Here is a 144179-nt window from a genome sequence, read left to right as displayed (position 1 = left end):
GTTTTAGTATCTTTTGCTAAATCTCTGCCATAAATGATTAATGCAGTTCTGAAGGCAAAAGGAGGTTCAACGCGGTACTAGTAAGGTGTACCTAATAAAGTGGCCGGTGAGGGTATATATTAGGGCTGGGCAATAAGCAATATGTCCACAATGTCTAGCGTGCGTGGTGACGCAGATTCTGACATTGAATTATCGGTCGATAATCGAGGAAAATTGGGGAAAAAAAAAATATGATAAATTTATCAAGTATATGTACTATATGCTATTTAGATGATATTCAATTATTATTTCTTTTATTCTTAATAATTATTTTAAATTGCCTAGTAAAAACACTACACTTACCATTCTTAAAAATGAAATAATCACATCTACTTCAAGTATAAAATATAAGCAATTAAATAAAAGTAAAAAATAAACTATATATATATATATATATATATTTCATAAATTGCAAGTGCTTATTTTATCAATGTAATCTGAAACATTACGAAAACCTCATTTGACAGCCCACCCATACTGTACACCCTTCCCTAAAAGAAATCAGGAAAGTGGTCTAAAGCAGACAAAGAGATGGATTGGTTTACTCATGACCCTTTTCCCCCAACTACTAATGCATTTTATGCTACATTCATAATCGACACCTCAAATCACATGGCTTCTTGAGTAAAGGAATATTTGACAGTCCAGTTTCTTAATAAACATTAGAAAGTTCCTGGAAATCCCTCAAGAGGTTGAAGAGGTTTGACTCACAGAGCAGATGGCATCCATTAAGGTGCTGCTTCCCAGTCTGGAAGTCTTTGATTTGGAGCAGGGATTATATACGCCGCCTGCTCACACACACATACACTCTCACTCCAACGCATTGTACTAACACACACACAAATGCTCACGTGGGGAGTAATTGGAGCTGGTGCTGAGGAGGGGATGTGGGTGTACAGGAATGCTGGTTTATTTGTCTAACCTCTGGATCTCAGTGCTTTACCACAGTCACAGCCAGAGTCCGTGCGTGGGACAGTGGGAATTCTTTAGATCCCATGTTCCACCATAGCGTTCAAAGCATCATACCTCCTTCCTCTCGGAATATTTTGTCAAGAGAGCCATCAGATGCTAAAGGAATTTGCTCAAGCATTTATGTGCACGCTGTTATCATTTAAAACCTTGAGACATTTTAAAGAGTGTATCTATATACAGTCGAAGTCAATCTATATACAATCTATATACAGTCGAAGTATCTATATACAGTACTGTATCTATATACAGTCGAAGTCAAAATTATTACAATTCTTTTCATATATATCCCTTATAATTTTCAACAGAGCAAGGAATTTTTAACAGTATTGGCTATGATATTTTTTCTTCTGGAAAAAGCCTTATTTGATTTATTTCGGCTAGAATAAAAGCAGTTTTTAATAGTTTTAAAACTATTTTAAGGTCAATATTATAAGCAATATCTTTTTGATTGACTACAAAACAAGCCATGATTATACAATGATTTGCCTAATTAATACGGTAATATGGTAATGTGGTATACCACGAGATCTTAAAATAGCAACGGTATCAGTTTCAGATCAATACCGCTATACCGTCATAAAAAAACAATGCACTTACATAGGAGACAAGGATTAAATATTAAATATAATGTATTTAATGCCTAAAAATGCGTATGCGTGGTTGTCATCAGGCGACAGCGTTAGGGGGAAAAAGGTGGGGAAAGATGGCGAGTCCTGCACGAAGTGACTAGAGATGCAATGATTAAATGATTTCACTATTAACGCGCTTCATCAAGGTTAATTAATCGTAAAGGCTCCTCAACACCACGTTTCTGCATGAAACTGCTGCAACTAAACAAAGTTATACCAACTAGGGTTGCACAGTTTCCCGGTACTATGTTAGTATCGTGCTCCAAAATACTGGCGGTGCCACTGTAGTTTGTTAACGGTAGTATCGTCATTAACGGTATGTCTACAATACATAATGTTGCATGTGGAAAAGTCACTAAATGCTCACACGTTTGTGCAACAAGAAACCTTTTTATTTTAGTAGTCTATGGAGCCTTCTAAGGGTGCAAAACTGTGTAGAATTCACGCCTTTTATGGTAGCCTATTGCATATTTTCTGATGTTTCAGTTCGAACGCACATCTGAATCAGTTAATTTCTGTTCCTGTCAATATGATTTAGTAGCTACAACAACCGTGACAATCGCTTAAAAAAGAACAACTCACAAAGTGACATTTTGAATACCTGATAAAACTAAAAAAAAAAAAAAAAAAAAAACAGATGGAAAAACCCAAAAGGGCTACATGAAACAATTTTTGACCACTTAAAACAGCCTAATTTTGTTAAAAAATACTATTTTTGTAACGAATTTCATTCGGTATAATTTGTATCTTTATTCTAATGTATTTTTGTGGTCAGTATTTCTAACAATTGTCTTACTTCATAGATTTGAGTTATGAATTACAGTCTCGCAATACTACTTGGTATCATGATACTTCAGCTGGTATAGTATCGTAATGTCAATTAATGTTATCGTGGCAACCCTAATGCCAACTGTGTGTTAGCTTAAAGATCCAAAGCACACTGGATTAACTATGGCTGAGGCTGTCAACTGACACCTATTTCACACGCACGTAAAGGGCCATTCACATTTCGTGTCTTTTGCGAGCGCAAAGTTCGTTATTTCCAATAGAGGCACGTGGCTTGCGCAAACATATTGAGAGCGACGCACATGTCACATGACAGGAACAGAGCGCACAGTTTCATACTTTGTATATTTCTACTCTGTTCCAAAAAGAAAATGAAAATACCAAACAATTTCGTAATATAGTTGATCAAAAGACAGAGGACTACAGTATCTCTAGCAGAAAATATCCAAAGATGCCGTTTTATATTGTAAAGAAATCAGTGTTTATGAAACAAATGAAGAGAGCAGAAGTCAATGATTCATTGGAATTATATAACCTGACGTGTTTACTGCTCCAAAATATCAGAAATCTTTAAAGAAATACAATATTTTGTTTTCAATGGGGAAAAATATACAATACAGTGATACTGTGAAACCGTGATATATTTATCCAAGGTTATCATACCGTCCGAATCTTATACCGGCCCATGCCTAGCTGTATTATTTTGTATTACTGTATTATTATTATTTTTACTATTATTATTATTGTATTATAATTGTATTATTATTGCAGTATTATTTAGTTACTGAGCAGCAATAAATAACACTTTAGGTTTTAATGTAGTTTTCTAAACTAGTAGTGTTTTGAAATTGATGTATAATAATCGTGAAACCGTGATCCTTCCACAGACTATAATCATCCAACCAAAATCTATAATCGTTGCATCCCGACAAGTGACCTTGTCTCGAAAACACAACTTCTGCAGTTTGGCAGTATTTTGCAGTAATTTGCAAATTGTACAACAGAAAGGTGACCACGAGAGATGGAAATACCTCAGACCTAGGGTCACATATATAGTATTCAGTTTATGAACGGTTTAGGCAAAAGCCAAGCATTTTGGCCTTACATAATAATTTTTTCAGAATATGAAGCAATATTATCTTATATTGATGACGTCTAACAAGCATGGCGATGTCAGTTATGAAATTTAATTATTGAGTGATAATCACATTATTGGAGAAAATTAATGTACGCTATGTAGATTGTATTTCACTAGCTTTTAAATTGCCTAGTAATAACACTGCACGTACATTTAGATTTTTCAAATTTATTTCCTAAAAATAAAGTAACTAAATAAATCTAAGTATATATATATATATATATATATATATATATATATATATATATATATATATATATATATATATATATATATATATATATATATATATATATAATTTTTTATTTTTTATTATTATTATAGATGTTTTAAGGGTGTTAAACCCCTCACCAAAATTTTTTTTCAGATAGTCATTAAAATTTTCACACTTTTACTCTCGTTTAAACACTTGCGTAAGAAAACTAACATATAGTACAGCACTTCAGAGTCACACGGCTAGCCATCGAAAATTTATGCAAATTTGGCAAGCTGAACGAATTCTGGCACAGAGGAGATTGATTGACAATGGTCTAAAGCCAATCAGGACACAGAACACAATGCGCTAATCAGGACACAGAACACAATGCGCTAATCAGGACACACAACACAATGCATGGTAATACCGTATACCGAGGTAAAATAGGGAGGAGGTTTGACGGTATCAAAATTTTGATATGTATATATATATATATATATATATATATATATATATATATATATATATATATATATATATATGTGTGTGTGCGTGTGTGCGTGTGCGCGTGCGTGTGTGCGCGTGTGTGTGTGTGTGAACTTATATCTGACAGTTCTATACTACATAAACATCCTGAAACAATGCATCACATTTCTGCATAACATTAAGAAGCATAAATGTCTCCAACATGTTTAATAAAAATAGCAAATGTTCTTCAAATCAGCATATTATAATAATTTCTGAAGAATCACCTGACACTGAAGACTGGAGCAAATAAAACGAACTGCATGATTTGTAAAAGCTATTTCCACTTGTCATAATCTTTCACAGAATTGTGTGCAATATTGCAGTCTGATAATAATAATATTATAGTAACATTATTATAATAATGATTATTATCATTTAAAAACTGCAATGTGACAGTATGTCAGTCACTTTGCAAAAAATACATACACATATACACATACATATATACATTATTTATGTCAAACTTAATATAACCAGTATATCCTCATGTTTTTTAGCCTCAATGTTATAAATTGCTTGCTGTATTTTTCATTTTAAACCATCTGCTAAATGAAAAGTCTTTGTCAATGCAAATATCAAAACTGCACAATCTCATTTATTACTTGTATTTTGAATTATGCATTTTTATCCAATAAATGCAGCATTTACAGTATATAAATGACTGAAGCATATAAACTAGTCAACTACGCTAATAACTAGCCAAGCATCACCTGTTCTTGAATAATCAATTCATAAACAGTATGTGGAAATTTCACCTCTTCTTTAAACCAAAGACAATGAGGCATTATTTTAAAGAGCCCATATTATACATGAAATAGGGTCATATTTAGGTTGTAAGGGTCTCCAACAACAGTCTAATATGCATGCAAGGTCATAAAACACTTTGATGGTCTTATAATCTGCATTTATTTTTACCTAATTATCCCAACGACTCCCATATGAATCGTTCAGCGATTCATTTGTTCCCAACCCCCTCCTCAGCGCGAAGCTAATCTGCGCTGATTGGACCGATGACAGCCTGCTGCGATTGGTCGACAGTGACAGGCTTCAGCACGAGACAGAGTGAAATGCCCAGCTGGTAATCAACTATATAAAAGTAGTCACAGTGCACACGCGCTTCATAGTGTAAGGCTTTTTTCACACACACACACAACCCTCCTCAGAAGAACTGGGGAGATCGATGCGAGTCTCTCTCTCTCCCTCTCTCTCTCTCTCTCTCACACACACAACGCTCCTCAGAAGAACTAGGGAAAGCGACGCGAGTCTCTCTCTCTCTCTCTCTCTCTCTCTCTCTCTCACTCTTTCTCACACACACACACACACACACAACGCTCCTCAGAAGAACTAGGGAACGTGACACGAGTCTCCTGTCTCCTAGCTTACGATCGATCGCCATAGCAACGACAAACGGCAGTGGAACGCGAGCTCACAAAAGCCTTTAACGTTAAATCCGTAAACAAAGCGGCACGCGTCGCGTTTTCAACGTGGCTTACATGTGATAAGAGAATATAAAGAGTAACCGCGTGTACTGTACCAGGTTAACAACTCATCTTTGGGTAGAGACTGTCAATATTATCCATCTGAGCACCGCGTGACTTCATTCGACCAGCGGCGTCTGTGTGTGTGTGTGTCTAGTGTTTTTTCTGTGTTAGTGGGCGGGGCCGCAGGTTTCAAATCTCCCTGGTTTGCACGCGTAACTACTGGCGAGGCTTGTGTTTTGTGGCTGCGTCATCGCGAAACACCTAATGACTCGTTATCAAGACGACTCGTTTGAAGCACTATGAGTCGACTCTTTTATAGATGAATCAATAGTTTTAAACACTGTACACTTACAGATTTAAGCCTTAGCTGGATATTTCACTTCACTTAGAGCTGTGTTACACACTACATGGAAGGACATTTTCAAAAACCCATAATATGGGCTCTTTAAGCATTACCTCAATAAAAAGCATGAGGAATCTACCATGAAGAAGTGCTGTGCATGATTCAACCTTAAGCACCCATGTAGTGACAGCCCAAAAAAAAAGGAGTAAAAAAATTACCACTCTAAGCCCTAAAGAGGAACATGCGTGCACAGGATATGAGGCATTAGCCCTGAAAAATCATGGTGAATCATGGAAAATCAATGGCTGCTGGGCACTGGATAGCTGGCAAAACATCCCTCTGTCAATGTCAGTCAATGTGGAGTAAACTACAATCTGCATAACCCCAATAAATCGTCCTAATAGTGTAAATCCTGACCATTAAGATGCTCATTATAAGCTCAGCACCACCAAACAATCAAATACTCAAACACTCAGAGCTAGAACACAGTCAAAGCCTCAATGTGACAACACATAGACTATAGAAATTACACAGAATTCCCCAGTTAGCTTATACTTGAGGTTGTACTGATATCTTACAAAACAATTATTAATTAAGAAATTAATAAATGAAATAAAAATGAAAAATAAATCTTGTGTTGCACCAGAATAATGTTAGAAGGCAGAAGGAATTAGTAAAGACGACTAAATTTTAGTGTATTCTTTCTTGTACAGTGGGATAAATGTGCTTAAAGGAATAGTTCGCCCAAAACTGCAAGTCTTGTCATCATTAATCATCTTTAGCTTGTCACAAACCTGTTTGAGTTTTAAAACAAAAAAGTAGATACTTTGAAAAATGTTGGAAACCGGTAACCATTGACTTCCATAGTAACCATTAGGCATGGGATGATAACCATTTTCAAGGTATACCGCGGTTTGGAAAAGTCAAGGTTTTAAAACCGCCAAAATTTTCTGTAATACCGTTCCTAAGGTATGTGTAAACATTTTATTTACATTTTTTGGTTGTTTTTTAGGACAACAGTATCTCCAGCAGAAAAGCTATCCAAAGATGTCGTTTTTGAAAGAAATCTGTGTTTTGGAAACTAATGAAGACAGCAGAAGTCAACGATTCATTTTCATTAGTTAACCTGACATGTTTAATGCTCCAAAATATTTTAAATCTTTCAAAAAAATTGAATATTTTGTGTTCAAAGGGGAAAAAGTTTTTATTTTTTACCCAGACATTTAAAAAGAATATATTTTAGAGCAGTAATCACGACACCGTGAAACCGTGATATTTTTATCCAAGGTTATCATACCATCAGCATCTTATACCGGCCCATGCCTAGTAACCATTGACTTTTCCTAGGGAAATCAGTTGGTTACAGGTTTCTGTCAGTCTTCAAAATATCTCCTGTGTCCAACAGTAAAAAAAAAAAGAATCTCATAAATGTTTAAAACATTTACTTTTTATTATTTTAATTGATTAAATTTACATTTTGGGGTGAACTATAACGTTACTTTTAAATATAAGTCACATACTTCAGTGGTGCTTTCTGTAATATTTGCAGATTAAACACTGAAGTCACTTTAATTGTCATGACATTGAAGAACAGCTGAGACAAAAATGATTTAATAGGTTGTATTATAATAATAAATAAATCATATCATCATATCTCTTTCAAGCAAAAAAACAATGTAGAAAATCATGAGTTTTTTTTTTTATCAAGAACGCATTTACAAACTAACAGTTTAACCACGAATAACAACGAACAAATAACGCACGACTCCCACAAAAAGCTTATTCAAAATGCACTAGTAAATAATAACCAAAAATATAAATAATAGAGCAAAATTGTTCATATCAATTACATAAATTATGAATATTCACTGTATGATGTGTTCGTCCAGTTCTTAGACTACTTCATGCACTGACATAATTAACCAAATCATATCACTTGAATCAATCACGAAAATGAAGATCTTAAACAACAGAACTGTATATAAACGAAGACTTTTCCATGGAAACGTACAATAATCAACATAACACCATATTCATTTGAAAATCTGAAGTGGAAACCAAAGATTTAAGCCTACCGAAAGCGGGGCGAATCTTTGATGCAGTCTTCAAAATCCACCGTCATCCTGGACGATTTATTTCCAACGCTTAAATCTGAAATTTCATCGCCGGCAGTGTAAATAAGAGTGTAAATGTGAGATATCACGCCAACAACAGTGTCCTCTTCACTCCACAGGCAGAGAGTGAATAAAGTGAGCTCAAACACACGCTCCTAATGCTGGAGTTAGGGACCGTCAACACCTTCTCTACTGTGAAGAAAAACGCACACAACCGCGAACGTCTAGCCTACTTGTTATCCGTGTACACATGAAGCCCAGCTGTCAATTAATGTATTTGTTATTGTATTTTTATTCTTTCATTATTTGTTTATTGTATGATGGATGTTTTGTTTTTGAATTTATATACCTATATTTAATTAAAAATATTTACCTGTTGTGCTGTGCAAGTGGTTGTAAGGTGACCAGAAATTAATATCCTGGAAGGTATATACTGTAAAGGGTAGTTGAAGAGCATCGTGGTATGGATGTTGGAGTGAACGTTGGCGTGAAAAAGATCATTTGCTTAGCAAGTTGTTGAATAGAGAACTGAAGAGACCTTACAACGTCTATGATCCTGTGAGGATAGCGAATATCACCAGACTGTTTGTTGCACTGTGTTTACTAAATAAAGCATTAGCCAATAAGGCAGAGAGCCGCCATTTTAGTACAGAGTAGCGCTCCTTTGAAATTAATGTGGGATTAAGGTGCAGTGGAGGACTGTGGCCATCTGGAGCAAGAGATATACACACATATATATACATTTATCTATGAAACATTTGATTTTTGGACACGGATATTTAGCTTTAAGCATATTTATTTAATCCTGGTTTTAAAATATAACACTTGATAATAGTAGAGGATTTTATCTAACCATAAATATTCCATGTATTAACCATAATCATCTCAAAAACATTTACGTCTATAGATTCTTATACTTGTATTATTCATTCATTCATTTTCTTTTCGGCTTATATATATATATATATATATATATATATATATATATATATATATATATATGATTGTTAACATGCATGTGAGATAAGTAAAGAGTAAGAAAATAAAAACACATATTTTAGCATTAAATGAATTAATAAATAGCATCTTTACCAAACATTCTGCTGGATTAAAAACACAACAGGCATGCAATATAACAACATAATCTTCATTGTGTAATTTGTTGGCATGAGAAAAAAAAAATCGATATTTTGAGATGATCCCTAAATATATCTGGACGCAACACACCCCCTTGTCAATCTTCAATTTGCATAAAAATGAAAAGCTGCAGTAGTCATTTGTAAAAGGTTATTCTGTAAATGTTACATAACGAATATTATATGTCTTCCATTTTGTTTTTTGTATAAAGTATATGTTAGAATTGTATTTAAAGTCTATAAATGTGCAAAAACCCTATTAAAACTGATAATCCAAGAAACCACGAAGGACCATAGAGCGCCATACAGCAAAAAAACGACCCTTGAAATCCGACGTCGTAGCTCTGTGAAGCTACACATCCAGTAATTCATCTTTTTTATGAATGTTTAGACTCTGAATTCCTCTTTCCGCTCTCTCAGGAAACCTCACTGCAGCATGGAAGAAATCTTTCAACATGTGTTTTAACTTTAGTGACAGCTTCTTTCTTTTCTGTCTTGTTTTAAACGTTTCAAATTCATATCCAGCACTGAAGAAGAAACAGTTCACTTAAAATGCCTGGATAACAGCTGGAAATCTTATTTGCTTCTGCTGTCAAGTATAGGAACTTATGAACAAAAGATATCATCTGAAATCTAATTATTATTGAAAGCTGACCTTAAATAACCCGAATTGAACATATTGCCAACTTTAGTAACAATAGCAGATCAAAGTATCAGAATATGCCAACCCAGCCCCTAATTCTACTCGTCACGGGCCCTATATTGGTATTACCAACCTACATCACACATGACGTCACACTGGTGCCCAGTTGTAAAAGCAAACATGTCATGTTGTGCAGTAGGATGCCAAATTTGAAGCTCAAAAAATAGAAAACTTAAATTTTACCGTACACCACACTGCTTTTAATGCCAACCACAGACGTCCTTGGCTAAAAGGCAGCTGAATGGAGTGAGGACCTAATTATAAATGCTGGACTCTGCAGTTCTCATTTCATATCAGATAAGGTCACGCTATGTTGAATCATACACATTACTCGTTTTTGATTGCAGCAATGATTTCAGCAAAAACAGTTAAATATAGTGAATTAAACTGCAGACACTGAATGCTGAGAATGAAATGTAAAAGTGTAAGTTTATATACACTGCTGTACAAATGCAGTTCTCTGTCAGAATTCAGTTGTTTTGCTTGTTGATGATTACCCAGGCCCTGTATAGCTCACTCTTCTTTCCTTGTCTTTGGCTAAGTAGAACCTCTGTTTTTAGCACTACAAAGTTTTGAATCTGGTCATCCTGGAGCATTATTTCTTGCACATGAAAACAAAACTGTATGCATCCAAAGACTTTAGGCCTTTAACTTCTCTCTTGTAAAATCACTTGGAGTTTTAATGAGATTGATGAGTTGTATATTTCAGGCTGGATGCTTGGCCATTTCATCTTATCCAATATCTATTGGGAGGGTGCTATCGCAAATGAACCCGTCAGACAAACACCGCTCACTTTAACATTAATTTAGTCAAATAACTGTGCTTATCACTGGGTGACAAGCTGTTATAATACGCTGAAAGCATTAAGTAAATAATATATATAATATGTTATCAATATAACTTATTTCTAAGGCTAGAACAAACTCTGTACAGCATCGGATGTCATTCGCTCACTGTAAATGCTAGCGCTCCCGTTTTTGCATGCACATCCTGAATGTTTACAAACTGGTAATTCATCTATTGAGTGCGTCTGTGACTACATGTGCAAGTAAAAAAAAACAACAACAAAAATTACATACTGTAACTTTAAGGTACTAATACGAACGTGAAGGCTACATTTTGAAAAGGTACCACCCCATGACAGCTATTGTATCTCTATTTCTAAAAGTGTATTACCCAGAAACATTGCACTAACTCACAAAAACTTCTACATTTTTACAGGAAATGCTTGCATTATGTTGTTTATCTACTTTTGCATCATAATAATTTTCTTGCAAACACAAAGTTTGGCAGGGCAATGCAAAAGTTGCAAAAGAATTGTGATTTACAGCTATGGAGAACATTTTAAATCAGTTTAAATCATTTTTCAGTTTCTTTGGATTTACAAAATTAGGTCTGTGTGTGAGTAAAACAGTTATATTTTCCTTTTACTCTGTATAGGTCTGATAACTCGTCTTCAAAATTTCATTCATTCATTCATTCTTTTTCTTTTCGGCTTAGTCCCTTTATTAATCTGGAGTCACCACAGTGGAATGAACCGCCAATTTATTTTATGTTTTACGCACCAGATGCCCTTCCAGCTGCAACCCATCACTGGGAAACATCAATATACACTCATGCAATTTGGTTAACCCAATTCACCTATAGCGCATGTGTTTGGACTTGTGGGGAAAACCGGAGCACCCAGAGGAAACCCATGCGAACATGGGGAGAACATGCAAACTCTATGCAGAAATGCCAACTGACCCAATCGAGGCTCGAACCAGGGACCTTCTTGCTGTGAGGCGATTGTGCTACCCACTGCGCCACCGTGACACTCATCAAAATTTCAATACATGTCAAACGGTCTCTTAATTTTTTCCATAGCTGTGTATTATTCCTCTCTTCTTTTTTGTCTTTACTTTTTGGCCTCACAGAAATACAGTGTACACTAAATGATTTGTCAATATCTAAAAATGTTCCTATATCTGACATATACAGTAAACTATCATTGTTTATGATAGTTTGATTGTGTTCATCCTTAAAGTTTCAACCACTGCATGTACCAGAAAATTCCTAAATAAATAATTGAATGTCAAAAAATAAAATATACTACTGGAAAATATTGCTCTTTTTGCATTAGGCTGCTGAATCAGAGTTAACAAATATGTTTCTTAAAGATATAGAATAGTCCCCTTGAGCAAATGTAAAGGAAATATAAGTCTCGGTGGAACTATAAACATTAGCAAGAGACATATTTTATCACAAGTTCAAACTGGTCTATGAATGAAGAAAAGGGAATTACGTGTTTCATTGATCATAAAAGAGCTGATGTTCAGAACAGGATATGCATCATTAATATTACATTAATATTAATTCAATGGTTTTGATGGATGCTTTTATCTTTGACAAAATTAAATGTGTAGATTGCATTTTATCACTTCATGCACTCGCTGGGATTCAAACCCACAACCTTAAAGGAATAGCTCATCTAAAAATAAAAATTCACCCAAAATCTACTCACCTTCTAGCCATCCTCAATGTATATGACCACCAACCTGACTTCACCAAGACGTGTCCTGGATTAACATCTGTGTAGATCCTGGAACAACATTCCAATCAGCCAATCAGAATTAAGCGATTCGTTTACAGTTTATGTTAAGTTTAGGCTCACGGTTAGGTTTACGCACTTCTACATGATTGTTATCCAACTATTATTACCCTCCGATTTGGTGAATAGTGTACAGTTATGGTTGGGTTTAGGGGTAGGGAATAGGTATGGGTTACATTTTCCAACAAAAATGATGTTCCTGGATCAACATAGATGTTTATCCAGGATCTCACCATACTTGGCAAAATCATGATGAGCGTATATGACAGACGGACATAGTGGGAGTACTTTACAAATTTATCCTGGCTCTTCCATGCTGTATAATGGTGCTTGGTAGTCCATTTTTGAGCTTCCAAAATGTGCGTAAATCTGTCATAAGACACACATCAGAGTACTTTACACTACAGCACCACTATAGTCCCCTCATAGATTGAGATCTGAGTTGCAGGTCTCACACACAGAGAAACCTGATACTAAGTTGGATTTGCATTCTGGCACAGGCTGTGATAAGTACAATGATGCAAACATCTATAGAGCATTCTTTCCCGAAACAATCCTGCTTATTTCAAGTGTCATCAGACAGAAATGAGTTGTCTACCTGTACTCGTGTACTATGTGTGTATTCTGATATAGTTATTTATACTCAAGTTTCCAGGACTGATAAAATAGATGTGTTCTTTTATATTTAAATTCAACTCAGATTGATATTCCAGACTAATTTGCATAATGAGGTCACATTTGGCTGCTCATGAACAACATCTACTTTGAGCGTCAATCAGTTGTAGTTGAGACTGGAAGAGTTTGGTTTGGGTTATCGATATGATATGTTTGTATGATGATGATGACTGAAAACCAGCAGTATCCTTATTGTTCACATGTTTGTGCTTATACGTTCTAAAGAAGTTTCCAATAGAGAGGAAATTCCTGGTTTCCAGACACTTTCTGAGAAAAATAACAAAATCTGGGCCATCTGACCAATCAGGGGTGCACTTCCGAAAATCATCATTAGCCAATTGAGTTGCAAGTTACTTCATTACAAACATAATTCGTTGATTTGGCATTTCCCAAATCCATCGTTCCAATGAACATTCGCAAACTGCGTCGCAAACTTGTATGCTTGTAACTACTCCTTTAGAGCTGTAGTTAGAAACATACTGTTTCTGGCTGTGTTCTATTCCTAGTTATGCCCCCTAAACCCTATTCATTTAGAACATTCCAACATTTAAACTTGGAATAGTTAAACAAAATATTAACGTCATCTCTCTTAGGTGTAATTTACTTTCAAAGTATTTTTTACAGTTCAGTCTGAGCGATCTTCATATTGACAATTGCGCTCTCTTCGTAGTGCACTTTGAAGTCATTTATGCCACTTTGAATGCAGCCGTGGCTCATGATGAATGGGCTTAGATTTTGGTCCACATTGACATAATAGCACCATGCAATTGCTGCAGATTTGTCAGCTGTACATTCATAATGCGAATCTCCCGTTCCACCACATTCCAAAGGTGCTCTATTGGATTGAGATCTGGTGATTGTGGAGGCCATTTGAGTACAGTGAACTCATTGTCATGTTCAAGAAACAGAGATGATTCGCGCTTTATGACATGGTGCATTCTCCTGCTGCAAGTAGCCATCAGTTGTTGTGTACTACAACAGTCTTCTGCTGCTGTAGCCCATCCGCCTCAAGGTTAGACATGGTTGTGCATTCAGAGATGCTCTTCTACATACCTCAGTTGTAACAAGTGGTTATTTGAGTTACTGTTGCCTTTCTATCAGCTCTGGCATCAACAAAGCATTTGCGCCCACAGAACTGCCGCTCACTGGATATTTGATATATTCTGACCATTCTCTGTAAACCCTGGAGATGGTTGTGCGTGAAAATCCCAGTAGATCAGCAGTTTCTGAAATACTCAGACCAGCCCGTCTCAACCATGCCACGTTCAAAGTCACTTAAATCACCTTTCTTCCCCATTCTGATGCTCGGTTTGAACTGTAGCAGATCGTCTTGATCATGTCTACATGTCTAAATGCATTGAGTTGCTGCCATGAGATTGGCTGATTAGAAATTTGCGTTAAAACCATTAACATGGTGATTTATATATGATTAGCATATACATGTCAGGAAAGTGGTTTTATGTTTTAGAATAGATGATGTAATATTCTCTATAATATTTGTAAAATAAACAAAGGCCCTGTATGTGCCGTTTACATGTGCTTCAATTAATATGGACAACGAGTGCATGTTTTTTCCAAAACTAATATTGGATTTTTTTTAAATGCGTGTGCGTATAAAACAATTTGCACATAAAAAATTATGTTTTTTTTCTCAAAAGAAGTTGTTACTCATCCCGTTTAGAGCGTCATTATGGATGTTTTATGTTATAGCTAACATGATTCAAATGATGGATCTGCGACAGAGCAACTAAAATTTTGAAAAACACTCATCACTACATCGTTCTTTTCCCAAATGATGCATCGTACTAAGATAGTTCAGCCACGAGTTATGTTGTTGTTTGGGAAACGCACCCCTGAGTACAGTAAACTTTAAGAACAGCGGTGTTTAGAGAGAACAAATTCGGTGTAAAAAATGCTGGATTCCACACAATTGATTTGTGTTGGGTCAACATAAAGGAATTAAGTTAACTTATTTGTTTTTTTACAAACTGAAGTGGATTGAGCATAAAACAATTAAGTTGCCCTCCCAGCCACTCACCCCCCAAAAAAAGAATTGTGTTGTTGCAGCTCATTTTAAATTGGTACACTGTAAAACCCAACAGTCAACTTTATCAAATGAAATGAGTGTAGATAACTCTAAATTTACTGAAAGTTAATTCTACTCATTTGAAAAGAGTTTTGAACTCAATGTTGAAGGTTATGAGATAATTAAATACCTCATTACTTCAACTTAAATTTCACTGTAGTATAGATTAGTTTTTAAACTCAAATGGATTGTAGCAGTTTCCTCAAACGGTTTACTCAAATAGATTAAGTTCGCAGTACTCATTAGGATTGGTTTTTGAACTTAAATGATTTGTTGCAATCGGTTTCCTCAAATGGTTTGAGTTATCTTTTTTTAGTGTAGTTTAAACAAACATCATTTTTTGAGTGTTCTTAAACAAACTTTAGAAACTGTAATAAGACAGCAGAAGCTGTAATGTATATCATGCGATTGTTTTACACTGAATGGATGAAACATTGTAAGAAACCTACAAAAATACAAATTATGAAGATTTAAAATAGCATAATCAGGTTTATATAAGCATCAAATATTGTTCTAACCCAGAAAATAAATGCGTAACTAAATGCACATTGAGCTCGTTCATGTTAATTGGCATTTGCTCTCTAATTATCTCGATTGTTCTCCACATGGTCATTCATGAGTAGTACTTAGATATATGAACATGCCAATTGTTCTAATGGCATTTTTATGGCAAGAACCAAATTAGAGCATTTTCAACAGCCTGTGTTTCCTATTCGAAGCCAAAAATAGAGGGCATTATTAATTCACAGGAAATGGGACAGCCTGGGGGAGGGACGGGCATGTGTTTTTTTTTTTACTCCAGGCCTTTATAGAATGCTATTGTTCAGTAAGGACTCATGCAGGGAAAGCCGTGCCCATAAACTGGGATGATGTCATTCCCTGTTCTTACACGATGTCAGATTAGACCCTGGAGGAGGAGGAAAAGGACATTTAGTGGCATTATTATTGTGTGTAGGCTACTTGAAATTACAAATATTGGCAAACTCAAACGTACTCTTCAGAGAATAATTCAATCTGAAGTGTTGAAGAAGATACAGAGAAAAAAAAATCATACTAATAGCCAACTATCTGTCTGTCTGTCTTGATCTATCCATTAGTCTCTCCATCCACCTGTTCATCCATCATTCTTTCCTTTTGACCGTTCATCCATTTGTCTGTCCACTTTTTTCTTCTTTCTCTCAATCTGTTAGTCTATCCATTATCTATCAATCCGTTCATCTATGCAGCCATATCAGCCATATGCTCGTCCATATATATTTATTTCTGTTTGTAAATTCTTCTGTCCATTTTCTTTCTTTTTTCTTTGTTTCTTTTTCTATTCATCCATATATCAAACTTCTTTCTGTCGAATTTTTCCATATTTAATATTATATATATATATATATATATATATATATATATATATATATATATATATATATATATATATATATATATATATATATAAACACATGTATATATATACATTTAAAATATAATATATATTATATAATATATATCTCTCTGTCTGTTTACCTATCTGACTTTCTTCTTTCTTTCTGCTGTTCATTCATCTGTCAGTTCATCCATCTTCTGTCCATCCGTTTGCAAATGTTCGTCCATCCATCTTTCTGTCCGTAAATTCTTCTGTCCATTTTCTCTCTCTCTCTTTCTTTCTTTCTTTCTTTCTTTCTATCCATCCATGTATCAAACATTTCAGTGTATTTCTTTCTTTTGTCTGTCTGTCTGTCTGTCTGTCTGTCTGTCTATTTGTTCATTCATCTGTCAGTCCATCCATTATCTATCCATCTGTTTGTCTATCCATTAATATGTTCATCCATCCATATTGCTTTATGTAAAATTTTCTGGCCATTTTCTTTTTCTATCCATCTATCTTTGTCTGTCTATTCCTTTCTTTCTGTCTGTCCGTCTGTCTATCTATATATTTGACTTTCTTTCTTTTTGTCAGTTCCTTCATCTGTCAGTCCATCCATCTATTATCTATCCATCTGTTGGTCTATCCAGTCATATGCTTATGCATCCATAATACTTTCTGTAAAATTTTCTGTCCATTTTCTTTCTTTCTTTTTCTATCCATGTATCTAACTTTTTCTATTTCTTTCTATCTTTTGTCTGTCTGTCTATTTATCTATTTGACTTTCTTTCTTTTTGTCTGTTCATTCATCTGTCAGTCCATTATCTATCCATCCGTTTGTCTATGCATCCATATTCGTCCATCCATCTTTCTGTCTGTAAATCCTTCTGTCCATTTTCTTTCTTTTTATAGCTATCCATGTATCAATCTTTTTTCTGTCTATCTATCTATCTATCTATCTATCTATCTATCTATCTATCTATCTATCTATCTATCTATCTATCTATCTATCTATCTATCTATCTATCTATCTATCTATCTATCTATCCTTTCTTTCTTTATATTCATCCATCAATCCATATATCCATGTATCTATTTGTCTATCAGTCTGTTTTTGTCTCCTGTCAATTTTTCACCTTTCCATCCATCCATCCATCCATCCATCCATGTCTTTCTTTCCTGTGCCCGATAATGAGAATTCATCTTCAGTTCTTCATAAAATTCTTATTGTGCAAATACAGAATGCCAGCAAAAATAATGGAACGACTTCAATTGAAAAGATGGAACATTTCCTGTAAGCTTCTCTCTTTTCTTCTCTTCTCTGCCTTTCTTCATTCCTAATTTAGATTGCTGACTCAACAGTCACCATAAAAAGGAAGAAGAGAAAAGAAGCTTTGATCTGTGAATAGTCGGAGAGAAGGCTCTAGGGAACAGCGACAGGAGAATGGCGAGTCTCCACAGATTTGAAGAAGCTCTCATTTTATCAGCCGTAACACAGAGCAGAGAAGGATTCGCACGTGAGACGCAGCTGGAGGCAGAAACAGACACAGACACATGTGCTCTGGTGTCCTCGCAGAGACTGAAGCCATGACTGCTGGTGTCCCGAGGCCCAAAATCAGCATTTCGCTCAGGATGAAATGGAGAAACTACGTGCTATTTAGTCATAGGAAGATCTGACTGAAGGCAGTGTGTGACACTCAAATGATAAACCCACGTTGGAGGCACAAGACTTTGGCTGACACAACTTGCATGTCCTGGTTTGACATGATTCATGATCCTCTTTCAATTCCCATTTCTCCATTGACTGGTGAAATAAAGGTAAAAGGTCCAGAAATGAGTTAAAAAGAAAACATAATGGATACAATAAAGGTAAAATGTCCAGAAATGTATTTAAAAAAACATAATGGAGAAAATAAAGGTAAAATGTCCAGAAATGTATTAAAAAGAAAACATAATGGAGAAAATAAAGGTAAAATATCCAGAAATGTATTAAAAAGAAAACATATTGGGAAAAATAAAGGTAAAATGTATTAAAAAGAAAACATAATGGGTAAAATAAAGGTAAAATGTATTAAAAAGAAAACATAATGGGTAAAATAAAGGTAAAATGTATTAAAAAGAAAACATAATGGGTAAAATAAAGGTAAAATGTATTAAAAAGAAAACATAATGGGTAAAATAAAGGTAAAATGTATTAAAAAGACAACATAATGGGTAAAATAAAGGTAAAATGTATTAAAAAGAAAACATAATGGGTAAAATAAAGGTAAAATGTATTAAAAAGAAAACATAATGGATAAAATAAAGGTAAAATGTATTGAAAAGAAAACATAATGGGTAAAATAAAGGTAAAATGTATTAAAAAGAAAACATAATGGGTAAAATAAAGGTAAAATGTATTAACATAATGGGTAAAATAAAGGTAAAATGTCCAGAAATGTATTAAAAAGAAAACATAATGGGTAAAATAAAGGTAAAATGTATTAAAAAGAAAACATAATGGGTAAAATAAAGGTAAAATGTCCAGAAATGTATTAAAAAGAAAACATAATGGGTAAAATAAAGGTAAAATGTATTAAAAAGAAAACATAATGGGTAAAATAAAGGTAAAATGTATTAAAAAGAAAACATAATGGGTAAAATAAAGGTAAAATGTATTAAAAAGAAAACATAATGGGTAAAATAAAGGTAAAATGTATTAAAAAGAAAACATAATGGGTAAAATAAAGGTAAAATGTATTAAAAAGAAAACATAATGGGTAAAATAAAGGTAAAATGTATTAAAAAGAAAACATAATGGGTAAAATAAAGGTAAAATGCCCAGAAATGTATTAAAAAGACAACATAATGGTTAAAATAGAGGTAAAATTCCCAGAAATGTATTGAAAAGACAACATAATGGGTAAACTAAAGATAAAATGTCGAGAAATGTATTAAAAAGACAACATAATGGGTAAAATAGGGGTAAAATTCCCAGAAATGTATTAAAAAGACAACATAATGGGTAAAATAAAGGTAAAATTCTCAGAAATGTATTAAAAAGACAACATAATGGGTAAAATGCCCAGAAATAATGGGTAAAATAAAGGTAAAAGGTCCAGAAATGTATTAAAAAGAAAACATAATGGGCTTACCGGGGAAACAATGAGTAAATGTTGCTGTTTTTTTCAGAACAGGACTATACATTTTAATCAGAATTAGTAAATGATCTAATCTTCTTTATTGTTGTGTTGAGAGGATCTATGGAGGACTGCTTATGTGATTTGGCTATGCAATCAAATTTACCCTATAGCAGATTTAATGTGCCCTTCACTGCATGCTAATGCTGAAAAAAACCTTCAGGGACAAAATACAAATGTCAAAGATTAATCGAAATAGCAAAGCAAATGATGAAGGCATCATTCGGAAATGGTTCATTTTTACCCCTGCCTGCATGTATCATAAAAATATAAAGAAATCATAAAAAGTTAGCTGATATATTAATGTTAGCAGGAAAAACAAATACTATAGAAGTCAATAGTTACCGGTTCACAGCATTTTTCAAAATATCTTCTTTTTGTTCAGTTTTGGGAGAACTATGCCTTTAATTTTGTCTTACGTTCCACACAAATATAAAATGTTTAGTCCATGTTCTTTAGTGCATAATATTGTCGACTTTCCATTAATGGTTGAAAGAAAAAACATCCTAAAGTGCAAAATGGAACTTAAAATGGTATAATATACGTGAACACGAGGAGAACATGCAAACTCCACACAGAAATGCCAACTTGCTCAGCCGGGACTCGAACCAGTGACCTTCTTGCTGTGAGTTTTTTTTAAAGTACTAACATCTACACATTGTACCTTTCTTACACAAAAACACAACCATAAGCATGTGATAATGTTAAAGACATCTGATGAACCAAAGCTCTTCATCAAAAGCATAGAAGAACCGTACTGATAGAAGGCACTCAGTGTCATTCACACAGCTACTAAACACTATAATGATAACACACATAAAATGAAAGTAATGCAATAAACTTTATTCATGAAAATTAGATGTAACATACAATAAAACTGATTTTCAACCACGGTTATGGAGGACCACCAACACTGATGTCTCATTTGTCTGTCACAGTCACTACTGGTCTTTCAGTCTCAGCTAATGAGCTGATGATCTGAATTAGGCGTGTTTGGTTAAAGGTGCAGAAGGTGATTGTCTTCAGAAACATTTTTTGTTGTGCTGGTTGAAAGTCTCTTTACATTCCAATAGTAATGATTAAAGTAAATGATCTAAATGTGTTTATATGTATTTTTATATTCTGGGTAAGGCATAAGACAAAACAGTTCATCCAAATGTAGATTTGTACATCTGTGCACAGATCTGCCATTTCCGCATCCACACGAGAGAGTGACAGCGGTAAAAACCAATGCTTAATCAAAACTTTTTCAAATCCTGAATCAGTATTGGAGTTACTTTTGCACACTGGAGGAAGGACAACACCATGGCTGAAGTATTTCTCTTAGACAGGTAATGTTATGTTTTAAAACTATTTTAGTCATGCAAAGCTGATGTAGATTGCATACTTATATATACACCGTTATATATACAGAAGTGTTATATACACAGAAGTGCTGTTCAGCCACTGAAATCTTTTGGCAAAAGATTGTTGTGACTATTTTCAGTTTCATAAGGTACTTTTTACAACATCGATAATGTAGATTTTGATTTAGTTTAACAACAAAACATCAGTAAATAGCGATATTCTGCCTAACCTGCTTTACTGAAGTGAAGTTGGTTTTATATCAAAGACTATAGAATACACAAGACGTGTCACTCGTATTCTTTTGAATGGGGAAAAGTGTAACTGTCAATATGGCCAAAGAGCTTAGAATGACCAAGAGGCGACACTCAATAGAACGTTCCATTGCAACAGTAGCGCCCAGCAGCAGCCCTGTGATTCCCCCATTTTGGAGTGAAAGCGATCGGCCGTCCATTGGATCTCATTGCTGTCACGATGGCAAGCAGCTGCTTTGTTTTACATTTATTTATTTAAAAAGACTTATAATATGCTGTAGTTCTATTGGAATTTTCATTCCAAAATGGCCGCCGCCCGCATGACACTAGCAGCATCTAGTGGCTGTTCCCCAAACAACAACAGAGTGTCGCCTCTTGGTCATTCTAAGCTCTTTGTTTATATTCTTGGACTTTGTTTATATTCACATTTTTGAACAATGACACCTGTGACGCGCTCCCTATACTATTTGCCATGCTACTCTGAATATTCGGTCTGAAATAGCATGCAAGTATGGCTTAGTAATAATTTCTGCACCTCTCCGGCAAACCACTAAGCATACAGTAGTCGCTTTAGGACAAAGCGTGTGAGAGAGTGAGACCAATGATCCTTGCATGCATGAAATATTGTACATTAGGACAAGTTTTGCTTGCTATACAACTGAAAATGTGCTAAATATAATACAGCTTTTTGTTCAGTATTGTGGTACTATAAAGTTTTCTAACTGGCGAATGACATTATTTAGTGGGTTGTCTGTCATCTTTAAGGTGCGCGTTCGTAATTTCAGGTGGCTTTGGATGGCAGGGGAGGGACTGTGTTTTCAAAGATATTATGCTAACGGTAGGCGACGCAGTGGCGCAGTAGGTAGTGCTGTCGCCTCACAGCAAGAAAGTCGCTGGTCAGTTGGCATTTCTGTGTGGAGTTTGCATGTTCTCCCCGCGTTCGCATGGGTTTCCTCCGGATGCTCCGGTTTCCCCCACAAGTCCAAAGACATGCGGTAGTGGTAAATTGGGTAAGCTAAATTGTCCATAGTGTATGTGTGTGAATAAGAATGTATGTATGTTTCCCAGTGATGGGTTGCAGCTGGAAGGGTATCCACTGCGTAAAAAACATAAGTTGGCGGTTCATTCCGCTGTGGTGACCCCAGATTAATAAAAGGACTAAGCCGGAAAGAAAATGAATGAATGAATGAATGAATGAATATGCTAACGGTTAGCATTTTGGCAGATCACCTACTGCACCTTTAGGGAGACATGGAAAATGTGCTGAGCTGGTGGTCCTCCAGGAACATGGTTAAGAAACACTGTAGTAAAACAATAAAGCACATCACTGATGGGATAAAAATAAAAAAAAAAACAATAGAGCTTGTAAAATGAAGTGTTTTGCCGGAAATTTTGGAGAAAAAAAAGTCAACTTACGATTATTCATTGTATATATTAACTGTTAAGCAAGCTAGCGTTTTTTTTACCAATGAAATCATAATTTTTATAGTGTAAATAACGCACAAAGAAAGTGTTTTAAAAACAAGATCAGCCACTGTGACACAGAAGTAACGAATGAATCCCCAACATCTGTGGTCTAGAAAGCGGAACAATAGAGCAGAAGAGCGAGCAGTTGTGTGTGCTGTCAGCTCAGATTTGGGCTGTTCTCTTCTCGACTCAGCCACATGTGCTGCAGCAGTGTGGATTGGTGGATTTGCTGGCGAGATGTGAGTCTCAGGGAAGATGACCTACTTTTGATCCCAGCACTTCCCCAAAGCTTGCTCGTTCTCTTTTTCTCCAGATGGAAGAAGCCAACGCTCACTGAACACACATACACACACATGCTGTAGTATCATTTCTGACTGCAGGTGCTACAAACCCACAGCCACTGGAGTGATTCAGCCACTCTCCTGCCAACAGTATATTATGCATGTTCTCTCGCTCCTTTCTCTCTATCTCTGTCCAATTTGCTCTGTCTCTGATCCATTATTCATCCTCAGCATGTTTGCATTTTTTGCAAAAATGCAGTACATACTCGGGCCTGGGAAATGTTTGGGTCTCAGCAGTCTGACTCTAATTTTCTCTTCCTTGAGACTAAAATTCTTCCCACCAGTAAAGGAATCGGGAAACAGACTTGGGACTTTTGCTTTCGCAACCCAGGCTGTGAAAACATACTCCAGTATACATTTCTGGAGAGCACAAATTATGTAGCCTGAGCTACGTATGGCTGCATTTCGTCTTTAAAACCAACGCTATGGGGTGGTATGTTGCTGCCGATGGCTTCTGTTTCCTTTTGCGATACCAGCTGACCACTTACCTCAGTGTGAACGGCTTTTCCGCTGTTACCAGTCTGCCCAGTAGTTTGCCATGTATGTCAGCAGACTTGAGATGCCGAGAGGAGTTCACCATGACAATGGAGTTCGAGTCCAGTGAAGAACGGTCCCAGAAAACAAAAACAAAATGCAAAAAAAAAAATAAACAAGTAAATAACAGGGTGAGAATGTGGTAAAATCTGAAAACCAGGCGACCGTGATGGCTTTTCTTTTTCTCGATTGCTTTTGAAAACACTGTCGATTGGATTTAGGAAAGTGGATGATCGGGTCAATCCGTGCTTTTAAAAACATTATTGGTTGGGTTTAGTGAAGGGGGTAGGTAGGTGTATCAGTCAGACCGTCAGTCGACAGCAGCCTCTGGTGGATTTACGCGAGAACAGCAGGCACGAATGGCACTGGCGAGAGAAATTTGAGATCTTAAAAAGCGTACACAGCGGCCTATGGTGGATTCGCAAAAACAAAAACTGCAAAAAACCTAGTTCGTAGGACGTATTTCGCGATCTTCAGAAATGTATATAGGGGTACTTGTCAATAATGAGCCTGGGTTGGACTTTTAACAAGCGAGTACCTAAATATTTGCCGCTAAACATGACGCTAATTTTCCTTTAGCTCCACCAGTAGCTAAACAGACATTAGCTGGGTTTTTGACACATTTTGTGTTAATGTGCATTTTGCAGTATCACATTGGAAATGAGCAAAAGAAATGTCAAATTTTCAAATAAAAATCCTTAATTCGCAAAAAAGTTTCATAGATGTGTTTTTGGACTTAATGTAAATAATGAGAGATTGAAACGCATTTACCGATTACACTCCTACATAGCAAACATGCAGCCCGATGTGGCCGTTTATGCAGAATGCATTTTGCCTTTTCAGTGCAATACTTTTCTATTGTTTTTCAATGTAAACACGTGCTGGATGAATGTCTGTGAACGTTACGCTCAGGCTTCGCGTCTTTTAAAGCGATTGAAGATGTGAGCACCAAGTTTTTTAGACGTCTACATTTTGACATGCAGTGCAGCTCATCACTTTCAGGTCCAAAAGCAGTGGACCTATCAGAAGAGTTTGGAGGCGGGGCAACTGTTACAATCTTCTGTTTATTGTAGAAGGTGGCAGTAGCTGTTTTATTAATTGTTATATCACGGCAGAGGAGGCCCTTGTTATGGCTGTGTCCAGATATTTTAAGTTATATGATATTTCTAATGGGTCTGTTATTGTTGTTTTTATATCACATTCATAATATTGTGCCACTTGGACCCTATCATGAGCAATGTATCTTGCATTTTTAGAAGCAAAGACAGTTTCGGTGTGAATTAACCCTTAGCGAACATTCAGCCCAATCTCAGAAGGAAACATGAATAGTTTATGTATTGCCATAAAATTGCCAATTCGTATAAATTCATACGATTTCATTCATATGAAAACAAACTATTTGGTAACACTTTATTTTAATGGTCCATTTGAATATTAGCAGAATGTCTGCTTAATAGCTGTTGATACTGCTGCTAAACAGATATTAAACTGACTATAAGAAACTTTGTAAGTATATGTCAACTTACACTAACCCTAACCCTAACCCCTAACCTAACAGTCTACTTATAATCTAATGAGAATTAGTTGGCATGTAGATGCAATAAAACTTAAATTCAACAAACGGACCATCAAAATAAAGTTTGATCACCTATTTTTAAAAGGACACATGTCCCCAAACCTCACCCCTAACCTTACACCTCACTGAGGGATGAACAAATCATAATAAAATGTACTAATTAGATACAAATTAATACAAATTAGCCACTATATAAAAAAGTTACAGACCCACATAACTAATCACCTATCTCCATTATGCTTGCCTTGTTTACCTGGTTGGTTACTTTTTGTGCGAAATTTGAAAACATTCTCTTCACAAAGGATAAAAACCCGGTGTCCTGACATTTTATCCTACCTACGGGCGTTGCTAGACATAAAGCTCTAATGGGGCACACCCCCCTCCCTCCAAAAAAATAAAATAAAATAAATAATAATAATAATAAATAAACAAATAAATAAATAAATAAATAAATAAAAAATATATATATATGTATGTATGTATGTATGTATGTATGTATGTATGTATGTATGTATGCATCAGATTATGCTACCAAAACTGTATTTGAATGATTCTGAGGCTGGATTGGGTAGGTTATGGCAATATTACAGCTTCAAATCACACTTCTCCACATTAAAATTTACACTGGAAGCAAAATCTGATGGATAGCATATTTCATCATAAAATTGTGCTACCTACTTTTTGAATGGGAGGTAGGACAATCTGACAAGGTAGGACCAGCTGACGACCGACCCATATGCTAACATCTTAAAACGGGTCTCAAATGCATTTTTAAATGTCAGGTTATAAAACTAAAAGCACAAACTCATATAATGTTTTTCAGACCATCTGGAAGCATTTAAACATTTAATGGGTCTGAAAAATGAAAGTAGCAATGAGAAATAATTACAAAATGTTCAGACCAGGCCAGAGCTTATTTTAGAATAAGAATGAAGGATCTGGACAACTGTACCAACAAGATTCAAAATGGAAGTGGCGTTTTGTTATTTTTCAGTCACTGGATGCGTGCCTTAGATATGCATGAGCAGAAAACTCACTTAGTTTCAATTGTGCTTATTCTTAATGCATCTTGTGTTGCATCCAAAGCCATAAGATTCTGTTGATGTGATAAGCCACATTTTAAACATTACTTGGTAATTCAATCCACATTTGGGAAAATATGGACAATAAGATGATCGTTAAATTCATGTTCGTTCATTCATTCATTCATTCATTCATTCATTCATTCTCCTTCGGCTTAGTCCCTATATTCATCAGGGGTGTCACACAGCAGAATAAACCGTTGAACTTTTACAACTGCAAAGCAAAACAACAAATGTATTTCCAATGGGAAAACTATACAAATGTGTTTTTCTTACGTATTTTTATTTATTTATAATAGAGTGTGAATTATAATAGAGTAACATCTAAATTTATGACAGAGTAAATCATTGTCATGGACCATATTTCTAAAAATAAGCTTGAAAAGTTGTCGGGAGCAGGGTGGTGGTGACTGCACAGGCAAGCATCCCGAAGTCTGTGTAGTTTGTTTATAGCCTAATGTTAGCTTTTAGCTTGCATTTAGTATCCAAATGGGATAAAAGTATATTATTCTTGTGAAGATTATTTGGTTGGAGAAAATGTGTAATAAACTGTGTTTGAAAAGCTGCTTATTTGCAATCATTGAAAAGTATTTGGGCAAATCCTATAGGGATTTTATCGAGGAAACTAGCTTTATGCTAGCAGCCGATAGGCCTACAAGGTGACGTCATAGTTCATCCACTCTATAGGGAAGAAAAGAAGATTGCTAATTCTGTTACATGTGTTTAAAACAACCCAAGAAGTAAATAAAAGATCATTCTAAATATAGGTAAATCACAGATTACTGGTACTGATTTACACTGCTTTACTCCACAGTCTTTGAATGGATCTGTACAAGCATGTTGACTCTCCAGAAGCCAAACAAACAGCACCTGACCTCACATGCTTTCCAGAAAATCCTAAGCTTCTCTTGAGCAGGTGGTGAGAGCGGGAAACACCATCTGCTCCCATTTATAGATCAAATTCTCAATCTAAGATTCAATGAAGTCTTGTATTAAATGGTCTACTTACATTCATCATGCCGTTAGATGAGAGATCACGTGTACTGTATATGGCAGGATGTTATGGAAGGATGCTACTTTCAGTTTCTCTTGAGTTTCCCGTAATTCAACAGTTTTTCCATTCTCACACTTTCCCTTTGGCCTTGAGATGCTCGAGTTGCTATAGAGGCCAGTAGGTCTGCCTAAAAGACAAGGTGAGAGGTCAAAGTATGTAGCACATCATTAAGTAGTACAAAATATGCGTACAGTTGAAAGCAAAATTATTTTCCCTTCTGTGAAATTGTAATTATTTTTCAAACATATTTTATTTCTCCCTGTGTTCGCGTGGGTTTCCTCTGGGTGCTCCGGTTTCCCCCACAGTCCAAAAACAAGCGGTAGGTGAATTGAATAAGCTAAACTGGCCGTAGTGTATGAGTGTTAATGCAAGAAAGTATGGGTGTTTCCCAGTGTTAAGTTGCAGCTGGACGAGCATTCGCTGCATAAAACATGTGCTGGATAAGCTGACAGTTCATTCCACTGTAGTGGCCGCAGACTGATAAAGGAAATAATGAATGAATTAACACATTTTATTCCTATTTATTATTTAAATATACTTCATAATTTTTCCTATATTTGTTCTTCTGGAGAAAGCTTTGTTTTTTAGTTTGGCTGGAATAAAAGCAGTTTTAAGGTCAACATTATTAGCCTCCATAAAAGTTAGTTAGATGCTTTTGTAGTTTTTATTAATAGACTGAATTTTATTTTTATGTATTTTTACTATATTTTAATTTTAATTTATAGTTTTTCCATTATGTTAATAATATATATGAGCAATATCACATGAGTAGCAGTGCGATATGGCTGTATATCAGCACTGGTGGGAGGCGTGTGTTAGCTCAGTGTCCAACCAGTGCTGATATACAGCCATATAGCACTGCTAGGAGTGTGATACTGCATTTATACAACAGATGGATGGCATAATCGTGTGTATAAAAAAGAAAATCAAACAAAGAAAGCCTCAAAAAGTTTTTTTGTAAGAGGAACTATTTTCTTCTGCCATTCAATACATCAGCAGCTAACGATCAGAACAGCAGAAACCATTGCTCATTTACCAACGTCACTTTAGAGCTAGTACTTGAAAGATTCGCTAGTGTAATGTCTAAAGTGATAAGAAAACAGAAGATTTTGCTAACATTTTTCAGATTATAAGGCTGAACGGCATGAAATGCCATCAGTCTACAGAGATTTCCCAGTATTTCTCTGTTGCAATCAGATTACAATAATTTACTCAGAAAAAGTCAAAGCAAAGCAAACACTACCAGATTACTATGGTATAAATACAGCACTACAAAATACAAAAGAGAGAGATCGACTTAGAATGTCACTTACCTGTTTTAGATTGATTTGGGCAGCTGTGGTTTGAAATTTACGCTGAGTCTTTCTCCCCTAAAGACTTATTATGTAGTCTCTGTCGCCATCTTGTGGCAGAACGTCAACCATCTTTGCTGTGCTCAGTATGACAGGCTGATGGCCACGAATGCGCTGAATCTTTAAATATTTAAAGTAGGCACTATCCTTATAAATAAACGACATAGTTGCAATCTAAACAACTGCATTCTCGCATGAAAAAACCTCAGAAGTACATTATGTTGTCAAACAGCTGCAATATTTGTCACATTGTATAGTGAGTTTATTCATCTGCTGTCACTCTATGTGGGCAGAGTAATACACAAGGGTGAGGAGGCTGTTATTACGAGAATATTGCATGGCTATCAGCCAATCAGATTCGTGAACCAGACAGAACTGTTGTATAAATGTCTTTTTTATTAGCACATCAAATTAAGCTGAATTAAAAACAATCCCCTTCCGTTTTTATATTATTTAATTTCAGTTAGCACATTTTATTTTAAATATAAAACATATTTTAATGGTCGGCTGCGCAGTGGCACAGTGGGTAGCATGATCGCCTCACAGCAAGAAGTTCACTGGTTCGAGCCTCGGCTGGGTCAGTTGGCATTTCTGTGTGTTTGCATGTTCTCCCTGCGTTTGCGTGGGTTTCCTCCGGGTGCTCCAGTTTCCCCCACATGTCCAAAGACATGTGCTATAGGGGAATTGGGTAAGCTAAATTGTCCGTAGTGTATGTGTATGTGTGTGAATTCAGGAGTGTATGGGTGTTTGCCAGTGATGGGTTGCAGTTGGAAGGTCATCCGCTGCGTAAAACATATGCTGGATAAAATGGCGGTTCATTTCGCTGTGGCAACCCCTGATTAATAAAGGGATGAAAAATGAATGAATGAATGAATGAACTTAGAATGATAAATTTAGGTCAGACATTATCCATTTATCTACTTATTTATTTTTGCAGTGTAACACTGGCCATGTGTTACTTACTAAATATTTAAACAATGAATAGATGTGTACAGAATGTAATAATGTATTTTAACTCTAATTAAAATGATTCACAGATCAATAATGAACATTAGATTTGGTAATCTAAAAACTGTAACACCTATAAATTTATTCAAGTCAAATATTTTGTAAATAATTGTAATATTTAAATACACTAGTTCATAAACTGAACAACTAAACATTGTAGATTAAATCACTGATGTTTAATTTAACAACGGCAGGTCAACGCATTTTACAGGGAATTTTAATATAGATTACATTGCATAATTAATGCATTAAAAAGTATGATACATTATATTTATAAAGTGTTTCCAGCATTTCTTTCCCAGCTCAATTTTTGCATAATAAATTATTACATTTAGAGACAAAGGAGTGGAAGTCATTGCAGAATCATTTTACAAATAAGCTGCATTTCAGAGGCATTTTCCGACATGAATGCCAAGTGGATATTCACAAAAGCGTGGAATGTGATGGGGTTGTGTTCACTGAATGTGTCTGTCACTACATAAAGGCCATCAGACACAATGCCGCCCTTAAACCAAAACACAAATCTCATTCAAACTACACTGCAGCCTTTTTTCATTCAGCTATGCTTTTTACAGATTTCATCAGTTTGAAGATATAATAAATAAAGCGTTTATACATTTACAACTGAACACAGAAAGATACATGATACTGTTGAGATACTATATGAATTCCTTTTCTTTTGTTTTGCTAAGATGTTCCAAATGGTTTTATCATGTTGAAATTTAAGATTAGTTTAATTTTAAGCGTTTTTTTAAATATAGTATAATAATAGAATAATAATGTTGGCCTTGAAAATATAATGAGATAAATAAAAAATATTTGAATTATTTAAAACGGGCTCGGTCATTTTTAGAATATCTGTAGATGTGGTTTTTGCGCCATCTAGTGTACGAAACAGTCGAACTTAAAAAGATCGTTCACCCAAAAATGTAAAATCCTTTACTCATCCTTAATTCTAAACCTTTACGAGTTCATTCTTCCGTTGAACACAAAAGAAGATATTTTGTAAAATGCTGAAAACCTGTAACCACAGACATCCATATTTGTTTTTCCTACTATGGATATCAATGGTTACAGGTTTTTGCTTTCTCCAAAAAATCTTCTTTAGTGTTTAACAGAATAGAAAAAGTACTAATTAAGGTTTGAATCCACATAAGGGTGAGTAAATAGTGAGTATATTTTCATTTTATGGTGAACTATCCTTTTAAGCACACCGCTGAAACCTATTTTGAAGTTTCGATTAATATAACTGATGGCAAAAAAGCAGGTATTGAACCACTCTCGTCCATTCAGTAAACTCCTCATTAACTCAAGAACATCTTTCATTTCAGGGGTGATTCAGACTTACTCTAAAAAAAAAAGGTTCTTTATTGGCACTAATGGTCCCATGAAGAACCATTAACATCTATGCATGTAGAATCTTTTCATTCCACAGAAGATCTTTATTGTTCACAAAAAGGTTCTTCTCATTATTATTTTTAATTAAAGGTGCCAGGAAAAACCAAAAAGGTTTTTTTCACAGTGATGCCATAGAACAATGTTTCTCAACCACGTTCCTGGGACCACCAGCACTGCATGTTTTGGATGTCTCCTTTGTCTGTCACACTCCTTTCGGTCTGTGCTAATGAGCTGATTATCTGTTTCAGGTGTGTTTGGTTAAGGAGACATGGATAATGTGCAGAGCTGGGGGTCCTCTAGGAACGTGGTTGAGAAACATTGTCATAGAATAACCTTTTTTAGTTCCGTGAAGAACCACTTACAGTGAAAACTCCTTTTAAGGTTTTTTTTTTATAATGCAAAGAACATAATCTAAAGAACATTTAATGTAATGAACAGGTTTTATAGATGTTAAAGTTTCTTAACCATCGATAAATAACCATTATTTTTAAAGTGAACCAAATTTTTTTAATTTCCTCACCATTTCCTGACATTCAAGTGGTTGTAAACTTTTATAAGTTTCTTTTTTCTGATGAACACAATACAAGATATACTGAAGTATCGTTGTCAAAAATATTCATTCTGAATTTTTTTTAAATGATACAATTTTGCTTTTGGTTAGTATCAATACTGGCCTTTACTGAAAAAAGTGTTGCATGCAAAACTGTTGCCAACAATTTATTTGTGTTGAATTTAAACAAACAAATAAAATTTAGCAATGTTCAACCTAATTTGTTTGTTTAAATTCAGTCCAAATAAATTGTTTACAACCACTTAACGTGAAAAAATGAGTAAATCCAAGGAATCTTCTATGAATAATTTTTTTCAGTGTATGTACTTATTTTATTATTTAGAATTGTGCACATATGATTACAATATAGCAGATTAACAAACACAACAAAAAAATTATTTTGTTTTATTCAGAAAATGAGATATGATTGCACTAATTTTGCTTTTACTAGTAATTTATTGCCTATTGGCATGATTGATTTGAACGTTTGATACCGTGGCTCCATTTGTGGATCTTCTGCACATGCCCAGACTCCTTTTTCAACAGTTTTTTTGTGACAGTTTGTGCCCGTCTTGAGGTGTTTTGCATTCAAAGCATTTAACGGATGAAGGCGATGTCGCATCGTCCATATTTTTTTTATATGAATAATGTCATAATGGGGTACTTCTTTTTTTAAACAAGCAATGATCGTTACTAACCTTATAGCCTACTATTAAAACTGCCTAAAATAAAGGAAAACGATATAATTAAATTGGTAACATTTAACTAGATTTATTTATTAGCATTAGATAAAAATGAGCAACATATCCAGTACTTATAAATCTTGAATAATGATCAATGTAGTTCATGTTAGCTCAGTTTACTAAAAATCTAAGTTGTAGCCTGTTTATGATGAAATGGATGTTAAGTAAGACGAATAAGCACTTGTTTGCATGGATTTTTTAATTTTAACTAAGCTAGTGGAAGCTTATAATATAAGTATTTCCACTAAACTAAAATAAACATATACTGAAAAATAAAATAAATAAAAAACATGAAAGATTTCTCAAATTTAAAATATTAATGAACTCTAAATATTAGTCATAGTAATAATAATTATTGTATTTAGTAATCAATCTTATTCAACAGATGCTTATGATTTAACTTGTATTTAGCTTTTTCTAAGTCATGTCGTCCAGCATGATTTCAGATGTTTCAATCTTGTGCTTCAACGGAACAAGATCTTCTTCACACCTTTAGATGAACATCACTAATTTCCACTATTTTCTTTTTACAACAGAAAAATCTCCTCTATCCTGATGGGGAACTAAAAACCAGACTATCACCAAAAACAAAGACCAAAACAGTAATGCATTCACTGCCATTCTAGCAAGTCTTGAGAGCTGAATCTCGAAACCATATGAACAAAAGCAACACAACATAATGGAAAATGCCACCTCTGTCCACAGTAATGTCAAATTTCTGCTTTTCCAGCGCTACCTCTTCCCACCCGTCTACACCCTGGTGCTGGTTTTGGAATCGATAAAAAAGCATTTATAATAGATAGCTGTCTAATATATAATCTATGGACATACCTGGTATAAAATGTTATTTTACTCAAAAATGCAAAAACATTGTATGACTTAGTTTTTATTTTTTCCTTTTACCTTCATTTGTATACTCGTGGTATCGAAAATGGTATCGAATATTGATATTTATCAAGGTATCGTATTGAAGTTGGAAATTCCACAATCGAGACAACACTATTCTGAAGAATGTTGAAAAAAAGCAGCCATTGACATCGATAGTAGCAGATGAATAAATAATGGAAATTAATGGTTGTTGTTTTTTTTCAACATTCCAACAGTAGGCTCAGGGTTCATACAATCATGGAAAAAAACATTTAGGAAAAACTGAAAAACCCACAGTTTTGGAAGAGTCATGGAAATTAGTTTAACAAAAGTCTGTTTAATTAAATATAGGTTAGTTGTCTGTACTTATTTTCTGTCCATGCTCAAGCACATGCTCTCACATTATTAGTGCTGTATGAACATTATCTAAATTAACTTTACATAGATATAAAGCAGGGGTGTCCACACTCGGTCCTGGAGGGCCGGTTGCCTTCAAAGTTTAGTTCCAACCTCAATCAGACACACCTGGGCTAGCTAATCAAGCTCTTACCAGGCTTTCTAGAAACATCCAAGCAGGTGTGTTGAGGCAAGTTAGAGCTAAAATCTGCAGGACACCGGCCCTCCAGGACCGAGTTTGGACACCCCGATATAAAGATTCATTTAAACTAAATAGATTGTTGCATGTTTTATGGTATGCTGTAATAACTTTGAACATGCATCATTTTTCTTATTATTTACCACATATACATAGACATTACATGAAACATTAGGTCAGTGTTTCCCGTCCCTGTTCCTGGAGGCACAACCAACAGTACATATTTTGGATGTCTCCCTTACCTGACTAATTAACTTCAGGTGTTGGAGTCTCTTCTGATGTTCTAATTAGGTGATTCAGGTGTGTTTGATTAGGGAGATGTTGAAAATGTGGACTGTTGGCGTGCCTTCAGGAACAGGGTTGGGAAACACTGCATTAGGTCATGAAAATTGACTTGAAAGTCCTGGAAAAGTCATGGAGTTTTAGTAGTAAAAATGTATTACCCTGTACTAGGCTGTATCTTGCTTTGTGTTCAACAGAAGTAAAATTTCAAACAGGTTTGAAACAAGTGGAGACAAACTAATATTTAAACCAGAGGTGCCCAAAGTAGGGCCCGCGATCTTTGATTTGGCCATCCATCCCATCTTTGCTGATGAGAGAATGATGAGGAGGATTGGAGCCTTTTATTGCTGAGCTACAAAAACAAAGCTAATTGAAATTAAATGTTGTAAATGAATCTGAATTTTTAAAATGTCAAAATAGATTTTCTAGTTATTTTTAATTTTTGTTAAATAATTTAGGAAGTTACCAATGGCAATAATATATACCTCCGGCCACTAGCCTCAATCTGGTTTTTGGCCCTGCATAAGAAAAGGTTTGGGCACCCCAGATTTAAACAAATGAGTAAATGATGACAGAATTGTAATTTTGGGGCAAACTATCTCTTTAAGAGTGCATTTCAACGCCCACTTCAGAAATATAGCTACAGTATGTTCAGTGGAACAATGAAAGCATAATTTCCACGTGCTGATATGTGTGCATGTCCCCCTCCTCGCCCTCAAAACACTGGGGGAAGCTGCACATTCTGAATTTCCTGTGCTGTCTATTTACACCACTGCATAAAACCACAGTCTACAGAACAAGTTTCCACCAGCAACACTTAAACAGCTTTCACAAGGCTTGAGATGAAAATAATCAGCGTTTATACTTCTGATTTGTGCTAATTCAGGGTTTTCTTCAAGGACTTTTTAAACACGGTAAGGAGGTTTAATTAAAATACAAGTAATGCTGTTTTCTAGTGTTATTTTAAAGAAAGTTAGGCCTATGAGCTTACGATATAAGTTAAAATGGAAAAATAAAAATAAATTCGAGAATATATTCACATTTGAAATCATTCGTTTTAAAGGAATAGTCCTTGTTCATGCCAAGTCGACAGCACGTGTGAAATGTTGATCAACTTACCTCAAAAATGCCTAATGTTAGTTCTTAAAAAGTGAGGCACTTGTAAATGGGTCGACCCAAAAATACTCTCTGTTTGAGAAGCCACAAAGTCTACAAGATATGACCACCCGTTTGCTAACTCGTTAAATTAACGTTATTACATTTATTTATTACGTTTCTATGACAACGTGACGTCGCCAAGGGTTATTATTAAAAATACCGCGAATTCTAGTTTAATAATACACGTTGCAACAAATAAATGAGTGATTTTTAAAATAAAAATATATTTATTTTTATTTTATTCATTTTATATTTATTATTTTGTATTTTATATCACTTTGGAAGTGACCTCATTAGGCTATAAATCTGTTTTTGGTAACACTTTACAATAACAGTACATGAATAATGATGTACTTGAACTAAACTTTATTATGAATTAATGATGAAGGCACGTGCTAATCATAGATTAACATTAACTATAACATGAGTCACATGAGTTTATGTGTGAATAATGGCTACCTTAATTACTTGTTAGTACATGTATTAATTAACATTTAAGTTTAAGCTAAACGTAACCAACATGAATTCATGAGCTGTTAATGTAGAATTATGTCGTGACTTATTTAACTCGTAACATGAATTCCTGTGTAAAAACTGCTCATGTTGACGTCAACAGAACACTTCTCTATTGTTATTTAGTGTAAACGCGCTAGAATGACGTGCGTTCATGAGTAATTAAAAGTGGGTTAATGAGATGTGCCCCTCCAAGTAAAGTCATGACATAATTATACATTAACATATATATCATGAGTCCATGATGGTTAAATTAAGCACAAACCAATGTGATAATTAATATATTAGCCCATCATTAGTTCATAATAAAGTAATGTTTAGTTTACATATTAACACATCATTATTCATGTACTGTTATTGTAAAGCGTTACACTGTACCGTAATGATTGTTACTAAACTTAGCCTACTATTAAAACTACCTGAAATAAAGGAAAACTAATTAATTAAATTGGTAATGTTTAACTAGATTTGTTTATTAGCATTAGATGAGAATGAGCAACGGTTCCAGTTCTTATAAATCTTGATTATTGTTTTTTTAAACATAAATTTTATAGATTATGTTAACACAGTTCACTTAAAATCTAAGTTGTAGCCTATTTATGATGAAATAGGTGTTTACTATAATGAAAAAACACTGGTTTGGATGGATTTTTAATGTTAACTAAGCTAGCATTGCCAAATTGAAGCTTATAATGCAAGTGTTTTTGCTAAAATTAACATAAATTGATAAAATAAATAAAAACATGAAACATTTAAAGTATATAGTCACAGTAATACTAATTATTGTATTTAGTAATCAGTGTTATGCAACAAATGCTTAACTGATGATTTAACTTTAACCCTGAATATTTTTTACTTGCCTTTTTCTACGTCATGTTTCCAGTCTTGTGCTTCAGCGGAACAAGATCTTCAGATCACACCTTCAGATGAACATCAAATGTTAATTATGTGTTTTTTTCCCACCATTTTTTTTTAACAACAGAAAAATCTCCTCTATCCTGATGGGGAACTGAAAACCAGACTATCACCTAAAACAAGGAACAATACAATAATGCATTCAGTGCCATTCTAGCAAGTTTTGGGAGCTGAATCTTGAAACCTCTTTATGAACAAAAGAAACTTAACATGATGGAAAACGCATCCTCCGTCCACAGCGATGTCAAATTCCTGCTCTTCCAGCGCTACCTCTTCCCACCCGTCTACATCCTGGTGCTGGTTTTGGGATTGATTGGAAATCTGGGCGCGCTGTATTACTTCATCTTCAAAATCCAACAGAAATCGCCTTCGAACATATACATCATTAACCTAGCGGTGGCAGACACGCTTTTCCTGTTCGCCTTGCCCTTCCGCATTCACTACCACCTCAATGACAGCAACTGGATATTCGGCGATGCCATGTGTCGCATCACAGGCACGATATTCTTCGCCAACGTGTACATCAGCATCACCTTCATGACCTGCATCTGTGTTGACCGATACATCGCCACCCTCCACCCTCACACTTACCTTCGTCTTCGAAACACTTGGCTCACTGCGCTGGTGAGTGGTACAGTTTGGCTGGTTTCTGGGTCGGCCATGTTGGCCTTCATGCTAACATGCCCATTGTCAAGCAAAGGGAAAATGTGCTTTGAGGGATTCACATCAAAAGAATGGAGCGATTTGGCGCCCTATAGTGTTTGCAGCCTCATTTTTGGATCCCTTCTTCCTTCTGTGGTCATTTTGGTTTGCTACCCACTGGTGGCCCATCGAATTGCCCAAATCAAGAATTCGACCGCCCGTGGGGCTCGAAGGATCATTTATGCCATCCTGGCCATCACCATTCTGTGTTTCCTGCCTTACCATGTGGTCCATCTAGTGCACCTTCTGTCACGCTTGAGTGAAAATCAAGAAGATGACTGGATTTACTTTCTGCGTAGGGTGACCATGGCTCTGGTCAGTCTGAACAGCCTCTTAGACCCGATGTTGTACTATTTTGCCACCGGCCACTACAAGTGGAGGCTCAAAAGGCTGAGGCTGAAGAAGAAAAAGGGGGTTTATTCCATTTCCAATGGATTTTGAGAAAAATTGATTTCCAATTAGAGTGCTCTGTGCCATGTAAGACAAGTGGGCAGCTAAAAAATAAATAAAAATAGCATTTCCATCTGCAATGGCAAGTGCAAAACTGAAATGTGGACTCTAGTTTAACTTGCTGCAAGTTTGATTAAAGTTGCTGTAGGTTTTGGACTCTTCTCAAGCATAGAAAATACCTTAACATGTTTGCAGATGTTTAAGAAACATGCTAACATACTTGTTTATCTGAACAACAATGCTAAAGTCAGTTATTCTCCTTCAAAAATTGTAGCCGGCAGCTAGCTCTCTGCGACTCTCACATGGTCCACTGAAGCGAAGTCAGTACCTGGATGGGAGACCCAGGGTTCATACACATTTTTACCACAAAAATTCCATGACTTTACCAGGACTTTCAAGTCAATTTTCATGACCTAATGTTTCATGTAATGTCAACAAATACATGGTAAATAATAAGAAAAACTATGCACGTTTAAACTTATTACAGCATATCATAAAACATGCAACAATCTCTTTAGTTTCAATTTATTTTTATATCTATGTAAAATAGATGACGCTTACACAGCACTAACAATGTGAGAGCATGTTTTTGGCCAAGAAAAGAAGTAAAAACATCTAACCTCCATTCCAGTAATCAGATATTTGTTAAACTAATTTTAGATAATATTAATATTTTGTTAAACTAGTAATAGTAGGTAAAACTACTTCTATTGTAAAGCTGCGATCACACTGCGCTTTTCGCTCAATAGACTTCCATTCAAAGTCATGCGAATGTGGCAGACCAGAAACCCAAGCACGTGTGACAAGTTTCACTTTTCACTGCATGCGAAAGTTCAAGTTTGGTGAATTCTTACCTGCGAAATCACATCAGTTAGACCAATAGAAGATAACTTAAAATAAAAAAACTGTAATCATATTGTTTAACCCCGCCCCTTTTCGCAGCGCCATATGACAGAATTTTGCAAGCACAAGCTCTAGTGTGAACGCAGCTTAAGTCAATTTGGACAAAAAAACGTCTGCTAAATGACTAAATGTAAATGTAGTTTCCATAACTTTTCCAAAACCTTGTGGGTTTTTTTGATTTTCCAATACTTTTTCAGGCCTGGAAAATGCCAAGTCAAAATTCCATGACTTTTCCAGGTTTTCCATGACCGTATGAACCCTGGAGACCACATGGGAAAGCTAGGATGCTGCCGGAAGTGGTGTTAGTGAGGAAAGCAGGGGGCGCTCAATCCGCGGTCAGTGTGAGTTTTAACGCTCCAGTATAGTGAAGGGGACTCTATCCTGCTCAGTGAGTGCTGTCTTTTGGATGAGATGTTAATCCGAGGTCCTCACTCTCTGTGGTCGTTAAAAATCCCAAGATGTCCTTCTAGAATAGAGGTTTAACCCTGGTATCCTGGCTAAAATCACTGGCCTCTGTCCATCATGGCCCCCTAACCATCTCCATATCATAATTGGCTTCATCACTCCTCTCCGCTAATCAGCTGGTGTGTGGTGTGCGGTCTGGCACAATATGGCTGCCGTCGCATCATGCAGGTGGATGCTGCACACTGGTGGTGCATGAGGAGATTCCCCCCAATGTGTAAAGTGCTTTGATTGTCCAGAAATGTGCTTGATAAATGTATGGAATTATTATTTTTATTAAAAATGTGTGTTCTGTGCTGGAAAGTGTTTGTTTTGATTGGTGTAACTCCGCCCACTGCCAGCTTACCCAATTATATTTCGACACCCCTGGTCGCCTTAGTGGAAAACAGCACATTTCTTTTCAGTCTTGAAGGCTGCCTCAATGTATGCGGGCACGGCTGAAAATGCAACGTTTGGAGGACATTCTGAAATGAGACGCAGAGTCATAAAAATCCACAGTGTTTTTTAATTAGTAAATAACGTTAATATTACAAACATAAACATTAGCTGATCAGCTTACAGTAAGGTTTGATCGCCCAGCTTTCTCCTGTTGGTGTTGTCAATCTGGCACCCTGGGTTTACATGGAGTCATCGTAGGAGGAGGGGAAGAGTGGAAAAAAACCCTCTCAAATGTTTTGAAATTGGACTGCAATACCTAGTTCAACCACTAGAGTGCCAATTCTACATACTGCACTTTTACGTTTTGTTTTAAATTTAAATTTGTACAACTAAGATGCAAAAAAAAAAATACAACACAGAACTATATATCTTAATTTGACTTAAGTGATTTTATTTCCATTACATAAATGTCCTAATACAGTGCAGTAATGTACAATACAGTGGACTAGACTTCCTGCAACTTTAAGTCGTTGTATTATTCCAGTACAAAGATGTCCAATATCAGTCTATTCTCTTGAGGAAACGTAACGATTTTAAGTATTGGCAGAAAAGTAGATAATTCGAACACTCTCAGAAAAAAAGGTACAGGAGCTGTCACTAGAGCAGTACCTTTTCAAATTGTACATATTTGTACCTAAAGGGTCCATAATGGTACCTCAAAAGTACTTTTTAGGTACATTTGGGTACTAATATACACCTTTGAAGTACCACTGTTGACTCTTTGGGTACAAGTATGTATCTTTTGAAAAGGTACTGTCCCAGTGACAGCTCCTGTACCTTTATTTCTAAGAGTGTATGAATACATACAATTTCATTTGTGTGAAAAAAGTATGGATTTTAGAAGGAGGGCTACCCCCAAACCCCACCCTAAACCCAACCATCATTGGGGGATGAGCTGTTTGACTAAAATGTGTGAATAAAATCATACAAATGAGCAACTAATTAGATAAAAATTGAACAAATATCCTGTTTGACTAACATGGAGTCATTTTTTTACTCACGACTGCATTGCAAACATATACAACATAGAATTATGGACTCCAATTTGACGTTATGTATCTTTAAGTCAATTCATTTTTATAAATAATTGTGCAAATGCAGTGCAAAACAAAGCAAATAAAACTACAGACTCCATTCTGACGCAAGTAACTCTAGGCTACAGTGCAGTAATACACAATACAAAATGATAACTCCAATTACACTTTTAAAAATTGTCTGTCAGTTTTTGTCCATACATAATTGCACTACAGTAGAGAAATTCAAAAAGCAACTTGATTTTGGTGACTCTGAGATGCTGGCTGCATATTTAATTGTACGTCTACAATGCAGAAATATAAAATACACTGGATCTTTAGGGCACATTTTGTCAGGTTTTCTCCTCATAGTGTTGTGCTAATACAGTACAAAAACCGAAATATGAAAACCAATTGAACCTCGTGTAACTGTGAGTTGGGGTTTCCCACAGAAATACAGACTCCATTCTAAGTTCTTGTAACTTTAAGTCAGGTTTTCCCCCACTGTAGAGAGCGAATACAAAGAAGAATGACTGCTATTTTAAATACGACACAAAAATATTATATATTGAGTTAGTACTATATCATAATGAGTCAAGTTTATGCAAGTTTTGAGTTTGTGTGTGGATGTGTTTGAATGCATTTTATTTCATGTCAATCTATTTTTATACAGTACATATCAAGATCTAAGAAATAAATGTATTTTCACAAATGACAAGACTTCTCCATTCATTTTATACAAAAATCTTTATTTATTAATTTTTAACCAAAGACAAACATCAGTTGAGTTTCAGCAGTCAAGAAGGCAGACCTTTCTTCAACAATGTAGACAAGAAACTGCCCAACTCCTCATCCTGAGGGAGACACATTTAAGACAATTACACACATAAACATACATCAAAATGGCATATTTCAAAACTTAGGAAATAAAATCTAAATTATTATTTACCAAAATAAATATTATTATCGTATGAACAGCAGCATACACTACCTGGCAAAAGTCTTGTCGCCTAGCCAAGTTTTAGGAACAATAAATAATAACTTCTAGTTGATCATTTGGTATCAGAAGTGGCTTATATGAAAGGCAAAGGCCTCTAGATTACGCTTATTTTACCAAAATAAAAGATGATCATGCCTTGATTTTTAATTATTTAATTAGGACAGTAAGGTCTGACTTTGCTTAGACAAAAGAAATAATGTCCAGTATAGAATATAAAGTCATGGTGCAGTGGAAAAAGAATTAATATTGTGTATGACTCCCGTGACCTAGAACGACTGCATCCATACATCTTCTGCACTGACTCAAATAACTTATTAATAAAGTCATCTGGAATAGCAAAGAAAGCGTTCTTGCAGGACTCCCAGAGTTTATCAAGATTCTTTGGATTTATCTTCAATGCCTCCTCCTTCATCTTACCCCAGACATGCTCAATAATGTTCAAGTCTGGTGACTGGGCTGGCCAATCCTGGAGCACCTTGACCTTCTTTGCTTTCAGGAACTTTGATGTGGAGGCTGAAGTATGAGGAGCGCTATCCTGCTGGAGAATTTGCCCTCTCCTGTGGTTTGTAATGTAATCGGCAGCACAAATGTCTGGATACCTCAGGCTGTTGATGTTGCTATCAACTCTGCAGATCTCTTGTACGCCCCCATACTGAATGTAACCCCAAACCATGATTTTTCCTTCACCAAACTTGACTGATTTCAGTGAGAATGTTGGGTCCTTGTGGGTTCCAATAAGTCTGCAGTATTTGTGACGATTGTGATGCAAGTTAAGATGATTCATCTGAAAAATCTAGCTTCTGCCACTTTTCCAAATGATCAACTAGAAGTCAAGTTATTATTTGTTGCTCTTACAACTGGGATCGACGACAAGACCTTTGTCAGGTATCTTCAAAAGTATGCATAATTTATGCTCATTGTTTATTTGATCAAATATATTGTAAAATGTGGCAGTAAATAATAAGAATTTTCAATTTATTGTAATGAAATAGCATAATTTTCATCAATTACACATGATCTTTCAGAAATAATTCCAATATGCAAAATTCTTTTCATTGACAATACTGAAAATGCTTCAGTTTTGTAAAATGTTTTGTCTACTATTTTTGTAAAAAAACCAAAAGTTGCATGAACAAAAAACAAAAGAGCATCATTTACCTCAATCTTTTGTAACTACCTAAATGTCTACCTTAAAACTAAGCGCAATCACTAAATGTCAAAGTTGGAGACGTTTCGGTATATTAAAACCGTTATAAGGTGAAGCGTGAAACCACAAACTTTCTTGTTCGCAGTTGTTGCTATTTTAACAGCCGATTGTGACACACTGTGGCATCTCTTGAATGACCCTGCGTGTAACCCATGTTTGTTTGGAAACATACGGGCAAAAATTTTTCCTAGTGGGGGCGATGATATGCTGTAAATTCCACTAGACCAACCGCCTGACCACAACCCCCAAAAAAGCAAACATTTCCACATTAACAAACCCAAAAGTGATTCTTTGCAATAGTAAAAATTCATAACATTACTCCTGTTCAAAAACACCTTCAGGAAATAATAATGTACTTGAGCATATAGCTGAGATTTGAGTTTGTTCACCTGATAGCTCCAGGACAGCAGGATGACTTTGAGATTTGGCTCCTCGGCTGAAGACGTGACTTTAATAACGATGGATTCCACGATGACTGTGCCATCTGGGACGTGCTGGATGCTGTAAGTCTTTAATACACTATATAAAGGAATAAAAATGATATTTGACTGGTAATGATATACCCTTTTTATGATGATGATGATAATAATAATAATGAGTGATAATGACAGTGAACTGTACAGTATGTGCCCACATTTACTGACATTTGCTGTGGCTTGAGAGGTAAAAGTGAGCGTTTGGCTGAAATGACTAATCCAAGCCTCAATAATACACATATGACTAGACGGCCATTAGATTAAGACACATTCAAGAGTCAAACAGCCTTTTATAGTTGCTAGATTACAAAAAAACAACAACTCACAAAAAAACTGTTAATAGGTCATCAGAAAATATGAGTCTCAGAACAAGAAGTGTTGATTTTGATGCAGTTTTGTGAATCTTTTTGACTGATTCATTAAAAAAAAAAACAGCTTAAAACAAATTTTGATGAATTGGACATCAGATTTTATGTTGACCAAATGAAATTAATTGAAGAAAAGCCCAGATGGATAAACGATTATTGACTTTTCTATTTTCAGATAAAAGCAAGTGGATTTTTATTAATATCTTGAACCCATTTCCAGTTTTTTTTAATGGCAGTGAATGGTCATAAACACTATCGTCACAAAACCTGTGAATCCCAAGAAACAGCTAGGATTTTGTTTTAAAAGTAATGTTTTTTATTTCTTTGGTTTCACTTAATTTTATTTTTTACCAATATAGATGAGCTTTTGTTTAATTTATTATATCATATTTATATATTTATTTATATAAAAAATGTATTTGACAAGTATCATCGCTTAAGTTTAATATATTGTATTTTTATTCATTTTAATATATTGTATTTTTATTATTTTTAATATATTGTATTTTTATTCATTTTAATATATTGTATTTTTATTCATTTTAATATATTGTATTTTTATTCATTTTAATATATTGTATTTTTATTATTTTTAATATATTGTATTTTTATTCATTTTAATATATTGTATTTTTATTATTTTTAATATATTGTATTTTTATTCATTTTAATATATTGTATTTTTATTCATTTTAATATATTGTATTTTTATTATTTTTAATATATTGTATTTTTATTCATTTTAATATATTGTACTTTTATTCATTTTAATATATTGTATTTTTATTATTTTTAATATATTGTATTTTTATTCATTTTAATATATTGTATTTTTATTATTTTTAATATATTGTATTTTTATTCATTTTAATATATTGTATTTTTATTCATTTTAATATATTGTATTTTTATTCATTTTAATATATTGTATTTTTATTCATTTTAATATATTGTATTTTTATTATTTTTAATATATTGTATTTTTATTCATTTTAATATATTGTATTTTTATTCATTTTAATATATTGTATTTTTATTATTTTTAATATATTGTATTTTTATTCATTTTAATATATTGTATTTTTATTCATTTTAATATATTGTATTTTTATTCATTTTAATATATTGTATTTTTATTCATTTTAATATATTGTATTTTTATTCATTTTAATATATTGTATTTTTATTATTTTTAATATATTGTATTTTTATTCATTTTAATATATTGTATTTTTATTCATTTTAATATATTGTATTTTTATTATTTTTAATATATTGTATTTTTATTCATTTTAATATATTGTATTTTTATTCATTTTAATATATTGTATTTTTATTATTTTTAATATATTGTATTTTTATTCATTTTAATATATTGTATTTTATTATTTTTAATATATTGTATTTTTATTCATTTTAATATATTGTATTTTTATTATTTTTAATATATTGTATTTTTATTATTTTTAATATATTGTATTTTTATTCATTTTAATATATTGTATTTTTATTATTTTTAATATATTGTATTTTTATTCATTTTAATATATTGTATTTTTATTCATTTTAATATATTGTATTTTTATTCATTTTAATATATTGTATTTTTATTCATTTTAATATATTGTATTTTTATTCATTTTAATATATTGTATTTTTATTATTTTTAATATATTGTATTTTTATTCATTTTAATATATTGTATTTTTATTCATTTTAATATATTGTATTTTATTCATTTTAATATATTGTATTTTTATTCATTTTAATATATTGTATTTTTATTCATTTTAATATATTGTATTTTTATTATTTTTAATATATTGTATTTTTATTCATTTTAATATATTGTATTTTTATTATTTTTAATATATTGTATTTTTATTATTTTTAATATATTGTATTTTTATTCATTTTAATATATTGTATTTTTATTATTTTTAATATATTGTATTTTTATTCATTTTAATATATTGTATTTTTATTATTTTTAATATATTGTATTTTTATTCATTTAATATATTGTATTTTTATTCATTTTAATATATTGTATTTTTATTATTTTTAATATATTGTATTTTTATTCATTTTAATATATTGTATTTTTATTCATTTTAATATATTGTATTTTTATTCATTTTAATATATTGTATTTTTATTATTTTTAATATATTGTATTTTTATTCATTTTAATATATTGTATTTTTATTCATTTTAATATATTGTATTTTTATTATTTTTAATATATTGTATTTTTATTCATTTTAATATATTGTATTTTTATTCATTTTAATATATTGTATTTTTATTCATTTTAATATATTGTATTTTTATTCATTTTAATATATTGTATTTTTATTATTTTTAATATATTGTATTTTTATTCATTTTAATATATTGTATTTTTATTCATTTAATATATTGTATTTTTATTATTTTTAATATATTGTATTTTTATTCATTTTAATATATTGTATTTTTATTCATTTTAATATATTGTATTTTTATTATTTTTAATATATTGTATTTTTATTCATTTAATATATTGTATTTTTATTCATTTTAATATATTGTATTTTTATTATTTTTAATATATTGTATTTTTATTCATTTTAATATATTGTATTTTTATTATTTTTAATATATTGTATTTTTATTCATTTTAATATATTGTATTTTTATTATTTTTAATATATTGTATTTTTATTCATTTTAATATATTGTATTTTTATTCATTTTAATATATTGTATTTTTATTCATTTTAATATATTGTATTTTTATTATTTTTAATATATTGTATTTTTATTCATTTTAATATATTGTATTTTTATTATTTTTAATATATTGTATTTTTATTCATTTTAATATATTGTATTTTTATTCATTTTAATATATTGTATTTTTATTATTTTTAATATATTGTATTTTTATTCATTTTAATATATTGTACTTTTATTCATTTTAATATATTGTATTTTTATTATTTTTAATATATTGTATTTTTATTCATTTTAATATATTGTATTTTTATTATTTTTAATATATTGTATTTTTATTCATTTTAATATATTGTATTTTTATTCATTTTAATATATTGTATTTTTATTCATTTTAATATATTGTATTTTTATTCATTTTAATATATTGTATTTTTATTATTTTTAATATATTGTATTTTTATTCATTTTAATATATTGTATTTTTATTCATTTTAATATATTGTATTTTTATTATTTTTAATATATTGTATTTTTATTCATTTTAATATATTGTATTTTTATTCATTTTAATATATTGTATTTTTATTCATTTTAATATATTGTATTTTTATTCATTTTAATATATTGTATTTTTATTATTTTTAATATATTGTATTTTTATTATTTTTAATATATTGTATTTTTATTATTTTTAATATATTGTATTTTTATTATTTTTAATATATTGTATTTTTATTATTTTTAATATATTGTATTTTTATTCATTTTAATATATTGTATTTTTATTATTTTTAATATATTGTATTTTTATTATTTTTAATATATTGTATTTTTATTCATTTTAATATATTGTATTTTTATTATTTTTAATATATTGTATTTTTATTCATTTTAATATATTGTATTTTTATTCATTTTAATATATTGTATTTTTATTCATTTTAATATATTGTATTTTTATTCATTTTAATATATTGTATTTTTATTCATTTTAATATATTGTATTTTTATTATTTTTAATATATTGTATTTTTATTCATTTTAATATATTGTATTTTTATTCATTTTAATATATTGTATTTTATTCATTTTAATATATTGTATTTTTATTCATTTTAATATATTGTATTTTTATTCATTTTAATATATTGTATTTTTATTATTTTTAATATATTGTATTTTTATTATTTTTAATATATTGTATTTTTATTATTTTTAATATATTGTATTTTTATTATTTTTAATATATTGTATTTTTATTCATTTTAATATATTGTATTTTTATTATTTTTAATATATTGTATTTTTATTCATTTTAATATATTGTATTTTTATTATTTTTAATATATTGTATTTTTATTCATTTTAATATATTGTATTTTTATTCATTTTAATATATTGTATTTTATTATTTTTAATATATTGTATTTTTATTCATTTTAATATATTGTATTTTTATTCATTTTAATATATTGTATTTTTATTCATTTTAATATATTGTATTTTTATTCATTTTAATATATTGTATTTTTATTCATTTTAATATATTGTATTTTTATTATTTTTAATATATTGTATTTTTATTCATTTTAATATATTGTATTTTTATTCATTTTAATATATTGTATTTTTATTCATTTTAATATATTGTATTTTTATTCATTTTAATATATTGTATTTTTATTCATTTTAATATATTGTATTTTTATTCATTTTAATATATTGTATTTTTATTCATTTTAATATATTGTATTTTTATTATTTTTAATATATTGTATTTTTATTCATTTTAATATATTGTATTTTTATTCATTTTAATATATTGTATTTTTATTATTTTTAATATATTGTATTTTTATTCATTTTAATATATTGTATTTTTATTCATTTTAATATATTGTATTTTTATTATTTTTAATATATTGTATTTTTATTCATTTTAATATATTGTATTTTTATTATTTTTAATATATTGTATTTTTATTCATTTTAATATATTGTATTTTTATTATTTTTAATATATTGTATTTTTATTCATTTTAATATATTGTATTTTTATTATTTTTAATATATTGTATTTTTATTATTTTTAATATATTGTATTTTTATTCATTTTAATATATTGTATTTTTATTATTTTTAATATATTGTATTTTTATTCATTTTAATATATTGTATTTTTATTCATTTTAATATATTGTATTTTTATTATTTTTAATATATTGTATTTTTATTCATTTTAATATATTGTATTTTTATTCATTTTAATATATTGTATTTTTATTATTTTTAATATATTGTATTTTTATTCATTTTAATATATTGTATTTTTATTATTTTTAATATATTGTATTTTTATTCATTTTAATATATTGTATTTTTATTCATTTTAATATATTGTATTTTTATTCATTTTAATATATTGTATTTTTATTCATTTTAATATATTGTATTTTTATTCATTTTAATATATTGTATTTTTATTATTTTTAATATATTGTATTTTTATTCATTTTAATATATTGTATTTTTATTCATTTTAATATATTGTATTTTTATTCATTTTAATATATTGTATTTTTATTCATTTTAATATATTGTATTTTTATTCATTTTAATATATTGTATTTTTATTCATTTTAATATATTGTATTTTTATTCATTTTAATATATTGTATTTTTATTCATTTTAATATATTGTATTTTTATTATTTTTAATATATTGTATTTTTATTCATTTTAATATATTGTATTTTTATTCATTTTAATATATTGTATTTTTATTATTTTTAATATATTGTATTTTTATTCATTTTAATATATTGTATTTTTATTCATTTTAATATATTGTATTTTTATTATTTTTAATATATTGTATTTTTATTCATTTTAATATATTGTATTTTTATTATTTTTAATATATTGTATTTTTATTCATTTTAATATATTGTATTTTTATTCATTTTAATATATTGTATTTTTATTCATTTTAATATATTGTATTTTTATTCATTTTAATATATTGTATTTTTATTCATTTTAATATATTGTATTTTTATTATTTTTAATATATTGTATTTTTATTCATTTTAATATATTGTATTTTTATTCATTTTAATATATTGTATTTTTATTCATTTTAATATATTGTATTTTTATTCATTTTAATATATTGTATTTTTATTCATTTTAATATATTGTATTTTTATTCATTTTAATATATTGTATTTTTATTCATTTTAATATATTGTATTTTTATTCATTTTAATATATTGTATTTTTATTCATTTTACTGTTTTAACGTTTCTGCTATTTGCTTATTTTTCTTTCTAACATCAAATGCTATATTTACAGTTGAAGTCAGAATTATTAGCCCCCCTGAATTATTAGGCCCTGTTTATTTTTTCCCCAATTTCTGTTCAGCGGAGAGCAGATTTTTTCAAAATATTTCTAAGCATAATAGTTTTAATAACTCCTCTCTAATAACTGATTTATTTTATCTTTGCCAAGATGACAGTAAATAAGATTTGACTGGATATTTTTAAAGACACTTCTATACAGCTTAAAGACATTTAAATGCTTAACTAGGTTAATTAGGTTAACTAGGCAGGTTAGGGTAATTAGGCAAGTTATTATATAACGATGGTTTGTTCTGTTGACTTCGCAGTATGCAAATTTTGTTGATATTTGAAAGCACCAAAACAAACATGCCCCCTTTTTAATATCTCAGCTATAATATCTAGACACGCCCCTTTAGCGTGTTATAAATCTGAAACTGATTAAAAAACATTTTTCAAATATTGCTTAATGCTCCTTAAAGTCGACAAGAAACGGTTGTTAATATTGTTCTTTTTTTCCTATCATGACGTACATCAACTTGAAACAGCCCTAGAATGAGAAAAAAATGTAGGGTGGTGCATGAGTTCATCCTTTGGGAACTTATTTAATTGTTGGAAGATAGGTATTGCTAATTAAATAGAGGAAAACTAACGAATGAATGAAAGCAGAGCAAAAACGAGACGCTCTAATAGCTCTGTCCTAACGACTTTACATGTGACCAGAAGTGGAAAAAAAATGGTTACAAGGAGGGAGAGGAGGCAATGGTATTTCCTGAACTTGAATTTTTGAAAATGATTTTTTACAAAATAATGAAGTGTACAGATCCATTGTTTAAAAAGCACTCCTACATAACTAAAAAAGAAGAGTATATTTGGATTTAATTCCGACTTTAATTATGGAAAAGAGCAGTGTTTGTGTGCAATGATTTGCTGACCTTTTGAGATGTGTGTAAATGCGGCTGAGTGTGTCGGTATCACTGTGAGGGTCGTGGAGCTGCACACGGCAGGTGAAGCGCAGCTGATGTTCATTGAGGCCCAGCTCTTTAAGAGCCTGTTCTGGAGAAACCAGCCGCAGACTCTGTGTACGTACACACACACACACAAACAAGCATACACGCACACACAGAGACACACAAATCACATGCACAGACACAAACAAACAAATACAGAACATAGAATTAATGGCATCCAATCATATCAGTCCAATAAATGATGTATTCATGCCTAAAGAGTGACATTGACTTACATTGTCCTTCATAATTAATGTCCCATGCATAGTGCGAGGTCTTTTAGCATCAGGCAATGGACCTGTTCATCAACAAATCATGAACAAATATTTTTCAATATACTGTACTCATACATTATACGCAGGGGGTCAAAAAAGACAAACATTCTGATGTCTGCATCAAATTCAATTTACAAAACAGATTGTATAGGCATAGAAGATATATTAAATTCAGGTAAAGTAAAATTCAATGTTTCAAAAACGTATATATCAACATTTGGGTCAAATAAAGTTCCTTCCTCAATTCACATTTATGTAGATATATTAAACAACAAACTTGTTCTGACCTGCACCTATTCAAATATATAACACAATAAATGATCATACAAAATTGATTTAAATATTAAATGACAATTAAAAGATCAGTATTTTGAGTCTTTTATTGTGTCATCAGATTATTTTTGCTTTAAATTTATCAGATATTTTTTCCTATAATTCATACATAATATATGCGTTTATATCCATGGCATATTAGTGGGACTCTTCTCGTCAGAAATGTAGGATAAGTTGCTGTACACATTCTAACACATTGTGCATCATTTGATATGACATTTAAATAATTTGTTTTACATGGTTTGGGTGTTTTTTTTTTGTTGTTGTTTAGTTCATAGTTTTATGACATTACATCATCATGCTTACAAAGTAGCCTGAAATTTGTTTTACCCAGGACAGGCAATTAAACCATTTTGGTTTACAATTTTAACAAAGTAATCTCCATATGCAAAAAATGGTAGCTTAACCAAAAATTAAAATGTATTAAATATTTACTCACCCTCAAGTTTTTCCAAACCTTTTTAAGTTTCTTTTGTCTGATGAACACAAAAGAAGATATTCTGAATAAAGCTGAAAACCTGTAACCATTGACTTTTTGAAAAACAAATACTATGGAAGTCAATGGTTACAGGTTTTCAGCTTTTTTCAAAATATCTTCTTTTGTGTTCATCAGAATAAAGAAACTCAAACATGTTTGGAACAAGGATAAGATGAGTAAATGATGACAGAATTTTTATTTTTGGGTAAACTATCCCTTTAACTTAGACCAGACTTAGACCAGAAGTTGCTGCAAACTTTTTTCTCAGTATCATGATGTATTTCTAACTGAAACTGAATGTTGGGGTTTTATTTATGCTCCTCCTCTCATCTATCACTCGCAGCAACTAAAAGTTGAAGGGGCGGGGCTAATCATATTTCATCCAATCCGTCAAACTGACATCATCACAGAAGCGCTGTCATTCCAGAGCCAAAGTAAATGGTTTGATTTTGATTAAAGATTACTAAAACAAACAGTTTTCCTTTCAGTTGATTAACTTGTTTAACACAAACTAACACAAACAATTACCATACACCATTTGTTCACCGTTAACAACTAACAATGTGCGCTAGCAAAATAAACATTATTTACTTTGATTTCACGCAAACTTTAAAAGGAAAAACAAAGTAGATAACACAATCAAATGACTGAACAGCCACTATGGTGTGTCTGTAAACAGCTTTAGAAAAATTCCATGCAAATGTCAACATTCCCATTTAAAAAGTTTTCACCAAAATAGAGAAACCCTTTCTACGTTATTTGCTTAGGCTTGTATTCTATGGTACAGTGGTCCCTCACCTTTCACGGTCTCACAGTTTTTTTTTGTGCAATTTGACATGCTTTTTTTTCAGTGCATTGTGCTCTGCGTTCTGAGGTCCGTTCTTCGTACCTTGTTTAATTGATCTAAGATGATTTGACAGATCCTGGATTTTTTAATCTTGATAAATGATCATTGGCTAATTTGGTTCTTCAAACAAGTTCGCAAATCAGATTAAAATATCTGGATAGAACAGATCTATCGATCCTCGAAATTATGATCAGCAATGCAACGATTGGCTGACTGTTGTACATGTGCATGTACACGTTTGTATCTAAAAAGTTCATATCATTAAATTTTTTCTTTGAACCAGCAGGTGGCAGTCTTTGTACTTTTATTTCAGAGTGCAGACTGCATAAGTTTTATTAATATATATTTTTAAACTTTATATATAGTTAAAAATATATATTTACTATTTTCCAAGTGTATATAACTACTATAAGAAAATTTCAGCCTTTGGTACATACTTTCAGAATTATCTTTGCTTGAACTGACCCGATCTAATCCTGTTTATATGAAATGAACCTGCTCCCAAGCAGGTATGAGCTACCAGAACTGTTGCTATGACAACAAGTCTCAGGGTGCTTTCACACCTAGACTTTTGTTTCAGAACCATCTTCCTTTGCCCAGTTAGCGCGGTTTGTTTGGCATATGTGAATCCAGCAATCGCGCTCGGATCCGCGCCAAAACAATCGCTCCGAGATCGCTTGAATGAGGTGGTCTCAGCTCGATTGAAACCAACTCTGGAGTGGATCGATTGTAGTAAGAAAGCAATACGATCCGAGCCCGGTTATATTACAGTGTTTTATGGATATGTAATAGGCATACGGCTATATGAATAGAGAATTATAAATAGGGCGGGAGGTCATTCCAGTCTCCTGGAAGTTTCAGAAGTCTCCAGCAAATGCACAGAGACTCCCGGATGACCGCAAACGAGTGACAATCTCCCGGAAATCACGTGTCTCCCTCCCGGTCCTCAAATACGTCGCACACCCTTCTCACCCCTCCCCACCGCATCACTCAGACATGTCACGTGCACCTTGTCAAACACCACCAAACCACCACCCCCCTGACAGCTGAGCGGGACTCTGCAAAATAAACCCTGAAACTCTGACCAATGTGAGGAGAGTTTACTCACACGTGACTTGTTTTAGCTCTTTTGGTCCGTTTAGAAACTTTACCGTGTGAAAGCTAACAGCACCAAGAACAAAGAGAAACAATGATACAATTGTAATCCCTGTTTCAGAACGAATGAATCGATTCGCAGGTGTGAAAGCACTCTCAGATGAGTTTTGAAGAACTAAACGATCCTGGATCGTGTCAAATCGTCAATATCCAAATCCTGAGTAATCCACGTACGAAGAACGGACTCCTGATTGGCTGTAGACCACTGTCAGTCAATCTCCTCTGTGTCTCCTGTACAGTACAGAATGCGTTCAGCTTGCCAAATTAACATAAATCTTCAGTTGCTAGCAGTGTGACTTTCAACAAGGATGCAAAAAGGGTTGTAACTGTGCGCAGCAAGACCATTGTAAAAAGGGTCGCATACCGGATGCTCCATGCCACGCAGGCCCATGCAAATATAGGTTTCAGGGTACGCACATTGGCGCCGCAAGTCTGCGGCTGTCTGCGGTGCCCAGCTACGACTCAGAACACTATTCATATTTCTGCCACACCACGGTGTGTGACCCTCTTAAGGATGGAGTCTGCTTTTTTTTGTGGATCAGTGACTGCAGGAAACAGAACATTATGAACATTATGCTGGATGTCAACACTATACACACACAAGCTTTATGAACCTTTTGCTGACAGCGATGAATGTTTGTGCCTGAAAACAGGTTTTGATCTTTCGTTTCATTCTATAATACTGGACTTATCTTTCTACGAAAGTTTGAACTTTAAGAGAGTTTAAACAAGAGAGGAAAGTGTGAAAATGTTAATGCCTGTCTGAGAAAAGTGTATAAAGTGTGTAGTGAGGGGTTTTACAGCCTTAAAACATCTATAATAATTGAAAAAAATAAAAATAAAGCTACTTCGCCTATCGCAGGCTATTTTTAGAATGCAACTCCCACAATAAACGAGGGACCACTGTACTGTAAAAATACTCAAATGTCTCTGTCAATGTTTTCAAACAATTATATTTGATTTACTAAAGTCACACAAGTACCAATTTCACATCTGTCACAATCATAACGGAGAGATCTCATATTCATAATGAAGATTTTCCCTCACAAATGCAAAAATGTCAAATAAAATCAATAATTTTTGTTCAATAGTGAGCTGACTCTTATCTTGTTGATTAGCATTATTTCTTTTGGATTGTGCAGTTTATTTCACAGAATTTCTACAAAGTAGGTTGTCTACTGTAAACTCGCAAACTTTTTTGCTCACATCCATAACGCATGTTTACTTTCCTCATTTCAAATCTAAAAATGTTTACAGATTGATATTTTTCTGATCCCATAACTCTGTGGTTAGTTGTTTTAGAAATATAAACAGATGCTTCTAAATAATGTTAAAGTTTTTACTGCAAATGTCACATTTATAATGCTGGAATTGCTCTATAAATAAAAAAACTAATAAAAATCTTCCAAATAAATCAATGAATGGAGCTTTGTGTGAATGATCACCTCCGAGGGCCATCTCTCGCTTCAGCAGATTGAGTGAAATGTCCACAGGCACGCTGGGGTTCGTCACGACTGTCGTGGTCTCTCCGTTAGCTGGCATAAAACAGCTAATACCTTCAGAGGGTGAAACACAAGCCGTTTACATGAGAACAAACATGTAGCATACAATGTAAAGCTAACTATTATCTGATAATATTCTTCTTTTTTTTCATTTTATTTATAGAATTGTCCAAAAATGTACAAATATCACACATTTAAAAATATTATTGTACATTTTGACACAGGGATAGAGAGATAGATAGTAAAGAAGAATCCAAAATGATTGTAAAAATGATTGACCCCAGAATCAGAAGGCTGAGACAGTCAAAAAAAGGTACAGTAAAAGTCTTTGTTAACAAAATGTCCCTAAATACACATACAAAAATAGTTTTTAGAGTTAACTAATATCATTTGTGTTGTCATTCAACACTGTTTCAATGTTTTTGCTTTTAAAACATATTAGATGATTAAAATATACAAGCAATTCTAGAATCACCCACACCCCAAAAACAAAACTTCATAAATATGGCATAATAACACCCCTCTAAACACTGCAATACTGTCAGTTTTGATTTGATAGTGACTTCAAGTGTATTAAGAGAAGCTGTAAACTTACTGAACTCCTGTTCTATTTTGTCCTTGAGGAACTCCATCTTCTTGGCCTCTCCGTGAACCAGCAGCATGTTTCTGGGTTCTGCCATGCGGATCAGCTGCATGATGCCTTTGGCGTCTGCGTGAGCACTGAAGGACATGTACTCCACCTGCAGCTTTACATCCAACTGAGCACAAATATTAGAACAAAAGGTGTCAAATACAGAAGCTTGACACAGGAATATATGCTCCTGGTTTAGTTAGAGTAAACAGCGCTTATGACTTTGAAAATTATTGGAAACAGTAGACAGACAGTAGACATGACATAAACTAAAGACTAAAGTTCTCTGACGCCATCTAGTGACAGCCAGTTAAAGGTCCAGGAAAATAAATAGAGTGTTTTAGATGTTAGTAACAGTATGCTAGTCTTAAGCAGTGTTGGAGGTAATGCATTACAAGTAACATGAGTTATGTAATAATATTACTTTTCTAAGTAATGAGCAAAATAACACATTACTTAAAAAAAAAAAAGTAATAATATTTGAGTTACAAAAATGTAATGCAAGTTACTTTTTTAGTTTAATTGAATAGCTAAAAAACTAATTGCTGAATTAAAATCAGCCACGATGAATTACACAGTCAGTGAGAGAGATGTGTTCATTATTTTTAACGCAAAGAAAAGGAAAAGGGGATTGTCTCAATGGACGGTGATTTTACTTCAGACAAACAGCAGAAAAGTAGCTAACACATTGCTTTAAACTTTCAATAATCAGTATCTTTTATACCTATTGGTGTGTTTTTCAAAGGTAAAAGAAGGTGTAGGTTAAAAAAGAAAGAAAAAAAAACAAGTTCTAAAAGATCAAGCTTCAGCCTGGTGATAACAAATAACGCAAAAGTAACTTAAAAAAAACACAAAAGTAACGCAAAAGTAACACAATGCATTACTATAAAAAGTAACTAAGTAACATTAATTTTTTGGGAGCAACTCAATATTGTAATCAGTGGTGTAAAATAACAAATTACAAATACTCAAAATATTGTAATTGAGTAGTTTTTCTCAGAGACTGTAATTTACTAAGTAGTTTTAAAAATGTGTACTTTTACTTTCCCTTGGGTACATTTTTAGTGCTGTATCGGTAATTTTACTCCACTATTTTCCTTCAACCTGCAGTCATTACATATTTTTTCTTGTCTATGGGGATTGGAAAATCAGTCCTGTGATTCCTGTCCAATCAAATCACACATAGAAGGTAAATTACATCATACTGAACTACCTCAAGACATGGGCGATTTATAACTGCAGCAAACTGTTTGGCAGCATTAAAAGTGTCCAAAAAGATGTCCAAAATCTTTACACACATTGACCCAGAGACTGTTTAGATGCATGTCACTGATGAGAAGATGACGGATGTTTACTGTATGATGACCGAAATGACCTTAAACACCCAGCAGGCACAAGACGTCAACATGACGTTAGATTGACGTTGTAACCCAATGTCATATTTTGTCTCTATCACATGTTGGATTTCGGTTGCCATACCTGACGAATAAATGTCAGTGTTTGACGTTGGTTTAAGATGTTGGCTCAATGTTGGATTTTGGTCACTTTCTAACACAATCTAAAATCAATCAAATAACAACATTATTTGATGACGTTATTGGACATCAAAATAACTTTGTCCTTAGACGCTGACTAGACATTGAATTTTGGTCACCTGACGTCTCAACCTAAATCTAACCTAATATTAACGTCTTATGACTAGGGTTGGGTATCGTTTGGGGTTATTTCGATATCGGTGCTAAATCAATACTTTTAAAACTTTTTACTTTTAAAACTTTTTACTTTTGAGCCACAAAATTATGGTGGATGACTCTAAAAAAATCTTTTATTTGACAAAATCTTTTAAAAATTATTTCATAATTTTAATAGAACAATATAATTTAAGTTTAAAGTAAACATCAATTCAAATTTTATATATTTATGACATTGTACTTATGACATTGTGTGCCTGCTGGACAATCACTAAATGCTCTACAGAATGTTACGTTTACATACATCCACAAATTACATGTAAATGCATCAGCTTTTTACAGAGTAATACTCACTACTCTTGAGTACTTTAGAAAGATTTTTCAGTATGCTCGAGTGACAAAATTTGCTTTTAGATGACATAAACACCCAATGCTTCCACTATGCTCCATATTTATGACGTAATGTCATTGGCATGTTTTTTTTTTTTTTTTTTTTTTTTTGCAATACATATAGCAGTTTCACAAGCTCTATTTGACAGTTTTGGAGTCCAACAGTATTCAGGGACTAGGCTTGGGCGGTAATACAGTAATATGGTAAACCGCGGGATCTAAAAATAGCAACGGTGTCAGTTTCAATACCATTATACCATCATAAAAAACAATTCACTTATATAGGAGACAAGTGTTAAATATTTATTTAATGCCTAAAAATGAGTATGCATGATTGTCATCATGAGACAGTGTGGAGGAGAGAGAGAGAGAGGTGAGGTAAGATGGCGAGTCGCACACCAAGTGACCTGGTCTCGAAAAAGAACACAACCTCTGCAGTTTGGCAGTATTTCAGGTTTCGACCGAATGAGAAGGGAGACGTGGTAAATACGAACTAGAGGTCTGCATTCCAGCTGCTGTCCCTTGGGAGCTGCGGGACCCAACCAGATTTCTTGCGGTGCGGGAATAAATTTCCAAATAGGTCGCTAACTCTGGTGTAATTTGACTAATTGGAGTGGGTGGACTACGCCAGTGGTTCTCAAACTGGGGGTCGCAGAATAATTTCAAGGGGTCGCGAGAGTGATTAATAAATATTTTTCAGTATTACAAGTGAAAGCTAATATTTTCAGATTTTTAAAAAGATATTAATGATAAATTCATAAAGTATTTAGGACACATTCAGGCAGAATGCATCTTAGTACTTGAAACGCAGCTCTCAGGAACAGTTTAAAACTTGTCATGTCAACTCGCCACAGTAAACAAGGCCCGCAACCCTTTTCCCGCCTTCGCGCTCTTCTTATTGGCCCACTGCTCTAAGAACTGAACACGAATGGATTGGCTAAAATCAGCTGTCAATCACTCAGTCAACGCCTTTTGTCTTCAGATGACAGGAGCTACAAGCGCGAAAATGTAACCCGCTGAAGATGAGAATGAAAACAACACTGACAGATTTTGTCTTAGAAACACCTAAAGCTACAAATAATGGCATATCTGATTACTGATCATGTGGTGAATGTTAATCCACCATCTACACTTATTGAAGAGTGGATTTAAGACTTCCATTGGCTTCAAGTCCGTTATGAAAATAACTAAAACATCCACTGTAAAGTCTGTGGGACGGGATTTTCAGGTAATTGTTTGCCACGTTAGCCATGTAATGTGCAGTAAACATAGTTAAAATATTGTGAACAGCTTAAAAAATGGTTGTTTTTATTGTTTGTATTTGCTTTGGTAGTGGGGGGTCGCGAGTACTTGACGATCTTAAATTGGGGGTCGCTAGTTTAAAAGTTTGAGAACCACTGGTCTACGCGAGCATCCACGTGGATGCTGTTTATGTTTGTGTGTGTCTGTGAACATGAATGAGAAAGAGCGTGATGCTGTGCGTTACTGGCTTAGTGCTGTCTATGTGTGTGTACATGTGTGAATGAGAGAGCGTCCCGCGCAGATCTCTAATACGAACAAGACAAACAGGTGACCGAGAACCTAAGGTCGCATATACGGTAATCAGTTTCTGAATGGTTTAGGCTCAAGCCAACAGTTTGGTGATGCTGTCTGAACCTTACATTATATTTTTATATTCTGTATACCGAGGTAAAATAGGGAGGAGGTTTGACAGTATCTAAATTTGGATACTGCCCAAGCCTATCGGGTACATAAATTAAATAATCTCAATGCAAAAACATTGTTTTCTTTCTTTGTCTTGTTTCTGGTTGAAATCTCAAATTCTTAGATCAAGTGAAAATATTGTTTTGTTTTCACCTTCAGAAGAAGCAACAAAAAAAAAAGAAGAGTTTTTCCTTAAAACGAGCTCAATTATCTGCCAGTGGAGTAAATAAAATCATTTAGTTTTGCTTTGAAATATAGGTATTTGGGCAAGAAAAAAGATAAAACTTTCAAGAAAACCATTTCCTGTATAAATAATTAAATACAATCAATCTTTGTTACACCTCCAAACATCATAATTGTTTGTGCTCACACATTTTAAACTCTCTTGAAATGCTCAGTCACAGGCCTTAAAAACACATGCAAATGATGAACTTTCACTCTATTATGGTTAAGCTTAGCAGTGACTCTACAAACCACATGTGTTCTGTGGCTCCTGGTCAGCTATAATTCACTCAGCATTACAGATCCTGCGATGTGACTATTAAAGATGCGCACATTGAGATATCAATGCTGAAATGATATATTGTGCAGCCCCACTTCACCTCATACTACAGCTTTCTCATCGATTCTTCTAACCAATCAAATTCTCTATAAAATATAACATGCCACGCCCCCTTGAAGACATTTCTCAATTGCTTTACATACGCTTGAGCTCAACCACTCTCACTGGCAGAGCTGTGATAAAAACAAAACACTATTGGCTGTTTTTTTTAAGGGGAGGAGCTACTATATTTCGCGCTCTCTCTTCATGTTTCAGTTCAGATTACATCAAACACTGAATAAAAACTGCACATTTTAATGAACTTCATGGACCTTTAAAATGAGCATTTGCAGTCAATAATTACCGTTGCTCTTCCTTCCATCTCCAGTTTCTTCTGTCCGTTCAGGATCTTGTGTCCCACGGTGCCTTGAACGCAGTACCCTGGCATAATGACCTGTTGAATAAATATATAAATATATATATTGGTTAATGAACAGCTGTGAATGAGAATGAGCTATATTGGAAAGTCAATGTCTTTTTTTGAGTTCATGAAGTGTCTTGCCATGTTCTTTTCATTGCCGGCCCATTTCTTGAAAATCTGTAAAGATTGCCCAGCATGCAACATCCCGGGAGTGGCGAACACAACCTGATGGAACAGATAAAAGACTCTGCTTTCCCACAATACTACTCAATATTCCAATTTTGAATGATAAAACTGTAGACATGGCCATAAACAGGTCTATAAAAATGCTATTTTTATTTAACTGCAAGGTTTTTTATTATTGCTATGAGTATTTTGTAGTCAAGAGTGACCTTATTCAATTTAAAATGTTATTATTTTCTATTAAAAAAGAAATAAAAAACATATTTAATGTTGTATATACTAAAATATTTCTAGTTTTACTAATTTATAGTGATAGTCATGTATATACTATATACTATGGTTAATATAGTATAGCTTTTTATAGTAATAGTTATAGTTATATAGTAATAACTTAATGACACACATCAAATAATAATAACAATTATTAGTAATAATTTACCAAACATGCATAGAATATTAATAATCAGCATACAATATAAATCTGTTCTTTTAAACAAGCTGCCATTATTAGGTTAAGAATAATTTAATAAATTACACAAACGCATTTGTAAGTTGCTTGGGATAAAATCGTCTGCTAAATGGCTAAAATGTAAAAAATAAATAAATCAATAAATCATAATATTTTTGTAAAACATTCTGAAATAATACTACAATGATAACAACTAAACAGTAGAAACCATATACTTGCTAATAAAATTATAAATGAACAGATTTTAAATAATAATATTTATTAATATGTAGAATTTATCAATTTAATATACTATATATATATATATATATATATATATATATATATATATATATATATATATACATATATTGATATATATCTAGAAGATTATTATACTACCTTTTTTGCATAATAATAATAATAATAATAATAATAATAATAATAATATCTCCAACATCAACTAAAAACATTTGTGCTGTGGTCTTACCATTGGACCAGGGTTATCAGCATATGAGCGATCAAAGGCTTTGATGTGCTTGAACTCAAACATGTTTCTTTGTACGAAGGTCTTTCGGATCTTCTGATTGGTCCAGGTGATGAACAGTTTGTAGTAGTGATTGGCCTTCTCCGTCAGCCCGGTGGAGAAATAAATGGGGGCTTTCAGATTCATTCTCTCCCTGTTAAAATAAAACAGCCTGAAATTATACAATGTTCGATGCCAGTACAGAGAGTCCTCTTACATCTTTACATAATAAACTTCAAAATGTCAAAAAATAATAATAGTAATAATAGAAATAATCTGAATGAGAAAGAGCTTTATTACAGAAGTTTCTGTAATAAACTTTACTACAGAATTTTCCACAGTGCAACAGTGGAGGCAAATCAGAAGTAAATAGAAAATAAAAAAATATACAAATTGACAAATGTCTGTACAGGTATATTACTATACACAATATTGTATTTTATAGCTACATTATGCGCAAAATGATTGAGCAGTAGCAATCTCAGACCAGTAAAATGTTTTACAAACTCACCAGAAAGTTTCCAACAGAATACAGAGTTCCTGTGCTCTTCCTAGAGCAAATACTGGAATCAAGACCTAAAACACCACAGAGAAACAAGCATGAGCAGAATATAGACGCACACATCTGAAAGCACATGATTGAACACATAACGAACAGTCTAAGGTAATGTCCACACGTACACAAGTATTTTTATAAATGTTTTCCCTGCTTTCGGGAGGAGATAATGACACTTTTACGCTGGGTCCACACCAAACAAAAGATTTAAGCATTTTTGCAAGTAAATATCATCCAAGTCAACGCAAACGTGAGAACAAAGGTGGATTAAAATCCTGCGGTGCAAATGACGTGGAATTCACATTGCGTTTTTTTCTGCGAACATGTGAAATTGCCTGAATTGCATCTTCTGTGTTTGGTGTAAACCCAGCGAGAACTCCGGTCCACACTGAACCCAGAGTTTCAGAATCTCTTCACCCTGGCTTGAGTTTTCAGAAATTTTTGGTTTCAGTCATCTGATAATAAAGTCACCTGTTTTCGTGTGGAAAAACATCAAAACCACTTAGAAAAAAAGTCAATTTTTTTAAATATCTGTGTACATGTGGACAATGCCTAAAATCTGAATGAGTGACTTTATTTTCCAACCTTGCCTCCTCTTTCCACTGTTTCATGAACCTTCTTCAGGAAATCTCTCTCTCTGCAGCGTTTAGAGTCTCTGATGGTGGTGGCGTATGTGGATTCTGATATCAAAATGTCTGGCCGACATTTATCAATCCAAGCAGCTCTGGGTAAATCGAGACAGCAAAGTTAAACCTGACTTAGTGTTTGGCATTTCCGTACCAAAAACGATTATTATAATGCAACTATATTAGTGTTCGTGCAAACACACAATGAGATTTCTTACAAGGGTACAGTTTTAAAATTTGCCACGTTTTCATAGTTTATCAGTAGGAAAAAAGAAAATTGTTTCCAACTAAATAACTTGTATTCTGTTAATATTAGTGCTATTCTGTTGATGGAGTGATTCAAAATATTCTAATATCATATTACAATTGTCCCTTCGCTAAGCCCCGCCTTTCTTAGTTACTGTTGCTACGCCTGTCAACCTTTCATGCCTGGCATGTCTATTACAATATGTATGCGTTGGTGTCAGACATTGCCAGGGATATAATTAGTCATTTTTGGCAAACAGGTGAGATATCCGAGAAAGCCAGACAAAAAAGGACAGCAGTATGCATTACAGGGGTATATTCATGACATAATAGGCAACCGATTTGAAAATAATTTAATAAAAATTTAAGCTAGCTTAGCCTAGCCGCTTCATACGCTGACCATTCAAAAGCTTGTAAATTTAAAAATAATCTAATATTAACAAATTAAACCATAATTTCTCTTTTTTAAGCCAAAAAGCCTGATAGACTATAGTTGTGCAATAAAATATAGCATTACTAACCGATGAGGAAACACGCATTGACAGTGCTTTTACATAATTCATTCATGAAAAGAGCAGCCAGAAAGGGGAAATTGAGAATATTAGTATCATTGACTCATAACAATGTACAGTAGCTATAACTCTCAGTGAGTTTGTGTGCTGTTTATACAGTTTCTATTCTAATTTGCAACTAAGTGGAAGAACTAAATAAATTGAAAAGAAAATCAAAGTATAAATAGCAGAAGTGAAATAGATTTTGCCAACAAATTGATTTTACCAACAAATAATAATCAGACACCAAATATAAAAGCAGACACTAACCCGCTATAACATCATCATCAATGACTAAATCTCAAAAGACAGACGAAAACATCAGTAAATTGTAGCTCTGACATGGACATGAGGGTTATAAATGACTGAAAAACAGCTGCGGGTGAAGTATATTGATCGCAAGTGATTGTGATCACATCTTGGTTTTGTTCTGTTGATATGTAATTTCAAATATTCATAACTTGAAACAGATGGAAATATGATTGTTATTAGTATGACTACTATGGCGAGTGCTTAAACGGAGCAGTGCTCATAATATCGAGTGAAAAAAGAAAAGAAAAAGGCCGCTGGGAAACATAACCTGCTTTGTGTTTTTGTAGGAAACAGTTTAGATCTGTTTAGAGTAAGAGGTGTGTGAGTTATTACCGTCTATGACTGTGTCTGGAATATCGAAAACAAAACCAACTTAACTCCGCTCTTTTAGCGCCCCTCACCGAGCTTGATCCATGCTGGCATATCTCCTCTTGGGTTTTAGGTTTTGAAAAGGGAAAAAATTCCACCCCCCTGTCCAAACTTTTAGGATACGGGGTATCAGATTTCCACAATTCATATGCACAACGCTTTGGCTTGTTTTCCTCGCTCGTAAGCTTGACAGAGCTCCTGCACGTAGCTACAGTTGCTAAGCCATGATTGGTGTGTGGCGGTTTTTGGGTGTGGCTTAGCGAAGGGTCAATTATCATACACCCAAGGCGCTTCGCAATCATAAGGCGGGTCTCTCCACACCACCACCAGAGTGTAGCATTTTGGATGATGCGACGACAGCCACAGGACAACAGCACCAGTGCACTCACCACACACCAACTATTGGTGGAGTGGAGAGACAGTGATAGAGCCAATTTGGTGTATGGGGATGACTTGGAAGCCATGATGGGTCAGGGCCAATGGAGGGAATTTAGCCAGGACACCGGGGTTACACCCCGACTCTTTACGGGAAGTGGCAAAAAATATATATGATACTCACCCTAAATGTCTGTCTGGTGTCATGTTGTAATCACCCTGTAAAAACACATTTGGATGTAATGTACACATCAAGTCACCAGCTGGATTGTCATCAAATTAGGGTATGTAATAAGTAAAGTGACACCCACTGTATAGACGACAGACTCTAACCCGACTTTGATTTGGACCATAGCGGCTCCAAGAACATGACCGGCGTAGTATGCTTTGATCTCAAGCTCATCGTCAACCTTGATGAGGGAAAATAAATTGTCAGACAACATTCTACAAAAAAAAAAAAAAAAAAAATCAATAAAAAATAAAAACAAACATTCTACAAAAAATATATAGAAATAATAATAAAAACAATAAATAAATAAATCCATTAGCAGCATAAACAATTTTCTTAATTTTTGGGGGGACAAAATGCAAAACAATATTTTTAAAAAGCCTTCAAATTAAAACGTTAAATTACAAAAATGAAAAAAGTAAATCAATTTAAACAATAAAATGAAATAGTAAAAATTTATAGTAATTTATAAAAATAATTTACATGAACTTCAATTACTGTAAATTAACATTACAATTACTGTTACGTGCTTGAGTTGTTTGTGCCCTGTTTGTGTTTTTCTCTCTCTCGCTTTGTTATCCCGTATCCATTTAATTTTCTCAGGTTCCGTTCATTGGTCAATCCACCCATCAATCATTTCCTCCTTGGTGACGTCACTCTGATGTCATGTCCATTAGGCCAAGACCACCCAGCATAAAAGAGCGTGCCAGACCACTCTCCAGTTCCTTCTCGTCTCCCTTGTTTCTGTTGTACGTCTGCTGTATTATTGCATTGCGTTGATAGAAAACCTTGTCTAACTGTGTATTCTGTTGTTGCCCGTTTCAGTGTTAACCTTATCCGTACGCCATTCATATCATACTGTCCCATTTCTCAATTTCTTTTATTTACCAAGTTTACGAGGCTCGGACGAAGCGGACCGGTAAGGAGGTCACGTGACATACATTTTGCAACACATAGGACTACTCTTACATATAGTACATTAGGTTAGAGGCGAGTGCCACCCCTTTTACTTTTTGGATAGATAGGATACTCGGATAACTCTTCGCGTGTTTAATTATTTTGTTTCATCTATTTTAGGGATTCTCATTTTGGTTAATTTTGCCAACCAACAACCATCTCTTGTTAACCGAATATTAACCGCTAACAGATTAATATTAAAATATGAATTAATTAAAAAAATAATTGACATGCCTATTTTGTGTGACACATTAAATATTGCATTTTAAAATAACGATTTATTTTAACATGCGAACAGCATACAGAACATGACAGAGCATCTTTACGCACCTGCAGTGTTTCCGACAGCATAGAAAAACAGAATAAACTAAACAAAAAGAATAAAATAGGCTAAATCCTGCTCTAGATCTTTTTCACTTAAATGACAAATTTAGATTACAAAAAAAAAACACTGACTGAATCCTTTTTAAGAACTGGTATAGGCTGTTTGTCCGTCAAATAAAAATATTAGGCTACTTCAATAGATCACTCCATGGAAAATATTATATTACAAAACCACTGTCAACATTTATAATAGAAGTCATTAGTTTAAAGATTGTCTAAATTATTGACTTATTTCCTCTGTCTCACTCACGGTTCATGTGCGCACGCTGCGTGTAACAAAAGACAATGACAATAATTATCATTATGCAAAAATAAAGAAAAACTTTGGATTTGTTTGATTAGTAGATTAGGCTATGAAGGCTATTTAAAAATGCATATTATTTAAGAACTATTAATAACTGTAATTTTCCAAATGGAAAACGGTTGGTTTCTTGGTTGTAGCCTACACTAAATCATCAATAGCCTATTTGTAGAGTTTATGATGCGGCTCCGGGCAGCACAGAGGCGATCAGCATCAGTGCTGGTTTGTCAACTCGTCTGTGTCAAACTGTGACCAGAAATATCCTTCTTTCATTTTGCTTCTTTGTTAAAATACATCTCTAGGCACATGTGGTTGCACGTGTTACTGTCCTGCGAGTTAACAAATATGTGTTGCACATTTAGGGGTCGATCACAGCGAATGCGCTTTTGCATTCCAAAATGCGAGGCGCACCGCACTGCCTTTTTTATGTTGACAAGAAAAAAAGAAGCGCGGTGCTCTTTTTTTATGTCACTAGGAAACGACTGAATCAGCTGAGCTGTATTGTGCGCGAGTGTTGCAGTCAATGTTGTTATAATTGTAATTTTTAATAACATTATGATATTCAAGATTTGTAAAGTCATACAACTCTGGATGACTGGAAACAGCGACCACAAGTCTCTCCTCCATCATTAAAAGTTCACTGTAGTCGTCTTGACAACACAAACACTGCTGTCACCTCAAAGGAAACCCCGCCTCTGCTTTCATTTGGTTAAAGAATGAAAAAGACACGACTGAGGGGACATGCTTTTTTGCTCGAGCGGACATAGCGTGCAATGGCAAAACGTGAGGCGCGCAGGATGCATAAGCTGCGCGTAAAACACTCGCGGCCATTAGTAAACCATTCAAAAGATGCCCCTCTCAATGCAAAAAGCGTGTTCGTTGTGATCGGCCCCTTATGCAGCCAAACTTTTAAATTATATAAAACTATATTTTTAATCGGTTACAAATGCACCCTTTCGGTAAACGATTAATCAGTTATTTTGAGCATCCCTAAACTATTTAGTTAGTTAGATCCTTCTGGGGAGTTAGACATTGTTTGGGTTTTGTTCTTTTTTTTTCTTTAGTGCCACCCACATCCCTTCTGCCAGACCCCATCTTTGTGTTTGTCCCAATATTGTATACATTGTAAATAGTATATTTTTGCTTAAATTCTTTTTCTTTACTTTTGATTAATTCATTGTTTTTGATCACTTTAGGAATTGTAAATATAAGTCACACTTTTTGGTATATTTGCTTTGGTTGTCTTTTACACTTCATTTACTAAATAAATAAATGTATGTATATATATATATATATATATATATATATATATATATATATATATATATATATATATATATATATATATATATAATTATTTTAAATGTACATTAAATGTCTAACCCCATTTCCCTAGGCCAGGGACCACCAATCTTGTTCCTGGAGGTCCGGTGTCCTGCAGATTTTAGCTCCAACCCTAATCAAACACACCTGAACAAGCTAATCAAGGTTTAACTAGGTATACTTGAAACACCCAGGCAGGTGTGTTGAGGCAAGTTGGAGCTAAACCCTGCAGGGCACCGGACCTCCAGGAACGAGACTGGTGAACCTGCCCTAGACTAACATCAGGGGTTTGTAACAACAACAGCTGAAAATGTAAAAAAAAAGTGGCTTATTAGAAGGTAGTCTATGGAGATTACAGTGTTCATTTGTGCATCCTAAAACTCTACATTTCTAATGCTGCTTAGCTACTGACATTTTATTCAGCAAGTACGGCATTAAAACTCTAATGGTGGATGGCTGCTTCTCACACAAGGCTGTTTATGCTAATGAGGTAGAGATTGTCACTAATGGGCGGGGCGTTCCCCATCTGATGACACGTACAAAGAGAGCATTTCAATCAAAGTGTTTCTGCCTTTTCTTATCAAGTGTTATAATAAAAACAGAGTTCATTCATTTTGACCATTAGAGGCTGACTATATTCACACACTGTTGACACACAACTGTGTTTAAACCACTTTAAAAAGTGATTTTTGCAGAATAGGTCCCCTTTAAGTCAAACGCAATAATGTGCGTGTGTGTGTGTGTTTTACCTGAACAGTTTGATGGAGGTTGAGAGGCACAACTTTCTTCATGCAGTCTTTGATCATCTGTGAGGTGAAGAAGTTGGTCTCTCCCTTTTTGTCCACCGTGATCTTCCTGAAGTCCTCCAGCAGGATGGGGCAGATAGCTTTGGTTGGGTGGGTCATGTAGATGGGCCCGTCGTAACCCACCATCTCGCTCATGTAAGGAAGAGCACCGCAGTGATCCAGATGGAAATGACTGGGGGGAAAAAAAGAAAGCAGAAAACAAGAAAATTTAGAGCATGAATCTCATCAACAAATGGTGCATACTTCCATATACTGAAAAAGGCAGTGGTTCGCAAACCTTTTACACCAAGTAACACCTCAGAAATCATTTGTCTCTCCTAGTTCCACTATAATGACTAATATTAAAATACAATAGCGCAGTAGGCCTAATTATTCAGTTGCATTCTATTGCATAGTTCAAAAAACGAGGCTGTTTTATTCCTAATAAGAATATTTATTATTGTCAACCACTTGAAACATTGTAAATACAGTTTGAACATTAACACTGCACTGTGCTTACAGGTAAAAATATTTATATATTAAATTAAAATGCACTGTACATTTAAAATGTAAATAAAAATGATACTGTTCTTAAAAAGTGAAACAAAAACTGCCGTACTTAAATGTGAAGTAACATAGTATTCATCAAAACAAAATGAACAGAGACTACATATGTGCAGCTGAGTAACATTAACACCTGTGATATAAGTATTAAGTACTAATGTCAAATATGTTGCATTTACTGTACATGACATATTTTTTATATCTTTGAAATCTAAACATTAACTTGTATTTTAAATATGTGATTAGCAATTGCATATTTAAATTAGAAATTAGATTGGCTGTGAGACAAAGTTAAATATACCAAACCGCATTACAATAAATTTACTCATTTGTTTGCTTATTATTTAAAAATAACTAGAAAAAGTTGCTTTAAAACATATTAAATGATGATGCAGTGTATATTTTTTTCGTTTTATAATCAACTTATAATAGTCGAAACATAAACAATCCCATTTATAACACAATGGAGCTCAATAATGAATACACTAGTCGAACTGCCTCTGCCTTGCCCTTGATTTGCTCACCGATGTCTTGTGCACTGTCCAGTCTGTGACAGTATTTACATTTTAAAAGTCTGATTCATATGAAACATTTAATTTTAGCTGGCTTTTTTGTAGCTCCTCAATTAAACAAAGACACAAACGGGTATTCATTAAATTTGAAATGACGATCTCTGTCAAAGGCATTTGCCCCAACCAACTCCCCATCATTCTCCCTCTCTTTTCTAACGTGATGGCAGGCCAAACCAAATGGGCCAACTTTGGCCCGCAGCCCCTACTTTGGGCACCTCTGATTTAAACAGCAACCTATTTAATAAGATTAAAAATGACAAAAGCAACACAAAGCACTTTATCCAAAATCTAAGCAATTTCAACGACTAGACTAAAATGTAAGCATTTTCAAAGATTTTCAGCACCCATTTTAACAATGGTGAAAAACAGTAAGCAAGTAGTATGAAAAAATTTAGTATAAAGACACTTTACTATGCCATAAGGCCATGCGAGAGAACTTATGAATGGGAATAAAGCAATGCAACTGACTAGATAGATTATGTGATAATGACAACCTAGTGAACGTACAGTAGCAAGTCCAAATTCCATTCATACTACTCAACTTTATCCAATATAAAACATACTTTTCATCTTGAACTTAATTAAAACTCAAATGCAGTTCATACTTGAGCAGTTCGCCATTTTTAATGCAGCTATATACTTTAAAGGCATTTGAATGCTTGATTCTGATTGGCTAATGAACATTCTAAGGCGTTTGATTATTTTCAGTTACAGTAAACATAGCTAAAGTAGTTCCAGGCAGGTTTTGACCACATTGCAGTTCCATATATCACTACATTGAATGACTTGAGCTATTTTACAGCTACAAAAGTCGAAATCTGCTCAAAAGTCAAAACAGAGGGCTTTGGATGAGATGCATGTAAAATAGTCCAACATACTTGAGCAGTTTGAGGACAAAAACCTGACAAATGGCTTGAAATTTAACATTGTTTTTAGATGTGGTAACTGTAGTACAAGGTGAATAATTGACTCTGGACCATTGAAACGTAAGAAAATAACGCAGAGGTGCTTCAAGTCATAGCCACGTCATTATTTTCAAATAATTAAATGGCCCATCATCAATTATTCCTTACATATTACTACAATATACACTTCAAATAAAAAAACGAAATTAAAAAAACTATATACTATAAAGAAATATAACTATAACTATAAATAAAAAGTATATACACTATAAAAATAAACTGACCTTATAATGACACAGTCCAAGAACTCAGTAAGGCGACCATTTTGAGTAATGTAACTAAAATCTGGAAAACGTCTCTGAAATGGAAATACAGAATGTTACGTTTACACTACTCATCTTGCAGACTACAGAATTATACTCAAAATACACAAAGGAGAACCACGAAAGAACTGTTGAGTGACATACGTCATCATTAAAGCCCATGTGCATCCCGCAGTCCAGCATGATGTTTTTGCCTCCGATGGAGACCAGAATACAGCTGCGGCCGACATCCTGACCAGCACCTGAAACAGAACAAATACACACATTTACAACCACTTACATACAAATACTTACACGCTACAATCAATTTCAATTAAAATACATGCCTTGTATAAAATAGTGAGATATGTGAAGTTTAAATGTTTGTATAAACAAAAATATGTGTGTATTTCACATATTTTATAAAATATTTTAAAAATGTTATTTGTTTGTGTGAAGGTGTCACATGATGCTAGTTTAGAAATCAGAGTATTTGATTTACTTTTTTTGTTTTTCTCCATTAAAGGCCACCTATTTTAACCGTTTTTCAAGATTTAATATACGTCTTTTGTAGTTGCAGAATGTGTCTGTAAAGTTTCAGCTCAAAATATCCATCAGATTATTTATTATTCCTTTTTAAATCAGGAAAATTTGAGCAGTTATGGCATTGTAGCTGATTTTGTTGCCTCTAATGCTGGTTCTCCCCGCCCACCATTCCCACATGCGTGTCAGAGTCATAGGCTTCACATAGATAAACACCACAGTGACAGACAAGAATGAAGCAGGTCTCCCTTACTACAGTAAGAACGTTCCCAATGGTTATTTGTTATGTTTGTTGTGGAGTTAATTCAAGCCACAATGTCGTTATAAAGTTTGCGTGCACACGCACGTTTAGCTTTGCACAGCAAATGTGACAGGATACACGTTAATATACACTGCTGTAGGGATATCCGTTATGTTAAAGTACAAATAAACCTGATTTAAGTCCACAAACAAGTGTCTTTTATAATTGTACTGACATTATGTGGATGAGGTGATGAATTTCATAGTGATTTTACTGTCTTTATTACAAGCATGCACGGGTTTAAAAATGTTTTAAACTTGTAAAACTCATTCTTTATCACATTTAATGATGATTGATGATCACAGAGAGCTGAATACATCTTTTAATCCCAGTTGCTTTGTGCATGTCCTGTCTTGCTGATATGATTATATGCTTTACTACTGAGGCATGTTAATATGCATCTGTCAATCAATTTGGTGGGTGGGGAAACTGCACTTCTATGTCATGTTGCGGTGGGCCTCAAAATGGGAGGGATTTGGATCCTATTTTAACGTCAGAAAATTAAAAAAATATAGACTATATCACCTCGATATGACTGCGAACACACTGTACCTACACACAGTTCTGTCCAAACAGCTTACAAAACTTGATTTTCATGATAGGTACCCTTTAATAATGGTTTTAATAATGGTTTTTAAGTGTCAATGTTATAAACAGTTCTTGCTGTTTAATAACTCTGAGGACACTTAATCTTTTTTAAATACACCTTTTTAATAAACATTACATTACAAATATCTTTACCATCATTTAAATATATTTAATGCATCGAAGTTGACAAAATTAATAATTTCTACATTATTAAAGAGCTTACATTAAATTAAAAATACATTAAAATAAAGGATATTTCAAATATTAACCTTATATCTCAATATAACATGAAGACTTGGACAGACTTAATTACATACTTGTATAATATAATAATAAAAATAAACGTCCAGAATAGCAGAATTATGTAAAATAAAATGACCTATCATGTAAAATAATGAAATATTGTGTAATATACTAAAGTTACTATCGCGAATACTAAATTAATATATAACAACTCACGTTATTAACTACGCATTTTATCGGGTTTGTTAACCATCGTTTACACATGTTTCAAGGTTTACAAACACCATAAGCAAACCGCTTACCTAAAGGCGTAACTTTGATATCAGGCATCTTGACAGCTTTGCAAAAAACCGAAATAAACCTTAACGTTAATGTTAATGTTTTATTTTGTTTGCAGAAGACCGACAGTCAATCTGTAACGTTAGATTAACGTTAGCTGGACAAAAAAATTAACACTTCATGTGTGCATGTAACTTTGAAAAACTGTGGATATGTTCAAATGCTAGATAATTCAGATACAAGTTAGCAAACAGCTAAACAACGCAGCAGCCATGACTCCACATGTGGGCGTGGCTTCGCTGCTCCATGCGTTTTCTGTCATTCTAAATAATAATTTTGCTGTTTAACCCTTCACTATATATTTTTAATTTAGCAGTTATTAAATCGATAAACATTTATTATTTAGGTTTAAATTATCACCAGGAACAACAATAAAGCGGAAGAAGGACTGTCATATCACATGTTTGCTGTTACTTTGCGCAGCGCTGGAAGGATGGGCTAATCATATTCGTTTGTGATTACTGGACAAAGCGCAATGAATGTAGATTTCATTCATATTGCACAGGCGATATTTTCAGTCGCTTCCATCAGTTACTAATCTGTGAAGTTAATACATTTGAGACCTTTGAACGATTACAGTTTACGATTACGTAATAAAAAAGAAACTTTAAAATGGTCCAGGCCCTCAATGCAAAAGAGTGATCACGTCAGTATACGAGTATTCATTATTCTGAAATTATTAAATGATTAGTGTATTAATTACACATATGCATGTACTGTCTTTGACTACAAATAAATAGAAAAATACTATTTTGAAATAAGACATTTGTCTATCAGGCCTATCAGATTCCGTCTACCATAATCAGCATTATAGAGCATATAGGCTACTGCACTGCCACTGACGTTCAGTAAACGTTACAGTAACACTCAATTTAAAAACACTCAATTTATCTAGAGTAAACTCATTCTAACTTTAAAAAGACTATAATAATGCCTGAATTTGGGTTTATTATTCCAGTCATTATTCATTCTGGAAGTTGAGGATTTAAAAATACCTCTTCTTAAAAAACAAACAAATTTGCGCTAATATTGACTTAGGCTAATGCCTTCTTAACCAAGCCGAAACAAAAACATTATTGCCACAATAATTTTGCTACTCCGTCATTCAGTTATTTGAATTTTACAATGTATTTACCTACTTACCCCAAAAATTGCGAGTGGGTCTGGATGCAGACCTGGTGCAGTGCAATCTGTGCTGCATCCAATGTTTTTTAAAGGGCTCACCTAACCCCACCCCTCACAATGGCGTCACTCACTCCATTGAGTGTATTGTGTCTGACAATCTCAGCTTGCATCGTAAAGTCTGCATCCAGATACTATTGGAAATTGCCCACCTGGGATTTCTGTCAGCCCAACCATCTGTGGCAGGCAACCGGGCCTGGTGAAAACCAGTGAGACTTTTTTTTTTTTTAAATTATTATTATTGAACAATATATGGACAGTATAGTGAGACATTGTGTAATATAGATTGAAAGAAGCCAGGGAGATAAAGCTGTAAAAAAAAAGGCACAATATTAAAATTAATTCAAGTTTATTTGCATATAGCGCTTTTTACAATAATTATTGTTTTAAAGCAACTTTACAGAAGGTGCACATTATTGCATTACAGTCAAATTAAGTTAAAATTACAATCAAAAATGTTATTATATACATAGTTAACAACCTGCAATAGGTGATGTCTATGTGTACATGTTTAATGAAGTGGAATGCTGTAAGTGCATGTGATGTACTGGAAGTCCTTGATGATTGGGGTTATCTCCATACCTGGCGGTTTCCAGGGAGTCTCCCGTATTTCTGACTCATCTCCCGCCACCCTCCCGTTTGGTCATTTCTCCCGGAAAACTCCCGTATTTTTTATTATATTAAACAATAAGATATTTAAAAAATATACATAAGATGAAGTATAAAATAAAAAAGGATACAGAGTGTAATAATTCAAAATGAAGTACTGGTGTTACAGGGGAATTAGGCTATAAACAGGGCATGACAAGGTAATGCTTTCCAAGCCTTTGTGTTTCCTGAAACAGAGAGTCTTTCAAAATATTGCTGTAATTATTTTATAAATGCGAAACCAGTGAAACTTGGGGACTTAACGTCCTATGTATGTGACTCAAATTTATTATAAATGTTTGTGCGTGACTGCGTCATCTTCAATATCATTGGTTAAACAAGCCTATATCCCGAAAAAAGATCGAAACGAAGGCATTAGTGATATGATCCCGGTGGGTGAAAAGCGCATACTTTTGCACTAGTTAGCTTTATAAATCTGAAGTGTTTATTCACTATTTCCTAGCAGTCGAAGGAGAACAGAATGACAGACGCATTCAGTCTTCAGAGGGTGTTAGAAACATTCAGATCAAGTCTGAGTGAAAATAAGGAGGTTTACATTAAATATTATATAGCAGGATGGCAAGAACTCGTCAGGTGAGTATTGTTTTATTGTGGTAAATAATTATTATTTGGGTGTGTTTTAAATAAGATGCCACATCCATTGAAATGTTAAGGATGTCTTATCTGATTTTTATATATTTGTATATTTGTCATGGCTTCAGTATCTGGGTAATAAATGAGAATATATATATATATATATATATATATATATATATATATATATATATATATATATATATATATATATATATATATATATATATATATATATATATATATATGTACTTATTTATTTTATTTTTAATATAAAGTTATAAAAAAGACCTGTGGAACACATAAAAGTATCATAAAGCTTTACATTTTTATTTTTGTATGTTACTGTGCTTAATTTATTTTCTTCTGAGCTATAAAAAAATGACTGTCGTATACTGTCAAAGTGTAGTGTTTAATAATATAATTAAATGTAGTATGGTCACTTATTCCTTATCATATTTTAATAATATGTTGTTTCTATTTTTACATAAATGTATATTAGCTAAATGACATTAAAACATTATTTCATTAATGTTGACTGTAACGTTCAGAAAAGTGAATTGAAAATTAAAGATTTAGCAGTTGATTAACTTTATTTCATCTACATACAACGTCCCTCCTCCCCCCACCCTTTTCCATATAAGCTTCATAAACAGCCTCGGCAACCTCTTTTCCTTCATCTCCAAGTACGTGGTCAGCAAAATCCAAATCTTGGAGAACTTCCTTTCAGGAGAGAATGGTTCCCATTACGCCACCATCCAGTCCATGGTCAAATATGAGCTGGAGAATGACCTGGTGGATCTCACCAAGAGAGGCAGCTATCCAGCATCGGGTTGTCGAACACTCCTGAGGCTCCACCGGGCTCTTCGCTGGCTGGAGCTCTTCCTGGAGAGACTGCGCACCAGCACCGAGGACAGCAAAACCTCCGTCATGTGTTCTGACGCCTATAATGAGTCTCTGGCCAACCATCACCCCTGGCTCATCCGGAATAATACCCGCTGGGCACTTTGTGCCCTTCCGGGACGTGAAACCTTCTTTGACGTGATGAATGCAGGCGATCATACGCAGGTGGTTGCTCTGTTACGAGAGTTTTTGCCTTTTATTGCTGAAGTCTATCAGATTACAGAAGATTTGTATGCCAAGAACAACCTCCTGGAGTTACCATAGATGTATTTTTATTTCTCCTACGTAGTGCTTGTTGCACTTATTTACAAGAAACATAGACTTGTTTTCTGAAGGAACATGAAATATGCAGGTTTAATGCACATTTTAAAGGGGAAGTTCACCCCAAAATTAGTATTAAGCCAATGTTTACTTTTAAATAAGTGGTTCCAAACCTTTATATGTTTCTTTCTTCTGTTGAACATTAAAGGAGATGTTTTGAACAAAGCTGAAAAATGGTAACCAAAACTAACCATTGACTTCTATAGTAGGAAATGCAAATACTGTGGAAGTCAATGGTTACAGGTTTTCAACAGAATATCTTCTTTAGTGTTCAGCAGAAGAAAGTAACTCATAAAGGTTTGGAACCGTTTGAGGTTGAGTAAATAGTCAGTAAATGTAATTTTTTTGGTGAACTGGCCCTTTAAGCACAATTCAGGTCATCTCAACACTACATTCTGTTTACTGATATTTTTTAAATATACCGGCTGTATTTTAATATACTTGAGCGTATGGAACAAAATCAATCTATTGTTTTGGTTTGAAGGATGATAAAGATATATATTTAATTTTAAAATGCTGTATAATTAAATATATAGGTCATGTCTTTGTTCCTCTTGATGTTGATCATTTTATTGGAACGCTTTACATTTACTTGAATTTATGTTGAATGTGTGTGTTACATCTACAGCTTTGCTGAACTTATTTTGCCTGTTAATGCAATTATAGACTGTGTTAAGCTGGCAATAAAACAACACAAGGAATCTGTGTTTTGGTTACTTTTATAATACAATTAGTTTATAACCGATTTGATTGTCATGCTTTTTCCCTTACAAAGATGACACGCGTTTTGTATTCCAATGTATGCAGTTTATCAAACTAAATGATAGAGTACATACTAAGAATTACAAAATACATATATTAGTTTACCAGCATAGATATTTAATAATTCTAGAACTGTAAATGCTAAATGTAATAAAGCTATTAACATGATAAACAATAGGAAACCACTTTATTCAAATTAATAACAGATAATGTTCGCTCTTAACTAATGGGCTTGAAAATGCTTTAAAGTAAACGTCCTACACGTCGGTGCCAATGGCGTAGTGGAAAAGTGCACCGACACATGCACTCTGGTGTTCGCGGCGACCCGGGTTCGATTCCCGCCTCGTGGTCCTATGCCGATCCTTTCCCTCTCTCTGCTCCCCAGACTTTCCTGTCAATTCGCTCTACTGTCCTGTCCAAATAAAGGTGAAAACCCCTAAAAAAAAAAAAGTAAACGTCCTACACAACTTTTAATTATTTACGTTATTAAAAATACATTTCCAGTGTTTGGGTTAAAGGAATAGTTCTCCCAAAACTGAAAATTCAGTCATATTTTACTCTTCACTTGATGAATACAAGAAAGTAACTGGTAACATTTGACTTCCATTATATTTATATTTTCTACCATGGGGGTCAATAAGGTTTATAATCTAATTAAAACATATTTAACCTCTTTAACATTATTAAATGTAGACGCTGAATCACTCATTTGTGTTTAGTTCTAAATTTTCATTTCAAATGTTTTATTTTATTTTTAAGATCTGAGGTGAACTATCTGCTGCTGCTTTCAGTATGGCAATAAATGTCATGTAAAATGGCATTCAAACTCACATTATTAGCATTTAACAGTGAATAAAGCACATGAGGATTACCTGAAATGATTATTGCTGTACCATTATTGTTAGGACAAAAACTCCTTTTAAAATGGAGAATATTTCTTTTATCAGGTGCCGTTTTTTTTAAGAACATTTTATTTTAATCACTCGCTCCTGTCCTCAATCTGGCAACCTGTGCTTTGTTTTGATCCATGGGTGCAATACCTAGTTCAACCACTGGGTGTCAAACTTACATACTGCACCTTTAAGTGAGAAAACAGTAGGCGTGGCTTGTTTTTTCTACTGGAGCTGATTGGATGTAGTAAAGTAGGCATTTCATTCCATTTTTGTATGTTGACAAAACTGAAAGTTCCAGTTTGGTTAAGTATGTTAGCCACGCCTAAGAGCATAGAATCAACAAGAGACGACACTCTAGTGCGATTTGGGAAACATTTTAGAATGAAAACTCCAATAGAACAACAGCATATTATAAGTCTGCAAAATAAACTATTAAAAGTGCTGATGATTGTGATAGTAAGTGTTGTATCGTCGTCTTTCAGGTTGTATCTCAGCTTTAATGCGCTTTTTAAATAAATAAATAAAAAACAAAGCAGCTGCTCGCCATCGCAACAGCAATAAGATTCAATGGACAGCCGATCGCTTTCACTCCAAAATGGCGGAATCCGGGGCTGCTGCTTGGCGCTGCTGTTGTTGCAATGGAACGTTCTATTAAGTGTCGCCTCTTGGTCCATCTAAGCTCTTTGGCCACGCCCAATTCCTAAGATATATGTAATCTGAGAATTTAACTAACAAACAAACTTAAAAACAAACAAATAAACAAACAGGAAGTGTATTTTAATTTAATTTAATTTAATTTCAATTTTAGATTTCAAGGGCAAACATTTATTTTCTTAATGACATGCACAGATGAATTGTTCACCACAAAACTATCAACGTGAGCTGATAAATTAACAAGGTTAGTTTTGATTTCATGGCAACTTTAAAGCTGCATTTCTAGTGTTTGGGTCAAAGGAATAGCTCACTCAAAACTGAAAATTCTGTCATATTTTATACTTTTCATACTTTTCACTTATTAATACAAGAAAGTAACTGGTAACATTTGACTTCCATTATATTTATATTTTCTACCATGGGTGTCAATGACTATGTTTCCAGCCACCTATTTTAGAATATCACATAAAAAACCCTGGATGGAAAGGCCAAAATGTGCATACATTTCGAAAATGTCCATTTAAAAAATAAGGCGCACAACTGAGTAGGATAAACTTTTTATCTGACAAGAAAAAATGCACATATGCTGCAATGGAAATGCTTTTACTGAATAAATTCCAGTATCTGTATTAAAAAATGTCTTGTGTTTAGTTATAAGAGATCATGTGTTGATAAAAATAGCATCAATGGGCAAACCAGTGGGCTGTTTTCAGTGGTTCAGTATTATTATTATTACCTCCAGATCTATCCTGAGTGTTTCTGCTCCCAAAGAGAAACTTATACCTCTAAACTTCAACAGGAGTTCATAGCATTTATGAGCATCTTCTGAGGTGCAAGTAAATTATTATATAAGAAAAATATTCATGCAGCTTCTCCTACCTCAGTGAATTCCGTTTTTCTTTTTAATATTTGCCAGTTTATCAGGAAGTGATGATTTTTTAGTTCTCTTTGGATAGAAACGCTGCTTTATTCACAAATCTTTTCTGAGGTATTTCAGTTTTGCACATAAATTTGCATCTTTGGATGGAAACAGCTACTGGCTGCTGGTTTCCAGATTTCTTTACAATTTTATTATTAAAAAAAATTATTTTGTGTTCATTAGAAAAGAAACCTGAAAAGATTTTTGACCACTTGAGGGAGTAAATATTGACTAACTTTTAATTTTTGGGTGAACTATCTGTTACAATGATATTAATAACAAGCTAAGAAAATAAATAATGACGAACGTGAAAGAAGCATATCCAACAGCAGTAAGTTATGTCTATAGATGTATGTCTTATGGTTTGCATGTTATATTTTTCTATAGTTGTTCCATTGAAATGTGCCATAGCTTATTGTTGACTCTCATTAAGCACTTCCACTTAGGAAGCGTTGCCAAGGAGCAGGGGCAGATGTCATTTGGGGGCCCTAAGCAATTTCATGTATGGGGCCCATACAATGAAACCCAAAACACTTTCATTCTCTATAGATATTTTTTTTCTGTAGATTTGTTGTTTGTTTTTTTATTTTGTAAATAAACTGCATGTTAAAAATATATTTCAAGTGGAACCTTTATCTTCTTAATGTAAATTAAAATTAAATTCCACTGTTCATGGGGCCCCAGGTTTTGAAAAGAAGTAACATTAAAATCTTGGTTATAGACAGATTTACATTATATGATGGTAAATTTATAAAAGAAAATTATATGATTAATATAGGCTTCTTGGCATTGGTTGGGGCCCCCTAATTCCCTATCTATCTATCTATCTATCTATCTATCTATCTATCTATCTATCTATCTATCTATCTATCTATCTATCTATCTATCTATCTATCTATCTATCTATCTATCTATCTATCTATCTATCTATCTATCTATCTCTCTATCTCTCTATCTATCTATCTATCTATCTATCTATCTATCTATCTATCTATCTATCTATCTAAATCCATTCTTGGACTCTGGGCCATTGAAATGTAAGAAAGTAATGCACAGCTGCTTTAAGTCATGGCCACATCACCACCTTGTGTGTGCATTATTTATGAGTAATGGTTGTGGGAGAAATGGTGCCCAACTGAGCCTGGTTTCTGATGCTAGTTCAGAAATCAGCAAATTTGATATCCTATTGTTTTTTTTCATCCATCAAACAATGGTTCTAGCTAAGTGTCATCCTTATAAACTGATCTTGCTGTTTAATAATTCGGGGAAACTGATTATTTTTTAAGCTTTTTTAAATACACTTTTTGGGGTGACATGGTGGCTCAGTGGTTAGCACTGTCACCTCACAGCAAGAAGGTCGCTGGGACATGAACCAGGGAAGTCAGTTGGTATTTCTGTGTGGAGTTTGCATGTTCTCCCCATGTTAGTGTGGGTTTCCTCCAAGTGCTCTGGTTTTCCCCACAGTCCAAAGACATGCGGTACAGGTGAATTGAATAAACTAAATTGGCAATAGTGTATGTTTGTGTGTATGGGTGTTTCCAGTACTGGGTTGCAGCTGGAAGGGCATCCGCTGTGTAAAACATATGCTGGATAAGTTGGCGGTTCATTCCGCTGTGGCAACCCCTGATGAATAAAGGGACTAAGCTGAAGAAAAATGAATGAATAAATACAATTTTAAAATAAAAATTACATTACAAATATCTTTACCATCATTTAAATATATTTAATGCATTGAAGTTGACCAAATAAGTAATTTCTACATTATTAAAGAGCTTACATTAAATTAAAATACATTAAAATATATTTCAAATATGAATGACTTAATTGCATACCTATATAATATAATAATAAAAATAAACGTCCAGAATAGCAGAATTATGTAAAATAAGTTGACTCATCATGTAAAATAATGAAATAATATGTAATATACTAAAGTTAGTTAGTTAATTAATATATAACAACTCACGTTAGTAGATTTGTTAACCATCGTTTATACGTGTTTCAGGGTGTATAAACACAATAAGAAAACCGCTTACCCAAAGGCGTAACTTTGATATCAGGCATCTTGGCAGCCCAAAGATCCAAAATGAATGTTTTATCCCTACTGAAAAAAAGGCTAGTTGGCTGGTTTTAGCTGGTCGACCAGCCTGGTTTTAGGGGATTTTTGGCCATTTCAGGCTGGTTTCCTGCCATTTTCAGCCTGGTCTTAGCTGGTCAGGCTGGAAAATGACCAGCTAAAAACCAGCTTGACCAGCCAAAATCAGCTATGTCCAGCTTAAACCAGTCTGGTCAAGCTTCCCGATAGCCTTCCTGATAACGTCCGAGGCTCAGACACACTCTCCCAATTCAAAACTAGATTAAAGACCTATCTGTTCAGTAAAGCGTACACTTAGTGCACCACTTAGGGGGCTTCCACACAGGTTATGCATCTTGTTGATATACACTGTGAACATCAGCTACGCTAATTATTTTCTTTATTCTCAATTTCCACCTGGGGATACTCTTCCCGAGGCCCTCAGACGATGCAGAGTCACTGATTCGATCCAAGACCAACGACGAGATGATCCCAAGGTTTCCATATCCTGGACCAGGCCGAATCCTGAGCAGCTACTGTGATGGTCATGGAAGAGTGGAGAACATGAGACTGATTCCTGTGACGCTCCAGAGACAGACGAGTCTTTGCTGAGGCCAGCTTCCAGCCTCCGCCACTGAGACTGCAGCTCTGCACAAGACGTTTGGCCAGCGGAGAAATTAAAATGATCGTGCCCAACTGAGCCTGGTTTCTCTCAAGGTTTTTTTTTCTTCACGTCCGCCATTAGTGAAGTTTTTTTTCCCTCTCCGCTGTCGCCACTGGCTTGCATGGTTCAGGATCTGTAGAGCTGCGCATCGTTGGATTTGCTCTTCAGTGTTTGGACTCTCAGTAGTGATTATTAAACCACACTGAACTGAGCTCAACTGAACTGAACTTAAACACTACAAACTGAACTACACTGTTCCTATTTACTGTGACCTTTTATGTGAAGCTGCTTTGACACAATCTACATTGTATAAGCGCTATACAAATAAAGATGAATTGAATTGAATTGAATTGGTTTTAGTTGGATTTAGCTGGTCATTTTCCAGCCTGACCAGCTAAGACCAGGCTGGAAATGGCTGGAAACCAGGCTGGAAATGGCCAAAACACCTCTAAAACCAGGCTGGTCAACCAGCTAAAACCAGCCAACCAGCTTAGGCTGGTTTAAATTGGATTTTTCGGCAGGGAGAAGACCGACAGTCAATCTGTGGCTTAGCTGCTGCTCCATGCGTTTTCTGTCCTACTAAATAATAATTTTGCTGTTTTAACCCCTTTACTGTATGTTTTTAATTTAGCCATTATTAAATCAATAAACTGTTATTATTCAGGTTTAAATCATCATGAGCAACACTAAAAAGCGGACGAAGGACTGGCATGTCACGTGTTAGCTGTTACTTTTCACAGCGCTGGTAGCCTGGACTAATCATATTCCTTTGTGATTTCTGTCGCTGAGGCGCGTTTTCATTCGCTTCCATCAGTTACTAATCTGTGGAGTTAATACATTTAAGCCATTACAGTTTTTTTCAGCGTATACATATCTTCAATATGTTTAAAAACCTTCAGATATTTCAACACAGCGCTGATGTGAATAGGACTTTCTGAGCCCTCAAGCGCCCCCTATGGAAAACTTTTTGCTGATCTGTGAAAACAAGTGAAACTTCAAGTCCAATGTGCGTGACTGCGTCAACTTCAACGTCATTGGTCAAACCACCGCAGAAGGAAAAGAACAAACGTCCAATCACGTTAACCTATTTTGTCATTTGACATAGAAAAAGCGATGTGATTGGTCTAATTGGTCTACGTAGCTCAAGAACGCAGTAAATCCAGGAAGAGATGGTCGGAAGGAAAGCAAAGCGTCAGTGACATGATCCCGGTGAAGAGCACATAAGATACTTTTACACTTATTAATATTTAAGGACGCTTATTCCTTTCTAAATCTGAAGGATTTATTTACTATTTCCTAGCAGTCGATAAAGAGAGAACAGAATGGCAGACGCATTCAGTCTTCAGAGGGTGTTAGAAACATTTAGATCAAGCTTGAGTGAAAATAAGGAGGTTTACATTAAATATTATATAGCAGGATGGCAAGAACTCGTCAGGTGAGTATTGTTTTATTGTGTTAATTATTATTTGTGTGTGATTTAAAAATAAGATGACCACGTTCATTAAAATGTATCATCTATTTATGTAAAAAATGGTTTTATTACCAGTGTTATTAAAGTTTTAATTTATCTAAAAATAAATATGGTTAATTTATAATGCTCAGTTCTGTGGATTAAATATGAAAAGTTTCTTCAAGCATCAAATACATAAAAGCATCATGAAGCTTTAAAAAATTAATAATTATTGTCCTCTTTATTTTCTTCTGAGCAATACAATAATTGCAGTCATATGCTTTGTCACAGTGTAGTGTTTAATAATATAATTAAATGTATTATGGTCACTTATTCCTTCAAATATTTGAATAATATGTTGTTTCTATTTTTACACTAATGTATTGTACTTGGAATTACTAAAATATTATTTCATCGTATTTTTACTTTAATTTTCAGGAAAGTTATTTGAAAATTAAAGACAGTAATGTATGCGTAAAGTTTTATTTATGAAATAATAAATATGGTTACTCTGTAATGCTCAGTTATAAAAAGATCTGTGGATTAAAAATGAAAAGTTTCTTCAGGCATCAAATACATAAAAGCATCATAAAGCTTTAGGTTTTATTTTGTATGTTATTGTCCTCTTTCATTTATTTTCTTCAATATAAGCAATCAAATAATGACATATACTTTGTCAGAGTGTAGTGTTTAATGTTATAGTAAAATATTGATAGTATGGTCACTTATTCCAAAGTCCCTTTTGTATTCTATAATCTAGAGATGCCCAAACTAGGGCCTGCGCGCCTAAATTGGCCCATTCTAACCTTTGATTTGGCCCACCATTCCATTTGAGAAGAGAGGGACATAATGGGTTGGTGGTCGGGGCGAATATCTTTGACAAATGTCGTCATTTCTAATGTAATGTAACCTTTTGTTTGTTTTGTATTTTCTTTACTTTTGTAAATTCATTAGATTTTTAAAAACTGTAAATACTGTCACTCAACGGATATCAGGCAATGCACAAGACATCAGTGAGCAAATCAAGGCAAAGGCAGATTCAGCTTAGTGTATTGAAGTATAGCATTAAACATGATTATATAATGGGATTGTTTATGTTTTTGCTGTAATAAATTAATTAATATTTTTTTTTTGAATATACTGCATTCGTTAATATAATTTAAACAATGTTATTTAAAATAAATTAGGACATTACACTTGGAAACTTGAATGTACCTTCGGTCTACAGCCCTCAGTCAAGTTTGGTTTTTGGCCCTTTATATGACAAAGTTTGGCCCCCTGCTATAGTCTTTGCTTGTTTTTTTAAAAGATTTGAATAATAACATGTTTCTATCAATGTTTCTATTTTTACATAAATGTATTGTACACTGAATGACATTAAAACATTATTTCAGCATATTTTGACAATGTTTTAGCAGTTATTTGACAATTAAAGATACTTATGTATGTGAAAATTTTAATTTATCTAAAAATAAATATGGTTAATTTATAATGCTCAGTTATGAATAAAAGATCTGTAAATTAAAAAAAAGTTTTTTAAAGCATCAAATACATAAAAGCATCATAAAGCTTTAGGTTTTATTTTTGTGTGTTTTTGTCCTCTTTAATTTATTTTCTTCAATATAAGCAATAAAATGATTACTTACTTGGTCAAGAGTATGGTGTTTAATATTATAGTAAAATATTGATAGTATGGTCACTTATTCCAAAGTTCCTTTTGTATTCTGTAGTCCAGAGATGCCCAAACTAGGGTCTGCGGGCCAAAGTTGGCCCATTCTAACTTTTGATTTGGCCCACCATTCCATCTGAGAGGGACATAATGGGTTGGTGGACGGGGTGAATATCTTAGACAAATATTGTCATTTCTAATGTAATGTAACCTTTTGTTTGTTTTGTATTTTCTTTACTTTTGTAAATTTATCACTGTAAATACTGTCACTCAACGGATATCAGGCAATGCACAAGACATTGGCGAGCAAAATCAAGGCAAAGGCAGGTGCAGCTTAGTGTATTCAGCATTGAACTCCATTATATTAATGGGTTTGTTTATGTTTTTGCTGTAGTAAATTAATTAATTAATTTTTTAAATATACTGCATTTGTTAATATAATTTAAAGCAATGTTTTCTATTTATTTTTAAATATTAGGAAATAAATTAGGACATTACACATGGAAACTTTAATGTACAGTACCTTCAGCCCACAGCCCCCAGTCAAGTTTGGTTTTTGGCCCTTCATAAGACAACATTCGGGCATCCCTGCTATAGTATTTACCTATTCCTTATTAGATTTGAATAATAACAGTATGTTGTTTCTATTTTTACATGAATGTATCTTATTCTGAATGACGTTAAAACATTATTTCATCGTATTTTGACTTTACATTAAAGTTATTTGATAATTAATGACACTTATGTATATGGAAATTTTATTTATCTAAAAATAAATATGGTTAATTTATAATGCTCAGTTATAAAAAAAGATCTGTGGAATAAATATGAAAAGTTTCTTCAAGAATCAAATACATAAAAGCATCATAAAGCTTTACGTTTTGTCCTATATAATACATTTTTTTTCTGTGCAATAAAATAATAACAGTCATATACTTTGTCAGAGTGTAGTGTTTAATGATATGATTAAAGGTAGTATAGGTCACTTATTCCTTATTCTGAAAGATCGGTGGATTAAAAATGAAAAGTTTTTAAGCATCAATACATAAAAACACCATAAAGCTTGACATTTTTGTATGTTTGTAGTGTTTAATAATATAATAAAATGTAGTATGGTCACTTATTCCTTAATACATTTGAATAATAACAGTATGTTGTTTCTATTTTTACATAAATGTGTCTTAAACTGAATGACTTCAAAACATTATTTCAGCATATTCTACTTTAATTTTCAGCAAAGTTATTTTAAAATTAAATATTCAGCAGTTATTAAAGCGGTTAACTTTATTTCTTCTGCACTGTAAAACCCAAAAAGTTAAGGTAACTCAAACCGTTTGAGGAAACCGATTGCGTTTTGACCATTTGAGTTCAAAAACTAGTCCTAATGAGTACTGCGAAATTAATCCATTTAATTAAACAAAGCAATTTTTTGCTAAGTAAAACCCAATAAATGAAGAGAACTCAAATCAACTGAGTACTGTAAAACCCAATAAGTTAAGGCAACTCAAAGCATTTGAGGAAACCGATTGCTACAAACCATTTGAGTTTAAAAAAAACTAATCTATATGAGTACTGTGAACTTACTCCATTTAGGTTGAAGTAATGAGGTATTTAAATATCTCATTACCTTCAACATTGAGTTCAAAACTTTGTTCAAGTGAGTAGAATTAACTTTCAGTAAATTTTGAGTTAACTACACTCATTTCATTTGAAAAAGTTGACTGTTGGGTTTTACAGTGTAGTGTATATATATATATATATATATATATATATATATATATATATATATATATATATATATATATAGTAGCAGTATATATACACACTTATTAATATTAAAATCACTTTTATTAAATAAAAATATTTTGATGCTGACACCAAAATGGGACTTCTCATTTTTGACAAATTCATAAAACGTTCAATATTATGTAACTGATAATGAGCAATCAGAAATGTCATAATGGAAATCCCCCCCTTTTCCCACATCAGCTTCATGAACAGCCTGGGCAACGTCTTTTCCTTCATCTCCAAGGACGTGGTCAGCAAAATCCAAATCTTGGAGAACTTCCTTTCAGGAGAGAATGGTTCCCATTACGCCACCATCCAGTCCATGGTCAAATATGAGCTGGAGAACGACCTGGTGGATCTCACCAAGAGAGGCAGCTATCCAGAATCGGGTTGTCGAACACTCCTGAGGCTCCACCGGGCTCTTCGCTGGCTGGAGCTCTTCCTGGAGAGACTGCGCACCAGCACCGAGGACAGCAAAACCTCCGTCATGTGTTCTGACGCCTATAATGAGTCTCTGGCCAACCATCACCCCTGGCTCATCCGGAAAGCTGTTGGCGTGGCGTTTTGTGCCCTTCCGGGACGTGAAACTTTCTTTAATGTGATGAATGCAGGCGATCATACGCAGGTGGTTGCTCTTTTAGGAGAGTCTTTGCCACTTATAGCTGAAGTCTATCAGATTACAGAAGACTTGTATGCCAAGAACAACCTCCTGGAGTTACCATAGATGTATTTTTATGTCTTCTACATAATCCCTGTGGCACTTACTCACTTATTCACCACAATTGTAGACTTATTTTCTGAAGGGACATGCAATATGCAGGTTTATTGCACATTTTAAAGGGATAGTTCACCCAAAAATGAATATTTACTCACTGTTTACACTTCCTCAAGTGGTTCTGAACCTTTTATGTATTTGTTGCTTCTGTAGAACATTAAAGATGTTTTGAAGACCCATTGTAGGAGAATCAAACACATTGAAAATATCTTCTTTAGTGTTTAACGGTAGAAAGAAACTCTTAAAGGTTCAAAACCACTTGATTAAATAGTGAGTAAATGTTCAGTTTTGGGTGAACTGGCCCTTTAAGCAAGGTTCAGGTCATTTAACTTATCAGCTACTCTACACTACATTCTGTTTACTGATATTTTTGAAATATACTGGCTGTATTTTAATATACTTGAGCGTATGGAACAAAATCAATCTATTGTTTTGGTTTGAAGGATGATAGATATATATCTAATTTTGAAATGATGTATAATTTAATATATAGGTCATTTCTTCGTTCCTCTTGATGTTGATCATTTTATTGCAAGGGCTTTTTTTTAATTACTTGAATTTATGTTGAATGTGTGTGTGTGTGTGTTACATCTACAGCTTTGCTGAAACTACAAAGAGGGAAATTTGGCTGTATATGTAAATATAGACTATGTAATGTTATGGAAACTATGAAATAACTGAATAAAATAAAATAAACTGTTTTACTTTTTAATACATATAGATAATACATTTAAATTTCATGTTTTTTTTTCCTTACAAAGATGACAACGCGTTTTGTATTTCAATCTATGCAATTTATCAAACTAAATGAAAGAGTACACATTAAGCAATACAAATACATATATTAGTTTACCAGCATAGATATTTAATAATTCTAGAACTGTAAATGCCAGCATGGGGATGCAAGCTGTAAACATGAGAAACAATAGAAAAACACCTTATTTTAATTAAATAACAGCTGTATCAATGTACACACTTAAATCAATGGGCTTGAGATTGCTTTAAAATAAATTTAAGGGATTACATGGTTAAAGCTGCATATTCACAGTGTTTGGGTTAAAGGGATAAAAAAAAAAGTATTTTACTCTCCCTTCAGTTTTCCCATAACATTATTGACTTCCATTATATTAATTTTTTCTACCATGGATGTCAATGGCAGATTTCTTCAAAATATATTCTTTTGTGTTCATTAGAAAAGAAACCCATAAGGTTTTTAACCGCTTGAGGGAGTAAATACTGAGTAAATTTTCATTTTTGTGTGAACTATCCGTCACAATGATATCCATAACAAGCTTACAAAACAAATAACGACGAACATAAACGAAGCATATCCAACAGCAGTAGGTTATGTCTATAAATATATGTGTTATGGTTTGGTTTGCATGTTATATTTTTCGATATTTGTTCCATAGAAATGTGCCGTAGCTTGTTGTTGACTCATTAAGCACTTCCGCTTAGGAAGCGTCGCTAAGGAGACACAAGCGCGTCTTCAACACTGGCGACTGAGGTGAAAATGCCTCACTTTCCCTCTTCAACGACGACTGAAAAAAGCAGAATAACATAACATAAGGTACGACACGTCTATTATTTTACTATTTCACACCTTTTCGATTATTTGTCGAATACTGTGCCAACTTTAAACAATAAACAGAATTCTAAACATAGTTTTTAAAGCTAATGTAAGTTAGCTGTTGTCGAATGAATGACTGACGCACATCCATCGTGACTAATAACTGAAGTTATATTGAAGACTTGGTATAATTAGAATAAGACCTAGACCTACCTACCTACCTACCTAGTTTGGTATACATCCATCCATAGTATTGTTCAGTGTCTGTCTGTCTATTGTATTGTTAATATTATAATCTTAATAATACTAAATTTGAAATTATCCATCCATCGTATTGTTCAGTATCTACCTGGCCGTCTATCTATTTGATCCATCCATCTTAATCTGTCTGTCCATCCATTGTATTAATCAGGATCAATCCATCCATCCAATTCTATCTTTCTACCTAGCTCTGTTTACCTGCATCATTCGGTATCTATCTGATCCATCCTATTGTTAATAATACTATAATATTATACAGAATAATATCTATCTACCCAGCCATCCTGCATATTGTATAGTACAGTCACTCAACTACGTTCCTGGAAGACCACCATCTCTGCATATTTTTCATGTCTCCTTAACCAAACACACCTGAATCAGATCATCAGCTCATTGGCAGACTGAAAGACCTGTAATGGGTCTGACAGACAAAAGAGACATTCAAAACATGTAGTGTTGGTGGTCCTCCAGGAACATGGTTGAGAAACACTGATTTAGTATTTTTCTGTCCATTCATCTATCCATCCATATAGTATATCTGGTTTGGTATCCATCTATCTGTATGGTTTTGTAAAGTATCCGTCTGTTTATCTCAAATCAAACTCTTAATCTCTCTAACCAGTATTCAATGTCCTCTGGAGAAAGGATGCACGTGACCAGGCCCAAGTCTTCAAAAGGACGTAGCAGACCCATGATAGCTCACTCTTCAATGATCTACACACCTTCCCAGCCCTCGGCTCTTTCCCCACAACCTCCAGCCGCCAAGACCAAAGACAAGTCAAACCAAAGCCTCCGATCCCGAGCCATTCTAAGGCGCAGCAGTCAACCAACAACAGATATACTGACTGAAGCCTACGATAGACCCCTGGAAGAGCCAGTCTCCCTCAACAGATACAGAGTTCTGCCATCCATTGAGAAGAAAACTGGTACAGGCCACCGGAAGTTCAGTCAATGTGACAGCAGTCATAGGAAATGTCAGCACACAAATGCCAGACTGGATGTGGTTTCGGATTCAACTCCTCCTGAAGAATCAGACCTGCTGCTTGCTATCAGAACTCCACGCGGACACAGATTTAAGTGCAGTTTTCGGCCATCAGACCAGCTGAAGGGGGTGGTATCAGCTGCCGAGGCTGAATTCGGAGAAAGGTTTGATAATTGTATAATTGAGACCATGGATGTGCCGCGCAGGACTTTTACTAACCTTACGATGACCTTGGCTCAGTGTGGCGTGCTAAACAAATCAGTTTTATGCATTTCCCATGACGACAGCGAAATAGATTTAACTTGAAACGTGATTGTAGTGTAGCTTTTTATGGAGACGCAACACTCAAATTGTTTAGATTTAAGCACATACATTTAAATACAACGGTTTTAGATTTGCATTTCAAATTATGAGTCACGTTCTTCCTGATTAAACCTGTATGGATAAAGGTTAATTTGTCCAATTTAATTTTTAAAAGTTTAGGATTCATTTATAAATAATATCGGCTTGTCTGAAATGTAAAATAATACTTGATGAAAACAAATAATAAGATGATGAAAAATCTAAGAAATGGTTTGTATCATATTAAAAGATAAAAAAAATCTGAGGATTTAGATCAACATATTTGTTATAGATAAAATATATATTTTGCTTATAAAAAATAAACTTATAAAAAAAAAAAAAATTCTTGGACCACAGAGACTTTTTTTCCAGTGAATGAATGAATGAACGTACAGTGCATGCGGAAAGTATTCATCGCGCTTCACTTTCCACATTTTTTGTTACAGCCTTTTTTCCAAAATGGATCAAATTCATTAATTTCCTCAAAATTCTACACACAAAACCCCATAATGACAATGTAAAAAAAAGAGTTGCAATTGTTGCAAATTTATTACAAATAAAAAAAACTGAAAAATCACATGTACATAAGTATTCACAGCCTTTGCTCAATGCTTTGTTGATGCACCTTTGGCAGCAATTACAGCCTCAAGTCTTTTTGAATATGATGCCACAAGCTGTCTTTGGGGAATTTTTGCACATTGCTCTTTGCAGTACCTCTCAAGCTCAGTCAGGTTGGATGGGAAGCGACGGTGTACAGTCATTTTCAGATCTCTCCAGAGATGTTTAATAGGATTTAGATCTGGGCTCTGGCTGGGCCACTCAAGGACATTCACTGAGTTGTTGTGAAGTCACTCCATTAATATTTTGGTGGTGTGCTTTGGGGTCATTGTCCTGCTGGAAGATGAACCGTTGCCCCAGTCTGAGATAAAGAGCACTCTGAAGCAGGTTTTTATTCAGGATGTCTCTGTATATTGCTACATTCATCTTTCCCTCTATCCTGACTAGTCTTCCAGCTCCTGCTGCTGAAAAACATCCCCACAGCATGATGCTGCCACCACCATACAGGCTTGATTGGAGGATTGCTGCACAGATGGTTGTCCTCCTGTAAGGTTCTCCTCTCTCCACAGAAGAACGCTGGAGCTCGAACAGAGTGACCATCAGGTTATTTATCACCTCCCTGACTAAGGCCTTTCTCCCCCGATCACTTAACTTAAGATGGCCGGGCAGCTCTTGGAAGTGTCCTGGTGGTTCCAAACATCTTCCACTTACGGATGGAGGCCACTGTGCTCAGTGGAACTTTCAGAGCAGCAGAAAGTTTTTTGTAACCTTTCCAAGCCTCGAGACAATGCTGTCTTGGAGATCTACAGACAATCCCTTTGTCTTCATGCTTGGTTTGTGCTTTGACATGCACCGTCAACCCTGGGACCTTAGACAGGTGTATGCCTTTTCAAATCATGTCCAATCAACTGAATTTACCACAGGTGAACTCCAACTAAGCTACTGAAACATCTCAAGAATGATCAGTGGAAACAGAATATACCTGAGCTTCATTTAGAGCTTCACGGCAAAGGCTGAGAATACTTCTGTACATGTGATTTTTCAGGTTTTTTATTTTAATAAATTTGCAACAATTTCAAAAAATCTTTTGTCACATTGTCATTATGGGGTATTGTGTGTAGAATTTGGAGGAAATGATGATAATAATAATAATAATAATAATAATAATAAATATATATAAATAAATAAATAAATATATATATATATATATATATATATATATATAAATCTATATTTAACTGTATAGTTTTGTATCTGTCTGTTTGTCTGACTTGTTTTATGACATTTTGTATTTGATACTGACTAATCTGATGTATACACACAAATATCATATTGTATAGCATACATGACAACATACTTAGCATTAATTTAAAAGAGAGTTCTGTAGGTGGTGCACTGATTTATGCTGCGTAAATTCTGATAGCTAATATTAATATTAGATTGCGTGAAGTTTTTTTTTGACCGTGTTTTTTTTTTTTTATTCAGTTCTCTCAAAATTCTGATTTTTTTCCTCAGAATTCTAAATTTTGATCTCACAATTCTGCACCAATAAAGACAAAAAGGAACGACAATGATGGGATCACTTTCAGAATGATTTTCCCAGCTTATGAATGATAAAACAAAGTCAGAATCCATTGAAATTAAAGGGCTCGCGCAATTTAAAGATACAGATTACACAGTCAAAAAGCACACAGCTTTTAAAAGCTTATTAAAAGATAATGACTATTGTGGAGACAACTGGTTATACTGTACCATGATGGAAAATAATAATTAAAAAAATACATCATGAAAGAATGAATGAGCAAGTTTATCTACTTGTACATTAAGGTAGCGTTCAGAAAAAAACAAAACATCCGCAAAGAAACTCACCACAGAGAAACATAAAAGCCTACTGCCAGCTAGAGTTTCAGAAGTGTTATTGCAGAGCTACACAAACAGCACGCAGAAGTATAAATACACGACTACACGCAAGGCATGCGCCGTGGGTCACGCCGATCACTCGACACAGAAGTATAAATCACCCTTTAGATTGATTACACGTCACGTGCTCAATAGTATACTCAGATGCGGCAGTAGCACACTGAGGACACCTGCTGGTTACAAGTTATAATGTTGAATTAAAAGCATAATTAAAAATAAACAGAACATTATTGTTTGTCTTTGTGGACACAAATATATTTATCATTATTTAATTGCTTGGTGTGAACGGGCCTTTCATTTGGGGATTTTGTAATAGTGACATTTTCTCAACATTCTGAAATGACATGTGGTTTGACAGGTTTGACTTTTTGATTAAGCCTTTTTTGAATTATTTGGATAAGTCTGAATTTTTACCAAGTCATTATTTCCTTTAAAACTCCTTAAAATCCTTCATATGACCCAGTCAAAATTCATGCCAAGTGTATTTAATGAAGTCAAATTCATTAATAACATTCACAACACACAGAAATACGCCAGCTGGTCATTTTATTATTATGATTATAACAATATTTAGCAAACACACTATAAAACCCTAAATGCAGCAATTTACAAAAAACAACAACCAAAAGAACCCTGAAATGCCGCAGTTAAATGCGCTCACAAATGGGTTTAAATCAAACAAAGTGCAATAATTTAAGCCGCCAAAAATAATGTAAACAAAACTAAAACAATTTCCATTACAACAATAGTAGTCTCTTTTTTTTTTTACTTCGCAAGAGTCTTGCACTTCCTGCAGCAGAAGACGCAAGCAAATGTTCAAATGATTCACAGTTCAACTCAAACTATTTAGTCTTTCCGAACAGAACAAATCAAACAGTTTCTTCAAAAAGCTTAAATGCTTTCTGCAGTTCAAGTACAAAGGCATTGTTCTACATCACAATAATACTCTATTGTGTTTTTCCACAATAACTCTCAATACAAAGTGTCATTAATTCTAAAGTGCTCGAGGAATGTTTTGAGCTGCTTTGTGGCATTTTATGCACCGTATAATTTCCTGCCAGCTTGCAGATACTCTGAAGTCCCAACATATTTTTCTGAGATTGTCTTTCTAACTGCCGTTTATCTTCTCAAATACTGTGATCAAATAAATACTGAAGTCAGTTCTATTCAAACATAAGACCAAAACACTATTTAAATAGATGCTTCATTAGTCAAGTAAACAACAGACAAAATGCCCAAGTAAAACCGTCACCAATTAACAAGATTAAATGTAAGGTATTAGTCCCGCAGATCACTTCTAAATCAAAGCACACTGTTAAGCTCAAACCAATTCAAAAACTCCTGGAACAACTTTAAGAGCTCAGAATCAAAACTATTTGGCATTAAGCAAGAGTTAAAGCAAATTTCGTGTCATTTATGTAAACATCGGTTTTGGTAATGTAGATTTAATCAAGCGTTAGATCTAACAAGGTAACAGCAGAACTGATTTGGTTATGAAATTAAATGGAGTGTTTGGGTCTTCACCTCAGCTGGCGATTTTTTCGATTTCGTCAAGATCATCCGTGTCCAGCCTTGCAATTTTCTTATCTGTTAGAAAAAAAAGCAAATAAAAAGTAATATCTTACATTTCCGAAAACATTTAATATTTATATTTACACTGTTAAAGTCAAAACTATTAGTCTGAATTGTTTCTTTTTCAAATATTTTTGTAATATACATATTTATTATAGGTAATATTTATACACATATAGGTGGTTTTCAATCACGTAATTCTGGTGATGCACGAAATTCAGGCAGGAAGTAAAAAACTTAAAGGGAGACAGAGGAAAGTCTGTATTTTTGCGATTCATACCATATTTCAAAGGAGATATGAATAGAAAATAAGCACATATGTTGGGCATGATCCTTACATCATGAAGAGGGCTGAGTTTTCTACTGAACTAAAATATATTTGCCTGTCATCGATGCGGTATATACTGTATAAGCTATTCCATTACATGAAAAATACTATAGTAAATTCTATAGTGTTTGGAAGCATATAGATAATTACTTGAATTAAACTGTCATAGTAATTATGTTGTTGCTATGGTACAAAACAACTGTAGTAATAAATTATTTAATAGGCTTCAGTTTTCTACGCTATAATCACAATGCACCACAGTTTATGGTAATGATACAGTATTGATTACAGTTTCAGTTTACTATACTACAGTATTCTGTAGCATTCATTAACAAAGTGTTGTACACATTATACACTTTACTGTGTGGTTCAAAAACATGTTTATTATAAATGACTAGTTTTTCCCCTATGCGGATATCTTCCAGACATCACGGAATAACAGATAAAAGCACACAAACGTTTGCATGCATAATCTACATTAGTTATTTATTGATTTATTTTTGTAAGGGGGAAATAGTGCTCCACAATAATAACCGTCTAGTTTTGTCGCAAGGGTTGCATTTCTTTTTTGTTCTGGCGATGAACTTACCACCAACAAACATTGACCGCTGCTGCACATGTCGATGTTCACGTTACAAATGTTTATTCTGCCGGCACGCCAGTAAAGACTTGGATTATTGCAAAACAAGATGGAGATTTCATTACAGCGATTACACTGCAGGGTATATTATTTGTATTCTTCTGGATTTTGTATAAGCGTGGTGGTGTTTGTATCTGGTTTTATATAACACATTAACATTTCTACACATAACTACGCCTGTGTATAATCTTTACTGGTGCTGTCAAACGAATTATTACGTTCAAAAAAAGTTTGTACACATGGACGTATAGAAAAAATGTTTATTGCATGCCGCCTTTTCTTCCGCTTTTCAGTTTCCTGAATTTTCTCGCTTTTATGAGCAAAAACGTTTGGTAGTCTATAAAAGCTGTTCTGCATTACTTATTTTGGCATATTTAAACAATTAAAAACATAAAACAAAAATATTTTGATGTTCTAATAGTGATTTTTATGAAGAAGAGCCACTTCCTGCACTCCATCTGAATTTCTCGCATCATCAATGACGTCATGTGAAAACCTATATACACATCATATTTTATAAAAAAAAATTAAAATAGGAATCATACGCGTGTACTATGATGAGTGAAAAGCTTGTCAGGTGCTAACTCGAGTGCAAAATACAACAACATACTCCAAAAACAAAACAATATACTATTAGGGCCTACTCGCACTATGCTATTCGAACTGTGCCCAGGCCCGTTTCCCGGATCATTTGAGAAGAGCGAGTGCTCTGAATCAGGCTCAGGCGTGGTTCCGTTGGCCGGCCCTGGCCCAGTTGGAATAGGTGTGCCAGAGTGCAGTACACTTGGGCTTTGGTGCGGTACGCTTGTAGTGTGATTGCAAAGCGTGCCTGAGCTCGAAACAAAACGAGACGTGACTTTTAAGGCACTGCTTCATAAGGATCCAGTGTTTCCTCTAGGATTTTTTCCAGCTGTGGCGGCAGGCCTTTTCTACACAGATCTACCAACTGAGCGCATTATTAGAAGTCGAGATCGCATTCATGTAATAGCCTACGACCATGCAGATCTCTTTGCTTGCGCGCCGATTTTTTTCTGCTCGTGCACAAAACTTCTTCTTTCACGCCCCCTCAAATATAAGCCACTTTAAGAGCGCGCACATCTTCTTGTGCGCTCTCAAATAAATGCTGCTGAGGTGCGATTTAGTGCATTTATGTAACGAGTATGTCTCCAGCATTTATTAGATTTGCTAGGAATATTTATAAATGTCTCCGGTATTAATGCGTCCTGAAATAAAGTAAAACGGCTACACGTCGTGTTTGCCGGCCTCACGCATCACGTACCTGTCACAGTCAGCCAGTCAGTCAGTCAGCACGTAACCTTAAAGGGTTAAACAAATGACGCACAGCACTACTACAGTTACAGAAAAGTTTGTGCTGTTATAATTCACTTACCTCTTAATACGTTTTGGTGCGATTATCACCCGCTATTAAAAAAATAGAATGTTTTGAATGAGAAGCTGTAATGTAGCCGTGGCGGGATGAATCTTGGCATGGCGGCCCACCATGAAAGAATGAATGTATAACGGAAACCATGGGATTTATTAATCATTCTTACTGTTCAATGAACACAACCTGTTGTAGATTATTAAAGACGCAAACCTCTCGCTGCACGACAGCTGCACCTTTAGCAAACCTCCTAATTCCTGCAGCACAAGGACTCAAAAGTGGCTGTTCGGCGAAATATTAAACTGCGTGTCACTGCATCCCAAACAACTAAAACGATATCTCCACTGTACTGAGCGAGAGCGCTTCTTAAACTGAACAGCGCATCATCAATGACTTAAGCGTGCTCAGGCTCGAATCAATAGGAGGGGGAGACAGGAGGGGGGACAAGCGTGCTTCGGCCTGGTTCAAGGAAACTGTACATAGTGCGAGTACACCCTTAGTAATGTTGACAATAAATACATAAAAGACAATAATGTGTGAAAGACAATAAATGCGTAAAGAAAAACACACATTACACACATGTAGGCACAGATAGACAAAGACAAAGTCAAAAAGGTGTACACATAATTTGACTGTTGGTGGAAAATGTTCATAAAAAATATATAAATAAAAATGAACATAGCATCATCATCATCATATCATTAGCCATTTTAAATCAGGTATAATATTAAGTAAACATTGGGTTAACTAATCTTTTAATATTAAAAAAGACTTACCAAAATGCCTCTCGTATGTCTTGAGAATTTCCATGCTGTGCTGACTGTCCACCATGTTGATGGCGAGTCCTCTCTTGCCAAACCGGCCCGTCCTGCCAATCCGGTGCAGGTATGTTTCGTTGTCTGGATTGCTATCTTTGTCCAGGGGAAGGTCAAAGTTGATCACCACTGACACTTGTTCAACATCAATACCTGTGGGTCAGTAGCTTGATTAAGGAACATGGCAGAATGCATGACTTACAAACAAAACATTTGCTGAAAAGCAACTCTGTAATTTATCAACACTAATGTAGCTTTGCAGTATATTAAATGCATATTAGATGCAAGAGTGCAGTGTTTCCCCTAGGTAAACTGACTGATTTGATGAGGTTTCATCTAAGTGGTGCACAATAGATCACTTCAGTGTTGATATATCGCAATGTATGTCTCCGCAATAGTAACATTGCAGGATATGCAATGTTAAGTTGGGATTATAGTCGATCAAAAATTGAGAATTCATGAGAGTCATTGCAACGTATAACCATAACAGAGTGAAACTTTATCATTTGCATGTGTTTTAAAGGTATTTCAAGAAAGTGTAAAGCATTCGGCCACAATAACGTAAAACATTTGTAACTTTAATGAGAGAAAAATTTACTGATTCATTAATACAATGAAGACTATACGGTGTTATTTTACATTACAATATTAAATTATGTATCTGTATTAAGTTTGACTCCCTGGAAAACCATTAAGAACTGTTTATTTTATTTTTTCTTTGCTCTATTGTTATTATTCTTGCTATTTTATTTATTTTTTATACACGTTTCACACCTCACAAAAATCGACCCAACCAATCTAAATGAATGATTTTTCCCCTCACAAATAGAGCTATTCAAGCCATCTGGTGAAATTGTATTCATAATCACATTATATATGAACAAAAACAGAAGTCAGATTTTTTCCAATATCGTACAACTTGAGTTTCATCTCAGAAGTGACGTCATTTGTGACTTTGTTTATGCCATTTCTTGTTTTGCAGTGTAAAAATACACTAATTTACATTCTTCATTACATTTTTGACGCCAAAAACCATTGATCTGATTAAAGGAAACATGAGAAGCAAAGAGCGTAACTTAGTTGTTTACATCTTAACACTATAAAATCGTTTAAGATTGTATATAATCAAAATAAACAAATTTGTTCAAATCTCTTTAACAATAGCATTAGAAGAATCCTGCGGAAGTATATTTTTCAATGAGATAACATCACATGATGCGGGTCACACACACTGAGAAGAGCAGCACAGTGTCTAAAATGCAGGATTTATGCTTTCGCAGGCTCTGAAGGTTTTTTCTGATTTTCATCTGCTTGACGTTACATATTTTCCTCAGCCCTGGTATAACGGTGGGGGAAATAGTGGACTTCAAGCTGATTCTCAAAAGTTCTTAAAGGAGTTATTTTATGTATATACTTTTAATTTTAACCTTATTACTATTTATTTTTTGTGATTTAATGAAAATAATAAAATAATGTATATTAATTCATGTACAGTGCACAGCATGAATGAGTACATCTCTTTTGAAAATGTATATTTTTATTAATTTCTCTGTGAATATAGGTAATTTAATGAGTTTTATTAAACCGTTGTATTCAGTAAAACAAGAGTGGTCACCCAACATCTATAGAAATAGAAAGATAATACAAATAAACTCAAATGTTGTTGCAAAAAAAAAAAAGAAAAAGAAAAAAGTCAATTATTTAATATATTTTCTATGGTTCTTTTTCCTCTTTATTAATTGCTTTTTCCCCCTAACGTTCATTGGGGTGTGCAAATATTTATACTGATCTTAAGTTTAGTTCTTAAGATTAGTTCCAGTTTTGGCATCGATGCATTCTAATCTAATGCACAAATATACACTCACCGGCCACTTTATTAGGTACACCTTCTTAGTACCGGGTTGGACCCGTTTTGCCTTCTGAACTGCCTTAAACCTTTATGGCATAGATTCAACAAGGTACTGGAAATATTCCTCAGAGATTTTGGTCCATATTGACATGATAGCATCACGCAGTTGCTGCAGATTTGTTGGCTGCACACCCATGATGCAAATCTCCTGTTCCACCTCTTCCCAAAGGTGCTCTATTGGATCAATACTGGTGACTGTGGAGGCCATTTGAGTACAGTGAACTCATTGTCATGTTCCAGAAACCAGTCTGAGATGATTTGCACTATGACATGGCGCATTATCCTGCTGGAAGTAGCCATCAGAAGATGGGTACACTTTGGTCATAAAGGGATGGACATGGTCTGCAATAATATTCAGGTAGGCTGTGGCTTTGACATAATGCTCAATTGATACTAATGGGCACAGTGTACCAAGACAACATCCCCACCACCACTGCACTACCACCAGCCTGAACCATTGATAAAAGGCAGAATGGATCCATGCTTTCATGGCGTCAATGCCAAATTCTGACCCTACCATCCGAATGTCACAACAGAAATTGAGACTCATCAGACCAGGCAATGTTTTTCCAATCTTCTATTGTCCAATTTAGGTGAGCCTGTGTGAATTGTAGCCTTAGTTTCCTGTTCTTAGCTGACAGGAGTGGCACCCGGAGTGGTCTTCTGCTCTTGTAGCCCATCCGCTTCAAGGTTGGATGTGTTGTGCGTTCAGAGATGCTCTACTGCATACCTCGGTTGTAATGAGAGGTTACTGTTGTAATGAGTTACTGTTGCCTTTCTATTAGCTGGAACCAGTTTGGCCATTCTCCTCTGAGCTCTGGCATCAACAAGGCTTTTGCGCCCACAGAACTGCCGCTTACTGGATATTTTGTCTTTTCTCTGTAAATCCTAGAGATGGTTGTGCGTGAAAATCCCAGTAGATCAGCAGTTTCTGAAATACTCAGACCAGCCCGTCTGACACAAACAACCATGCCACATTCAAAGTCACTTAAATCACCTTTCTTGCTCATTTTGATGCTCTGTTTGAACTGCAGCAGACTGTCTTGACCATGTCTACATGCCTAGTAGTTGCTGCCATGTGATTGGCTGATTAGAAATTGCGTTAACCAGCAGTTGGACAGGTGTACCTATACCAGGCATGGGCAAACTTGATCCTCGAGGGCCGGTGTCCCTGCAGAGTTTTGCTCCAACACTAATCAAACACACCTGAACACCCTAATTAGTGTCTTTAAGATCACTAGAAAGCTACAAGCAGGTGCGTTTGATTAGGGTTGGAGCAAAACTATGCAGGGACACTGGCCCTCCAGGATTGAGTTTGCCCATCCCTGACCTATACAGTGGTTGGTGAGTGTAGCATCCTATAGAAAGTATTCATTTAAAAGAGAGATCTGCAGGAGGCGATCTTATTTAAGCTATGCGTTATGGCTATTTCATGGCTAGTTGATAATCAATGCCCTTACATAAAGATAAATTCAATCAGAGATTTCCAGGCCATAGTACATATATATATATATATTTACATTTAGCAGACGCTTTTATCCAAAGCGACTTACAAATGAGGACAAGGAAGCAATTTACACAACTATAAGAGCAGCAGTGAACAAGTGCTATAGAAAAGTTTCAGGTGTGTAAAGTCTAAGAAGCAAAGCATTAGTAAAAAATTTTTTTTGAGAGAGAGAGAGAGAGAGAGAGAGAGAGAGAGAGAGAGAGAGAGAGAGAGAGAGAGAGAGAGAGAGAGAGAGAGAGAGAGAGAGAGAGAGAGAGAGAGAGAGAGAGAGAGAGAGAGAGAGAGAGAGAGAGAGAGAGAGAGAGAGAGAGAGAGAGAGAGAGAGAGAGAGAGAGAGAGAGAGAGAGAGAGAGAGAGAGAGAAAGAGAAAGAGAAAGAGAAAGAGGGCTCAGTTAGTGGTATAGCCAGAGAGGCAATTGCAGATTAGGAGGAAAAGTGGAGACTAAACAGTTGCGTTTTTAGTCGTTTCTTGAAGACAGCAAGTGACTCGGCTGTTCTGATGTAGTTAGGGAGTTCATTCCACCAACTGGGCAGATTGAATGTGAGAGTTCGGGAAAGTAATTTCTTCCCTCTTTGGGATGGAACAACGAGGCGACGTTCATTCACAGAACGCAAGTTTCTGGAGGGCACATATATCTGCAGAAGTGAGAGCAGATACGAAGGAGCAAAGCTAGAGGTCACTTTGTAAGCAAACATCAGAGCTTTGAATTTGATGCGGGCAGCAACTGGCAGCCAGTGCAAACGGGTGAGTAGCGGACAGACATGTGCTCTTTTGGGTTCATCAAAGACCACTCGTGCTGCTGCGTTCTGAAGCAGCTGAAGAGGTTTGATAGAACTAGCTGGTAGCCCGGCTAGCAGAGATTTGCAATAGTCCAGTTTGGAGAGGACAAGAGCTTGAACAATGAGTTGAGCTGTATGTTCAGATAGGAAGGGTCGGACCTTTCTGATGTTGTAGAGTGCGAATCTGCAAGATCGAGCAGTTCTAGAAATGTGGTCAGAGAAGTTTAGTTGGTCATCAATCGTTACTCCAAGGCTTTTTATCATTTTGATGCAGTGATGGTTGCCCCATCCATCTGGATTGAAAAGTTATGGTGAAGAGTCGGGTTGGCAGAAACTTCAAGCATTTCCGTTTTCGTGAGGTTAAGCTGAAGATGATGATCTTTCATCCAGTGTGAAATGTCTGACAGGCAGGCTGAAATGCGAGCTGGAACCGAGGGATCATCAGGGTGAAAAGAGAGGTATAGCTGGGTATCATCAGCATAGCAGTGGTAGGAAAAACCATGTTTCTGGATGACTATTCCTAAAGATGCCGTGTAGATAGAGAAGAGAAGTGGCCCAAGCACAGAGCCCTGAGGTACCCCAGTGTTTAGATGTTGTAGGTTGGACACCTCTCCCCTCCACGACACCCTGAATGACCTGTCCGAGAGGTAGGAACTGAACCATTGAATAACAGTGCCTGCGACGCCCAGTGACTCAAGCGTAGATAGCAGGATCTGGTGGTTTACAGTGTCAAAAGCAGCTGATAAATCCAGCAAGATGAGGACAGATGATTTAGAGTCTGCTTTAGCCAGTCTGAGATCCTCCACGACCGAGAGCAGGGCAGTCTTAGTTGAGTGGCCTTTCTTAAAGCCAGATTGCTTGTTGTCCATGAGGTTGTTTTGAGTAAGAAAGTCTAGGACTTGATTGAACACTACTTTCTCCAAAATCTTGGCCATGAATGGAAGCAGGGATACCGGTCGGTAGTTTTCAAGTAGCGTTTGATCCAGGTTGGGTTTCTTTAGCAGTGGGGTTACCCTAGCCTGCTTAAATGAAGTAGGGAATAGACCAGAGTCAAGAGATGTGTTAATTATGTGAGTCAGTGTTGGTATGACTGCAGGAGAAATGGCTTGCAGGAGATGAGAGGGAATGGGATTAAGCGGACAGGTGGTTGCATGGCTTGATAGCATGAGATTGGACACCTCAGACTCAGAGAGCTGGGAAAAAGAGGTGAGTGTGTGTGGTGTTGGTGGTGTATCTTGCATGTTTGTTGTAGGTTTAGCAAATTGAGCACTGATTTTTGCAGTTTTGGTGCAAAAGAATGTAGCAAAGTCATCAGTAGTGAGTGTGGAGGATGCTGGTAAAGGAGGAGGATAGAGGAGGGAGGAAAATGTTTTAACAAGTAAGCGATGATTGGTGGCACTGTTGACTTTCTGATGGAAGTATGTCTGCTTTGCAGAAGTAACCTCAGTCGAGAAAGAAGACAGAAGAGTTTGGTATGTTATGAGCTGTTCAGGATTTTTAGTTTTTCGCCAACTTCTCTCAGCAGCCCGAAGTTTTGAGCGATGCTCACGGAGAACATCAGAGAGCCAGGGTGAGGGAGGACTGGCCCGGGTTGGATATATATATATATATATATATATATATATATATATATATATATATATATATATATATATATATATATATATATATATATATATATATATATATATATGTATATATATATAGAATATAAATAAATAGATACTTGCCTCTTGCACAGACATTAGTAGTGATGAGGACTTTCTCCTTGCCGTCTCTGAAGCGTTCAATAACTGCGGCTCTCTGCTCGACCACCATTTCTCCACTGAGCAGCGCCACCTGGTGGCCCTCTTTAGACATCTGGCCAGCAAGCCAGTTGGCCATTTTCCTAGTCTGAAAGAAGACGACAGCATGAGTGAAAGAAGCTCAAACACAGATATCAACCATGCAAGGGGAAAACAGGCTGACATGACAGAAGATCATAGCTTGTGCGATAGTGATGGCCCCATAGATGTTGCAGAGTGCATTAAACTTGTCTTCTTTGCTGTTGCAGAGCACGTAGTACTGCTTGATAGTGTCCAGGGTCTCCTCTTCTCGTTTTAGCTTGATGATGTTGGGATCCGGCACGACCCGCTCTGCAAACTTCCACACCGAATCCTCAAAGGTGGCAGAGAATAGCAGCATCTGACAGCCTTTGGGCAGCATTCTGTGAGAGACGACAAATAAACTATTCATACTCTTTTTTTATGCTTCATCATGTTGCCACTTTTAAGAAGTTTTTGAAGTTTGTAATTTAAATGCACACAGACTGATTGTTTTGCTGAATAAGTCTGTACTGTCGGGTTTTTAATCATTGGTTTTACCTATATTTATTTTTTGACTTTTTAAGTTCCAGTAGCTGTTGAATTCTAATTCTATGATTATTTTCGGGGTTTTCACCTTTAATGGACAGGACACTGGAGATTACAGACAGGAAAGTGTGGGGAGCAGAGAGAAAGGAAGGATCGGCAAATGACCTAGAGCCGGGAATTGAACTTGCGTCGCCGTGAGCACATTAGTGCTGTGTCGATTAATTATCAATAATTATGAATTTCCCCAATTTTCTGATCAGATTGATTTAAGTGTGATTTAATATTGAGATTTGCTGAGTCCTAGTCAAATATATATTTTCTGCTGGTTTTATTACATAAATTATTAAAGAGAGTTTAGATTTATATAATAATACTAGTCAAATATATTTTTCTCTTAGTATTATATAAATTATTAAAGAGAGTTTAGATTTATATAATAATACTAGTCAAATATATTTTTCTCTTAGTATTATATAAATTATTAAAGATAGTTTAGATTTATGTAATACTACTAGTCAAATATTTCTCTTAGTATTATATAAATTAAGAGAGTTTAGATTTATGTAATAATACTAGTCAAATATTTCTCTTAGTATTATATAAATTATTAAAGAGAGTTTAGATTTATATAATAATACTAGTCAAATATTTTTTTTCTCTTAGTATTATATAAATTATTAAGAGTTTAGATTTATATAATAATACTAGTCAAATATTTCTCTTAGTATTATATAAATTAAGAGAGTTTAGATTTATGTAATAATACTAGTCAAATATTTCTCCTAGTATTATTATATAAATTATTAAAGAGAGTTTAGATTTATATAATAATACTAGTCAAATATATTTTTTCTCTTAGTATTATATAAATTATTAAGAGTTTAGATTTATATAATAATACTAGTCAAATATATTTTTTCTCTTTGTATTATATAAATTAATAGAGAGAGTTTAGATTTATATAATAATACTAGTCAAATATTTTTCTCCTAGTATTTTTAATAATATAAATTATCAAAGAGGGTTTAGATTTTTTGTGCCACATCAGCATCAATGGCTATTTTATGGCAAGCAGCACAAAATTTACAGTTTATAAATAATACTTTTTCATAAAACACAGATTTGTAACAATAAAAAGACAATCTAAAACTGTTTAATATGTACTTTTGATTAAACATTCTTCAAGTTTGAAAGGATTCACATTTAAATTAAATTCCTCTCCAGATATAAACTTATAACATTAAAAGTAGGGCATTGCAAAGGAATGTGTTTTACATTCAGGTTATTAACAATTAATATCCATATTTTCAGCAGTCTACATTTGCTTGGTTTCAAAGCACGTTCTCCAAACACTAGGGAAAGTTAACCTCTGAATCCGAATGCTTTGGTCCTGGTGTCCCTGTGTGGCGATCATGACATCGGCCTCGTCCAGAACAAACACTTTGATCTTTTTGGGGTCGATGAGTTTCAGCTTAATGCACCAGTCCAGAACCGTCCCAGGTGTGCCGATGACAATCTGCTCCTTGATCCTTATGCCACGCTCCACTGACAGACAACACAGCAGCCGTCACGCATTTACATATCGCAAGATTCAGAGGCTTCATTCAAGACACTCACTTCTATGTCCTCGAACTGCATATGCCAGTGTGACTTCTGGATAAAACTTGCCCATCTGCTCGATGACTTTGCCCGTCTGCAGAGCCAGCTCATATGTGGGAGAAATGCACAAACACTGGAAGACAGACACCGTGAATTAATAACATGTACTGTACATCACACCTCATGCTCAAATGAAAACTCATTCATTTGGCTTTGTGAGTTAATGCAAAAAGATATTTAGCAGATTTAGTTAAAGAGCCCCTATTATGGGTTTTTGAAAAAGACCTTCCATGCAGTAACACAGCAATAAGTGAATGAAAACATCCAGCTGAGGTTTAAATCTGAAAGTGCACCATGCTTAAAACTACTGATTCTTCAAAGAAAGAGTCACCTCAGAGTCGAATGAACGATTCGTTTAGTGTTCGGATCTTTTGCCTGAACGCATTAACATTGATGCGGATCCAGTAAAACGTAACTGTGCTTTTCCCTTCAAACACTAGCAGAGCACAGGGGTTCATAGGATTGATCATGACGCGATGATGACAGAGTTTATATGGATCCGTTTCTTCTTCCTCCAGATCCTGTAAGTGTTTCTTTTTCCTACATAACCGGCAAGTGTGATTAAAAGGGTTGCCTCGTTTTCTGTGGTTTGCATTTGGGTGTTGTAACTTGTAACTGCTCTGAGTGGCTTGTAATTACGTATCTATTATAGATCAGTGCTTAAAATGCATCTCTCAGGTTAAATCGTTAAAATCGGCTATTCACATATTGCATCCAAAACCACATTAAAAATGCGATGTGCTGCTTCTTTTACCGATTTAAATGCGATTCTTTGCCGTTTGTTGTTGCTATGGCAAAAACACTTGCAAATAGTCAAGTGTTTCACAAGTTACACGTTTCATGAAATGCTGGGTTAAAGTATTCAAATGATGAATTATTTAATAAAATACACTATTTTGCATATATTTCCAGAACTGAAATCTGACCAATGGATAAAGCAAGGGTTAAAATTGTGGACATTACAGTTTTTACAGGATATCTTTTTTTTTAATCACTTCATGAATTTAGAAAATACAGTTAATAGCCAGAAAAAGGAACAATTTTGTGTCTTTAAGACAACCTTCTAATATTTTTCAAAATCTTTAATCAAACAGCTCTGAATAATAACTTCATGCATTTATTTAGGGAAAGTTTGTTTCGGAATTATAAACTTAAAGACTCCCACTAAACCTATTTTTGACCATCTCTGCCTCCTGAATCTTATATTCTGCTTCAAATATCATGAAAAAATTAGTTAAATGAACATTTGCATGAAACGTAAATATTTTGGTATCATTTGTAATTTCAATTATAAAACATTACATTTAGTTTTTGTCCCTATATTCAGGTCAACTGTTACATCAGCTATAATAAGGCATGATGAAGTGTTGGTACTTCCTCTGGTGGGAAATCTAGAGGGCACTGAGGCATGTCATTATTCTTCTTTCATTCATTTGTACCAAATATTTATTTAGGATACACTTACAGTAGATTAATTAGGTCAACTCTGTTACTGTGATATTTCAGGGAATATCTCATTACCATTTAAAAAAAATATATGTTGATGAAAATGCATGAAATTATTTTCTTAGAAATGCCATGTGGTATCTGGTTCGAGGTAAGCATCACAAAATAGTGGAAAATGTCAACTCAGTTATTGTTAACTCTGTTATTGTTTAAAGGTCCTTTAAAATAGCTTAAAATAAAGTTTTTAGATGTTAGTATCAGTATTGTTAGTTTTTAGGATATCCATGAGCTAGTGTGCCCTAAAACAGTGACAAAATTCACATTTAGAAGAAATTAAACTGATATCAACATGTAAAGCTTGTAGTTTGTCACTTTTGCCTAAATGAAGTAACAGTTTTCTTTACATCAACCCATACTAGTTTGTCATCACATCATAACCAATCAAATGCTCTTTAGTATGTGACATGCCCCGCCCCTTCAAGACATTTCTCATTTGCTTTTCATTTGATGTGCTTGAGCTCAACCACTCTCATTGGCAGCTGTGATATAACAAAACGCTATTGGCTGTTTTTTTTTTTTTTTTTCTAAGGGGAGGAGCTACACAATGTCCAACCGTCTCTTTAAGTTTCAGTTGAGATTTCATAAAACATTGAATAAAATATGCCATTTCAAAGCACTCCACGGGACCTTTAACAATAATTTTAACAAGTATTAGTAAAAGAATTATGTTCTATCACATTTAAGCGTTTTGCATTATTTTACATTAATTATTATTCCATTTACTGTAAATTATACAGTTGTTGCATGTCATTCTAGTGTTTTCACTTCTTGTTGACTGAACAAAAAGAAAAAAAGTAATTTTCAAAATTCATTTTGGTAGATTTCTGGCCCAATACATGATAAAATACAGTAATTTTGAGATACGTAATGGGAATATAAAGTGTAATAAAAATAAAACAGGTGGATACAAAAGTATTTTTTTAAGTTTTTCAATCACTAGTCTAAACAAAGACATCAAAATGTGACAAGCGCTTGAAATAGCAATGGTTTTGAATGAGGTGTCACGCTGTAAATCAGAATGAAACGGAACACTTGAGCTAGTCTTGGTTTTTTAAACTCACCTGCGACCATTTACAGGCTGGGTCCACATGACTGAGCATGGCCAGAACGAAAGCGGCCGTTTTACCAGTGCCAGACTGAGACTGAGCAATCAGATTCTGAGGTCTGGGAGTTAACAGCAAAAAAAAAAACAGATGTTTGTTCATATGAATGTTATATTAAAACTGCCTTAAAATACAGTTGAAGTCAGAATTATTAGCCCTGTAGAATTATTAGCCCCCTCTATATGATTTCCCAAATTTTCTGTTTAATGCAAAGATTTCTATACACAATAGTTTTAATAACTAATTTCTGATGTATGTAATTTAATAACTGCTTTCTTTTATCTTTGCCATGATGGCAGTACATAATATTTGACTAGATAGTTTTCAAGATACTAGTATTCAGCTTAAAGTGCAATTTAAAGACTTAACTAGGTTAATTAGGGTAACTAGGCAATTCATTGTATAACAGTGGTCTGTTCTGTAGACAGTCGAAAAAAATTTTGACCTTAAAATGTTTTTTTCTTAAATAAAAACAGCTTTTATTCAAGCCAAAAGAAAACAAATAAGACTTTCTCCAGAAGAAAAAATATTATAGGAAATACAGTGAAAAATTCCTTGCTCTGTTAAACATCATTTAGGAAATAATTGAAAATAAAAAATCATAAATATATTGAAATAATTGAAAAAATAAGACCAATAATTTTGACTTTAACTGTATATACTCTGATATTTCACATTACAAATAATAAAATGGTTCAATATTGTGCCATAAATATGCAATTACTGCAATAAAAACAACAAGAATAATATCTATGCATTTAAATCTGTATGTGTGTGTTCACTTATATAAACCTGATTTTAGTTTAATATCGAAAGTTAAGAGTCAAAGGGACTCAAGCACAACTCACTTAACCCTCTACTAAAATAGAATTTATGATATTTATGAACTTACGGTTCGGCGAGCATCATGGGAAGGGCATTCTCTTGGATTTTAGAAGGTCTGTTGAAGCCCATTTCATAGACACCTTTGAGCAACTGAGGTTTCCTGAGTTACACAAATGAAAACTAATGAAAAAAACTGTCCAATGGTCTTAAATCCTTTATTTTCTCTGAATATTCACCAAGACAGTTTTTCAGTAATTGTTCTGAATGCCTGCAATATAATTTAAGAGATGAGACAGTAGGACTTTCACAATGTTTTTGAAATGTCACTCGTCTAGGATGCATTTATATGTTCACAAATACAGAAAAATTGTGATATGTTATTTTTGAGATGTCATTTTAGCACTAGTACTCACAGTCTCAGCTCCTCGAAGGTCTTGACTGAATAAAGCGGTGAGTTTGGGTCTCTCTGAAGAACCTCCACCTGGTTTGTGTTATTGACCAGATTGCTTCTGATCAGTTTGTTCAGGAGACTCTGTGTGGCTCTGTCCTCTAAATTAGTACATTTGGAAAAGAACAGGCTTACTATGATGATCTAAATCCATAAAACCCTGGTGTAATTTGAATAAATATTGATGCAAGCAAACACTTTTTAAGGTGTTCACTTTTGGCAAGTTTGTGCTATTAAAACAAGCTCTTGTAATTGTTCTGTCTGTACTGTTCTTTCAGAAAGTCTGAAAGTTGCCCTGATGCACACCAAACAAGTGGGCTGAGACCTCTAAAAAATATGAGTCTTGGATTCCAAATAAAATCCGGTGTGGTTCGATTACGGTTTTGATACCATATGTACCATCAAAATAAGTCTGGCAATAAATTGACTCGGGTTTCTTTCTATTTAAAGATGTTTACTAAATTTTCAGCATCATAACAATAAACTCCGGTCAAGAGACTGTGTTGCTCCATCTTTCGTTCTTTCACTTTTCTATATCGTAATATAACTTAAACAGTCCAATAAGGGTGGAGCAAACCATTACAAACAAAAGAGTAGGGGTGAAATCAACAAACTGTGCACAACTAAACATAAACATGTGTAAACTGTACATGAATCAGTGTGCTATTAATAAACTATATTAAATCAAATTTTGGCTCTTACACCATATATATGTAAACCATAGCTTTTTTTTTTTCATTTTGACTGTCACAAGTTTACCCATTATAATTCAATGCAGGTTTTTGATAGCTTTTTTTGACTCAACACATTTTATAAGCTCCTTATGAGCCCTCAGTTGATAAAAAAAAAAAAAATTCATCACATGTGTACAACAGGCATGTTCAGCACAGCACATGGCATAGATTCGACTAAACGAAGCCTTTTTAATCTTTTTTCTTGATTAACATTACAGTGCTAAAGGGATAGTTCTCCCAAAAATGAAGATTTACTGTTAATTTACTAACCATCAGATCATCCAAGATGTAGGTGACTTTTTTTATTCAGTTGATCATTTAAGATTTTTAACTGAATCTGTAGTTTTTGATTATTCATATAATGCAAGTCAATGGTCATATAAACAGGATTAGATTGGGTCATTTCAAGTAAAGGTAAAACTGAAAGTATGCACCAAATTCTGATATTTTCTAACAGGAGAAGTTATATACACTTGGGAAAATAGTAAATGGTTAAATAAATAAATAAATAAATAAATATATATATATATATATATATATATATATATATATATATATATATATATATATATATATATATATATATATATATATACGATATATATTAGTTGGAAGTATGCAATCTGTACTCCAAAATAACTCATTTGAATTGAGAAAATATTCATTTATGACCACTTTTTAGTCATATCACACATTAAAGTGAATTTTATATAAAATCATAGTGTACATGACAGTCTCTGGACTAGCTGCATCACAAACACCAATATTTTAACAATTTATAAAAAATTAATCACTTTCTAGCCATCTGATAATGGAAATGTATATTGCAATCTTGATTTTCGAAAGTAATACATCACTTTGTAAACCTTTATTATTACCATTTCTTGAGTCTCCCCATACAGTTTGATTTGGCACTTGGAACTGGAAGCCGCTTCGCGTAACGTCACACAATTTTTTGAAGCAAAATTAATTTAAACAGCCAGTTATTTCTTACGCCGATTAAGAAACTCGAACAGGCCTTGGCGACTATAATAAAGAAAATCTGCTTTAACTGTAAAACAAAAAAAAATTGCTTAATAATCTTGAAAAATAAAAGTGTAAAGCCTGTAGCCCACAACAAAGTTGAAAAGTCATTGTGCATCATATTTAACAAACTGTTTACTTTGAATTTGATATCAGTTTGCTCACATTGATAATTGAATAATTATCAGATTATGTCATAACGCTGCTGTGCCGTTAGCCAATTGTTGCATTGCTGATCATGATTTCGAGGATCAATAGATCTGTCCTTCACAACACATGCAGTGATCTCAGATCAGTTCATCCAGATATTTTAATCTGATTCGTGAACTTACTTGAAGAACTAAATTAGTCAGAGATCAGTAATCAAGATTAAAAGATCCAGCATGTCAACTCATCTTAGATCATTTAAGAGAAGTACAAAGAACGGACCCCTGATCCAAGTAAGAAACTGAACATGATTTACAATATTATTTGCTTTAATCCACAGCCTGAAAAAAAATTCTCTGCACGCGCACACACACGGGAGTGTAGTGAGCACAAGCTTCTGGTTGCTTAATGACATATGCGCGAGCACGCACTTAGACACAAGTTCATTTATCAGAATGGAGTCATGCTGTAAGCAAGGATAATTTATAGGAGTTGTCGAATCTTAATCACATACAAGAACCATTATAGCAAAAACGTGCATCCTCATTCTTGTCACCTCCCATCTGAGTGCACTCGACCATATGTCATCAAACATGCTCACTACACAAGAACTGTTTGCTCAGACTGTGGATTAAAGCTAATAATATTGTAAATAACCTTTAATATCTTGTACAGACCAATTGTCTTGCTTTATGAGCTCTTATAAGAACGTTAATGATCTACTTGAGAATAAAATCTTGTACATCAGTGACTTAAGGGGGAGTAAATGAAGTGTAAATTAAAATTTAAACACACCCTTGGAATACTTAATGATATACAACATCAAAAATTGCAATGGCACTATATATATATATATATATATAAAACACATATACACACACACTTGCATACATCAACACTATATTAATAGCGTTAATGTATATTAACAATACATATAATATGTAAATTTCGACAACAGATTAAAAATTAACCTTTTTCGTCTTCATCATCACCTAAAGAACAAAAAAAATACAAGACAATAGAAAATGCATTAAAAAACGTAATGCAATTATTTCTGAACAGGTTTCTTTTTTATAACTATATAGACAACATATCTCTATACATTTTATAATAATAGTTCATACTTCACATAAAACTGTATGACTTTGTTCTTTCGAAAACCAAGTAAATTCCAAGTTTATAAGTTAAAAAGACAAGTTCAAAGCTTTTATACAGCTATAGTGATATTGCAAAGCTTGAAAGTCACAAGGATTGTAACTAAAAACGTATTTCTATGAAAACCACTAACACTTTAATGCATGTAAAACAGGACTACCATTATTCTGATGCAAAGATGCATTTTCTGCTTCTATAATCCGCAGGTCCCCAACCTGTTTTCAAACAAAAGAATTGACAGTTTTTAGTATATATATATATATATATATATATATATATATATATATATATATATAATGTCAATGATAACTTTTAAAATCGATCAAACAAAACTAAAAGATTACAAACATATACATATATATATATATATATATATATATATATATATATATATATATATATATATACACACACACACACACACACACACACACACACATATATATATATATATATATATATATATATATATATATATATATATATATATATATATATACATATATATACACACACTTGCTGTTAATAGAGGTAAAGTTGTTTTTATATTCTCACATTAGCTCATTTTAATGGTCTCTATATTGTTTACCGCTACTTTGAATATTGGGTCGCATGCAAGTGTGACTTGAAAACAATTATTATTTACTTGACTGTGAACAATGTTGTACTCTGATAATATGAATTTCCTGTTTGGTATTTGCAAATAATCCTTTTCTGAAATTATATTATTAAGGAGAGCATCTGACTGTGCGAATATACAAGCAAGTTTACGTCAACGTAACGTTAAACTGAACACTCACTAACGTTAGCTAATAAATCACAGAAAACTTTCAAGTCAAACTGTAGTCACTAAATCGCATCTACATTTAAAATCTGATACAGGCCTCGGCTCAAAGTGTATTTAGAAAGAATTTTGATGACCAAAACATCGCCTTAAACACGCCTGTGTCATATAAACGCAAAGTAGGCAGTTCACTGGGATTTGAGACGCGTCCAGCGCCTGACTCACAGCTGCTAGTGCGCTAATCCATCAAAACACGATTAAACCTACAGTTTCACTCACAGACTTGGTTGTGGACTCTTGTTCGTCCACAGCTAGAGCCCACGAGTCGGTTGACATGGCTTAATCGCAGTTATATGAACTTTTAGGCGGTCTTGATAAGTCTTCTGATGATGGACTGTTCACTTCACGCGGCTTCACGAGAACGCGCACACTGCCAGCGCGCGGTCACAGAACGCCGTCCGGCCGGAAGTTATTATCACACGATGCTCAGTCCCAGATTATTATTAACTTCGACCAATTTTGTCTGTAAGTATATATGATTTATTCGAAAGCCCAGTGTAAATGGTGAAATGAGTTAGTCTGTTTGTGTAAAAAGCAGATTCTGCAGATGATAATGTTTCACATTTTGGTTTATTTTGATGTAAATTTAATTAAATGTTTATCAGTCTGACAGATAACATATTACACTTATCATAAAACCTTAAGCCTAAACATGGTTTTATAATAGTAAAAGTGTGGTATGTTTTCTGTCAGACTGATTAACATTTAACTTGTAGTATTTTTCATTCATTCATTCATTCATTCATTTTCCTTCGGCTTAGTCCCTTTATTAATCATGGGTCGCCACATCGAAATGAACCGCCAATTTATCCAGCATATGTTTTACGCACGGCGGCTACTCTTCCAGCTGCAACCCATCACTGGGAAACACCCATATACTCTCATTCACACACATACACTAAGGAAAATTCAGCCTACCCAATTCACCTGTACAGCATGTCTTTGGACTGTGGATGAAACCGGAGCACCCAGAGGAAACCCACTCACCAATACAGGGAAAACATGCAAACTCCACACAGAAATGCCAACTGACCCAGCCAAGGCCCGAACCAGCGACCTTCTTGCTGCGAGGCAACTGCGCTACCCACTGTGCCAACGTGCTGCCTCTGTAGTATTTTTCTTTAATATAATTTATTTGCCAATGGCTAGTGGCCAAAACAATACTTACATATTTTGTACATTTACTAAATTGCATTTTTTCTTAAAATAACAATAATCTTATTGACAATATTGTTAAAATTATTAAAGAAATTTCACATTAACAGAAAATTCAGGCTTCATTACACAAATTTCCTAGTATCCCTGAAATGCATCACGTTTACTTTATTAACACACTCATTTAATTATTATTATAATAATTTATTCTTTAATATATTATAAAAATCCCTCTTGTAACACTCCGTAACCCCAATTTTCTTATAGTAAAACTATTATAACCATGTTTTTGTGGCAAATTGTGATCTGCACCACAGTTTTGCTATTCATTCAATTATTTTCCTTCAGCTTAGTGCCTTTATTCATCAGGGGTTGCCACAGCGGAATGAACCACCAACTTATCCATCGTATGTTTTAACTTATTCAATTCACCTATAGCGCATGTCTTTGGACTGTGGGGGAAACCGGAGCACCCAAAGAAAACCCACGCCAACACGGGGAGAACATGCAAACTCCATAAAAAAATGCCAACTGACCCAGCCTGGACTTGAACTAGCAAACTTCTTGCTTCGAAGCGACAGTGCTAACCACTAAGCCACCGTGCCACCCACTACAGCAATATTGTTAAAAATGTAACTTTAATAGAAAATTCAGGCTTCATTACACAACTTGCCTGGTATCCCTGAAATGAATCACATTTACTTTATTAACAAACTCATTCATTCTCCTCAATTATATCAGAATCATTCTTGTAACACTTTGTAAACCCAATTGATTTATAGTAAAACTCTAAACAAAGTTTTCGGCAAATTGATTATATGTTTGCATGTTTGCATATGTTTTACTACAAATACCATGATTATATTGTGGTTAGTGCAACAAAATCTTGGTTAATTTAGGGTTGCCATGGTTCAACTAGAAAGAAAAACTAGAACTAGAAAGTTTTATTATTTGTAATAAAATCCTGGTTAGGGGTGACACGGTGGCTCAGTGGTTAGCAATGTCGCCTCTCAGCAAGATCAACTGGTTCGAGTCCTAGCTGGATCAGCTGGCATTTCTGTTTGCATGTTCTCCCCATGTTCATGTGGTTTTCCTCTGGGTGCTCCGGTTCCCCCACAGTCCAAAGACATGTGCTTGAGGTGAACTGAATAAACTAAAGTGGCATAACTGTGTAAAGCATATGCTGGATAAATTGGCGGTTCATTCCGCTGTATAGTGACCCCTGATGATTAAAGGGACTAAGCCGTAGGAAAATGAATTAATGAATGAAAATCCTTTTTCATTTTCAGAAGGGACACCAGTAGTAATTCTGGAAGAAAAGGTTGATCCATATATTAAGGGGAGGAAAGTAATACACACTATTACACAGTGTGTACATTTTTTAAAAATAATACCTTCCTTACCATCATATAGGAAGTCACAGTTGATGTAACCATGGTGATACGAATGCAATGCGCTATGCTAGAAATACCTCATCTGAACATTGGCTACTGTGTAAGAAACATGTTAAGGGATTTTCCGTGGCCCAATTAAAACCCATACATTACAGATAGTACGCTTTAAAGGCACAGCTCACTCAAAACTGAAAATTCCCTCATCATTTACTCACCCTCCACTTGTTCCAAACCGGTTGGACTCTTTTTCTTCTGTTACACAAAGGGTTTCCCAGTACTAGATTGCAGATGGAAGGGCATCCGCTGCGTAAAACATATCCCAGAATAGTTGGCGGTTCATTCCATTGTGGTGACCGCTGATAAACAAGGGACTAAGCCAAAGGAAAATGAATGAATGAATGAACACAAAGGACGATATTTTGAAGCAAGATGCAAACCTTTGACTTTCATAGTATTTGTTTGTCAGTGATTACCAGTTTTAGCTTTCTTTAAAAATATCTTCTTTATAGTGTTCAACATCAAGAAACATATGTAACCACTTGAGCATAAGTAAATAGTCAGTAAATGTTCAGTTTTGGGTGAACTGTCCCTTTAACCCTCTGTTGACTTATGATTTCTGAAAGAGAATGATAACTGAACACTTATTAAAATTTGGAAGAATGTTTGGGAGAACGTGTAAACTCCACACAGAAACGTTGGCTGGCTTGTTAAGGACTAGAACCAGTGACGTTCTTGCTGTGAGGCAACAGTGCTAACCACTGGGCCACCATGCCACCCATCTAGGAAAGGAGGTGGAGTAGGGGTGGAAGGGGGGATTCTTCAAAATGAAGATGGCTGTTATATGGAACTTAGGGTATTTATAGTGGCTTAGGAATCGTCAGATTGATGAATCATAAATTGGATAATGCAGAACCAGCTGCAAGCAATCATAAGCACGTGATCCTCTCGAAATTAGTTTAGAAATAAACTTCACTTATTCTGATGAATCCCTTACCCAAAAAGCACCGACACATTTTTTTTCTAAATTTAGCATTATAAAATTTATTTTTGATATAACTTTAGTATAACATTTAACTATTCTTTTATTGTAATGTTAATTAAAATATCAGCTTTAAATCCAGTGCTTTTTATTAAGCATTCAAATTTGAATTTAATAACATAGTAATATATTACATTTTAATTTAAATCATTAATTTAATTTTGTAATGTAATGTTAACTAATTTTGTACTTTTTAACTCATATTACTTATATTTAATATTTAATTCTAAACATACTTTATAATAATTTCATTATGACTTCTTGACTTTTGACTAAAATTGTAATGTAACATAAAGTCAGCCTTAAAATGTGTGTACTTTTTAATTTTAATATTAGTAATATGATCCATTTTAATTTAAATATTTAATTTTATTTTGTAATCTATTTTTTAAATATGCAAGATTATTATTTGATAACAATCCAAAATCAAAATAAAAGTGCTCAGGGGTAGCATCGATTTTAATTAACCCAAGAAAATGAAGGTTAAAAATGATGTTTCTCTTATACGCAGTCTTGTATTTCACTGTATGCTTTTGTTTATTTTGCAATGTTTTTCAATTCATAACTGTTTTTTAAAATAAAGATTTAATATTTGCAGATTATTTTGCAGCTCACATTTATGAATGTCATCCATTCCCATCGCTTTGCTCCTGGATTTGACATATATTCTCAATTATTGCAGATGAACCACCGCAGCCCTCTGTAAATCCCAGCAGACGAGATAAGGGACGTTCAGGAAGAGCGAGTGAGCAAGAGAGAGAGGAAGAGAGACAGTAAATAGCACATGTTAATTTAATTGAGCAACAGAAGCTGAGATTCGAGCCAAAGCAGCGCACATCACTAACCACACACACACACACACTTTCTCCAACCAACCAACCAACCTGTTGTCTTTTAAGAAGCCCTGGAGGCTCCATATTGATTGTCATGGTTACGTCCTCTGCAAAAGCAGATTAATCAGATGCCACGGCCATGAAATGCATTCATAAAATAATAATAAATCAACGGCTGTCATATTAAAACCAAGATAGTGAGCTTAGGAAAGCATGAATGATTGAAGAAAAAAATTAAATAAATAAATAAAACGTCAGTCTGAATCCTTCGCATCATCTGTGATCTCTCACCCTCCCCTCATTTCCCCCCTCATGCATGGTGTTGCATTTCAGCCTGTGGTACCCTATCAAATAGGATACATGAATGGGCTCTCGTCACTGATTACGGAGAGACCGAGAGGTGGGGGAGAGCTGGTAGGTGGGTGGTACAGATGCTGAGGGGAGAATTGAGCGTTGGCGGGGGGGGCTGGTGGGGTTCGTCTTTAATCTGTTGCACAGGACAAGCTCTTGCGTTCCTGCCACAGCTTCATAACCACATGTTGCTGCGCTGATTGACTGCGTTAAGCTTCCTCCAGCTGCTTCTATATCTGTCAGTCTCTCTCTCTCTAACCTCCCTCCTGTCTTCAGTTGATTCAGTTGTTGCGTCCATCTCCAAGAGGTAAAGAAGAGCTTTTTTTCGGAGTTGCAACACACCTGATGTTGTTTTTGTGGACACCACCAAACCAGTCATCGAGAGAGAATTGCGAATGCTGCAGATGTGAGGTAAGACTTCTGGAAAAAGTGCAGGAGGAACTGAACTCAATTGTTTGATTGATTTAGTTTTGCATTTAAGTGTGTGTGTTTTTTTTATTGTGTCTATTTTTAGTACGCTTGCAAAGTGATGGATCTGTAGTCAGTCTGCTGTGGATCAACAGGTGGTTGTTTCTGTTTTCCTGCATGGTTTGTGTGTGTGGTGGCAGCCGTGCGGAGCGTGTGTGTAGTGGGTGATTTGGCTGTTCTGTTGGGAGTGATTCACACGCTTCTGCTCCAGGGAGAGGATGATGGGAGGCGGGCGTGATCATTGTCTGTCACTTTTGGGATCTCCTTCTTGGTTATACTAAAGAAAGCCAGAAAGAAATGTTTTCATGCGGATGATGATAATCAAATCACAAGGAGATGTATAAATATGTGTAACTTAGCCTATAATTAATAATAATTATTGATAAAGCAAGTTATACTGCAATCAGGTGATGTGCTCCATCTGGTGCGATAATCTTATTTTGTAATGTGAGCTGTGTCACGGTTTTCATATCTTGTAGTGTGCGCACATTTAGGATTTGTGGTAATAACATTGCCATGATGGTCAAAGGAAGTTTTTTCAGTATTAAATGTCAATCTCGTATGCATATCATGAAACAAATTAAACAGACTTTGAATAAGGTTACTTCGTGCATGCTGAGTGAATAGCAAAGCCCTTTCCGTTATTCTATGAACATTTATTCGTTCAGAATGAGAGACATTTGATTAGCTTTTATTGAACATGTCTTGGGACGTCACGTTGGTGCAGTGGTAGCACGATCGCCTCACAGCAAGAAGGTTGCTGGTTTGAGCCTTGGCTGGGTCAGTTGGCATTTCTGTGTGGAGTTTGCATGTTTTTCCCGCGTTCGCATGGGTTTCCTCCGGGTGCTCCGGTTTCCCCCACAGTCCAAAGACATGCGCTATAGGTGAATTAAATAAGCTAAATTGGCCGTAGTGTATGAGTGTGAATACGAGAGTGTATGGGTGTTTCCCGGTGTTGGGTTAACTAGGCAGGATAGGGTAATTAGGCAAGTTATTGTATAACAGTGGTTTGTTCTGTAGACTATCGAAAAATATATAGCTTAAAGAGGCTAATAATTTTGACCTTAAAATGTTTTTTTTTTTTTAATTAAAAGCTGCTTTTATTCTAGCCTAAATAAAACAAATAAGACTTTCTCCAGGAGAAAAAATATTATCAGACATACTGTGAAAATTTCCTTGCTTTGTTAAACATAATTTGGGAAATATTTAAATTAATAATCCTGACTATATGTAACTATTTTGTGTGTTGTCATAAAAGTGGATAATTTATGCAAATTCACATGACTTCATTCGTATGATTTTTTAAAAAAGGAGGCGTGCTCCCAAACTCCACCCCTTAACCCAACTGTACTAAAATGTACAAATTTATATGAATGAAATAGTTATGAATTGCTGTTGGATTGTGTGGAAGAAATAAATCTCTTCATTGAGGATGAAATTGATTTCGTTCTTTAACTGGCACTTTCTGCTTTGCTTGGTTTATTTGAAAAGCTTGCGATGATTGTGATATAGGGTTGGGCCAATAAACATAATTATATCGAGTCACGATAAAATTTATGTCAATAACAATGATAAGCTCTGGACTTTTTTTACTCTAAATTGATCTAAAAGCCAATCACACTGCAGTAATGAGCAACAATAGGAATCTAAAAGTGTATTGATATTAGAGAAGTACCAAATTTTCAGCCACCCACAAATTAATCGGCTGAAAATGTTATGCCGTTTAATGGATCCTCTAATTCTTGTGGCTTTAGTCATTGTTGGGGCACTATTTTAAATCTGGAAGCATTACCAACTTATATGGAAATATATATCGTTATCGTTCAATATGGAAAATAATTATCGAAATTGCATTTTTTCCATATCGTCCAGCCCTATTGTGATTTGATAATGTTTTCTTTAGGTTGCACTCTTTTGGTTCATTCCTTACTCTTCCTCAAGTGCATTTTCCCCTTTATGAGTTTCGTTTCTCTGTTGAACACAAAATGAGATATTCTAACATCTATATGGAAAGCAAATAGCTTGAATGTCAGTGGTTAGAGATTTCCATCATACTTCAAAACATCTTCTTTTGTGTTCAACAGAACAAAGAAACCCAAATATGTTTGGAACAATGAATGGTGAGTAAAAGATGACAGAATATGTAGTTTTGGTTAAACTATCCCTTTAAATTCTGTGGTAGGACATTATAGATTGCAAAAAATTCTTTAAAATAATGATTTAATTATCTTTAAAATAATACGATTTCTTATTTAAAGATTTGACTAATCTAGATGACCTTTTAACACTATAAAAAAATCTTTATTCACGGTATAGAGAGGCAATAAAAAACCTTTATGGTTAAGTATGATTTCTGCATGTTTTACGTCACGCTGAAATTAGCATGGCGTTGTGCATAAATGTTGGCTTCTTTGGTACACATGATGGCAGTGTTTGACCGGTTTGTTGTGTGTCATAGCAGTCGGGGGCGAGAGGGAAATCTGTTGCACTCTTCTGTCCTCTCTTGGCATTTTTCCAGTCCCTAATCTATTAGAGAGGGGCGGCATTTCTCTGTCTGTGAGTTACAGCCATGTGGACGCCTCAACAAAAGCGTCTGTTTCTGTTCTGTAATGACGAGGACCTGTTGAATCTCAAACGTTAATATCCTCTGAGAATAATTGCTCTGTAATTTGGAGTTTGGCTGGAAATGAAGACATATTTCCAAAATACTCTCCCTCTGTGGAAATTCAACACATTAGATGGAAATCAGAGGACTGGGCTAAATGAGACTGTGGTTATCTTCTAAAATATACTCAGAGGATGTTTGTTGTTCAGAGCTCAGGAGAGTTAATTGAGTTTTTGCTTGTGTTTGTTTCAGAGAGAGATAGCAGATTGGGAAACCTGTTTGGTAACCATTGTTATACTTTCTTAATTTCGTTTAATGACTTCTGCTTTGAGTTTGTCACAGATGTTTCTCTTAATAATAATCTTAAATCTTAATCTTGAGGACAAACAGAGACACAATATGCAATAAGACTTTAATATACAGTAAATACGATTACCATTAGTAGTTGACAGATGTGGGCTTTTCAATTTCTGATGACATTACAGTTTATAGGATTTTGTATTATAATTATTTCAAATGAGATGGCGAATAAAGTTTTTGTTCATTCATTCATTCATTTTCCTTCGGCTTAGTTCCTTATTTATCAGGGGTCGCCAGGGCAGAATGAACCGCCAACTATTCCGGCATATGTTTTACGCAACGGATGCCCTTACAGCTGCAACCCGGTACTGGGAAACACCCATACACACTCATTCACACATACTCATACACTACTACGGCCAATTTAGTTAATCCAATTACTTATAGCGCATTTCTTTGGACTGTGGGGGAAACTGGAGCATGAATGAATGTTTTTCAAAGTGGGAAAGCTTCTTTAGACCTTTAAATAAATGGTTCTTAATAAAAACATTATAGAGCTGTAAAATGAACGTTGAGTAGCAGCTTAGATCATTTTGTATTGAAATGTTTGAGCTCACATCGAGCCCTTTTGATGGTAGAGCGAGTTCTAGACTGAGAATATTGCTGCTGTTTTCCTACAAGGAGCAAAATCTGCGATGCATTAGCTTTTCATTTCAATCCCATTAACGTCTAGGGGAATCAGTAGAGAAGTTAAGAGATCTCATTTGCACACTGAAAACCAGTTAATCTGAGTGTTACATCATGTTAGTCACTTTTTATGGAACTACCATTAATAGAACCAAGAGCCACAGATGCTGATCTGTGTTGCATTATATATTCTGCATATAATGACTGTGTTTCAAATTATGGGTTGCACTTCTAGTTAGGGAACTTAAAATAATTAAACAAATAACTTGAAATAATAATTAAGTTTCATTTTATATTAGTCATCAAATAGACAGATTAGACAAATTTCACATGTATAGTCATTCATTACTGTGTATTTTATGACCGGTCTAGTTTTGGACTATTTTTAGACCTCAATATGATATTCAAGAACAGACATAATTTAGCCTTGTTTTAGCCAAACCAACTATGGTTAGATGTCTTTTAAAAACAAAATTGCTTGGTGGGTTAGGACTGGTTTTGTGGTTCAGGGTCATATACAGTGGGGAAAATAAGTATAGAATAAGTCATTTTGTATTTTCTATTGGATTAAAGTCAGGTGATTGGCTGGGCCATTCTACAGCTTGATTTTCTTTCTCTGAAAGCAGTTGAGAGTTTCCTTGGCTGCGTTTTGGATCATTGTCTTGCTGAAATGTCCAGCCTGGTTTCATCTTCATCAACCTTATAATGTAGATTTTGGACTGAAGCAGCTAATATTCACTTATAATGGCGAAGGGTAGAGGGTTGCTGAAGAACTTCTGAGAGATTTCAGCTGCTGTCTGGGCATTCACTGCCTTTCTACACCTCCCTTTCTTAATGTGTTCAATACTTGTTCCCTGCGTCATTTAGTTTTATTACACATAACTTCATTTGTAAACTATTTAAATTAGTTTTCTTTGCATAAATGGATTTCTTTGGTTGCTACCAACATTTAGAAATAATTTTCTGAGAAAAATGGTGATGTGTTCAATGCTTATTTTCCATGCTGTATGTAGACGCGAACATCTATATTTAAAAAAAGTGTCTTTTTGGGGCTGCACCATATAATGTTCAGCATTGACATCGTATTGTGTAGATGTTGGGGGGATGTCGGATTTATAGTCAGCAGGCACCACAGATTGGAAGACCTGATTTGTGAAATCAGTGCAAAGCTTAAATATAATAGAGGGAAAGTTTGTAAGCTTTTAAAGTAATTTTGTAAAGCATTCCAGCACAAGACATGATACAAAGAATAACTGTAGAGTTACATGATACTGCAAAAATATGCAATATTGTTGTTGAGTGTTACAATAACAATGTTTCTTAAGATAAACGATATTTGACTTTGGAAAAAGTGTAAGAACCATGATTCTCATTTATAAACGTAGGGTACGCACAAAAAGGGGGTGGAAATATGCGAATACCTTGCAAAAATTGTAATCTATAAAAAACAAACTTTACAGGAGAATGTGCGCAGCTGCAAGTAAACATATTTACCTTAGTTCTCACTTGACTCATTTGAACCACTTTAAATCATCATATGAGCCATAATCAGTAATAAATTTAAAAAGATTCTGGTTCACTTTGGAAAGTTTCTATTAGGGTTGCATATTATATCGTTTCAGCATTGATATCGGAATGTGTGCATCTGCAATAGTCACATTGCAAACATGCAATGTCGAGTTGGGATTATAGTTGACCAAGAGTCACTGTTCAGAACACGAGACTTGTGAAGTCACTACAGAATTTAACCATTCATTCTTTAATATTTCTTCAGATTGGTCCCTTTATTCATCAGGAGTCGCCACAGCAGAATGAACCTCTAACTTATCCAGTATATGTTTTACGCAGCGAAGATGCCCTTCTGGCTGCAACCTAGTACTGGGAAACTCCCATACACTCTAATTCACACACACATTCATACACTACGGCCAATTTAGTTTATTCAATTCACCTATAGCGCATGATTGTTTGGGAAACCAGAGCACCCAGAGGAAACCGTCACCAACACGGGGAGAACATGCAAACTCCACACAGAAATGCTAACTGGACCAGCCGGGAGCCAGCGACTTTCTTGCTGTGAGACGACAGTGCTAAACACTGAGCCACCATGTTTAACTGTAATGAAGTTAGATGTTATAATTTGCATGTTTTTGAGGCCTGAGAGAAATATTCAGGCACAATAGATTTTACCAGTTGGAAGATTAATAAGGAATACTTGAATTACTTATAGATTAAAACAATGGTCTCAAACTCAATTCCGGGAGGGCCGCAGCTCTGCATAGTTTAGCTCCAACCACCACCAACTCACACCTGCTTAATAGTCTCTAGTAGTCTTGAACACCTTGATAAGTTGCTGTGTTTGATTAGGGTTAGGGGAGCAAAACTGTGCAGAGCTGCGGCCCTCCAGGAATCGAGTTGGAGACCTATGGATTAAAGACTTTGCAGAGTCATTTTTACGTTTCCATTACTATAAATAATACACTGTTTGCTTCCCATTTATCTTTGTTTTATTGTTTTTATCTATGCTTGTAATTTGTTTATTACATTTTATGCGTGATTCACTCCCCTACGTAATCACCGATCAATCAAAATGAATAGATTTCGTAACACTTTTTGGGACCAATGCTCACTATTAACTAGCTTCTTATTAGCATGCATGTTGAGATATTGGCTTCTTATTAGTACTTATAAAGTATATATTCTACAAGAACTTATTCTACATCCCTAACACTGCCAATATCTAAACTCAGCTGGAACCAGACTGGCCATTTTCCTCTGACCTCAGGCATCAATAAGGCATATGCGCCCACAGAACTGCCGCTCACTGGATATTTTCTCTTTTTCAAACCATTCTCTGTAAACCCTAGAGATGGTTGTGCGTGAATCCCAGTAGATCAGCAGTTTCTGAAATACTCAGACCAGCCCGTCTGGCACCAACAATCTTACCACGTTCAAAGTCACTTAAATCACCTTTCTTCCCCTTTCTGATGCTCGGTTTGAACTGCAACTCCATGTCTACATGCCTAAATGCATTGAGTTGCTGCCATGTGATTGGCTGATCAGAAATTTGCATTAACAAACAGTTGGACAGGTGTACCTAATAAAGTGGCCATTGAGTGTAGATCGAAATTTGTCATTCAGTATTGTGTAGCCTTAGTTTCTATGCATATTTTATAAATCAGACTCTATGTTTAGGGCAATTAAACATAGAGGGGTCAAATTTCCCCAAACACCCACCATGCGTTTAGCAAATAATGTATGCAGAAGCATCATGGGGTAAAAAGGTGGTTTACATAGTCTGAATTGACCTCGGGTAAAAACTGCTGAGTCATGACATCAGCAGTGTTGCATCTGCTACAGTGGCCTGTTTGATGTGCCAGAGTTCCCTTTGATGGTGCCGAACCAGACCTGCGCTTTGTGTGCCAGAAATCCACCCGTGGGACTGGAGGTGGAGCCGACCTGTCAGAGGTCTTCATTCTGACAGCAGAGAAGCATCCAGAGCCGTGCGGATAATGCTGTTGTCTTCTTGTCTTCATTAATGTGACAGGCATGAGGCCAATGATAATGATTTATAATTGTGTGACCTCTTGTTTTTGAGCGCAGCTACGATGGCCACAGAAATTCTAGACACTTCAGACACACACAAAATGTAAAACATTAAACTTGGTACGATTTATTTAAAGGATAGATTTGTGTAAATAATCTTTTAAGTGCAATGTCATCATTTTTATTGATGTTTTAAAAGGAAAAAAAAATGATTTAATGTTCAGATTTAGTTTTTGTTTTTTTCTGGTGGTCAATTGTTAGCTGAACATGTTCAAAGGTAATGTGATGACCTACATCTATAGTTAAAGTTTTCCTATTTTTCTATATAATAAATAAATAGGTCAAATGAAGTGAATATTTGTTTTTATATTTATTTCTGTATTTATATAATAATAATTACATGCATTTACTTAATAACATTAAACAGATTATTCAGGATTTTGTACTTCACTTTTGACATATAAGATTTATGTGTATTTTTCACAGCAAAACACATTTTTGTTTTAATCCTCGATGGCCTCAGAAGTTCTAAGCACTTTAGACACACTCAAAATGTAAAATATCAATCTTGGTGGGATTTATTTGAAGGATAGCTTTGATTAAACCCTATTTTTAAGTGTAACATCATCATTATTTTATTGATGTTTTGCAAGAAAAATAGATATAATGTGGTGACACGGTGGCTCAGTGGTTAGCGCTGTCGCCTCACAACAAGAAGGTCGCTGGTTCGAGCCCCGGCTGGGTCAGTTGGTGTTTCTGTGTGTAGTTTGTATGTTCTCCCTGTGTTGGTGTGGGTTTTCCCCACAGTCCAAAGACATGCGCTATAGGTGAATTAAATAAACTAGATTGGCCATGTGGCCCTGGCCAACACTGGGTTGCAGTTGTAATGGCATCCGCTTTGTAAAACATATGTTGGATAAGTTGGTGGCTCATTCCGCTGTGGCGACCCCTAATGAATAAAAGGATTAAACCGAAGAAAAATATATGTTGAATAAATGTTCAGAATTAGTTTTTGGTTGTTTTTTGGTGATTTTACAGTTAACCTATTTTTACAGTTTTCTATCTAATAAATGGGTCTGATGAGGTGAATATTTGGAGAATGGGGTTAATATATTGCGTTTATATGTAATATGTAAGGCAAGGCAAGTTTATTTGAATAGCACATTTTATACACAGTGGCAATTCAAAGTGCTTTACATAAACTGTAATAAAAGAGACAAGTATAAGTAAAAAAAAAACTGCGTAAAGACAGTTTTTCCATATTCCAAAAACACTGGTGTATCATATTTTCTCATTTATACTCTGGGACTTCGCTATTCTGGTGATCACCCACCCCGTCTGGACTTTTTCGGTACCTACTAATCTATTGGACGTCTCCAACAGATTCGATTTTTCACCTAAAGTCAAAAAGTTAAGCTTTACAGCTCTAATTTTATGCCCCCAATTTCAACTTCCTTCTGGAAGTAAATCGCACGGCCCCTGATTTTAACCCCCTCTTGGAAGTAGATCGCTTTAGCTAGCCAAATGTAATAAAAGGTCTTGATCTCAGCCAGACGCCAGGGACTTTAAGGGGGGACTCACACTATGTACAGTTGCCTTGAACCGGGCCGAAGCATGCTTGTCCCCCCTCCCATCTCCCTTGACGGCCCGCACTCATATTGCATTCGAGCCTGAGCACGCTTAAGTCATTGATGATGCGCTGTTCAGTTTAAGCGTTCTCGCTCAGCAAAGTGGAGATTTCTTTAGTTATATTATTTTAGCTGTTTGATATGCAGTGACACACAGTCAAATATTTCCGCCACTTTTGACGCTCATAAACAATCATAAAGTCCTTGTGCTGCAGGAATTAGGAGGTTTGCTGAAGGTGCAGCTGTCGTGCAGCGAAGGGTTTGCGTCTTTAATAATCTACGACAGTTTGTGTTCATTAAACAGTAAGAATGATTAATAAATCCATATGAAACAGTCCCTTAAAAGTCACGTCTCGTCTTTTTTCGGGCTCAGGCGCTCTTTGCGCTCACACTACAAGCGTACTGCGCTTGAGCCCAAGTTAACCGTGCTCTGGCACACCTCTTCCAACTGGGCCAGGGCCGGCCAACTGAACCGCGCCTTAGCCCGTTTCAGAGCACTCACACTTCTCAAACGATCCGGGAAACGGCCTGGGCACGGTTCTGATAGCATAGTGTGAGTACGCCCTAACCCCCCACAACAGTTATCTGTGGCGAGTCACGTCTTGGATCTCACTTATTATAATTACGCTGCAATCCCACAGAGACAGCTCTATGGTGATGGCCCAAGTTAAATCTTTGAACTGCCCAATCAGATACAGTTTTTCCATATTCCATGTAATATATCTGTCGCCTTACAGCTAGAAGGTTGCTGATTCGACTCCCGGGCCAGTTGGCAGGTGAATTGGATAAGCTAAATTGACCATAGTGTATGAGTGTCCATGGGTGTTTTCCAGTACGGGGTTGCAGCTGGAAGGGCATCCTCTGCGTAAAACATATGCTGAAATAGTTGGCGGATCATCCTGCTGTGGTGACCCCTGATAAATAAGGGACTAAGCCGAAGGAAAATGAATAAATATTTGCATTACATAATAAAATGTATGTATTTACTTCATAACTTAAAATAGTTGTTTTGGCAAATAAGATGTTTGTGTATTTTCACAATGTTTAAAGCAAATAATGCCATTTGCTTTGAGAAGAGCCACCACAAAGTCATTTTAGGCTGAAAATTTACTGTGAAATATGCACACAATCAATTTGTGTTGGGACAACATGAAGGAATTAAGGTAATTTAATAAGTTTTACAGATTTAAGTGGATTGAACAAAAAATTAAATTGACAAAAAATCCTCAAGAATTGTGTTGTTTCAGCTAATTTAAAATAAGTACTTTGAACAAACAACACACGTCATTTTGTGAATAAAAAAGGCAATGCAAATTCCTGGAGGGACTGATTAATAATAAAACTTACATAATAATAAAAACATGTCAATAATAATAACAATAGGTTCTTCATACCATTTAGATTTTAAAGTAAATCTACTTCACATTAATTAATAATTAATTAATTAATTAATAATACATTAAAATAACTTACATTAAGATAAGCATCACACTGAACTATGTTTACCTCAATGTGCTATTTTTCTTTATTTCTTTATAAACTGTTCATAAATAAATGTGATGCTTTCTCAGTGAACTTCTCAGTGAAACCTGTTTCAGTGTAAAACTTGATTTGTCTGTTGTCTAGACTTTTTAGGGAAACATCACCTCTTCTCTGCATGTGAGAAGCTGTACTTGACAGAAGAACCATCATGCCGGGCCTGATGAACAAGAGCAAGCGGAGCGCTCTGCCTCTCAGCATCTCTGACATCACTTCCTGTGTCAGGGGTTACACTCTGGCATTGACAGCGTCATTGACCTATGAAAACATCGAAGATCACCCTATCGAGGGTGAGTATGCTTCTCTGTAATCATTTTCATCATCAGTGGTTCATACTACATCAGATGTTACATAGATATTTACACATTTGAATTGTATATATGACCATGGATAGACCATTAAATCAGTCATAAGGGTCAATTTTGGGAAATTAAGATTGATGCATCATCTAAAAGTTGAATAAATATACTTTCAAATGATTTGTGATATGTTAGGATAGGACAATATTTGGCTGAGATACAACTACAGTGGTGATTGGTTTAAAAAAGGTAAAAAAGCGTTGTTGAATAGTTTTAGGACAACTTTGATGAAAGGTTTTGAACCACTTCAAATGTTGACTACTATATCTGATATTGTGGAATCTGAGGGCTCAAAAATAAGTCATAAGGCTCAATTTTTGGGAATTATGGTCCATACATCATCTGAAAGTTTATTTATAAACATACTTTACAACTATTTGTGTTTTTTTAGGATAGGACAATATTTGGCCGATATACAACTACAGTAGTCAACATTTAAAGTGGATCAAATACCTTTTTCCAAAATTGTTAAAAAAAATGACAAGAAAAAAAGAGTATAGATGACAAGAATTGAAAAGAAGAAGTGTTGTTGAATAGTTTTAGGACAACTTTGATGAAAGGTTTTGAACCACTTTAAATGTTGACTACTATATTTAATAATGTGTAATCTGAGGGCTCAAAAATAATACATACTGTGATAATGGTCTTTAAAGTTGTTCATATTTTTACTAATCAAAATTAAAGTTTGATATATTTACTGTTTGAGTTTCATTAAATATCTATGGAATATGATTTTTACTTAATATTCAAATGTTTTTGGCAAAACTTTTGACTCATCCTGTATATTTTTGGCTATTCTAAAAATAAACCGATGCAACATAAGACCAGGATCACATATAAAGTTTCCATTCATTTAAATAACAAAGTTTTACCATAAAAAGTCTGTTGAACATGACGTTTAACATTAATGTATGTAAAACTGGCCAAATAGGACACAGTTATATCTGTGAACGAGCTGAGAAAGAAACATGTTTCTATTAGACCTGTGCATTAAAATGACATTACGATAATAATATACAGGATAAAATCACTCACTGCTTTAAAAGGATTACATTTATGTTAATATGGCAGCTTGTCAGCAGTTTTGGGCAAAGTTTGTGATGTCATTATAGGGGGAAATCTGAAACAGCACATTTTGATGCACTTCTTCTGATTTATGGGGATTATAAAAACAGCAAGTGGGCTTATTTTACCATACACTCTCAGAACAAAATGGTACAATGTTGTAGCAAAGAAGGTACAAACCCTTGTCATTGGGGCAGTACCTTTTTATGGAAGAGAATTGTAGCTTAAGACAAAGAAACAAATTTGTACCATTGCAGTTTTTACCTTTAAGGACACGATTTGTACCATGGGAAACCAAACAAACGTTTTTAAAACATGCAGATACAATATTGTACCTTCATCAAAGGTACAATTCTGATCCATGAAGCTACCACACTCTCAGAAATAAAGGTTCGCAAGCTGTCACTGGGGTGGTGCCTTTTCAAAGGGTCTATTTTGGTACCTCAAACGTAAATATTAGTACCTGTAGAACACTTTTGAACTTTTTAAGTGCCAATATGTACCCTTGAGGTATTAATATGGACCTTTTAGGTAAAAAATTGTACCTTTTGAAAAGGTACCACCCCAGTGACAGCTTACATACCTTTTCAAAAACCTTTTACGTACATTTCTGAGAGTGCACAACAGTGACAGACACTTCATACCTTAACCGTGTGAAAAAAGCTTACCAAACATTTATTTAAAATGCTTTAAATGTTTAGTTTACAATACCTATAGTTTTATGTTTTATCAGTTGTTTTGTTTTATAGAACTTAATAATTAATGTTTATGAGTTTCTTTAAATACATGCTTTTAAATGATAATGCATGTTTTAATATGGAAATGATTCATAAAATTACTTTGCCTTTCCAGTAATATTTATTTTCATAGATATTGTAATAAAGAAGGAGTTGTTCAACCCTTATGCACCTTTTTTATGAGAACAGTTGTGTAGCTTCATTTCAATTATACCATAAAAGGTACAGAACAGTATCATAAGAGGTCTTTTCTGTACCATATAAGGTGAAATTTTTACAAAGGTACAACACTGTTCCTTCATTTGTTCAAATTTGACATAGGTTCATATTTTAGAATGGACTATACACTACCTGACAAAAGTCTTGTCATCGATCCAAGTTGTAAGAGCAACAAATAATAACTTGACTTCTAGTTGATCATTTGGAAAAGAAGCAGAAGGTAGATTTAGGTAGAATTACATTCAGTATGGGGGCGTGCGAGAGATCTGCAGAGTGGATGGAAACATCAACAGCCTGAGGTATCAAGACATTTGTGCTGCCCATTACATTACAAACAACAGGAGAGGGCAAATTCTTCAGCAGGATAGCGCTCCTCATACTTCAGCCTCCACATCAAAGTTCCTGAAAGCAAAGAAGGTCAAGGTGCTTGAGGATTGGCCAACTTAGTCAGCAGACATGAACATTATTGAGCATGTCTGGGGTAAGATGAAGGAGAAGGCATTGAAGATGAATCCAAAGAATCTTGATGAACTCTGGGAGTCCTGCAAGAACACTTTCTTTGCTATTCCAGATGACTTTATTAATAAGTTATTTGAGTCATTGCAGAGATGTATGGATGCAGTCCTACAAGCTCATGGGAGTCATACACAATATTCATTCTGTTTCCACTGCACCATGACTTTATATTCTATACGGTACATTATTTCTTTTAAGTGACAAGACTTTTGTCTAAGCAAAGTCAGACCTTACTGTCCTAATTAAATAATTAAAGGCAAGATAGTTTAGAGGCCTTTGCCTTTCATATAAGCCACTTCTGATACCAAATGATCAACTAGATGGCATGTTATTATTTGTTGTTCCAAAACAAGACTTTTGTCAGGTAGTGTATTAAGCTTTTGATAAAAATCACAATTTTGAAGCATTAAACACCTTAATCTCTTTGTAATCATATTAATACTTCCTCAAAAGTTCCTCAAGTAGAGGAAAAACACTTTTTTTTCCCTTGCCAATCTGATCAGCTAGTTGTGTGAAGTGTAGAAATGTCACTGGCTGACTGCTGCTCTGCAGTCTCCAGCGTTGTATCGACTTCAGCAGATTGGATTTTGCATTGGTCAATACTAAAAGCACTGAAACGAAGGATTTAATTTCTGTCAAGTGCAAAACTAGCTTTGTGGAAGAATCGCCTTTCGCTATTGTATAATACACAATGCGTTCCCCCGAATCCCTTTCTTTTTTCAAATCCTCTCTCCTTGTGATTCATGCAGGAATCTTCATATATCCTCTGGATGAGTGCAGCGTGGTGGTCGGGTTCGAGGCGATGATTGGCAGCCAAATAATAACCGTGCAGGTTAAAGACAAAACGAAAATCGATGACTGTTACTTTGATTGCTGTGATGCCAACGGAACCCCGCAGAGCGTAGGTGGTAAGATTGCATGCTCATTTATGCCGCTCATCAAAAGATCTTACTAGCTAATCCCCTGATTCGGAGCTTAAACGGAAAGGCCTGTCACGGTGTCTCCTGAATCCAGTTAGCACTCACAATCTTATTAAGCTCTTCCATTGAAGATGACTGTACATTTCAGAAGCTTTACTGATTATAGATCCTGCCGCAGGGCATGTCGTTTTGGATGAGGATCAGGAGAGGACGGTGCTGGTGGTCAGTCTGGGGGTCATTCCTCCTCTGGAGACCATTAGTATATTGGTCAGCACTTCCTCGGAGCTAAGGACACTCCCGAACGGTGGCATTCGGGTCGTTTCACCTCCCGTCTGCTCTCCAAGAGTACAACGGTCTGTCAAAGAGGAGCAGGCCTTTTCGCCCAGCACTGCTAGGAGGTATTTGCATGACAAAACTGCATTTATAATGTCACATAACACTGCATTACATTCAGTTTGGATTCCTTAAAGAAGTTATACAGTAAGAGTTCTCATGTACACATGTTTATCCGTTTATCCTCTGATTTGCCTCAGGAGGGATCAGCATCATTGTTCTCACGAGCAGACGGTCTCAGGTGTGTGTTTGGCTGCTCTGCTGGAAGAAGAGACCATCAACTCCATTGACTATGAGTTCAACTTTCATCTTGAGATCAGAGGACCGTATTTACTCGCAGGTCAGCTCATCTATTCTCATGCCTTACACCCCTGATACCAAAATCATGGGGTTTGATGTTTGAAGTACATGCACACAAATAGATCGAAATGCATGCAAAAGTTTCAAATCTTTAATGCACTGCAGCTTCTTTATTGCAATACCTGGAAATTGTACACTACCTGACAAAAGTCTTGTCGCCTATCCAAGTTTTAGGAACAACAAATAATAACTTGACTTTGCACGACTGCATCCATACATCTCTGCAATGACTCAAATAACTTATTAATAAAGTCATCTGGAATAGCATTGAAAGCGTTCTTGCAGGACTTCCAGAGTTCATCAAGATTCTTTGGATTCATCTTCAATACCTTCTTTATCTTACCCCAGACATGCTCAATAATGTTCATGTCTGGTGACTAGATTGGCCAATCCTCAAGCACCTTGACCTTCTTTGCTTTCAGGAACTTTGATGTGGAGGCTATGAGATGGAGCGCTATCCTGCTGATGAATTTGCCCTCTCCTGTAGTTTGTAATGTAATGGGCAGCACAAATGTCTTGATACCTCAGGCTGTTGATGTTTCCATCCACTCTGCAGATCTCTCGCACGCCCCATACTGAATGTAACCCCAAACCATGATTTTTCCTTCACCAAACTTGACTGATTTCTGTGACAATCTTAGGTCCATGTGGGATCCAATAGGTCTTCTGCAGTATTTGTGATGATAGAGATGCAGTTCAACAGATGTACCTTCTGCCACTTTTCAAAATGATCAACTAGAAGTCAAGTTTTTTTTTTTTGTTGCTCGTACAACTGTGATCGGCGACAAGGTATTTGTCAGGTAGTGTATGTATTGCATGCTTGTTTCCGCTACCAAGCATGAACCTTGATGTCAAAACGACATCAAATTGATGTGTTTTTTGACACAAATGTTACAGTAAATGTCAATTTGATGTCGGTTTTTGAATTTTGATGGGTTTTTGACATGGTTTTGTCATGCCGTCATGTTTTGACATGTTTCTGTCAGGCTGAGGATGTGGTAATAAAACAAATACATTAACAAACATGCATATATAATTGTAACTTTGTATTTTTTATTAGTATATTGTATTTTTTATTATTTTCTTGCAATAGCAAGTTTACATTTTATAATTCTTTGTTCTAATTATTCGTAAAAAATTTATTTTGCATTTATTTCTAGCATTTTTTTTCACCACAGACAAAAAAAAAAGGAAATTGCTCATTTTTATTTTATGTGTGAGACTTCTCTGAGTTGCAAGGTAACACATTTTGAGATAAAAAATGGGCCTTTGCAAATAGCTTTTTATATTATCTAGCGAAAATTAAGCTTCCATACAAATTCATGTAAATCTTGCTACAACTTTCTAGCCCAGCGATGCCCAAACTAGGCGATGGCCCATGCTAACATTTGATTTTGGCCCACGCTAACATTTGATTTGGCCCACCATCCCAATTGAAAATAGAGGAAGAATGGACCATTTTTAAAAAAAAATAATTTCTTCAGGGTTTTTACCTTTAATAGATAGTACAGTAGAGAGATTTGATAGGAAAGCATGAGGAACAGGGAGAGGGGCCATCGGCATAGGACCGTGAGGCGAGAATCGAACTCGGGTCGCCATGAGCACCGGAGTGCATGTGTCAACGCACTAACCACTACACCATGGCGCCGACATGACGATTATCTGTGACAGAGATCGTCATTTAGAAATTTTTTGTTTTGTAAATGAATCAGATTGTTTCAAATGTAAATACTGTCACTCAACAGACAGAAGGCAACGCACAAGGCATCGGCAAGCAAATAAAGCCAAAGGCAGGTTCAGCTTAATGTATTCAGCATTGATCTTCATTGTGTTATTAAGATTGTTTATGTTTTTACTCTAATAAGTTTATAAAATGTTTTTAATATACTGTATTAGTTAATACAAATTAAAGCAATGCTTTCTAGTGGTTTATAAATATTAGGAGATAAATTAGGAAATTACTCATGGAAATTTTAATGTAATACAATTTGGTATTCTTACTGTCATCCCACAGCCCTCAATCAAGTTTGGTTTCTGGCCCATCATAAGAACAAGTTTGGGCACCCCTGTTCTGCCTTAAATGATGATGTGTTGACAGTATGGCTTTTCATACCATTGAAATGTATCTTAAATGCACTTCAAGTGGATAAATACATCTGAAAAATAAATGTAAAATGCAGTTTATGCTTGTCACTTGTCAAATGTTGTCTGAGGTGTTGAAAGGCTAAATGTAAACCCATTCAGTTCATCTACCTGCTGGAGTTGCAATTTAGTCCTCTCATCTGCTCTAATGTCTGTTGCTCCTGCTTTATTTATAAGCTTCAGAACTTTCTCTGTGCAGGTGTGGAAAGCCCATCACATGCCATCCGGGCGGATGCTGACCCCTCGGCTCGCTCTGCCACCAGCATTGTGGTCACACTGGCAGACAAGTACACCTACGACTGCCCTGTGGAGATACTGATCTACCCCAGTGGTACGTAGCACATTTCAATACAGTCATTTGATGTGTGCGATTTACAGCCTGAAACTGACAATGCTGAGTCAGTTATTTTAAGTGCAGTTTCTTTTTGTCACGATGCATCACCATAAGTCAGCCATGATAGAGAGCAGAATGTAAACAATGCACTGAACCAAACGAAACAAAAATATTTTTAATAATATTACTAATTATTGTCATGTTTTGGTCTATCCTAATCCCTCAGACTGGAAAAAAAATATGCAGAGTACTAAGTACTGCAAAGAATTCAAGATGTCAAGTAGTTTTCACTTTTACCTTCTCTATATGGTTGTAGTGAGTGGGTGGCGCACACAGGTAGCATTAGTTAACACTCATGCCACCAGCCTCATACCACTCTCATGGTTATCAGCCGCTCCCCGCTCACTACAATGATTTGGCAGCTTGTAGATGTTTTTCTGTGGTTTAGACAGCATAAATAAGCAAAACAACATATTCAGTAGTAGATTATGCGCTTCTTGGTGTTTTCATTATCCCTTGTGTGCTGTTGGGGATGTTTTCGTCCACTTTTGGGTGATTTTGAGTCTTAATTTGGCTGTAGCTTTCTCTGTGTTTCAGCAAATAGAATGATTTTTGGTGACAAATCTTATTTTGACACTTATTTTAGGAAAATTCTTTGAAATTTTTCAAAAATCCAACAATACACTCTGGGCAAGTTTACTATTTACCCTTTGGTTATGTTTGTGACAGTTTTTGCCCCATTGACTTCCATTATAAGAACATTTTTTTACTGCAAAGCCATGACACCATATAATCATGCCCAGCAAACAATTTTGTGTTTAATAGACGTCTAATAGACATCTAAACAGAGACAACTTGGCTAAAACAAGGCTAAACTTGGGCTGACAGTGAAACTAGACTAGTCGTCAAATAGACAGACTAGACAGACTTTATATGTGTAGTCATTCATTCCTGTTTATTTAATAGTCTAGTTTTGGCCTATTATTAGACATCTATTAGATTTTCACTGACAGCCCAAATTTAGCCTTGTTTTAGTCAAGACGACAGCCCAAATTTAGCCTTGTTTTAGTCAAGACAACAATGTTTAGATGTCTATTAGACATCTATTAGACATCTTTTAAAAACAAAAAATGCTTGCTGGGTGTATTCTTGATTGTTGATGGTTTTTCCTGTTTGGAAAAGGTCAAATGTGTATTTTTTTTACTGTTGATCATCAGATCATAGTGTGTGTGTGTGTGTGTGTGTGTGTGTGTGTGTGTGTGTGTGTGTGTGTGTGTGTGTGTGTGTGTGAGAGAGAGAGTGTAAGAGAGAACTTTGCGCACTTATCTTGATGTGTTTGAGAAAATCTAAATAAGCAGCTCAGCTCTCATATAATACATAGAAAACATAGTAAGTGTATTTATGCATGCTCACTATAATCTTGTTTTACTTCACAGAACTCTATATAAATACCAGAAACTTTTGTTGCACAGGCCTATGTAAATGGTTAATGCTGCCAACTGATGATCAACAGTATACATTACATATTTTACCTTTTTCCAACAGGGAAAACCACCAACAATGAAAAACTTTTCATAATTATATGGCGTCAAGGCTTTGCAATTTCATTATTATGTAAGTCAATGGAGCAAAAACAGCCATGAACATAACAAAAGAGTAGTAAATGTGAATAATACACAGGGGTTAAGCATTTTTTTATAAAATATTCCAAAATGCTGGTAAAAATAGGTAGATGAATGCATAGCTAATGATGTAGTCAACCTTAGAAAATAGTACCCGTAGGGAAGAGACAATTAGACATGTCGTCAACACTGATGTGTATTTAGAATTTGCAGTGTTGTAATATTAGTGAGGTAAATCCACACTTTCCTGTGAAAGCATTAGAAAATGCATGAGCAGTGTGTTTGTTCGCAGTTTAAAATTGACATACTATGCATGCCTACATATCTAACACATACTGTGCATGTGCATGATTTCACACAGAATGGGTGCCCATATAATGATAATGATAAAATTTGTACCCGTTTTGAACAATGCGTTTTCAGTCCCCAAAACACTGTTGTCGTGTAAACAAACAGGCAAAAGAAATCAAATGTTTCTTGTGTTTGGCTGAAATAGTTGTGTGAATTTACCGTTGAACTAGTGAACTCCAAATCTCAAATGAAAGGCTGTGAGTTGTTTATTTTTTAAACATACAGCATAGAGTTCAGCCACTGTAGTCTCAATAAATGACTCTAATGAGATGAATCTTTTCATGATCAAAGACAATCAAACCAGCATGATCGAATCCCAAATTACGTAGATTTCCAGATAAATGAAGCCCATGAACTGGTTCTTTTAATGAGTCCAAACAAACACAGCATAACTACAGTAGTATAGTCTGATTCCCAAAATAGTTACTTTCATCAACTTGTTATTTTAGTAGTAACAGCGCAATAAACTTAGTTCAATTGCAAACGAATCACTTCTATGAACCATCTCTTTTTAGTGAATCAAAAACCATAATTGGTAACATTTTATTTTGATGGTCCATTTGAGTATTAGTAGACTGTCTGCTTAATATCTGCTGCTACTGCTCCTTCAACAGACATTTGACTGAGTATAAGAAACTTTGCAAGTACATGTCAAATTACACTAACCCTAACCCCAACCTTAACCCCAACCTAACAGTCTATTTATAATCTATTGAGAATTAGTTGGCATGTAGATGCAATGTAACTTAAATTCAACAAACGGACCATCAAAATAAAGTGTGACCCCATAATTTTTTTAATCACAATCGAAACAGTTTAGTCTAATTTCAAATGAATCACTCTTATGAGTCAGTTCTTTTAGTGAATCAAAAAAATTGCATTGTAATCAGTTTAGACTCTAAATGAACGATTCTTATGAACTGGTTCTTTATAAATTGTGACGGTCCCCACTTAAATACAACTTGTGATCCTAAGACAACGTAACATAAACAAAAACAACGGCCAAAGTGCTCCAATAAATTATTTATTAACATAATTAGCAAAATAATCCAAAATGACAAGAGATGGGGAGCCCAACAACATAATAAATAACAACCAAACAAACCTAAAGCAGGTTGGGACTCCCCACCCCAAACAAATGTCAAAAGGAAAGTATAAAGGAGAACACAACAATAAAGCCATCAGAAACTGTGGTGGCATGGAAGAATGAGAGCGAGAAGTCCACTTCTGTCCGTTTTAAAAGCCTGACGTCACCAAATCAGCCAATAGAAAACTGAAAAGGGAAAAACAAGATCAATTGAAAGTAATAATTATGGGCAGGAGTGAACACTACACATTACACCCCCCCACCCCCAAAATGGTGACTGGTAAACACAACAACAAAAATACATAAATAAAACATCACCCATCACCATATAGTAATACGTGACATTGCATCAGTCAGCACATTATCTGTACCAGCTACATGTTTCATTTCCAAGTTAAAAACTTGGACCAACAAAGCCCATCTCATGAGATGTTGGTTAGAATTACACATTTTAGGAATATAGATGAGGTTGTGATCGGTGTAGATAGTAATTGAATAGGATGAAGAGCCAATATAAACTTCAAAGTTGTTGAGGTCTGTGAGAGGAGAAACCACTGTCAAAAAGTAAAAAAAAAACTACGATAATATCCTGCCATTCCCATTCCCAGCCTCAATCTTGGCATGTACTGGTTTTACCATGCCACTACCCACAATCTTACCCAAGTAGACTACCATTGCTTTTGCAAAATCACAACAGTATAGTGCAACCAATTTAATCCAACTTCAAATGAATCACTCATTTGAGTCGGTTCTTTAGTGAATTAAAAATGTACATCGTAAGTAGTATAATCCAAATCCTAAACAAAATACTTTAATGATCTTAATATTTTAGTCATTCAAAACATACTGCGAAACCACTGTATTTTGATTCACATACAAAAGACTTTTATTATGAGACGGTTCTTATAGTGAATCAAACACATTCAACAAACATAGGCTCATTTTGAAAATGTAACCCTATATACATATCTGGAGATCACAAATTATGTAGCCAGAAGTACGCATGGCTGCATTTCGTCTTTAAAACGAATGCTATGGGAGGTATGACGCAGTTTCTTTTCGAACTTACCAGCTGACTGCTTACGTATGGACGTATGTCGTATGGACGACGTATGTCATATGGACGACTTTCCCACTGTTACCAGTTTGTCCAGTAGCTTGCCATGTACGTCGGCAGACTTGACCAAAGCAGAGTTGACCACGACGACAAAAACCTAAAAATAAAATAAACAAGTACATAACAGGGTGAGAATGTGGTAAAATCTGAAAATATGGTAAAAATCAGGCTGCTGCGAAGATTTGTTTTTCTGGATTGCTTTTGAAAACACTGTTGGTTGGGTTTAGCGATGGGCGAGTCAATCTGTGCCTTTGAAAATGCTATCAGTTGGGTTTAGGGAAGGAGGAGTGTGGGTCAGGCGATTGGTCAGTCAGTCAACAGTGGCCTCTGGTGGATTTAGAAGCAGCCGCGAATGACACTCACGAGAGAAATTAGAGGTCTCAAAAAACGTACACCGCGGCCTCTGGTGGGGTCAGGAAAACAAAAACTGCAAAAAAAAGTAGCTCCTGGGACGTATTTGGTGCTCTCCAGAAATGTATGTAGGGGTACGTATTCAGAATGAGCCTGGGTTGCATACAAGTTGATTTAAGACTTAATGTGAACATATTTGTTCCTCAATAGCAAATACAATTTAGTAACAACATCAGACCTCACAACCAGTCTATCTAAATAGGTCTGTAAGTTAAAAAAATATTTCCATATTGAGACAATTAATGGAGTTTTTATTTCAAGAAACAGACTGAGTTCTACTGTTTTAAATGTATTTGTCATCACCATAGACTGTAAAAGATATGGACGTAGTATCTGTGACGTCACCCATAGGTTTCTGAATAGCGCAAATGAAGCTTCAAGTGGGCGTGGCCAACCTGCACCATTTTGTTTTCGCGGCATCACTCCAACCGGGGGTAACCAAACAAGGGCAAAGATGCAAAGTATGAGCATAGCTACAGATTCCTGCAAGCATTTTGCTTAGACAGGTTTTTCTTTGAGAGAAACGTTTAATACTTCATTACCTGCGACTCCTTTGTGTTCTGACCACATGTGCTTGGTTGTATACTACACTGAAAACCCTAATAAGTTGACTGAACTAAATTAATTGAGTAAACTTGTTGCCTCAATTTAATTGAGTAATGGAGTCTCCCAAAACTTACATATTTAAGTCTATTTAACTTGCTGGTTTGGTGGACTATACTTAAATTGTTCAGTTCACCAAACTTAGCCTAAGGACTTCCTTATTGTTCAGATAACTGAATGTTTGGAAAATGTATTGGTATGCTGTCGGAATAAGATTTGATGTTTACATCATTATAAAGTTTCATTCCTTAATTATCTGCAAGTCGTTAAATCAACGCAAAAGTAGATCAATATATTTTAACGCACTCCATGTTTTTTTTTAATTCCGAATCAGTGACCTTTTTTTATATATGTTTATATGCATGTGTGTGCATGCGTTTGTGTAATAATATACTATGAAAAATGTTTAAATAAACTTTGAACAAAAAAAGTAGCCTTTTATTCACATTATGATCAACAATTATACCTGAAGCCATTTATTTTCTGATTTAAAAAAAGACCTTGCACTTAAAAGGTTGCACCTATTAGAATTTTACAGTCAAGACTACATTTGTGAAAATGACCTATTCCTTCCTAATCCTTTTTTCAAAGGATTAATTATGATTTTGAGCTCACTACACTCCAAATCTTAAGTTTATTCATTTTCATGGTACATAAGTTAAATTAACTCATATTTTTAAGTGATAAGACCAAAATGCTAAATGTTATGTTCAGTCAACTTTACTTAATTGTTTAAGTAAAGATAACATTAGGGTTTACAGTGTATATCAATAAAGTGTTTAGTCTTTTAAAAACACTGTTGTAATACATTGAGCCACTAAGCATTGTTCTTATGATGTTTTCGTGACACCCCTAGTATATACGTATACGAATTTCACTCACCTGGGAAATGGAGGCCACATGAACAGCTTGTGAGCACAATTAAGTGCACACAGCATGCCATATCATCTGATAATTGTATGAAATAATTCCAAAAAGCAACTGACTGTGTGAAGCCACATAAAACAAAACAAAAATACGAAGTGTATGCCGAGTTCAGCAGCAAATCAGCCGAAATCAGCTGAGGTTAAGTGACGGCGACCAGCGAGACCTAGCTGTCACTCAAGTGGCCACGCTATTAATCATGCAGACTTATTATAACTTAATATAAACAAAACGGATGAGTTATAAAAAATTCACCCTCTCACAGTTGTAATGAAGGGTAATATTAGGTATATGAACCAAAATCGTTT

General features: G+C 34.3%; 8 protein-coding genes across 10 annotated transcripts in view; 5 read left to right on the top strand and 3 right to left on the bottom strand.

Moving 5' to 3' along the window:
- acap3a (ArfGAP with coiled-coil, ankyrin repeat and PH domains 3a) overlaps positions 1-8337 on the bottom strand; it is a 159935-nt gene extending 151598 nt beyond the window's left edge. For 2 of the 3 annotated variants that reach the window (XM_056448885.1, XM_056448886.1), the window contains exon 1: positions 8188-8337. In XM_056448885.1, coding sequence (XP_056304860.1) covers positions 8188-8234 — 47 coding nt within the window. In that variant the 5' untranslated portion in view covers positions 8235-8337. The remainder of the gene's footprint in view (positions 1-8187) is intronic. The other variant, XM_056448887.1, reaches the window with a different exon arrangement.
- Positions 8338-35203: 26866 nt separating this feature from the next.
- LOC130217610 (P2Y purinoceptor 1) lies at positions 35204-38707 on the top strand. Its single transcript, XM_056449750.1, has 2 exons — positions 35204-35311; positions 37051-38707. The coding sequence occupies exon 2, from the start codon at positions 37194-37196 to the stop codon at positions 38124-38126; it is 933 nt and encodes a 310-aa protein (XP_056305725.1). The 5' UTR covers positions 35204-35311; positions 37051-37193; the 3' UTR covers positions 38127-38707.
- A 2972-nt stretch (positions 38708-41679) lies between these two features.
- Positions 41680-73669, bottom strand: ints11 (integrator complex subunit 11). Its single transcript, XM_056449749.1, has 17 exons — positions 73531-73669; positions 71719-71816; positions 71536-71609; positions 69175-69403; positions 65543-65641; positions 65416-65450; positions 63338-63476; positions 62708-62772; positions 62161-62350; positions 61181-61264; positions 60983-61072; positions 56257-56419; positions 55605-55715; positions 51308-51369; positions 50997-51139; positions 43548-43677; positions 41680-41805 (listed from the first exon to the last, which is right to left on the bottom strand). The coding sequence occupies exons 1-17, from the start codon at positions 73556-73558 to the stop codon at positions 41749-41751; spliced, it is 1797 nt and encodes a 598-aa protein (XP_056305724.1). The 5' UTR covers positions 73559-73669; the 3' UTR covers positions 41680-41748.
- A 2304-nt stretch (positions 73670-75973) lies between these two features.
- Positions 75974-77158, top strand: LOC130217481 (ceramide-1-phosphate transfer protein-like). Its single transcript, XM_056449591.1, has 2 exons — positions 75974-75991; positions 76679-77158. The coding sequence occupies exons 1-2, from the start codon at positions 75974-75976 to the stop codon at positions 77156-77158; spliced, it is 498 nt and encodes a 165-aa protein (XP_056305566.1).
- A 7191-nt stretch (positions 77159-84349) lies between these two features.
- On the top strand, positions 84350-89559 carry LOC130217216 (ceramide-1-phosphate transfer protein). Its single transcript, XM_056449281.1, has 2 exons — positions 84350-84616; positions 88290-89559. Exons 1-2 carry the CDS (start codon positions 84504-84506, stop codon positions 88810-88812), a joined length of 636 nt encoding a protein of 211 aa, XP_056305256.1. The 5' UTR covers positions 84350-84503; the 3' UTR covers positions 88813-89559.
- Positions 89560-90284: 725 nt separating this feature from the next.
- ubxn10 (UBX domain protein 10) lies at positions 90285-92088 on the top strand. Its single transcript, XM_056449861.1, has 2 exons — positions 90285-90433; positions 91317-92088. The coding sequence occupies exon 2, from the start codon at positions 91323-91325 to the stop codon at positions 91980-91982; it is 660 nt and encodes a 219-aa protein (XP_056305836.1). The 5' UTR covers positions 90285-90433; positions 91317-91322; the 3' UTR covers positions 91983-92088.
- Positions 92089-95270: 3182 nt separating this feature from the next.
- ddx19a (DEAD-box helicase 19a) lies at positions 95271-115568 on the bottom strand. The gene is made up of 12 exons (XM_056449308.1): positions 115446-115568; positions 114543-114597; positions 114199-114219; positions 111289-111424; positions 110943-111035; positions 110009-110111; positions 107400-107514; positions 107150-107327; positions 105400-105637; positions 105162-105324; positions 99197-99388; positions 95271-96083 (listed from the first exon to the last, which is right to left on the bottom strand). The coding sequence occupies exons 1-12, from the start codon at positions 115500-115502 to the stop codon at positions 96022-96024; spliced, it is 1413 nt and encodes a 470-aa protein (XP_056305283.1). The 5' UTR covers positions 115503-115568; the 3' UTR covers positions 95271-96021.
- Positions 115569-130922: 15354 nt separating this feature from the next.
- The window catches only part of vwa5b1 (von Willebrand factor A domain containing 5B1), a 91824-nt gene continuing 78567 nt past the window's right edge, over positions 130923-144179 (top strand). Inside the window, exons 1-5 of the mRNA XM_056449377.1 lie at positions 130923-131061; positions 134417-134575; positions 134766-134985; positions 135121-135260; positions 137622-137753. Of these exons, the coding sequence (XP_056305352.1) occupies positions 130923-131061; positions 134417-134575; positions 134766-134985; positions 135121-135260; positions 137622-137753 (790 nt within the window). The remainder of the gene's footprint in view (positions 131062-134416; positions 134576-134765; positions 134986-135120; positions 135261-137621; positions 137754-144179) is intronic.

This window comes from Danio aesculapii, chromosome 23 (assembly GCF_903798145.1).
Source record: "Danio aesculapii chromosome 23, fDanAes4.1, whole genome shotgun sequence".
Lineage (NCBI taxonomy): Eukaryota > Metazoa > Chordata > Actinopteri > Cypriniformes > Danionidae > Danio > Danio aesculapii.
This window is presented reverse-complemented; position numbering and strand designations above follow the sequence as displayed.

Excerpts from the sequence above, each read along its gene's own strand:
- LOC130217216 (XM_056449281.1), top strand. The coding sequence starts at position 84,504 with ATGGCAGACGCATTCAGTCTTCAGAGGGTGTTAGAAACATTTAGATCA. Across the intron at positions 84,617-88,289 it reads GGATGGCAAGAACTCGTCAG|CTTCATGAACAGCCTGGGCA; the intron begins GTGAGTATTGTT and ends TTCCCACATCAG.
- ubxn10 (XM_056449861.1), top strand. The coding sequence starts at position 91,323 with ATGTCCTCTGGAGAAAGGATGCACGTGACCAGGCCCAAGTCTTCAAAA.
- ints11 (XM_056449749.1), bottom strand. The coding sequence starts at position 73,558 with ATGCCTGATATCAAAGTTACGCCTTTAG. Across the intron at positions 69,404-71,535 it reads TTGGACTGTGTCATTATAAG|TCATTTCCATCTGGATCACT; the intron begins GTCAGTTTATTT and ends TTTTCCCCCCAG. Across the intron at positions 65,642-69,174 it reads ACCTCCATCAAACTGTTCAG|GTTGACGATGAGCTTGAGAT; the intron begins GTAAAACACACA and ends TCCCTCATCAAG.
- LOC130217610 (XM_056449750.1), top strand. The coding sequence starts at position 37,194 with ATGATGGAAAACGCATCCTCCGTCCACAGCGATGTCAAATTCCTGCTC.
- ddx19a (XM_056449308.1), bottom strand. The coding sequence starts at position 115,502 with ATGTCAACCGACTCGTGGGCTCTAGCTGTGGACGAACAAGAGTCCACA. Across the intron at positions 105,638-107,149 it reads CAAAGCATTCGGATTCAGAG|AATGCTGCCCAAAGGCTGTC; the intron begins GTTAACTTTCCC and ends CGTCTCTCACAG. Across the intron at positions 99,389-105,161 it reads TACTAATGTCTGTGCAAGAG|GTATTGATGTTGAACAAGTG; the intron begins GCAAGTATCTAT and ends ACTGACCCACAG.